Genomic DNA, 140103 nt, shown 5'->3' with positions numbered 1-140103 from the left:
TCATATTGATTATAAAATTCTTAGAAAATTGCAAGTGCGCACCATAGACAAATGAACACAGGGAGATTTCAACCATGTCAACATCTGGAAAAATTCGGTCATTAATATCCTTACCAGGTCATTTCAGAGTTTCCCAAACCAAGTTGAGGCTGACCAACATATCCAGGAAATGCCATGCCAACAGCAGGAACTCCTATGCCACCGGGATGTTGCCCTCCAAATTGCATAACTGTGTCCCACCAGTGTGCCAAATGAAAATCAGCAAAATTGATCAAAGAAAAAAAAGATCTGCATATGTTCTGAAAGGATCACAGGTACAAACGCAGCCAAACCAAGGGGATGTTTATAAATCAGGACACCCTCACCACAAAAAACTCATCTGTAACACAGTAAATAATATAACAACTTGACTTTTCACAGACTAGTAATGCTGCTATTCTACCTTTATGTGCATGAGAACATGGTATTTCAACAACAGAAATGCAAAATTACAATAAATATATTGGATCCAAATTTTCCACTAAGTTGGCACTGTTGACACTTATCAAGAAAACAGCTTATTAAAAACTGACCGGGCAAGAAGGTTGGGAAGTTATGATCTCCATGAGTACCACTGATATTTCCAGCAGTCCCCATAGCTCCACCATAAACAAAAGAGCCCCTTCCACTACCCTGTGGAGCTCCCCTTCCCTTCCCAACCAATGCACCCTTCAATTTATCGGAATCTGAAGCTGCATCAATTTCTCCAGAATCCAATGAACTAATCGCGCTGGATGTTTTGGGGGGAGATGAAGCTTGAGACCCACTACCAGGTCGATTACCAACCTGTGGAGCAGGGGCTTGCAAAGAAGGTGAAGTTCGCCCTGGAGCAGTTCTTTGAATAGCCGGGAGTTGTGTTGGATCAATTTTACTTGGTTGATTATGAGAGGTAACAGGCGGATAATTCATCTGCACTGGTACTGCTCCACTCCTCCCGTGACCTCTTGGATGAGCAGACTGAGAAGGATTAACTCCAGAAGATCCAGGTAGTGGAATATGCATATTGTTAAAAGCCTTTCCAACAGATGGAGTGCCAGGCCCATCAATATATAGCTTCTCCATGCTGACATGATCAACAACATTCTTTCCTCGAAGAAGTACATTGTTCTGTTGAACCAAAAAACCCTCATCCACAACACCAGGGCGAACAATCCTGCCTGTACCACCCGTTTGGACATCCCCTTTTGGTGCCACACTTATATCTTTGTTGGAAGAACTCGAAGGGTAAAAGGGGGGGGATGCATAATTCAAATTTGATGCAAACACTTGTTTCTTAGCAGGCACAGGATCAGACTTCGAATTAGAGACAGGAGCAAAAGTTTTTCCCAAACTAGCATGTGATGCTTTCTCTGGCTGCTTCCCAGGTCTTAGAAAATAACAAAACAAAATTATGATCAGAAAGCCTAAACATGTATATGTTGCACGAAATCCTACAAAATACAAAGTACTCACTGTTTATTTTGCACCTGGGATGCTGAATCATTGTTCTTATTAGTAGGCTCATACCTCTGGGGTCCTCTCCCTCGCACAACACTCTTTGGTGCTTGAGTTTGATTGCCTCTGTTATCATACCCTTTCCGGCTACCTCTAACATATCTTCCACTGTGGTCAACACCTCGTGTTTTACCACCACGGCCTCGAAAATTACCCTTAGAAGGTCTCCTTCCCTAAATTTTATACAGAACGCATTAGCAAGGTTTCTTTCACTTCAACAAACGAAAAAAAAAAAGTTCTACTACTACATATTTATAAAATCATCACCTCTTTATAGTGCCTTTCCTGCAAAGTAATTTCCTCAAACTTATCATGTCCCCACTTCCTATCATCCTTGGACTCCCACAGTCTCCTTCCACCACGCATACGCCTTTAAAACACAAAAGAACAAAAAACAAAACAAAACCATAAAATCAACCACGTGACAGTACACACACACGCATATTATGCAGAGGTCTGAGTGAAGATTTAGATACCTGTGGCGTGCACCGGCATTGTCCCTGAACCTATCATCGTGCATATAAAAGGCTCCAGCAGTGGGCACCGCAAATGGTTCATTCTCTTTCTTCTCTTCTTCATTTCCATTCCCTGATTCCTCCAAAGGGGCTTTCACATCAGCATCATCGGAATCTTTAACCACTGTGCCATTAGCACCTCCTTCATGTTCATGTTCATGTTCAAGTCCAACCCTCTCTTCTCCTTCCTCTTCTTCTTCCTCCTCCTCTTCCTCTTCCAACTCTTCTTCGTCATCATAATCTGCCACGCCGCCCTCGCCGTCGGAGTCATCGGAATGAGTTATCCGGCGATCGGCGGTGGCGGAGTCTCTTCCGTCAGCGTCGGCGTCACCTTCTTCGTCATCACTTGCCTCACGCCTTCTCCGCATTGCGAGCGATCTCGTGGCCTCTTCGGGATCACTCTCGTACTCGACCCCTTCTTCAGTCGTCGTAGCCATATTCCTAAAACCCCTCAAAAACCTAATCCCGAAAAAATCTGAATCAATCGCAAACACCAAAACGCACGAAAACTTTGTGGAGCGTCGAATAACGAAGAGGAACCAAAAGTGAATGAGCGCAGTCAATTGGAAACCCCAAATCCAAAGGGGGAAGAAATTGGAGTGCGAGAATGAAGGGCTAATTATTTGGTGGGGTGGGTGGGTGAGTGGTGAGAGTGGAAGGTAAGGGTTGCGCCTTGAGAAAACGAAACCCTAGTCTTGGATAATTTTGGGAGATTTTGTTGATTAGTGTCATTGGCAATTGAAACCGAGAGACGAAGAAAAAATAAGGGCAGGGGTTTATGGTGGAATTATCTTATCATCCGGGGTATTTCAGGAAGTTCAATGTCGGTTCCGGATTTGGGAGTAAAGATTGGTTTCTCTACTGTACAGTACTGAATTATGACATGTGGCTCCAAGATATCGACTTTTTTTTTTTTTATCAAACTGGGTATTTTCCTAAAACAATTTATGGAGATGGGTATTTTTTTAAATTATTTATCTGTCCGATATTATTTTGATTTTTGCCAAAGGTGTCACTATGATATTTGATACCACTTTAGGTATCCTGTCAGTGAATGAGATATCAAATGAAGATTTGTTTTGTTGTTTAGTTTGCAAATGAGATATCATCTTACTTGGCTTCACCCTTTTATATATATATATATATATATATATGCTTTTTCTTATGTAATTCTAATATAATTTTTTATTTTTAGAGTTTAATGATTATGCACATATAATTTTATATTGTTAATTTATAAAAAATTATCATTATTTATGACTTTAATGTCATTATTATAAAAAATTCCAAATTTATCATACACAAATTTTTATTGAATAAAAACTCTCAATAGGTAAACTATTTCTTTTGATTAGTTGTACTCTTATGTTTTCAATTATTATCTCTTTCTATCTAAAATATTTTATTTATATCTCTAAAAATAAGGTGTATTTGATAAAGATTTTAAAAGATTATTTCAGCATAAAAAATATTATTGATTTTAAATTTTAAAGATCATGTAGAAATATTATGATTCATCATATTTTTTTATAAGATTTATTAATAGTTTGAATTTCAGTGAATTTATATTATAAGAATTTAAAATATTTGAAAGAATTTTATATATTTGTAAGATTTAAAGGAATCCTATGGACTTTTTAAAATATATTCAAAATTACAAGAGTTAGTAAAAATAATAATAAAAAATTATGAAATTTAGATAAAAAAAAAGTAAAATCAATATATATTCTTAAAAATCTTTTAATGGCTAAATTGATTATATTTTTTAGGTTCTCCTATATTAATCCTTCTTGCAATAACATATTTTCATTATTGCTTTTGGATTTGAACAGTAGACTTAAAATACACGTTGAATTTTTTGTTTTTTAGTTACTAATGTCATTTCATTGTAAATTCAATGACATATTTAAATGAGATGTAATAATAATCATATACTAAAAGGAAGCGATAAGAGTGAAAAAATTATAGAAAGATTATTGAGTTTTGAGGAGGATAAAATTAAGGATGACAATCACAAAAATATTATGTCGAGCAAATGATGGACATAGTCATTGTATGAAAAAACATGATTAGCTTGAACACATAAGACAAATATTAATTTAATTTGCTAAGCAAATAGAAAAGTGCAAACGGAGAAGTATATTTGGCAAACATGTATGGCACACATATTGGAGAATATTATTTTTTGGCAATTGTTCACTATATCTTTCAAGTGAGTAGATCTCGTTTGTGTGTTCAATGTTGAGTTAAAAAGAGAAGAGAGAATTTGTGTAATTTGTGTGGTAAGAGAAAAGAAAGTTTGATAACCAATAAAAAAAAGCCTAACAAAATCTCAAGGGTTTAGATGAGATGATTGAATATGTGTTTTATACTAAAAAGTCATATGAACACACATCTTGAACTATATTTTTCAATACCAAAAAACTTTTTTTAAAGTTATAAAAAAAATTAATTGAATACCACAGGATTTTGTTATATTTTTTGAAAAATTTTAAAATATCTAAAAAATATATCGAATAGAGAATCAAATATCTTAAAGATTTAATTTATGTCATCCTAAAATATTTCAAACCTATCACTATCATGACCACCACCACTGCTATTGTCAGGATCATTTTTGCTGCAACTGTCATGGTTACCACTGTCAACCGTTATCACCATCATGATTGTTGTCATCGTTATTTCCACCACAATCACCACTACAAGCGTTGTCGTGACCATCGTCATCGTCACCAACATGATCTTCATTGTTGTCACCACTATCGACAATGGTGGTGGCAACACCAACAAAGATTATGTTGGTGACGACAATGATGATTACAGTGGTAGGTGTTATTGTGGTGATGACCTTAACATGAATTTTTTTTCTTCTATAAATGACATAAATTAAATCTTTAAAATATTTGATTTCATGTCTTGTACTTTTTTTTAGAGATTTTACAGTAAAATAAAACTTTGATTTGATTTTAAAATGTTTTGATCATGACTTTTTATTTTAATATAAAGGTTGAGATTAATCATTTTTTTTATCACATAAGATGATCAATATGATGTGATACGTCTTTATTTAATATATATCTAAACTATAACTTATATATCAATAGGTTATTTATCTATTATAAATTTTAGTTATAATATAATTTAAATATTTAAGCACATTTATCTATTATAAAGTTTAATCATATAAAAAAATAAAAACCACCACATAAAATAAACTGAATAATATTTATTTTAGATTTTTTTTAAAAAATTATTCAGTTATTTTAGAAATTAATTTCTGAAAAAAGTTAAATTAATTTGTAAGTTCTTGAATTATTTGAGAATTTTTAATTAGGACAATAACCTGTTTTTTTTTATATGGGTTATAGAACTTGTATTTTTTTTAAAGTGAGTCTTTTTGTCTATTATTTAATTTTAGTCCCAATAATACTTTTTTAAATTTTAAAATTAGTCTCTTTGAAAAATATTTAATGAAAATTAAATGCAAATAATCTACATATTGCTAGAAAAGAAATAAAAGGTTAAATTTATTATGAAGACTAAAACAAATTAACAATTGATCAAAATATATATAAAGAAATAACACTAAAAAATCACTACCAACAAAGTCAAAAAATGAAATTTTACAACATTTTTAAAAAAATAAAATTATAACGACCAAAATCAACCCATAACATATTTAAACCTTAATGGTTACTTTGCTTTTTCAAATTTAAATAAATAAATAATTAAATGAATTAAACAGGTTCATCCAACCTTCAAACAAATTCATTATCTGCTTTCATTTATTTTTTCCATTCCAAAATGATTACAGCTTTAACCTTTTCAAAAAAATTCAAAATTAACTGATTTCTTACTTTTTAATGAGATGTTAAAATATTTATTCTAATTTTGCAACTAAGATAATATGTTGCTCTATATTTCACTTTTTCTGTTCCAATAAAATAGTTAGAAATAGTTTTTTCTCTTTTTTCTTCTTTGTAATTTTGTACTCCTACATCTCTACGCAAGCAACATTTCTCCACGTTCAGTCATGTAAAAAAGAAAATAGGGAGAGAAAAAAAGATCTTTTTTCTTTCTGATAAGTAGATTGTTTTCATAAAGAAGGAAGACTATAACCTACTAGTGAGATTTTGTTTTCATAAAGGAGGAACACAATAACCTACTGGTGATTGTTTGATTAGCCTGCTTTACTTTTCTTTCTTACATCCCACTTTCTCATCCCAGATTACAGTAGAAGCTCCCAAATTAAATTAAACAAAAAACGTTAATTATATACAATTGACTTAATAAATTTTATCACTTATATTAGATAAATTCCAGCAAAACAGAATATGCAGCACTATATCTAACTTAGCCAATTGATATTGATGAGTGGAAACCCACAAAAAAAATAAAAAATGCAAGGTTTAGGTGACGCTAACTAGGTGAGTGAGTTGTGCTCTATTTTTTTTGTGCTGCCGATGACTGCAACGGTTAGAAATGAATATCTTTGAAAAGTTCACAGCTAAAATAAAGTAGTTTTTATTTCAATTAAAAAGTGATCTTGTCACGGTAACATCACAATAGCAAAGTTCAATATATGTCATTTTGAAATTTGACAAAATTCCAGGCTCAAGAAATAACAGCACTATTGAACGTTTCAGGGTTCAAGCGTTAAAACTGTGTAGAGTCTAAATCCAAAATTAAGTTCCATTATCAGTTGGAGACTTGACTCAAATTCAAGTACACTAATTTGACTATAATAGACTATGCCACACAAGGGCAAACGAACTCAGAATAGCAAATTATCTTTGTGAAGACAGACTTTATGAGGCATGAGTAAGGAGTGTCTATCAATCATCAGAAGCCTTTGGAGAATTTTCAGGGGTCTTAAGAACTGTGGATGTCTCACCTTTGTGTTCCATAACAGCGGCTTTAAATTCCTCCACTATGGAGCCATCCTTGAACTTCAAGGCAAATGTTGAAAGACCACCTTTCCCTTCGCTGGCACTATTGAGGCAGGCAAAAGTAACACCCTTCTTGTCCATATTTGTGAGCTTCATATCAGGGTAAAGTCGTGCATTCAAAATCAATCTATAATTTCCCTTTGACCTCATAAGAAGTCTGGCTTTTTTGGTTTCACTGGCAACATTAACCTTCAGTTCTCCCTTTCCACGTTCCTTCCAACTTCCATCAGCAAACTCAAACAATACTGAGTCTGCATTAAAAACCACTTTCTCATTTTCCTCCCCGGTTTCAACTATAACCTCCTGCATTGCTAAACCACTTCCCTCATTCTTAGAAATAGCAGAGGCCCCAGATGCCCCCAAAAGAGAACTTCCATTGTTAGATAAACCAAGACCAAAAGGCTTATCACTTTTCAGTCCAAAAATAGAACCAGACCCTTCATTTGAAATGGAACCAAAGGAAAATGAGGAATTAGAAAATCCAGTACCAGCAAGACCTGTAAAGGCATTTTGGCTACTTGAGAGCAGTTGAAATGACTTCAAATGGCCACCTTCAGCACTTGGCTCTGCACTTTCAGCTTTGCTGTCCTTCTTATCCACATTGTCAGTGTTCTCATTCTTATCATCATCGTTTTCAGAATCCTTGCCATCCCCAGTTTGTTCTTTATCTAACTTGCTGGCACTCTCGTTGTGTGTAGCATCCTTCTTAGCCTCATTTCCACTTTCAGTGACATCCTTTTTTTGTTCTTTATCTACCTCAGATTTGTCATCAAAACTTTCCTTTTCTTCAGTATGCTCTTTGTTTGCATTGCTTTCTTCTGCAGCATCCTTACCTTCAGTAGGTTTATCCTCTGCCTCATCAGATTTGAACTCTGACTGCTTAGTTTTCCCATCTTCAGCTTTCTTGGAATCCTTAGCTATACCTTCACCACTTTTTGAATCATGTGAAACAGCGTTCTCACCAGCTGATTGTACTTCAGTAGTAATCTCAGCAGGATCATCACATGATTCAGTGGGAGCAACCAGGCGTATTCCAGCAAAAGGATTTGCAGAAGGAGCAGAATTAGTCTGTTTGCGACGAATTGTGACCATCCTTCTGGTTGCCAGAACCTCTTCACTGGCTCTCTTGAAAGTGCCAGTCTCAAGCTCGGGGGCATCTTCCTCATCATCAATGGGAGTGTCTCGAGTGAGCTCCCTTCCAGCAGCCCTTTTCTTTGTAGGTGGAAGGGCATTCTCAGCATCCCCCATTGAAGAATGAAAACAATAAATGAACTTCTAGTTTACCAAGTTGGAGCACGACAGTAGCTGCAATCAGGAAATTACAATTCTTTTATTATCTCCTCGTATGATGCATAATATGTATAACAAAATCACACACAGGATAAGTTATTAAGCCTCATAACAAGTTACACACTATAGGAAAACTACCATAAACTAAGAAAATACCAACCAACAAAAACATATGCAGATTAGAAATCCCATCTATATAAATTTAACAAGGTAACCATATTATTTTCTTCATAAGAAAACTACAGAAGGCTTAGTAAACACCAGCACCTAAATTATTCATGCTAAGTACATCTGCTCACATTATTTGTACCTTATAAATAAATTATAATAATTTGATACCATAGAGCATCACAAAATAACACAAACTAATGGGGGAGAATAAACGTCTCAAGAAAGCATTTGAAGCATAACATTACACAAGAACCGGTAAGTAAATATAACAATGTAAAATATAAAAGAATTGCAATTTATTATTTCAAAGTAGTAAATAGCTAATGTATTATTTGAATTCGACTAGTTTGTATTCGGTCTGAACATTTAATCGGTGTTACAAGATAAACAACTAACACCGATTAAGCATAACAAGATTTCAAATACCATATTTTCAGACGCTGCCTAGCTCTAAATTTTAAAGCATCAGTATACAGAACCCTAAATAATCTCATCTAATGTAGAAAGACACAAAATAAATAAATAAATAAATAAAAGCGAGAGAAGATTACATGAGGATTAACAGAAAAGAAAAACCATTGGAATCACAAAACCAATCAGAGGAATCTGGGAAACAAAAATACTGTTCCCAATAACCTGGGTGGCAAAAGTAATATGAATTATTTCTAGGAGAGGAAACATAAAAACTAGGGCAAATAGTAAAACAATAGCGAAAGGAACAATTCAAATGCTAAAAACGAAGGAACATAGAGGCAAAGGGTACTTACAGACAAAAAAATGAACAATAATTCGTACAATTCTGTGGGAATCTTTCGATTTCACGAATTGGCGAAACGAAAATCGTGATATTCTGTTACAACGGCGAGAAAAAAAAAAGAAGAAAAAAAGTAAAGATTAAAAATGAGAAGAAAAGATGTAAGAAGAAGGAATGAAGAGATAAAGAGTGGAGAGTGCAAACCCTAAAAACGATGAAGAGTGAGTGCGGAGAGAGGGAAGAGATAGCGGCAGCAATATACTTACATAGCTGGCACCAGTATCTCTCTCTCTCAAGGTGAAAAAAAAGTTCAGAATATAGACACGTGGCTTTTTTTATAACATTAACTCCTATATTATCTCATTATTATCTGTCTTTGAATAATACAGTAATTAATTAACTTAATAATAATAATAATTTGTAGTAATGTTCTCTTACTTAAGGATAAACATTTTGCCTTTAAAATAAATTAATTTTAGAATTTTATTAACGAATAATTTTTCTTTTGGTACATGGGAAAGTTAAGATGCGAGAAAGAAAGATGGGAACTATGAAGCAGTGGACGAATATGCTAAGTGCTAACAGAAATAGTTTGAGAACATTTGTTAAAATTTGGCAGCTAAAACATAATTTAAAAAACAAGAGAGGTATATCGAAATATTATTGATAGCTTTCTTTTACAAAAAAGTTGTGCATTACTTATGCAGTATATGGTAAAACTAAACTTAATTAATTAAAAATAGAAATTATGTTAAATTATCTATTTTTTAAAATTTAATAGAAATTGAGATAAAAACATATTTATAATAACTGATGAAAAAACATATATTATTTATAAAAAAATCCATATCATTGTAATTAATTTTAAAAAAAACCATCACAATCAATACAAATTAATGTCTTCTATGAAGAATATTTATAGAAGAACTAAAAGCACATTTTTAATAAAATACACTGGATGATATAAAATTTTAGAATCTAAAAACAAGACTCAAAACTTATTTTTTTCCTTTTTTTTTCATCTTATATATTCAGTATACGGGTTAAATAAAGTAATATATGCTTTTCCTGCAAACAAGTTTCTCTTTCGTGTGCTTATTTATCAATGATTTGATATTGTGTGTATATAGTTAAAAGGCTTAAATATATTATGTTATCTTTGTAATTTAGTATTTTTTTCAGCTTTGTCCCTCCAAATTATTTGTTCGTTTTAGTATTTGTAAAAAGTAATTGTTTTGTCTTTCATTGTTTTAGATAGCGTTTTTGTTTCATTATTCAAAGATATTTTTTATTATTCAAAGTGTTATCTAAAATACTTTATAAATTGTAAGTACTTTCTTAAGGCCATTAAGGTATTAATCCTTAAGCATGCTTCAAATAAGTTTTGATTATGTGATCATGTAAGAAAAAGATTTTGTTCGAAGAAGTAAAACTCAATTCGACGACCGTTACCTTGGGAGATTAGTCTCATGGCCAGTCATAGGAATACCTTTGTTTTTAGCAAAAATGATTCCAATAATTAAAATAATTATGATCAATACAATTTTTATGATTTGAATACAATGATATTTAAAATATTTTATTTTATTTTAGGAGGAGGATTTTTAAAGATATTTTAGCAAGACTAAAAAAATAAATATCCATTTATTTGTAAGAGATTCTCGACTTCGATGTCTATTTATTTATTATAAAATTATTACGATTAATTAGATATTTATTAATTTTAAAAGTATGTAAAAAAGAATAGAACTATAAATTTACTACATTTATTATTGACACTGCATTGATAAATATAAATGAAGATTTAAAAAAATATTTATTATCCAATCCAATTACAATAACAAATTACATCAATAAAAAATACTATTTAAAAATAGTTCATAGAAAGACTAACCTTTTACGATAGTGACGGTAATAGTACTTAGTTTTTATTTCCCAACTTCGCTTTAGTCTTTTAAAATTAATCCATTTTAATATCCGACTCCATGGTCAAACGGCCCAACCAAGCCACCCTATTTTATTTATTTACAGGATGAGCTATGAACTATCAAATTACGATCCTTTATAAGAAACCTAGCTTTATCCCATTTTGTTTTACGCGTTGTTTGTCAATCCACGAACGCACAAGTCCACGGAAAACATCACATTTTCAGAAAAGAAATGCAAAGACTAGGCCTAAATACCGGTTGCAAACAGCAAGTTGAAGAACACACGACATAAGCATCCTTGGGAAGAATCATTATTTTCTCTATTAACCATCCATGTTTACAATCCAGGAAAATATAAAAATTAAAAAAATGATCAAGAAAAAATATTAAAAAAAAATAACTATCTAAAATTTAAACAGGCACCCGTCCCTAGTTCCGCTTTTCTACATTCACAATGGCACGAGTATATTGAGGTAAAAGCCCCAAAAGAATGTGCTATATATAAACTCTAGTAAATTGTAACTGACCCTAAGGAATATTGTTCATACCACGCGCAAAATGACAAAATTCAGGGCACTACAAAACCACAACACCAGGAAACAAACAACCAGTCCATAAAATCTCTTCGTGGCACCTTGAGAAGACCTGCATTTTAAATTACAGAACATTAAACCGACAATAATCATCCAAAAAACATACAATGCAGATATCTGCAATACACACAAACACGAGCAGGTCTTCTTTTTGCAACACTACTCGTCTATGTGAGCATCCATTATCAAACTAAAAAAAGTCTATCTGCGGGTGGTAATAAGATCACAATAATAACAAAAAAAAACTGTTACTCGATTGCATACTGATGAACCTGCTAGAGCAAATATTTTTATTAGTAAACTGACCAAACGGCCTGACTACCGATTTTCACAAGTTTGCAAATGCAAGGCCAGATGTCATAATAGCCAATGCAATACGAAAGTTTAAATCTACCTCAGATAGAAATCCCAGAAGCTGGAACCAACTGTCTTGATGGGACCTAGTGATGTGGCGCAAGCACTGCCGACAAAGATGAATATTTAAGTTAGAACTAAGAACCAACCAAAGCAAATTTAAAAAGGAAACAGCTTTAATGAGGTGACTTTTACAAACTCCCAAAACCAATAGTTGTATATAATCATGTGAAAATAGTCACAAGATTTAGTCAGTGTTTCATTATTGACAATGGACATTATTTTATTATGTCCTCCCTGATTCCCAAATATACAGCCTGATGCTGTGCAGTATCCAATACACTAAAAATTGAGAGGAACTGGAATTGGAATTGTTAGGACTCAGGTGGTGGTAGTTATAGTAAAAACAGCTAGTTGTCAAATGGTAGTTAGAAATGGCACTTCAGAAACAATTAATCACCAGAGACAAAATTTTGATTTTCACACCACCCCAACCAATTGCTTTTAGGCTGACGGGGCTCCTTCATTATTCGTACCCCACTCTTCGTCAGCCTCGTTACCATTAACGAGTACTGCACCATCTGTAGAATCTGCATCCACTACAACTGCCTCCTCTTGGCTTCCTTCCTCTCCATTCTGTTCCTCCTGCTCCTCTGTGTAGTGCTCTTCTCCATTTCGTTCAGTCAACTACAACAAAAGGACAACAAAATAAATTAACAGTCAAACACCACAACTAACAATGCACTGAGGCTATTTTTATGTAGGCATAAAACAAAATATAATATCATGTAGTTTATGAGAATTTCTTGCAACTAGTTGAGTGATCATGTAATCTTTAAATTTAGAATACCTCATGAGTAGAGTCCCCATTCTCCAGATGCTCCTCTCCTTCCTCAATCTGCATGCTTCTAAAAGCTTCAACAAGGGTAATGTGTGATTTGTCAGCATGGTTGACGTACTGCTCCGCAGGAGGGTACACATTCCTATAATAAAAGAGCATAGTTAAAGATGTTTTGCACACAAAAAAACACTAATCTACTAACTATCTACATTTCAAGATACATGCAATAAAATTTGCATTCTCTGCACTGACCTTGTTTCCACAGCTTTAGATTCGACAGCTAGTGCAACTTGCCAATCTTCAAACAAATTTGGATATTCTTCAGGATTAGCCAATGATTCAGCAGCTTTTGGATTGACCTGCAACAAAATATACGTATACGTACTCTCTTTAATCCATAAGTCACTTGTCAACATGATAAGACTACCCAAACAAGGCAAATGAATGAGAACGGATGCTCCTACCCAAACATTGGATTTTATGATAAAATAACCAAATATAATTGAATGGGTGTCAACCAACAGCAGAAGATGCAGTTTTTGTTAGGACTGTGGAGGATTCAGATTCCCATTATATAATATCATGCACAAAGGTAAAAAACAGGAAGTTCAAACATAAGTAAATACCATCTACCTGAATCAGAAATTACCTTATTGAGGTCTTTTCTCCAAATTGCCACTATCTCTGAGACCTTACTTGGGAGATAAGATCGAGCCATTAAAGCTGCCTCTGGAATTCGATTGCTGCAAAAGGCATACTTCAGCTATAAATGTAAACTGCATTCTAAATTTCTAATCAATCCTCCCTATCAGTAATGTCAGGAAGGAAAACAGCCCAACTTTAGAAAATTACCTTTCTACCAACAGTTGAAGGCAGTCTTCTAATTTACCCAACATAAATAAGCAAAGGAATGCAACATTGTTTTTCCCTTGCTCCTTGGCAAGGATTGCAAGTTTTGATATTCCTTCAGCATCTCCTAAAGAAGAATATAGCAGTAACAAGCCACTCAAATCCATTGCATACTTCAAACATTCCTCAGCCATTTCTAACTGCAAGAATGGAAAATACGGTGAGCTACAACGGGTCAAGAGAGGTTTCCAACAAGAATCAACATTTAAGTTCCCTCATTCTAGAATCATAACTTATTCTGACAAGAAAAAAAAGTAAAACATTTAACAACCTAATTGTATCTAGAGTCGTCATCTACAACTCAAAGCACCTGACTATAACTTCTAACATGCAACGAAGCAAATCTTAATTTGGCCATAGCTAAAATCTCTATAATCTCTTGCATATCAAAAGCTACAATAAGGTCTATATACATCATGTGCACATGGTCAAATTCAGTAGCACACCATCACGGAAATCTATAATACACTTGGCTATGGATATTTAGGAGTGCAATCAAGCTTTACACAAAGAACATAGTATAGGTTAAATAAATACAGTTGAAGATTCAAATCACATAGAAAACACCTTTCCAGTAGACATAGCTAATTCTCCCAACTGCTTCCATTTAGGCTCGCTCTGCAATTCTATTGCAATACTCTGCATGGGAAAAGGAGGTATATTATTTGTGATATAAAATGACAAATCAAACTGATGAAGAGAAATGAAGAAAATTAGATACCCAAGTTAACAACTTTCACAAATTAAACAATATCTCCTTGTAGACATATTACATGAGCATACCTTTGCAACATCTAGTTTTCCAAGCTGTATTGCTAGATCAAATCTGTAGTCAGGGTCAGTAGCTACTTCAAGAGCATCTTCTATCATACCTCGTGATTCCAGAAAATGAGCCACACTACCATAAAATCAAGTATTTTGATTAGGATGCAGGTAATATATTAGCACTAATTACAAAACTTCAGATCCGAAGACTGAACTCTGAAATTTGAATAAACAAATATGGCTTATAGAACAAAATTTTAAATCAAGTATCAGGCAAATGAACATGCAGTAGTTATTTGTGCAACATTATGCATTAATAGTTTAATACCATAAAAGCATATGACAAGCAAAGATAGATGTAACAATTAAATGTAACAACTAATCATACAAAATTATAAGCATCAAAAGATTACCACACTTGTCTTGAACAAAACAAAAAGAAGTGGAGAGGAAATGTAATATGCTAATACAAGATATACATAATTTTATAAAGCATAATTCTGTTACCAAAAACATTTTTAATTTCTACACATATCAAGCATATTTCTACATATTGAAAGAAAATCAATCATTGTCTTGCAACAAGGTAAGTCCTACCTGTTATGATGCTCTTTGGGGATTGATGGTAGAATTTCATTGGCCCTTTCCAAATCACCACGCATCACAAGTGTCTTGTACTCAATCAAGCTTAAAAGCAGTGTGTATCCCATAACACTGAGAAAAAAAAATTGATAAACAGAAAAGTAGTCAAGATTACTGCAATTTAAAACTTTGAATAATCCAAGCAGAAGTTTCACTTACTTAAACTCTTTGTCAATCAAATAAACACGACTTTGGTTTGCAAGATATCCCAACAAGTACATGGGGCGGTCCAAATGAAACATCGTAGTTACCTAAATTCATAATCATTATGCATCAAGATGTCTCATGATCCTTGTAGTTCAATTAAAAAAGAATGCACAATTCTTTTTTAAACTAGAAATCTAGAAGGGAAAAGAGTTAATACCTCACCACCAACACAGTAATTAAGTCTCCAAGAGGAATTGTTGTAGATAAAGCAATCCCCAACCCAGATGCCTGTTCTGACACGTTCATTCATTTCATGTAAGAGCTCAAAAGCATCTTCAACACCTTCATCATCTACAGGTCTTCCACTATCTAAATGTGATACAACAACATCACGCTGCAATAGTGGAAGTCAAAATGTTTAAAGGGCACTACCAGTAAAGATCTGTCAAATATACATTCGGCAGAAATAGTAAGGGGCAAAATATTCTTGAAAGCAAGCCAACATCTATAAGGAAAAGATGAAGTTCATGAGAGTCCTCACATTGTACTTCAGAATGTAGAATGATGTATCGCTAGCAATTGTTACTAGATCACCACTGTCAGCCCAGTAGAGGTTCTGACACAAGATTAATAACAAAATTATATTAAACAATGAATAACAAGGAAAAGAGCAGATAACTAAATGTCACCTAATCAAAGTACTTACTTTCACATTGACATCAATGCGATAGATCAACCTGCATTCAGCCCAGTCATAAAAGCAGATGAAATCGTTGGAGCACATCGCCAGTAGAGTGCCACCAAATATTCTTTCAGCTGAAAATGTTGGTCGGACACTCCTCTTTTCCTGAAATACCAATTGTTTAAATTCCAACTAAACCAAGTATTCCCTAGAGCAAATTTATTTCAATACGAAGACAGCTATAAGCCTATAACAATGAGAGGATTAAATTTTTGTGAACCTTCCAGAGTGATAACCAAGGCAATCAATAAGCGAAAATAAAAGTAAAGAAGTCTTGGTATTGGCTTTGAAGCAAATTTGCCAATCTCTAGTTCAGACATAAACGGTTTTCATAACGAAAATTAATAGCTCGCATAGTTTTATACACACTCCTTGACTCCTTGCCATAAACAGAACGATAAGAACCCACAAATATAACAGTAATTTTATTGAATACCCGGAATATGATCACTGTTACTGATATCAGTCTAGGAACTAATCCATACAACTATGGAAAACAGAACAGAAATAGAAAGAATAGACAGAGAAAACGCAATACATAGGGAGGCTGCTTCCTCCCTGCCCAAAGGCTTCAATTTCCTTACTCCACGACTGAATGGCTCCACTATGATCCTCTTCTAACTTTCATCCTTGCTCCCCCATGTTTCCTTCCTACACCCCTTGCCACATAAGCAAGGTCATTACAGCCTAATTCCTCTTTCTGACCCTTGCCCCTCACCCTCCATTATCCTTTTTCCCCCTCTCATAACTTCTGTAATTGTGGGATGCCTAACAGTCTAACACGGCACAAGAATGGCAACATCTTGTTATACTTTTCCTTTTAAGAAATAGCAAGAACTTGTTGGTTCATTACACAAAGAACAAGATCACACAAGATTAGAGAGGAAATGAAGTTTAAAAAAAAGTACAAACCTGGAAATTTTTGCTGAAAATTTTAATCTTTGATGTACTTTCTCTGACAGCATATTCTCCCTCAGAAGACCAAACAAATTCCAGTGCTGAACCAAATGACCTATTTCTCCATGCCAATGCAGTGTATATAATGTACTCACCATCTCCACACACAACAACAAACCTCCCATTTGGATTGTGCTTTAAATTCTGCACAACAAATTAAATCAACAATAAGTCACCACCCATGAAACAAATATTGTTGATAATTGAACCAGCAATAAGGACTATTGTTTTAAAACTCACTTCTCTGAATATAGATTAGAAACTAGTCAAGCCACAAACAAATAATTCCAAGCTACCAACTGATTTGCCATATTATATGGATATCTAAGTTCAACAGAACAAGATCCCCGCAGTTACAGCATGTTTGGGTTATGGGTATGCATCGGGAGCCTTTCAACTCCCGCATTTGCCTCCCAGACACAATTTTCACTAAAAACGACATGTTTGTCATTTTTTATCAATCGTTATTTTGTTTCTAAAAGCATGCTCAACTAAAAGTGAAAAATTGCAGCTTTTGCATTGAGTTGAAAGATTTAAATTACATTATATCTTAAACTTACGTTTAAAATAAAACTTCCTAAACATAAATTACATCACTTCAAACTCACTTTTAACTAAATCAATTTTATAAGTATGTAAGTGCTCAACCAAACACACGTAAATTTTGCATTTCAAAGTCTAGCATGGCTAGATGACCAATTTAATCCTTACATATAATCACAAATTTTTTAATACAAAGAAAATAGAAACTTGGGCAAGGTTCAAGAAAAAAGAGAAAAATGCTGCATAATGAACTAAAATGTCTGATACTCCGATTTCCTAAATAATGTACATATGCCACTTTCTAACTTTGTCGAGTTTTGCATAATGAGAGCAAAAATAATTAAAAATACGAAAGCTATGCAAAAGAATGCAAATAATATTAAGAACTACATTAACTCACTTGAGGGTAGAGATCGCAGGTACCCAACTCCTTAACAGCTAAAGGTAACCTTTCTCCGTCAGCAACCTAAGAAGCATAGTACTTGCACATGTCACTAAAAATAAAGAGAACTTAACACTTCTTGCTCGCAAATTATACAGCCCAAAAAAAAAAAGGAATAACAGAGCCCATACCTCTACATCTGCTCCTACACTTTTTATATTGACAGTCTGAATTTCATTATGCTTAGACCAAATAATTTTCCCGCTGTTGTCCATGCTAGCCACAGGAACTTCTCGACCAAGTTTGACCATAATTGTTCCTTCATCATAGCCAATCACAACCCTGTTTGAATGCACCCGATACGAGAAAAGAGTTAAGGATAAGAAAATTTCATAATTCAGGCACAATTTGGCACAGCTTCCCACTCAGCACTATTCAAGGGCTTAAAAAATTATATTAAGAAATTAATTGCAAAAATTCTATCCACAAAAAACTTACCGACGAGAACTCTTCAAGTATCCAATAGCCCAGACTCTTTCAAGACCATAGTTTAATGTGTTCTCAAGCCTGCAAGCAAATTGAACCATAAAAATTAAAATGGAGAATTAGTATATATCTTACAAACTATACTTCCAACTAAATTTAGTAACAGCTTAAAAACTGTAAACTGAAATAAAATAGAAAGGAAGAAATAAATAAAGCCTGTCAATCTCAATATTATTAGTGCTATCTTAATTTTTAATCAAAATCCATACATTATAATCACCAAAATAAATCTTTCCAGTCTTTTATGTACCAATGCAAACAGCAAATAAATAAGGTAAAGAAGTGGCACATCAACCACAATATCATAAATTCATAAACAAAAAGGCAGACCCATACAAGCCTTATTCTCTAAGGTAAAAAGTCAACCGCTAGCAAATAATCCAATTTCCAATACGAGTGATGATGATGGGAGAAGAAAAGCTAGCGGCATATGCCAAATAGAATAGGCATAATGTTAACCCTCATAACTCAGCAATCTGTGCATTTCACATTACCTATAAGTTGTGGAGTGCCATATGCGTACTGTGCCATCCTCAGAACCAGTAATGATTATAGGAAGTTCAGGATGAAAGCATACAGCAGATACATTGTGTGTGTGACCTTCTAGGGTCTGGACACAACTTTTGGTCTGATAATCCCATACCTGATTCATAAGTTTCATCCATGTTATTCCTTTTCATATATATATATATATATGTATGTATATGTAAATGCGTACAAGCAGATAGATCAAGCAACAAATGAAAACAAAACCTTAGCAGTGTGATCATCAGAACCAGTGATTAGATATGGTTTGTCACCACCTGTAAAATAATCAACACAATTCACTCCTTTCTGATGAGCATCCAAAGTAAAATTAGGATCAGGAGAGCCAAGATTCCAAATCTGAAAAGAGAAGACAACAGGTGCATTAATGCATTATATCATAGGAAACAACCAGGAACAAGAACATAATTCTACCTTTATTGTCCGATCAAGAGATGCACTAGCAAAGGTGTTTGTGTCTTTGGGATTAAATGTTACTTGCATGACATAATGAGAATGGCCTTCAAATATCTGGGTACAGATCCAGCCTTTTTCCCAATCCCAGAGCTTTATGAGCATATCATCAGATGATGAAAGCACATAAGGAAGGGTAGGATGAACTGCCACACACCTAATGTAATCAGTATGTGCTTCAAATACTTTGACTTTATCCATTGTGTTGTAATTATATACACGAATAAACATATCATCTGCTCCAGCAACAACCCACTGTTTGCGTGCAATAAACTTGGCCGATCTAACTGCAAAATCATGTTGTATAAGAGCTTCAGTGGTCTTCTAAGTAAGAAATCATGAAATATACAAAGAAAAGTGTCTTCAAGCAAATGCATCAAGAGATATATAGACAAACAAATGGACCAGAAAAGGTTCATGACTTCATGTACCTGGTAACTCGGTAACCTCAAAAGATTTGGCCATGGTCTGAAATAGAATAAATGAAATTAGTGTTAATTACACAAGCAAATCTCATTGAAACTAATGACCCATTTAAAGCAGAAATTTTATGAAGAATTTAAATATAGAAACAGGAGTGTTGGAAGCTATCATCCCTTAATAACAATCTATGAAGATATACCAAATGTGTCACAAGATATGAAATTATAAACGAACATTATAAGATCATGATGCCATGATAGAAAAAACAAGAATACTAATCCTAACACAATACACCAGAAACTGCAAAACCCATCTTGCATAATTTAAAGTGTCAAAAAACAAAGACAAATGCCAGATGGTGATCATAATATCTACAATTATTCAGATTTTACCGAAATACCAAAATGTGCCAAAATCTCAGAGCTCAGCTGGAAAAAAGTAAGAAGGCATCCAAAATATTCACAAGCACATAATTTAGTCTAAAAAATTTCCCAAAACATAGACTCCAAGAATTGTTAAATAAGATTAGTAACTAGTTTTACTTTGGAAACTTCGAAAGGGTGTGATTCAGATTAATGAAACACAGTTTACTCATCAAAATACTTACCCGCATGTAAATTTCACACAACTCCCAGTTTGTATCCACTTTGAAGTAGAAAATACTATAATATTTTCTAGTTATGTTTCAAGATAAAAGATCACTAAAAGAACTTTGCTAATTCCATTCAATATTTTCTTCATGGAATGAGTCATTACATCATACAGTATGTTGAATCAATCATTATTAAATTAAGCCATGGATAAAATAGGTCCCTCCATTTGTGAATCAGCAGCTCATTACATATAGGCACCATGCAAAAGGTTGCTTGTCTAGAGCCAGTATATACGTATCCACCATTACATTTCTCAATTAGGAATAAAAAACTCATTTATAACAGTATACAGAATCTCAGTTATAAAGAATATCACACCTGAGATTGGTAGTTCCAGATGCAGACAGTTCCAGAGTATAAACTCGCCAGAATCCTGAATTAACAAGTTTGCATCAAGCAATTAATTAAATGATGCCAACAGTAAACTTGTACAACAAACATCGGTATTAGTGACTAAATCCTCACAAACTACAGATATTCCCAATTATGATGTTAGCTTCACATCATAAATTGAATTCAGAAACAAAACAACAGCAGCAGAGGAGGCATTACCATGGCTCTGTTGGATGCAGATCCACACATTTCACTCTCTCTGATCTTTGCGCAAGCTTGCGCTGATCAAAAATCAAAATAACACGTTAGATTAAGTAGCCAGAAAGCAAAACATTCACACTAGGCTTAGTTTCCGACAAATCTAATCTCGCAGGTAACGAAATCAACAATTTGTCGGCAACCAAAAACAAATAAACATTGAATCAGAACAAAAAACAATTAGTACCTTGATTTCGAGTCTGAGAGGCTGCAAATGCAAGTAACAAGAGAGAAAATAAAAGCAAACAAAAAAATACGAATCAGAACAAGGTTTCACAGTGGATCACGTTGAAATTGAAATAGCAAGAGCTAGATAAGCGAATTGCGAGGCTCGCATTTCAAGTAAGAGGCAGCAAAGCATTCGAAATTGAAAGAGCGAATGGCATAGTGGGAAAGCATGAAATCGAAGCGAATTCGGTCCAGATCTAAGGTTGTTAAGAATGCAAAAGCGTTTGCGGAAGAGCAGATCAAAGAGGAAGCTCACCATTTTTGCAGATTGGAGAGTGCACTAGCCTCTACCGAGATCAATCGTTGGAGATCAGATTTCGAATTCGACGAGCTCAGAGAGAGAGAGAGAGAGAGAGAAATGTGTTTATTTGTTTTTGTAAGAGAGCTCTGTGTAAATACCATGAGGACGAATGAACGAGAGCGGTGCTAGTGCTATGCATTAAGAGAGATTACGAAAATGCCACTGAATCAGACACTACTCTGTGTGTTGTCACACCGTATGATCCATGGTGGTGAGGAAACGCACGGAGTGGTGGCAGTACCGTGGCAATGACATGCCTGCCACGTGGCTCTTCGGGCCCACATTTTCCAAAACTATCAATACAAATTATTAATTATTAATATTAATATACAGGTTTATTTTTTGTAAAATGCTTTTAATCTCTTTATTATTTTTGTCTCCTTTTTTTATAAAAAAATTTGTTGAAAACTAATTTTTAGGATTAATTTGAAAGAGTACTTGTTATTTGTCATGAATTTCTATTTGTTTAACTTCATAGCTAACGTTTTATTTCTAAAATATTAGTTTGTAATATATTTTCATGTAAATTTTAAAGATTGTTGAATTAGATAGATTGTCTATTATTCTATGGTAGATTACATTTTTTTTTATTAAAATGATCAATTTTAAATATAATAAATATTTTTTATTTTCTTAACATGTAGAATTCAGATGAATAATTTTGATTATAAAATAAATATTGGTGAAAAAGAAATTTCATTAAAAACAACTAGTTAAATTATTCAATAGAAATTAATTATTAATAAAATAAATAAATATCCCCACACAAATAACATAATGTTTCATAATAAATAAATAATCATTTTTATTGTACGACTAAAATGTCCTTTGATGATAAATAATTAATGTCTTGAACACATAAATTTTTAGAGTAGGTTTATTTCTTTTAACAAAGTCTATTTAATTAAAAAGATACATTAAATTATAGAAACTTCTCTTTAAGTTTGTACTTATTATATTTAACATCTCTTTATTTTTTTATCCCTAAAAAAATCCCTTAAATTTTCACCGGTGGTGGTCTCTCTCCCTGCTAATACCGTTTGAATGTCTAACAGAAACAAATCATGTAGTTGCACATGATTTATAACTATTTTTTTTTCTAAAATACCCCCCCTCTTCCTCCTTAAAACAATGGATTTTTTTTTTAAAAAAATGGTTGCTGAGAAAAAAACAAATCCGAATAAGGATAAGAGAAATGACCTGTGTTGAAGCTTTTTGTACTCCATGCATTAGCAACCCCGCAACAATCTTACTCAGATCTAGACAGTTTTTGACAATTGGACTTCAAATATTTCCCTATATTCCTCGTTCACAATAACATTGGGACTTCAAGAACTTAATATAAGGAATCAAGTTGCATGCAGGTTCATCAATTTCTCGTGGAACTAAGCATAATTGGTATTTACAAAATATTCAAGTCAATTTAATCATCTACTACTCAACAACTATACCGACAACTAAAAATAAAACAAAATTCAAAACTAAGGATAATTGGTATTTACATGGTTCAGACTATCCAGCAATGTCGTTGAGAGAAGTGGAACAACCTATGAATTATATTGTTCCTTCTATTAATTTGTATTAAATTAATTTTTTCATAAATCAAATTTTGTATCTTTTTTCTCCCTAATCAATAAAATAATCTTTCTACTCCGTTTTCATTCCTTCCCTCCAGGCATCCCATGCATTTAAGTTTATCATCCAAAAATGGCAAAAAGGAACAACATCAGGTGAAGTGGGGTTAGATTTTTCGCCTTGAGTTTACTAGAGCTCGAATTCGCATAACCACTTCTCCCTTTACCAATCAGGTTATTGTTAATTTATTGGCAAACGTAACAATTTATACAAATAGTAATAAAACGATAAAATCGAGTATCAAATTCACATAAATTTTACTTATACTCAAAGTTATATAAATTTAATGTTTAAGTAATTTATAATTCAAATAAAATCTTATTCATTGATTAGGTATAAATATAAATTAGTGTAAATTAACTACAAAGTAAGAAACATGAAAGAGTAAGAAAACAAACACTTAGAGTTGTGAGATGATGTTGATACATAGTTATGAAACACATGTTGGAGGCTTCTTATCAGAATTACTCTTGATGCAATCGTAATAGATTTTTCTCTTTTTAACATGAATATGATTATTACCCGCATCTTCTAACATATTATAATCATGACCCCTCAAGTAAAAGAGACTAAATCACCTAATATCGATTATAATCCTTAGGAATTATATTAAATAATTTGCATTAAGAGTAGAGATGCATAAATAGGTTAGACAATATCATTTTATCCTTAGATATAAATTACTTAAATGTTTCTCTCAAGTTCTTAGCATATAAATATTTCTCAATATCTAAATCTTAAAACATTTCATGAAAATTGATGATTAGACCACAAAGATGTGAATGAGTACAAAAAAGAATAATAATAACAATATCATATTAATAAATAATTCATAATCATTACATAAAAGAGGTTTGTGTTGCACAACTCTCAAACGGTCTGAGCAGGTAGAGAGACCACCACTGTTGAAAATTAAGGGATTTTTTTGGAATAAAAAAATAAAGATATGTTAAATGTAATAAGTACAAATTTAAAGAGAAGTTTCTATAATTTAATGTATTTTTTTAATTAAATAGACTTTGTTAAATAGACTTTTTTTAATTAAATGTAATAGACTTTGTTACAAATTTAATGTAATAAGTACAAATTATTAATAATTAATAATTTGTATTGATAGTTTTGGAAAATGTGGGCCCGAAGAGCCACGTGGCAGGCATGTCATTGCCACGGTACTGCCACCACTCCGTGCGTTTCCTCACCACCATGGATCATACGGTGTGACAACACACAGAGTAGTGTCTGATTCAGTGGCATTTTCGTAATCTCTCTTAATGCATAGCACTAGCACCGCTCTCGTTCATTCGTCCTCATGGTATTTACACAGAGCTCTCTTACAAAAACAAATAAACACATTTCTCTCTCTCTCTCTCTCTCTCTGAGCTCGTCGAATTCGAAATCTGATCTCCAACGATTGATCTCGGTAGAGGCTAGTGCACTCTCCAATCTGCAAAAATGGTGAGCTTCCTCTTTGATCTGCTCTTCCGCAAACGCTTTTGCATTCTTAACAACCTTAGATCTGGACCGAATTCGCTTCGATTTCATGCTTTCCCACTATGCCATTCGCTCTTTCAATTTCGAATGCTTTGCTGCCTCTTACTTGAAATGCGAGCCTCGCAATTCGCTTATCTAGCTCTTGCTATTTCAATTTCAACGTGATCCACTGTGAAACCTTGTTCTGATTCGTATTTTTTTGTTTGCTTTTATTTTCTCTCTTGTTACTTGCATTTGCAGCCTCTCAGACTCGAAATCAAGGTACTAATTGTTTTTTGTTCTGATTCAATGTTTATTTGTTTTTGGTTGCCGACAAATTGTTGATTTCGTTACCTGCGAGATTAGATTTGTCGGAAACTAAGCCTAGTGTGAATGTTTTGCTTTCTGGCTACTTAATCTAACGTGTTATTTTGATTTTTGATCAGCGCAAGCTTGCGCAAAGATCAGAGAGAGTGAAATGTGTGGATCTGCATCCAACAGAGCCATGGTAATGCCTCCTCTGCTGCTGTTGTTTTGTTTCTGAATTCAATTTATGATGTGAAGCTAACATCATAATTGGGAATATCTGTAGTTTGTGAGGATTTAGTCACTAATACCGATGTTTGTTGTACAAGTTTACTGTTGGCATCATTTAATTAATTGCTTGATGCAAACTTGTTAATTCAGGATTCTGGCGAGTTTATACTCTGGAACTGTCTGCATCTGGAACTACCAATCTCAGGTGTGATATTCTTTATAACTGAGATTCTGTATACTGTTATAAATGAGTTTTTTATTCCTAATTGAGAAATGTAATGGTGGATACGTATATACTGGCTCTAGACAAGCAACCTTTTGCATGGTGCCTATATGTAATGAGCTGCTGATTCACAAATGGAGGGACCTATTTTATCCATGGCTTAATTTAATAATGATTGATTCAACATACTGTATGATGTAATGACTCATTCCATGAAGAAAATATTGAATGGAATTAGCAAAGTTCTTTTAGTGATCTTTTATCTTGAAACATAACTAGAAAATATTATAGTATTTTCTACTTCAAAGTGGATACAAACTGGGAGTTGTGTGAAATTTACATGCGGGTAAGTATTTTGATGAGTAAACTGTGTTTCATTAATCTGAATCACACCCTTTCGAAGTTTCCAAAGTAAAACTAGTTACTAATCTTATTTAACAATTCTTGGAGTCTATGTTTTGGGAAATTTTTTAGACTAAATTATGTGCTTGTGAATATTTTGGATGCCTTCTTACTTTTTTCCAGCTGAGCTCTGAGATTTTGGCACATTTTGGTATTTCGGTAAAATCTGAATAATTGTAGATATTATGATCACCATCTGGCATTTGTCTTTGTTTTTTGACACTTTAAATTATGCAAGATGGGTTTTGCAGTTTCTGGTGTATTGTGTTAGGATTAGTATTCTTGTTTTTTCTATCATGGCATCATGATCTTATAATGTTCGTTTATAATTTCATATCTTGTGACACATTTGGTATATCTTCATAGATTGTTATTAAGGGATGATAGCTTCCAACACTCCTGTTTCTATATTTAAATTCTTCATAAAATTTCTGCTTTAAATGGGTCATTAGTTTCAATGAGATTTGCTTGTGTAATTAACACTAATTTCATTTATTCTATTTCAGACCATGGCCAAATCTTTTGAGGTTACCGAGTTACCAGGTACATGAAGTCATGAACCTTTTCTGGTCCATTTGTTTGTCTATATATCTCTTGATGCATTTGCTTGAAGACACTTTTCTTTGTATATTTCATGATTTCTTACTTAGAAGACCACTGAAGCTCTTATACAACATGATTTTGCAGTTAGATCGGCCAAGTTTATTGCACGCAAACAGTGGGTTGTTGCTGGAGCAGATGATATGTTTATTCGTGTATATAATTACAACACAATGGATAAAGTCAAAGTATTTGAAGCACATACTGATTACATTAGGTGTGTGGCAGTTCATCCTACCCTTCCTTATGTGCTTTCATCATCTGATGATATGCTCATAAAGCTCTGGGATTGGGAAAAAGGCTGGATCTGTACCCAGATATTTGAAGGCCATTCTCATTATGTCATGCAAGTAACATTTAATCCCAAAGACACAAACACCTTTGCTAGTGCATCTCTTGATCGGACAATAAAGGTAGAATTATGTTCTTGTTCCTGGTTGTTTCCTATGATATAATGCATTAATGCACCTGTTGTCTTCTCTTTTCAGATTTGGAATCTTGGCTCTCCTGATCCTAATTTTACTTTGGATGCTCATCAGAAAGGAGTGAATTGTGTTGATTATTTTACAGGTGGTGACAAACCATATCTAATCACTGGTTCTGATGATCACACTGCTAAGGTTTTGTTTTCATTTGTTGCTTGATCTATCTGCTTGTACGCATTTACATATACATACATATATATATATATATATGAAAAGGAATAACATGGATGAAACTTATGAATCAGGTATGGGATTATCAGACCAAAAGTTGTGTCCAGACCCTAGAAGGTCACACACACAATGTATCTGCTGTATGCTTTCATCCTGAACTTCCTATAATCATTACTGGTTCTGAGGATGGCACAGTACGCATATGGCACTCCACAACTTATAGGTAATGTGAAATGCACAGATTGCTGAGTTATGAGGGTTAACATTATGCCTATTCTATTTGGCATATGCCGCTAGCTTTTCTTCTCCCATCATCATCACTCGTATTGGAAATTGGATTATTTGCTAGCGGTTGACTTTTTACCTTAGAGAATAAGGCTTGTATGGGTCTGCCTTTTTGTTTATGAATTTATGATATTGTGGTTGATGTGCCACTTCTTTACCTTATTTATTTGCTGTTTGCATTGGTACATAAAAGACTGGAAAGATTTATTTTGGTGATTATAATGTATGGATTTTGATTAAAAATTAAGATAGCACTAATAATATTGAGATTGACAGGCTTTATTTATTTCTTCCTTTCTATTTTATTTCAGTTTACAGTTTTTAAGCTGTTACTAAATTTAGTTGGAAGTATAGTTTGTAAGATATATACTAATTCTCCATTTTAATTTTTATGGTTCAATTTGCTTGCAGGCTTGAGAACACATTAAACTATGGTCTTGAAAGAGTCTGGGCTATTGGATACTTGAAGAGTTCTCGTCGGTAAGTTTTTTGTGGATAGAATTTTTGCAATTAATTTCTTAATATAATTTTTTAAGCCCTTGAATAGTGCTGAGTGGGAAGCTGTGCCAAATTGTGCCTGAATTATGAAATTTTCTTATCCTTAACTCTTTTCTCGTATCGGGTGCATTCAAACAGGGTTGTGATTGGCTATGATGAAGGAACAATTATGGTCAAACTTGGTCGAGAAGTTCCTGTGGCTAGCATGGACAACAGCGGGAAAATTATTTGGTCTAAGCATAATGAAATTCAGACTGTCAATATAAAAAGTGTAGGAGCAGATGTAGAGGTATGGGCTCTGTTATTCCTTTTTTTTTTTGGGCTGTATAATTTGCGAGCAAGAAGTGTTAAGTTCTCTTTATTTTTAGTGACATGTGCAAGTACTATGCTTCTTAGGTTGCTGACGGAGAAAGGTTACCTTTAGCTGTTAAGGAGTTGGGTACCTGCGATCTCTACCCTCAAGTGAGTTAATGTAGTTCTTAATATTATTTGCATTCTTTTGCATAGCTTTCGTATTTTTAATTATTTTTGCTCTCATTATGCAAAACTCGACAAAGTTAGAAAGTGGCATATGTACATTATTTAGGAAATCGGAGTATCAGACATTTTAGTTCATTATGCAGCATTTTTCTCTTTTTTCTTGAACCTTGCCCAAGTTTCTATTTTCTTTGTATTAAAAAATTTGTGATTATATGTAAGGATTAAATTGGTCATCTAGCCATGCTAGACTTTGAAATGCAAAATTTACGTGTGTTTGGTTGAGCACTTACATACTTATAAAATTGATTTAGTTAAAAGTGAGTTTGAAGTGATGTAATTTATGTTTAGGAAGTTTTATTTTAAACGTAAGTTTAAGATATAATGTAATTTAAATCTTTCAACTCAATGCAAAAGCTGCAATTTTTCACTTTTAGTTGAGCATGCTTTTAGAAACAAAATAACGATTGATAAAAAATGACAAACATGTCGTTTTTAGTGAAAATTGTGTCTGGGAGGCAAATGCGGGAGTTGAAAGGCTCCCGATGCATACCCATAACCCAAACATGCTGTAACTGCGGGGATCTTGTTCTGTTGAACTTAGATATCCATATAATATGGCAAATCAGTTGGTAGCTTGGAATTATTTGTTTGTGGCTTGACTAGTTTCTAATCTATATTCAGAGAAGTGAGTTTTAAAACAATAGTCCTTATTGCTGGTTCAATTATCAACAATATTTGTTTCATGGGTGGTGACTTATTGTTGATTTAATTTGTTGTGCAGAATTTAAAGCACAATCCAAATGGGAGGTTTGTTGTTGTGTGTGGAGATGGTGAGTACATTATATACACTGCATTGGCATGGAGAAATAGGTCATTTGGTTCAGCACTGGAATTTGTTTGGTCTTCTGAGGGAGAATATGCTGTCAGAGAAAGTACATCAAAGATTAAAATTTTCAGCAAAAATTTCCAGGTTTGTACTTTTTTTTAAACTTCATTTCCTCTCTAATCTTGTGTGATCTTGTTCTTTGTGTAATGAACCAACAAGTTCTTGCTATTTCTTAAAAGGAAAAGTATAACAAGATGTTGCCATTCTTGTGCCGTGTTAGACTGTTAGGCATCCCACAATTACAGAAGTTATGAGAGGGGGAAAAAGGATAATGGAGGGTGAGGGGCAAGGGTCAGAAAGAGGAATTAGGCTGTAATGACCTTGCTTATGTGGCAAGGGGTGTAGGAAGGAAACATGGGGGAGCAAGGATGAAAGTTAGAAGAGGATCATAGTGGAGCCATTCAGTCGTGGAGTAAGGAAATTGAAGCCTTTGGGCAGGGAGGAAGCAGCCTCCCTATGTATTGCGTTTTCTCTGTCTATTCTTTCTATTTCTGTTCTGTTTTCCATAGTTGTATGGATTAGTTCCTAGACTGATATCAGTAACAGTGATCATATTCCGGGTATTCAATAAAATTACTGTTATATTTGTGGGTTCTTATCGTTCTGTTTATGGCAAGGAGTCAAGGAGTGTGTATAAAACTATGCGAGCTATTAATTTTCGTTATGAAAACCGTTTATGTCTGAACTAGAGATTGGCAAATTTGCTTCAAAGCCAATACCAAGACTTCTTTACTTTTATTTTCGCTTATTGATTGCCTTGGTTATCACTCTGGAAGGTTCACAAAAATTTAATCCTCTCATTGTTATAGGCTTATAGCTGTCTTCGTATTGAAATAAATTTGCTCTAGGGAATACTTGGTTTAGTTGGAATTTAAACAATTGGTATTTCAGGAAAAGAGGAGTGTCCGACCAACATTTTCAGCTGAAAGAATATTTGGTGGCACTCTACTGGCGATGTGCTCCAACGATTTCATCTGCTTTTATGACTGGGCTGAATGCAGGTTGATCTATCGCATTGATGTCAATGTGAAAGTAAGTACTTTGATTAGGTGACATTTAGTTATCTGCTCTTTTCCTTGTTATTCATTGTTTAATATAATTTTGTTATTAATCTTGTGTCAGAACCTCTACTGGGCTGACAGTGGTGATCTAGTAACAATTGCTAGCGATACATCATTCTACATTCTGAAGTACAATGTGAGGACTCTCATGAACTTCATCTTTTCCTTATAGATGTTGGCTTGCTTTCAAGAATATTTTGCCCCTTACTATTTCTGCCGAATGTATATTTGACAGATCTTTACTGGTAGTGCCCTTTAAACATTTTGACTTCCACTATTGCAGCGTGATGTTGTTGTATCACATTTAGATAGTGGAAGACCTGTAGATGATGAAGGTGTTGAAGATGCTTTTGAGCTCTTACATGAAATGAATGAACGTGTCAGAACAGGCATCTGGGTTGGGGATTGCTTTATCTACAACAATTCCTCTTGGAGACTTAATTACTGTGTTGGTGGTGAGGTATTAACTCTTTTCCCTTCTAGATTTCTAGTTTAAAAAAGAATTGTGCATTCTTTTTTAATTGAACTACAAGGATCATGAGACATCTTGATGCATAATGATTATGAATTTAGGTAACTACGATGTTTCATTTGGACCGCCCCATGTACTTGTTGGGATATCTTGCAAACCAAAGTCGTGTTTATTTGATTGACAAAGAGTTTAAGTAAGTGAAACTTCTGCTTGGATTATTCAAAGTTTTAAATTGCAGTAATCTTGACTACTTTTCTGTTTATCAATTTTTTTTTCTCAGTGTTATGGGATACACACTGCTTTTAAGCTTGATTGAGTACAAGACACTTGTGATGCGTGGTGATTTGGAAAGGGCCAATGAAATTCTACCATCAATCCCCAAAGAGCATCATAACAGGTAGGACTTACCTTGTTGCAAGACAATGATTGATTTTCTTTCAATATGTAGAAATATGCTTGATATGTGTAGAAATTAAAAATGTTTTTGGTAACAGAATTATGCTTTATAAAATTATGTATATCTTGTATTAGCATATTACATTTCCTCTCCACTTCTTTTTGTTTTGTTCAAGACAAGTGTGGTAATCTTTTGATGCTTATAATTTTGTATGATTAGTTGTTACATTTAATTGTTACATCTATCTTTGCTTGTCATATGCTTTTATGGTATTAAACTATTAATGCATAATGTTGCACAAATAACTACTGCATGTTCATTTGCCTGATACTTGATTTAAAATTTTGTTCTATAAGCCATATTTGTTTATTCAAATTTCAGAGTTCAGTCTTCGGATCTGAAGTTTTGTAATTAGTGCTAATATATTACCTGCATCCTAATCAAAATACTTGATTTTATGGTAGTGTGGCTCATTTTCTGGAATCACGAGGTATGATAGAAGATGCTCTTGAAGTAGCTACTGACCCTGACTACAGATTTGATCTAGCAATACAGCTTGGAAAACTAGATGTTGCAAAGGTATGCTCATGTAATATGTCTACAAGGAGATATTGTTTAATTTGTGAAAGTTGTTAACTTGGGTATCTAATTTTCTTCATTTCTCTTCATCAGTTTGATTTGTCATTTTATATCACAAATAATATACCTCCTTTTCCCATGCAGAGTATTGCAATAGAATTGCAGAGCGAGCCTAAATGGAAGCAGTTGGGAGAATTAGCTATGTCTACTGGAAAGGTGTTTTCTATGTGATTTGAATCTTCAACTGTATTTATTTAACCTATACTATGTTCTTTGTGTAAAGCTTGATTGCACTCCTAAATATCCATAGCCAAGTGTATTATAGATTTCCGTGATGGTGTGCTACTGAATTTGACCATGTGCACATGATGTATATAGACCTTATTGTAGCTTTTGATATGCAAGAGATTATAGAGATTTTAGCTATGGCCAAATTAAGATTTGCTTCGTTGCATGTTAGAAGTTATAGTCAGGTGCTTTGAGTTGTAGATGACGACTCTAGATACAATTAGGTTGTTAAATGTTTTACTTTTTTTTCTTGTCAGAATAAGTTATGATTCTAGAATGAGGGAACTTAAATGTTGATTCTTGTTGGAAACCTCTCTTGACCCGTTGTAGCTCACCGTATTTTCCATTCTTGCAGTTAGAAATGGCTGAGGAATGTTTGAAGTATGCAATGGATTTGAGTGGCTTGTTACTGCTATATTCTTCTTTAGGAGATGCTGAAGGAATATCAAAACTTGCAATCCTTGCCAAGGAGCAAGGGAAAAACAATGTTGCATTCCTTTGCTTATTTATGTTGGGTAAATTAGAAGACTGCCTTCAACTGTTGGTAGAAAGGTAATTTTCTAAAGTTGGGCTGTTTTCCTTCCTGACATTACTGATAGGGAGGATTGATTAGAAATTTAGAATGCAGTTTACATTTATAGCTGAAGTATGCCTTTTGCAGCAATCGAATTCCAGAGGCAGCTTTAATGGCTCGATCTTATCTCCCAAGTAAGGTCTCAGAGATAGTGGCAATTTGGAGAAAAGACCTCAATAAGGTAATTTCTGATTCAGGTAGATGGTATTTACTTATGTTTGAACTTCCTGTTTTTTACCTTTGTGCATGATATTATATAATGGGAATCTGAATCCTCCACAGTCCTAACAAAAACTGCATCTTCTGCTGTTGGTTGACACCCATTCAATTATATTTGGTTATTTTATCATAAAATCCAATGTTTGGGTAGGAGCATCCGTTCTCATTCATTTGCCTTGTTTGGGTAGTCTTATCATGTTGACAAGTGACTTATGGATTAAAGAGAGTACGTATACGTATATTTTGTTGCAGGTCAATCCAAAAGCTGCTGAATCATTGGCTAATCCTGAAGAATATCCAAATTTGTTTGAAGATTGGCAAGTTGCACTAGCTGTCGAATCTAAAGCTGTGGAAACAAGGTCAGTGCAGAGAATGCAAATTTTATTGCATGTATCTTGAAATGTAGATAGTTAGTAGATTAGTGTTTTTTTGTGTGCAAAACATCTTTAACTATGCTCTTTTATTATAGGAATGTGTACCCTCCTGCGGAGCAGTACGTCAACCATGCTGACAAATCACACATTACCCTTGTTGAAGCTTTTAGAAGCATGCAGATTGAGGAAGGAGAGGAGCATCTGGAGAATGGGGACTCTACTCATGAGGTATTCTAAATTTAAAGATTACATGATCACTCAACTAGTTGCAAGAAATTCTCATAAACTACATGATATTATATTTTGTTTTATGCCTACATAAAAATAGCCTCAGTGCATTGTTAGTTGTGGTGTTTGACTGTTAATTTATTTTGTTGTCCTTTTGTTGTAGTTGACTGAACGAAATGGAGAAGAGCACTACACAGAGGAGCAGGAGGAACAGAATGGAGAGGAAGGAAGCCAAGAGGAGGCAGTTGTAGTGGATGCAGATTCTACAGATGGTGCAGTACTCGTTAATGGTAACGAGGCTGACGAAGAGTGGGGTACGAATAATGAAGGAGCCCCGTCAGCCTAAAAGCAATTGGTTGGGGTGGTGTGAAAATCAAAATTTTGTCTCTGGTGATTAATTGTTTCTGAAGTGCCATTTCTAACTACCATTTGACAACTAGCTGTTTTTACTATAACTACCACCACCTGAGTCCTAACAATTCCAATTCCAGTTCCTCTCAATTTTTAGTGTATTGGATACTGCACAGCATCAGGCTGTATATTTGGGAATCAGGGAGGACATAATAAAATAATGTCCATTGTCAATAATGAAACACTGACTAAATCTTGTGACTATTTTCACATGATTATATACAACTATTGGTTTTGGGAGTTTGTAAAAGTCACCTCATTAAAGCTGTTTCCTTTTTAAATTTGCTTTGGTTGGTTCTTAGTTCTAACTTAAATATTCATCTTTGTCGGCAGTGCTTGCGCCACATCACTAGGTCCCATCAAGACAGTTGGTTCCAGCTTCTGGGATTTCTATCTGAGGTAGATTTAAACTTTCGTATTGCATTGGCTATTATGACATCTGGCCTTGCATTTGCAAACTTGTGAAAATCGGTAGTCAGGCCGTTTGGTCAGTTTACTAATAAAAATATTTGCTCTAGCAGGTTCATCAGTATGCAATCGAGTAACAGTTTTTTTTTGTTATTATTGTGATCTTATTACCACCCGCAGATAGACTTTTTTTAGTTTGATAATGGATGCTCACATAGACGAGTAGTGTTGCAAAAAGAAGACCTGCTCGTGTTTGTGTGTATTGCAGATATCTGCATTGTATGTTTTTTGGATGATTATTGTCGGTTTAATGTTCTGTAATTTAAAATGCAGGTCTTCTCAAGGTGCCACGAAGAGATTTTATGGACTGGTTGTTTGTTTCCTGGTGTTGTGGTTTTGTAGTGCCCTGAATTTTGTCATTTTGCGCGTGGTATGAACAATATTCCTTAGGGTCAGTTACAATTTACTAGAGTTTATATATAGCACATTCTTTTGGGGCTTTTACCTCAATATACTCGTGCCATTGTGAATGTAGAAAAGCGGAACTAGGGACGGGTGCCTGTTTAAATTTTAGATAGTTATTTTTTTTTAATATTTTTTCTTGATCATTTTTTTAATTTTTATATTTTCCTGGATTGTAAACATGGATGGTTAATAGAGAAAATAATGATTCTTCCCAAGGATGCTTATGTCGTGTGTTCTTCAACTTGCTGTTTGCAACCGGTATTTAGGCCTAGTCTTTGCATTTCTTTTCTGAAAATGTGATGTTTTCCGTGGACTTGTGCGTTCGTGGATTGACAAACAACGCGTAAAACAAAATGGGATAAAGCTAGGTTTCTTATAAAGGATCGTAATTTGATAGTTCATAGCTCATCCTGTAAATAAATAAAATAGGGTGGCTTGGTTGGGCCGTTTGACCATGGAGTCGGATATTAAAATGGATTAATTTTAAAAGACTAAAGCGAAGTTGGGAAATAAAAACTAAGTACTATTACCGTCACTATCGTAAAAGGTTAGTCTTTCTATGAACTATTTTTAAATAGTATTTTTTATTGATGTAATTTGTTATTGTAATTGGATTGGATAATAAATATTTTTTTAAATCTTCATTTATATTTATCAATGCAGTGTCAATAATAAATGTAGTAAATTTATAGTTCTATTCTTTTTTACATACTTTTAAAATTAATAAATATCTAATTAATCGTAATAATTTTATAATAAATAAATAGACATCGAAGTCGAGAATCTCTTACAAATAAATGGATATTTATTTTTTTAGTCTTGCTAAAATATCTTTAAAAATCCTCCTCCTAAAATAAAATAAAATATTTTAAATATCATTGTATTCAAATCATAAAAATTGTATTGATCATAATTATTTTAATTATTGGAATCATTTTTGCTAAAAACAAAGGTATTCCTATGACTGGCCATGAGACTAATCTCCCAAGGTAACGGTCGTCGAATTGAGTTTTACTTCTTCGAACAAAATCTTTTTCTTACATGATCACATAATCAAAACTTATTTGAAGCATGCTTAAGGATTAATACCTTAATGGCCTTAAGAAAGTACTTACAATTTACAAAGGTATATTGTCTTGAGACTCAAAACACTTACAGAAATATTTACAAGGATTTGTCCTCGTTAAGGTGAATCTCCTAGCTATCAAATGAAACATAAATACAAATTTTCAATCACTGATTAAAAGATAACAATTGTAATTTTGACATGATATATATACAAATTATTAACTAACTCTTTTTTCAGACTTTCAGAAGGAAGACTTCAATAAGCCAACCTCTGGTAGCCGGCAAAATGACGATAAGGGGTATTTTTTTCTTCAAAATTATCAAATGATAATAAAATTTAAATTAATACCTAAAAAGGGATAAGTCATAGAATAGTCTATCTATTTTGAATTGAAGACTACTTTTATTTCTTTTTTCTTTTCCATTAAAGTCGAAAAAAGTTTCCGACTTTAATTTCTTTAATATGACTTTGAACTCTTAAGTATTTTTAATTTTTTTAAAATTAGTTTTTTAGAAATTGTAAACTATTTACTACTTCAAAGTCGGAAATAGTTTTTATTTTAATTATCAACTAATTAAGGTATTTTTGTTTCATTTGGCAGCCAGGAGATTCACCTTAACCAAGAATCCTTGGTCACAACCAAAAGCAAGCCTGCAGAAAGCAGCGATGTGATGACAGTTCGTTAGAAATTATAGCAAGTGCATTTTTTTTTCGGCAGTCAAAGGAAGTTTCAGATAAATTACTGAGATGATCCTTTCTTGTATCCAATACTCCATACTCTCTCGAGACCAAAGTTCAACGCGTTTTGAAGCCTGCAAGTTAATGTGTACAAGCAGTAAATGTAGTTTTGAATGAGAACCTGCTGGGTGTAAATTTTCATTTATAGTATTGATGCCAAAATAAAAGGAGAGAAAAAAAAAATGAACTCAAAAGACTGAAAAACAGATAAGACTAAAGAGTAATTATATATTGATATGCAAACATTGGCAGTGTAATCATCAGAACCACTTAAAAGATATTGTTTGTCATTGGTTATGAAGTAATCAACACAATTCACTCCTTTCTGGCGTCCGTCTAGGGTAAAGTTTGGAGCTGATGAATAAAGACTCCAAATCTACAAAAAGAGAAAATTAAAGCAAAATGTTTGTCAATTAAGATTTGCAGTTATAAGATACTATCATATTCATATCTTCAAGGTTCCATCAAGGGATGCACTAGCAAAAGTTGATGGATCCTCAGGGTTGAATGTCACTTGCATCACATTATGTGAGTGCCCTTCAAAGTTCTTATAACAAGACCAACCTTTCTTCCAATTCCACAATTTTAGAACTTGATCATCTGAAGCTCATATTACATATGGAAGGACAGGATGAGCAGCCAAACTCCTAATATAATCTTTATGTTCTGCAAATTCTACTATCTTTTCCATTTTGTCATAATTGTAGTAGCAACAATCCATTTTCCCGAGCAATGAACTATGCTGATCTCACTGCAAGCATTAAGACAAAAAAAAAAAAAAACAGAACAAACATAAGATCACTGAGATAGGAACTAAGACACGTAGAGAAAATAAGATTTCATCAAAGGAAGCAGTTTTTTTGTAAAGCACACAGTTGTTGTCATTTACCTGGAGATTCGCTGATTTTTAAGAACTTCTCTTCAGTCTGTCATAGTATCAAATTAAATAATGGTTAACAATAAACTCCCAAGTACTACCTCCAAATTCCACAACAACATGCAGAAGCAGAAAGATACAGAACAACTACCAGCTTTATTGTTTCTAGATCAACTTCCTATTTAAGCACTAGGAAACTAGAAAGTAACAATACCTCAAATTCAAAGGAGAGGGTCTGTTCCTACAGAATCAACATCATAAGAAGCAATAAGCAGATTACTCAGTTTGTAGTTAATTACATATTTCACCAAGCTAAAAGTATGCATGGTAATCAAGAAATTGGCCAACCTAAAAATGTTATGAGAAAACCTTTTTCCTCCCGTCATAACCAAGGTTTAGTTTTCGCATTAACCATTCATTTCATTGTTAAGGTTCGCTATTTTATTTAGTCTAGAAAAAAAAAATTAATTTGTCTAAAATGGATTAATGACACGATTTTGATCCTGTCTCATAAGATTTGTTAATAGACAATTAGACATCGGTCTTTCGAGCTTAACAATCATGTACCTTGTCCATTTTTTTCAAATTTATGTATGTTGGACTCAGGTGCAGGTTTTCTTTAAGAAGATACTATTCATTAACAAAAACTCCGACATATTGAATTTTAATTTCGAAGGTTAAATTTGGTAAAAAAATAAATATTTTGCTTATTATAGCTTTAAAGTAAATCAATAAATAAATAATATTGTTTCACGAACTTGTTTTTAATAAATGATTGATAAATGGTCTCGTCGGCCTTCGGCCCCAGTTAAGCAAAAATAAATAAATAAATGATAAATAAAAAATAACTTTTTGAATTGGGCCTGGCCCATTTAAACCATTGACGGTCCAGATTCAGCTTCCTTAATCCTTATCGTTAAATTTGGAAAACAATTATCAGTCGCTGTCATTTATTCAAATTTGTATGGCCGTCACGCGTAACAAAGTCCGTTTTTTATACACAAATTAGTGTATGTTTGGATTATAGTTTAAAAAGTATAATTTGGTTGAATTTAATTTTGTGAACTTTTAAGCTTAGTTAGAATTGAGTTTAATGCATGTAATTTTATTTATGTTTGAATTTTTCTACATTCAACCAAAAAGTAAGCGAAAGTAGTTTTGAACTTAATCACAGTATGTGAAAATCACATTTAACTCAATTCAAAAACAATATTTGTCATATAAGCATGTACATCTTTCAATGAAAGCCAAACTTCAATTTGACTGTTTAAACATCAAGTCAAACACATCTGGTCCATTAATTTCCTTTTTTGAATAATTATTTATTACGAATTTAATAGTAAGTATTTTTTTTTTTTTACAATTGAATATGCATGTATACATTGTTGATATAAAAGTTTTATACTATTATCTAATTAGAAATTAACTTTGATATTATTTATAAGATAATTTTATCATAAATATTAACAACTTATACTGGATATGATAATTTGTAATGAATGAGATTTTGAAGTTGATGCAATATTATTTTTTAATTATAAATGACATTAAAGATATTTTGAAATTTATGATATGATACAATAAAAAGTGAGTTTAATTTTCATGGTTAATATAAAAAAAAAATATACTGACAATTAATTAGAAGTCATTATACTACGTACTTAATAGTACTGTAGTTTTTTTATTATTGATTTTGATTCATTAACCCACAGTCCTTAAGAGATTGTTTCTTAAACGCTTGTAATCTTGTATATTATCATCACACTTTGTTTTCACCTTTTATTTTTTGGCTAGATTCAATTCCCCGTGCTTGGAATTCTCAACCAACCATGTTTATAGTCAAAATCCTCGTTGTCGTTATTCGCTAGCTAGCTTCTTAGTCCTTTCCCCTTCATTCAAATGGTTTATGGAGTAGAAGACTCTTTGGCTGCATTCTTCCAGTTAAAAACTTAAAATAGAAAGAAAAAATTAAAAAGAATTTAACCATTTTATTACTGTCATTGTATTTTATACTAATAATTTAGTGTATATATAAATTAATTTCATATACTTTCTTCGTCTCATTATAACTCTCATGTAAAAAAAAATTATTTCAAAAAATTATCATTTTAATTTTTTGATATAACATTAGTTTTTTCCACTTACATATCTTATAATATTAATGATCAATAAACAAAATTTATAGATCAATTAATAATAATATAAATTTAATTTGGTGAAATTATACTCTATTTATTATTATTATTTGTTTGTGTAAAGTAATCTAACACGATAATTATAATAAAATGGTGGGATTAGTTTATGTTTCAATTCTCTTATAAGTTGTCCAAATAGTTTTTTTAATATATTTTTTTGGTAAATAATTTGTTTAATAATATTAAAATGGTCAAATACCCGAATTATCATTCATCCTTAGGCTCATTTCTGACAGCAAATTATTGAAAGGAAAAATGATTCTCTCAAATGAAAATGATGAAATATGGTCAAAAGTGCTATATATTAATCCATAAAGTGAAAATTGATATAATTAAATATTACAATTGCTCGATAATAGATATTATTATCCTGATTAAAACAACAAACCGTCACGACTGATCCCAATGAGAAAAAAAAGCAATATGATTATGTTAAGGCTAAAATATGGTCAACAAACACTTCCACCCATTTTCCTTTTTGTACCCGTAAATGCGTCATTTAATTTTGACCTCAATTTCATTTGCATTAATTAACATGTTTCTTTTTTTTTAGTAAAATGTTAGTCCACATGCAATGCCAACATATAAACCCTAGCCACTTTAAAAAAATACCTTAGGAGATAGGTTTTCTGTCCTCAGTGCCTTCGCCACTATATGATTTTAATGGCACAGAACACACTTTGAAGGTCCTGATCAAAGTTGACTTTTAGTAGTGATGTTTTAGGGAAACCCAAATGAATCAATCTGGAAATCATTATACCTATGAAACTGCAAGAATGAATGCAGATAAATTTGAGCCTTGAGGGGTATATTCCAAGAATAAACTCCTCCACTCACCACGTTTCCCAAAGCTTACTTTGTCTCTTTCAAGTTCATCCGTAAGAATAAGGGACGACACTAGCTAGTCAAACACCAACTAAAATGCCATAACTGCCTTCCTATCTAATACTACACACATTTTTTTATTTGGTATGAAATGCAAGTAAGATCTTAGGCTTCCATTGGTATTCAAAAGTATTCCAACAAATTTTAATTTTTTAGATTAGTTATGTGATTAATTTTTCGTCGGAATTTAATTACATTTAAAAAAAATTATTTCTCATCCAAAAGTGTATTATATGAAAATTATACTCGATTCTATCCCACAAATTCAATATATGTTATGTTTACGACTAAATTATATAGTTGGGTATATATATATATATATATATATCTTTTTGTTATAATGTGACAGGAGTACGTAGTATGGATGGCTTTCATGTTTGTCGTACGCGCGTGTAATGTTGATGAATGTCGCAACTGCTTGGTACGAACATGGCTTCTTTCTAACCTTAATTAGCGCATTTCTTACATAGAAGACACTCACTACAAACTGATTAGACTTCAGAGCACCGCTAAAGGGTGAGAGATGATGCTGTTCTTAAATCTTAACGAGAGATTCATGCAATATATGCAACCGATCACCAACATAGTGGAACTAATTAAAACTTTTTAAATAAGATCAATTGTGACTTTCCTCCATTAAACTGAATTTGGGGAGAACTTCTCAACTTTCTGGATATATAACTAGAGTGTATGATATCGATCCATGTTATGCACGAATAAATAATATTTATAAATGAATATTTTTATAAAATATTTTAAATATATAAATATTTTTAATTTTTTATGTTAATTAAAAATTATTTTTTATTTATTTTAATTATGGACTAAAAGTATAATTCTTTTTATTATTAGTTATTGTGAAGAGAAACTCATGCCAACTTATACTAAAAAAATGATCATTTATGTTCTCTTTTCTTACAATTTTTTCATTTATAATTGTTATCTTACTCATCAATTAAATGTATTATTTTTTTCAAGTTTTATATGTATTTTAAAATACTTGAAAATATACTCTCTTTTTTTTTTTTTACTAATATATGATATTAACATTATTTATTCTTTTTGGTACTTAGAATAACTAATTAATAAATTACATATCAGGATTAACAAATGATCATTTCACTACTAATTAGGCTTTGATTACGTTAAACTTTATAGTATTCATTATATAAAAATTAAATCACCATATTAAACTCAATTTAGACCGTGTAGCTTGTTGCATACTACATTTCTCTTGTTTTTAGATTTTTTAATTGTTTATTTAAATAAAAGATTTTAATTTGCTACATAGTACATACTATCAATCAAAATGCAAATTAATATATTAAGATTTTTTTATTAACTATTCTATCAAATATCTTTCTTTTTTAAAATTATTTTAGTTAACACGTAATCATAGTGAAAACTAAATAATTGCAAATATCTAGTAATTATTATAATTATTTTAATTATGTGTTCATTAATATAAATATATAATTATCATGCAATAAATTAAATTCATGCTTTTTTAGTGCGGTCAATTTTTTTTTCGTGTATATCAAAATAAATTACCTTTTTTAAGAGAAAATAAATTACCTTAATAATTTATATTCATATTAATCACGTTTAAAAATAGTAATGTAACTACATTTGTGAATCAAGTAACTTAATCGTAACTTTATTATAATTACATAATAAATAAATATTTCAATCAAATCAATTTATTTTGAGAATATTACATGTATTTTTTTATTTCAAAACAATTTATTTTATATTATTCCTAGAAAAGTCACGTGTCAATTTTCTTTTTTAAAAACATTTTTGTATGTATACAGCTAGTATAGATTTAGATATCGAATACAAATTTGTCTGAGCAATATTGAGATATCACTTTCTTAATATCAGATTGAACTTTCCCACCATTTTATCAATCACAACTAGTGTCTAGTGGTATTTTTGACCCTCCCCTGCTAACAAATCATTGTAGCGTTAGAAATACTGGGTAATCTATATATAGAAGTTTTGTTCCTGCTCCAACCCCAAAGAGAGATAAAATTTTCATCAGTGCTTTAAGAAGAAAGTTGTTTCAAAGAAATCTACGTTAGATCATTTGGAAAGGAAGAATCAAATTCCTGTCAGCTAAATAAAATCCAAATACAGGAATTTGGATCCAAACCCTCATGAAATTGGCTTTTGTATTGTCCTTTCTTTCTTCGGCTATCCCCCTATTGTTGAATTAGTTTATGTTAATATTTAATTTTGTAATTCAATTTAAAACTATGTGATTTTAAAATGACAGCATGGGAACAACTAAGAAAGGGAAGTAGAGAAGACAGGTCCAACCAACGCTGACCTACATGCAATAACATTAATAACAATTCATTCATTCAGCCACGTGTTCCCATCGAACCTTTTAATTATTCACACACTAAGTAGAGAACCTCTCAAAATGGGAAAGGAAATTGCATCTGCTCCATCCATTGTGTTCCCTTTTGAATTCCCCGAGAATCTGATCCATCAAGAGTGTGGGTTCCTCATTCATCATGCATCAAATTTATTTTCCTTATCTTTCCCACATGCAAACAATCTAACACAACTCTCTCTCGCCGCATACACACACGAGTCCCTTCAGTTCTTGAATTGAATAAACAAGCAGAAATAGAATCTACTAACTCTAGCTAGCATGTGTTCCACCCTTTCGCTTTCGCCTCAAAAATATTAGTGGCCTTGAGTGGTTCAGCCTGCACAAACTTTTGACTCTGCTTGATTCTGCACTGAAAGGCGTCAATTAATTGATTTAAGAAAAGTAATAAATATACTACTGATCAGCTTTTTTGAGTTGTGCACCAAGATTGAAGGGTTAATGTTTTATGTTAATTAATTTAGAAGGAAATATAGGAAACATTAGTACCAACTTACAAGGAAATGGAGGAAAACAAAAAAGGAACCAATTGTTCATATGTACCTAACTTTGTGTTATTAACTGGATCTTTCAGAATGTCCATTCTGTCTATCTACTTACATATATTTAAATTTATTTATCAAAGAAAGCTTGTAGCGCTAGGTAGTGTTGTATGAATGACCTTTATGTCAATGTCCCAAATTAGGAGTACAAGTTGTTCTCGTGATCAATGGAAGTAGAGCACTAGTATATAGGAAATTTTTTGTTTTAAAGCACTCACTTTTCTCAACTTCCATGAACTGTCCCACAATGCATACAGAATTAGGCTTCGCAGAATGATTTTTCCGTGGAGAGGATTTTACATTTCTAAGGGATAGACACAAAGTACAGAAAACCTTATACTGTTATGTAAGTGTGATAGGGTTAGTGGTGGGCTCTTGGTATCAATTTTATGAATAATCAAACTGATCCTGAAATCATTAAAATCAGCGGCCAAATTATGGGTGAAATGACAATGATAATATTTTTATATTCGTTTGCCTTTTTAATCAACAATACAGATGTATAGCTTCTAGTGGTGAATCTTCGAAGTGGGATATTGATGGGGTACTACTGCCTTCCATTATTGCTTAAACTGTAACATTCTCCTAACCAGCCTAATTATTTGCCTGTTATTGGTTCAAGAACTACTTTATACTGTTTTAATTTCTGTCTTCACGTTTTATATGCAATGTATAGAAAAAAAAGAAGAAAAAAAAAAGCCCTACTAGTTATATCTGTATTAACGGTAAGTCTAAATATGTTTGACCCATTTCAGTAAAATGAGGGGGCTAGGAGCTGTTTTTTTTTTTTATATATTATTATTATTGAGATTACAGTCACAATCTGATAAAACCAGGTAAATGTTGTTATTTGTACTCAACTTGCTCAACAAACAAAGCAAGACGTAATTATTTTTTTTTAATGACCCTTATTTTGAATCTGAATCCGAAGAAAAAGAGAATTGGAGTGAGGAAGAATGTAGAAGACAACTATGATCAGAGCAGGCACCTCTTGATTTTTAATTAGAGCTAGCATGCATCATGCATTTACAGAACAATGAGAATATGGAGAACTTTATCCTTCTCTTGATTTTTAATTAGAGCTAGCATGCATTCACTTCTTCCTCCCATGGAAGGGCCTTGAATTAAAATTGATTTATAATATTCTTGTAGTAACGTATTTTAATAAATTTTTTTTAAAATTTTCGTTATATTAATTATCTCATTTTATGTTTTTTCCTCTTGTTTTCTCTTAATAATAAAAAACTAAATAAAATATAAATAGGATGGATTTTCCCTTATTTTATGTATTTATTATAGACACATAATAAATAAAAGAAAAGGCATCAATAAGCAAAAAATGTTAAAAACCAAATCACGTAAGAAACAGTTTTTTGGATTTACGAAACAGTATAGACAAAGTGGAGGCAAATTTACAAAATTGGGGTATTTTTTAAGAAAATTTACCTTGTAATATTTTCAAAATCTACTCATTCCTATAATTTTTTTAAAAAAATTACCCCAATTTTTAAAATTTGCCCAAAGTGGAATTCTATTTATTCGGTTTGAACTACGTATCTCCATTGTATTGTTTTATTCAGATAACTACTTTAAATTTGTTTGTTTTAGATTTTACAACATCAATATCGAAATATTTTGGCTACTTGAGATATTTTTCGCAAGGGAAACAATTTTTTCTTTCTTCCCACCTTCCATTTGCGGTAGGAAACAAACAAGCACTTAATTTGACCAGAAAAATACGTTTTTCTTATGCTTACGACGGCACTGTCGGCACAATGAAACGGGAGGAACAACTCTTTTTGCCATAGCCAAACTGCTCTGCCACACAGTACATGCATGTTGTAAAGTATATGTTAGTTTTTTTGTGCAACTTTATTGCCTAACTGGATTTTGGTTAAGATAAGGTTAATTAATTTTACTCTTATTAAAATTATAAGATTGAGTTAGTGATAAAAAAAGAAAAAAATTCATAAATTTAATTCTTTCGCTGATAAAAAAAATTAAGAATTGATCTTAATATTTTTCTGACAAAAATTAACTCTCGTGACTATTGTTAAACACCAAGTTTTTTCTGAAACACGGATTGAGGGGATGATGTTCACTCGCCTGGTGACTACAAAGACTAGAGAATGAGAGTGACTCAGGTTATAAAGCTTATCACTTTTACATTAAAAAATATATATTTTTCTTTTCTAGTTGATATCATTACATATGTGCGTTGTTGAAATTTAAATATGCCATTCTACTGTTTATGGAAAAATATGGAGAAATTAACGAGGAAATTAAGTCAAAAGATGGGTAAAATAAGGGAAAAGTGCAATGCAGTCGCAAGGTTGGAATTTATACTGTGCCATAAGCCCATAACCATAAGAGTAATCATATTTCAATATTCCAACGGCTGCTACATCTTTTTTTCCGAAGGCTGCTACATCTTATTATTGACACTTATTACTTTTCGAGTTTAATAATTATTTGTTGACAATATAAAATAATCATCACTTAAATAAACTATTATTGATATAATTAATTTTAAATAATTATTTTAAAAGTTAACAAAATAATTATACATAATAATATATAATTAAACAATAAAAAATACATAATTTTTTATCACTTAATTTTCCTTATATTTTTTTTCTTTTCACCTCACATCACTTTTCATTTATAGTTTGCTATCTTTCATTACTTTCTTTTATATATCTATTACCATGAGGTTTTCATGAATAATTTTCCTATGCATAAAAATAGGATTTAATGAAAGGTGCACAACTAAAGGATCATATGAACATTTATATTCTTGAGAAGAATTATCTCAGTTAATTGAGTAAAATGTATGAGTTATTGGAAATATCTCGATACATGTTTTTGATTTTTATAGATAAAAAATGAACTTTCATGCCCATTATTATTATTTTATTGTCGTTGTTAATTAAAGGCTAATAACACATTTCTATAATACTCTTTCTAACATTTTTTATAATTAATTAAAATTGTTAAAAATTATAAAATTATTAATAAAACTCATTAAATAAAAAGTAAGACACGTAATTTTTTTAATTTTTGGTTAATTTTAGTCCATAACAAAAAAAAACATATTTAAAATAATATATTAGAGAGCATATTATTAGCAATTCTCTTGATACTGTTGTTGTTATTGTAAGATTGTTTTAAATAAAATTCTAAAATTGTCAATAGATTATGCACATATCACTTTTCTCATTTCCTAATCATTCACTTGATATTTTTTTAGGTGAACTCAAGTATTTTTAGTCAAAAGTTAGAGAATAATTTCTCAATATATTAACATTTTAGAAGACCAATCATAATCCTAAGTTTTCAATTAATTAATTATTAAATTAAGAAGCTTGTTTGTTATTTAATGATTTTTTTAACAATTACATTGCAAGATCACTGAGGATAATAGAAAAACAATCTTAAATACTGTAAAATCATTGGGTCTTATTTAAGGCTCTGCTTGTTTTTGTAGACGAAAACAAGTTATCAAAGACAAAAGTAATGAGTGTGTATTTGTTTTAAGTGATGCTTTGGAAAATTAATTTTGAATTACTAGAATTCAATCATGAGTTATTTTTCTCTTCACAATTTGTGGATAGATATTGAAATAATGAATGTTAATAGCAAAAAATATGGACCTACATCACTCTTCACAAAAAGTTTTTATTGTACATGTTATCATTGACACGAGTTAATTAAAGGGGATTGTATAATAACAAGACATTGACATGTTGTGGCTTAACATGTCAATGAGAATGATTAATTTTGAATTAGTGAGATTCACATGATTTATTTATTTTCTTCAAAATTTAGGAATAGATATTGGGATGATAAATGTTAATAGCAAAAAATTTGGATTGAAGGGAACCGGATAAAAACAAGGTACTAACATGTTGTGGCTTAATATGTCAACAAGAGTGATTAATTTAGAATTAGTGAGACCCACATAAGCTATTTTTGCTCTTCACAATTTGAGAATAGATGTTAGGATAATGAATGTTAATAGCAAAAACTCTAAACCTATGTTACTCTTCAAAAAAAAAAAATTATTGTACATGTGATCATTGACACAAATTAATTAAAAGAGATCGGATAATAATAAGGCACTGACATGTTATGATTTAACATTCCAACGAAAGTGATTAGTTTTGAATTAGTAGGACCCACATGAGTTATTTTCCAATTTACAAATTGGGGATAGATTTTGGGATAATAAATGTTAATGATAAAAAGTCCAGACTTACGTTACTCTTCACAAAAAGATGTTGTTGTACATGTGATCAATGACACGAATTAGTTAAATGAACTGGATAATAATAAGGCAGGGGCACGTTGTAGCTTAACATGCTAATGAGAGTGCAATATTGTAACTATGTAAGTGTGGACTCTTTTATGCACATTATATAATATTGAGATCCACATGAGTTACTTACCTCTTCGCAATTCGGGAATAGATATTGGAATAATGAATGTTAATAGCAAAAAATCAGGACTAATTTTACGTTACTTTTCACAAAAAGCTTTTATTGGTAAATGTGATCATTTGTACGAGTTAGTCAAAGGATCTAGATAATAATAAGACAACGGCATGTTATGGCTTAACATGCTAATGAGAGTGCAATATTGTAATTTTGTAAGTGTGGTTCTTTTATGTACGTTATATAATATTAAGATCCACACGAGTTACTTTCCTCTTCGTAATTTGGAGATAAATATTGAGATAATAAATGTTAATAGCAAAAAGTTTGGACTACTCCTACGTTACTTTCCACAAAAAGTTTTTTGTCGTATATGTAATCATTGACATGAGTTAGTTGAAGGAACTAGATAATAATAAGACAATGACACAATTTGCCTTAACATTCTAATGAGAGTACAATATTGTTACCGAGTAGATGTGGATTCTTCATTTATAATTGTTTATTCCTTTAAAATACTATAAGTACCTAAATTTATTTTAAATTTAATTTGATTTAAATTTAAATTTTAAATATTGGGACTCTATTTTAAATTATTTTTTATAGATAAAAAGTAATTTTTTTATATTGTTATAATTTACTCATCAAGAAAAGAGATTAATTTATATTAGTTTTAATAAAATGAATTTATCCATAACATGAACAAAGTGGAGTAAATAACTAAATATTAATTTAAATTCATTTTCCTTATATGCTTGTCAATCTTACATTCATGGAGTATCTATATTGGACATTCTTTTTTATCATTACATATCTATATTGGCCAATATTATCTCACTTAAGGGCCAGCAATATATTTGTAGTTTGATTTTCTTTTTATCTCCATTTAATTTGTTTATATGACATCCAAACAATATCCAAGACAATCTACCCAAAATGGAAACAAAGAAATACAAATTGAAATTCACTTTCCACATATATAGTACTTGTCGAACTTACATTCATAGAGATTCTCTATATAGACCATTTTTATCCAAAACACATAAGATTTTTTTTAAAAAAATATCTCTTTTTGTTCGATATCATACCAACTAGGGGAAGCGTGCCTCTATAATTTTTTTAATAATAAATAAAAAAAAACAAAAGTTAAATACAGTTAATAAAAAATAGTGGAAAAAAATTAAAAGTTTAAAGAGGAATTTAAGAGTAAAACCTTTCAAATAAAATGTGGACACTAAATAGAGTATTGAATTTATAATTAGTATAGATTAATATTAGTTAAATGACATTAATAATAAAAATTAGTCAAAGAAACTGAAAGTAAAAAAAAAAATAGTTGAGCGCGATGAGTAGTAATAACCGTGGAAGATTATAGGGAATAAAGTGACCGACATGTCCCTACAAGACAAGCGTCGAGACTGGAGCGGTAATGAGTTGAAGTGTGTCCTCTATAAATTGGCATCAACGCTGTGATTGTGTTTTAAGAGAGAGAGAGCGATGGGTGTGAACTCCAACAGAGTGGAACACTTTGCTAGCCATGATAGCGCCATCGAGGAGACAATGCAAATCCATGCAGTGCAGTTGCCACCACACCAGACCACACTCCACAAACTCAGGCACAGAGTCTCCGAAATCTTCTTCCCAGATGACCCTCTCCACCGTTTCAAGAACCAAACTCGCTTTAAAAAGTTCCTCCTCGCACTTCAGTATCTCTTCCCCATTTTCCACTGGGCCCCAAACTACAATCTTACCCTTCTCCGCTCTGACCTCATCTCTGGCCTCACCATTGCCAGCCTCGCCATTCCTCAGGTTCACAACATTTAGCCACCCAAATTGCTTTTTTTCTTATATAGCTTGATTGATTGCATGTTTTAGATGTAATTTTTCATGTTTTTTCAACCGGTACTATAATCACAAAAATTTTAGTCAGATTTTTTTAAACTTGTACTATATAAATTGTTTCGTCGCTAATTTTACTTTTTCTTATATACTAGTAGCATGTCTGATTGCATGTTTTAGACGTGGTTTTTCATGTTTTTCAACTAGTACTATAATCAAAAAAAACTTTCGTCAGTTTTTAAAAACTTGTATATAAATTCTTTCTCACTAATTAATTTTTTTCTTATATAGCGTGTTTGATTGAATGTTTTAGATGTGATTTTTCATGTTTCTAACATAATTATAACTTCTGCGTCTTAAATGTGAATTTTCTAGTCTCGGCCAGTTTTCATACACCCCAGTAGGAGTCTCACTTTTTTTTTTTTTCTTTTTCTTTCAAACATAACATTTCACAAACTCTTTTATTATTAACATAAACGTACTTACATCATATGTTAACGCGTCTGAAAGTTTCAATGTTTGTCTCTTGTTCTTTTCAGGGAATCAGTTATGCCAAGCTTGCCAACTTGCCACCTATTCTTGGATTATGTTAGTATTTTTTTTTTATTTGTCGTTTCCGCGTTGCCTGGAATTGAGTTATTGTAGTAAAATAGAAAATATGTTACGATGGACGTTTCAATATTGTGGGGGAAAGTAACGGTTGAAATGGTTTGAATATGGTGCAGATTCGAGTTTTGTTCCCCCATTGATATACTCGCTGCTTGGAAGTTCTAGACATCTTGGTGTTGGACCTGTTTCCATTGCGTCTTTGGTCATGGGATCAATGTTAAGTGATAAAATTTCTTACACTCAAGAACCTATTCTCTATCTGGGATTGGCTTTCACCGCCACTTTCTTTGCTGGTGTATTCCAAGCTTCTCTGGGTATATTAAGGTATTAGTTAATTCAACACACCCAAAAAAATAATCTAATTTTAACTTATCTATAAATATTTATATAAAAGTTGAAAAAAAACATATAGGTCAACATTTAATCACAATTAATTATGTACGATAAATTTATTAATTTTTATAAAAATTACTTTAAAATCATGGATTAACAACAAATTATTGAATAAATGGTGTAAAGGTGTTTTGAGAAGTGAAAAATTCTAAATTAGTTTCCTAATAAAATTTTTTTTTAGTAAAGTTGAAGATGAAGAATTTATGGTTACAGGCTGTTTTTACTGGCTAGTTATATTTTATGATTAAAATAAGCTTTTGGTTGTGTATACACACAGGCTAGGCTTCGTAATTGATTTTCTGTCGAAGGCAACGCTGGTTGGATTCACAGGCGGTGCTGCCATTATTGTGTCACTGCAGCAGCTGAAAGGTTTACTTGGAATAGTGCACTTTACCAGCAAGATGCAAATAATTCCAGTAACGATCTCTGTTTTCAAGCAAAGACACGAGGTACAGAGCTCCACCATGAGCATCGAATATTCGAATCTAATTGCGATTTACTTTAACAATGTTTGCTTGGAATCAAATATTTTACCACTGTACCATTTTTTTTACTGACTTAACTATTTCATCAATGATTTTTTAACATGAAAAGTTTTTTTTTTTTGAAGGAGTTACATGAAAAGTTATAAACACCAAATAGACATCTATTTATTTTTAGTTCGATTAGAGTGGATCGTGTATGGTTTTAATTTTTGAAATTGATATAGTTATCTATAGTAATTAAATCTTTACCTCTCTATTAGAAGTAAAAGATGATAAAATAAATTACTAGTTACTAATAATATATTACAAATATGTAACTTGATGTATAAATTAATTTAAATATCATTTTTTTATAATAAATACTAAACATGAAAATGATTTCTAAGTTGAATCAAATCATTTCTATTTTTTTAATGATTAAAAATACTGAAAAGAGGTAAAACTTATTGTGAGAAATTAAATTCACACATTCTTTATTTATGTTTTAGAAATTATTCAATCAAGTTGATTTCATAGTTCAAAAACAGCCTTTAGTTATGCTTTTTGAAATGCGAATAAAGTTAAGAAAGTAAAATATAATTAAAATTACAATCACAAAAAAAAAAATTGTTTTGATATTTTTTCTGGCTACTGTTTCGCTTCTTTCAAAGGTCTAGCAAAGCTACCTAGAAAAGAAAATAACTCTCCCGCACCACACAACCCTTTCAAGCATTCTGATAGAACTGATTCTTTTATTAAGAATATAGACTATCATTGCACTCCAAGATTGACAAGCGAAGGATACCTATTTTTATAAAATATGTTTTCTTGCAGTATTATATTAGGGAATCACATTCCTAAAGAAAGAAAAAATTCTTGGAGAATCACAAAAAAAGTTTTATCTTTAATTTTTCTTGCTTTCTATAGCTCTTAATTAAGGGTCACTTTTAAATGAACGGTACCTGGCCTAGTGAATGTAAGCGTAAATACGTGCATGTTCACTAACATATTTGAGCAACTTTGCAGTGGTCATGGCAAACCATTCTTTTGGGATTCGGCTTCCTGGTCTTCTTGCTGACAACAAGGCACATTGTAAATTTCTCTATCTTGCACAAACACATTTATACAGTATACTGTCATTTGCTTTTACTGTTCTCTTGTGTTTTTTTTTTACCCCTAAGATCTCACAGTTCTTAATCATTGCAACAGAGTTTGAGGAAACCAAAACTATTCTGGGTTTCAGCAGCTGCCCCATTGACATCAGTTATTCTGTCAACCATTTTAGTCTTTCTTCTGAGAAATAAGACTCATCAAATTTCAGTTGTAAGACACTAAGACATATATTTGATCATCGATTTTTTTCAACACACAAGAGATGCACAAATATAACTTATTTTTCTAATAACTACTTCTATGTATATTCTCTGGCAGATTGGGCACTTACCAAAGGGAGTTAATCCACCATCAGCAAACATGTTATACTTCAATGGTCCTTACTTGGCTCTTGCTATCAAAACTGGCATCATCACAGGGATCTTATCTCTCACTGTAATTGCCCTGTTGGTCACAAAAAATCTTTGATTTGCATTCTCATAAATTCATCATAACTATTTGTTTACAGACATAAATATATCATATTATGTAGTTTCATTTAACTGTCACCCTTATTCCACCAAATTTTCTTATGTGACAGGAAGGAATTGCAGTAGGGAGAACATTTGCTTCACTTAAGAACTACCAGGTGGATGGAAATAAAGAAATGATGGCCATTGGTCTAATGAACATAGCTGGCTCTTGTTCTTCATGTTATGTTACAACGGGTAATAATTCTCCTCTAATTTGATCATATGCCTAGTTACATAAGAAGCATTGATTTTGAGAAAGTCTACACATACATTCTTATGTGTCAAATATACTTGCAGGATCCTTTTCTCGATCGGCTGTTAACTATAATGCTGGAGCACAGACAACAGTTTCAAATATAATCATGGCTGCAGCTGTTCTAGTGACACTTCTGTTTCTCATGCCTCTTTTCTACTATACACCAAATGTTGTCTTAGCGGCCATTATCATCACTGCTGTGATTGGTCTAATAGATTATCAATCTGCATATAAATTGTGGAAGGTTGACAAACTTGATTTCTTGGCCTGTTTGTGCTCCTTTTTTGGGGTTCTGTTCATTTCAGTGCCTTTAGGTCTTGGTATAGCGGTAAGCTGTTAATTCATTAATTTTTTTTCTTCCTGTTATTTACAAAGCTAAAATATAATAGCATGATAATGCAATTGTTTTGCCATAAAAATAACAGCTGACTTGGTCAAAATCTTCAGGTTATCATATCAGTCCTCAAGATCCTGCTTCATGTCACTCGACCAAACACTTTGGTTTTGGGGAATATACCAGGAACACAAATATTCCACAACATAAACCAATACAAAAAAGCTTTAAGAGTTCCTTCATTTCTCATTTTGGCTGTTGAGTCTCCAATCTATTTTGCTAACTCAACTTATCTTCAAGAAAGGTAGGTCAATGCTATTTCAGTAATGTAGCTCAGTATGGTGCTTTTGAATCCATGATTCCATATGATTGAGAGCTTCTCCTGCAACAGGATACTGAGATGGGTTCGAGAAGAGGAAGAGCATATAAAAGCTAATAATGGAGCTCCATTGAAGTGCATAATTTTAGACATGACAGGTACATACTATTTTCGTTGGACCTACAACATTAGTTATCTAAAATTTTGACTTAATAATATTCTTTTTTGTCAGCTGTCACAGCCACAGACACAAGTGGGCTTGACACTTTATGTGAACTTAGAAAGATGCTGGAGAAGAGATCACTTGAGGTACAGACACTGATTGAGATGTCAAAATGCCTAAAACACTACCCTACCCATTATTTTGTTTTCTAACCTCTACATTTATTATTGGCTACTGCAGTTTGTGCTGGCAAATCCTGTTGGAAATGTGATGGAAAAATTGCATAAGTCAAACATTTTGGATTCTTTTGGATTAAAAGGAGTCTATCTCACAGTGGGAGAAGCTGTGACTGACATTTCATCAATCTGGAAAGCTCAGCCTTGATTTCCCATCAATGTTGTTCAAGGACTTATATATGGGGATAAACTCTCTAACCTTATATTTTTGCCTGCGATGAATACTTTTGTTTAAATTCCGGAGAGTCTAATTTCTGTTAGTAGAAACCTTCAAAACAATATTACCCCGTAAAAATGAAAAAGGAGTGCCTTCAAAATCAAGGACTTTGTTCTTTTAGAAGCGTGTTTCTTACCTCAGGTTGATGGCCCTGCCGATGTTGCTCCTTATAGTTTCTCCGCTATTTTACCAATTTTGCTTCTTGTTAGAGAGGGAAAAGAATCCGATACATGTTTGATAACCTTATTAGTCTAGAAAAATTGAGTTCAAAATATGATTAGAAGAATATAATCTTAAGAAGAAAGAATGGAAAAATGGCCATCTCTTCTTTTAAACAACATTTTTGCCACAAAATTAATCCACGAAGGTAGTATAAAAGACATTTTTTTTAGATAAAGGTAGTATAAAAGACTTGATGGCTAGATATAATAAAATTGTGTAAAGAGTAATAATACAAAAATACTTTATCATTTTAAATATTTCTTTAATATTTTTCATTTTTTTTATCTATCTCTTTGTTTTTCTATCAAATCATAAATTATATCAGTATCTATATTTTTTTCTTTTTTTTTTCTGGCTCACTCTAGGTGTTATATATTATAATGGGTCTCCATGATTTTTCTTGGGTAAATTCAAATCTCGTAATGCATTTTACATCTCTTTCCTCTTTCCCCATTGGCCTCCTTCGTCCTGTGGGCTTTTCTCAGCATTCCAACATAGCGGCGGGTCCTTTTTTGAAAGTAAAAACTGTGCCCAAGTTCTTACTAGACTATATTCATTCATAAAAGTGATTGGACCTTTTAAAAAGTTATCATCATAATTAAATCCCAATGATGATAATACTAGCAAGATTTTATGGATGAAGATATTGATAATAGCATTTAATTTAATTAGTCATGGTTACAAGAAGAGGCCCAAAGACACTGCCAAATGCAAAGAGCCCGGAGCAAACCACTAGAGAGCCAAGCCAGATTTTGGGTCACAATTCACAAATGACAAATACCAGATACATTAGTAGCAGCACAGGCTTCAATGAACAGTAAACATGAGGAATTTTAGCCTGCATACAAGTATGTCAAGTGTCTTAAATATTAGTAATATCATTTTTAACGTGTGAAATGAAGAAATGACATCCAACCTTACGATCGTTATTAAGGCAAACTAAGAAATGTGCACATGCTTATCATATAATCGCACACAATTGGCAAGACTTCTTATATGATACTGGCTAGAAAGCACCCTACTTAAAGGAATTATAGTGAAAAAGTAAAACTACCAATACAACTGCACAGAGAAAGGCCAAAGAGTTACACATCTATAGATCAATCAAGAAGTAAAAAACAAATTACAAAGCTCCATTCTGCTTTTGAATATAGCACCATTAGAAGATATGTCACACAATTTACGTATACTTGTAAGATTTTGAACAGAGCCAAGAACTCATAAAAAGAGAATTTTTTTTTGGAACTGAGATGTTTTTATTGAATATTATTTTATAAGATTGAAAACATTTAAACAACAATATCGTATTTTACAGTATACAATTATAAGTGTATTTTAGTTAGTAATGCATTTTTATCTTCTAAAATATTAGTGAGTTTTATCCTCTAAAATATACTTCTTTGTTTTGTAGGTGTGAACTAATTAAAAATTATCTTTAATATGGTTTGTAAGATAAATTCATCATATATTATGATTTATTATTAAATAATAATATAAAAGAATTTTACATTATTTATATATGCATTATTTATTCACTTTTATATTTTTATTTGAAATTCATGCATATTTATGAGTTTAATTTCTATCCACTTTCACTAAAAAAAATCACACTCAACAAATCAAAATTGATAGATGACACTGGAAGAATTTTAAAGTAATTGTACATGTATTCATTGTTTATATTTTCTTATTAAAAATATATGAATATTTATATTTGAATTTAATTTCTACCCACTATCAATATAAAATTTTACATAAAAAATCATGATAAGCATGACTTTTAACATATTTATTTTATAAGTCGGTAGTTATACGTATATTCTATAATCTATATAGACCAAATGATCTATTTGACCATTTATTTTATTTTTAAGCTTAATTTGATTATTTATTTTTTAGAAAATTCATTTTAATCTTTTATGTTTAAAAAAAGAAGATCAAAATGATCATTTTGTTGATACACACTTAACATTGTTAGTAAATAAAGATATTAATGACTAAAAGCGTCACAAAATATAAGTTTATTTATTTTTCCTTCATCCTCCTCTTCTTATCCGTTGTCCTTCCCCTTTCCTCATCTTCCATCATGTGTATTTCCAACTCAATAACATACAACAAAAATAAAAAACATCATCACCAACGTTGACCGTGATGGAAATTGATGAAATCAATCTTGTCCAATTCAACCCGATCTACTAAGCCTAGTCTAGTAATAACAGGAGATGGAGACAATTATGACAAACCGTCACATTGTGATCCAATCGGGACCTAAAAAACATATTTGCAAACCCCATATATATAATAGGAAACAAGTGAAATACATTTAAGATTCTAATTCCTCACAAATCAATCACTAACATAGGCATGATGCCTTGTGTCCCTAAAAAGGAAACACAATTGCCGTAAGTAACCATAGTCCAAAAGCTAAAAAAGCCCAAATTGAGTGAAAAGCAAGCACAATTTTTTTTTAAAAAAAAGAGAGAAAGAATATGGAAAAACTGACAATGCGGCCCGCGGTGGTGATGACAGAGGAGGACCTGCTGACGGGCAATGGCATCGAAGGTGGTGGGAGGACACATGGGATCTACGTATACATTGGTGTCACACACCAAGCTTGGGTCTTAGAAGAAGGGGGAGAAGAAGGAAGGAAATAAACAAACTTAGATTTTGTGAATCGCCAATACTTTTATTTCACTAACCATATTAAATGTACACAGAATGATCATCTTAATTTTTTTTTAATTTTTTTTTAAAACATAAAGGATCAAAATAAATTTTCTAAAAAGATAAATGATCAAATTAAATAAAAAAATAAAATAAAGAATCAAATAAGTCATTCCACCATCTCTATACATCATTAGGTGTCTTATTTTTAGATTTTTAAATTTATTCATGACACACGACTCTTATATCCATAGGTAAATAAAATAATAAATGACCAAATTCGTTCTTAATAAAAGTCTGAAGCATAAATTGTTTTCTCATAAATAAAAAATTCAAATTTAATTCATGAATATAAAAAAATATGATAAATTAATCTTGCACATAATTTAATGGCATCCTTAAATTTTGTAACTTAATATTAAATTAATTTTAAAAAAATATAATTTATTATCTATTGATCCTTAAATATTATAATTTAATAATAAAATGATCTCTCACACTTTTTTTCTACATTCAAGAAGTAAATAAAACTTAAGTTAATTGCGGTTGACCTCCTTAGAGTCCCATGATGGGAGGAGGAAGAGAAATGTCCTCTCCCCACTCCTGTTGCAAATTGCAATGCAAATGCAGAGTGGGTGATGATTGATGGCCCAAGCACGTCGCTATTAGTCTGTCTCTCTAGGCCTAATTGGTAGCCCACAAAGCCCATTTTTGGCAATTTGCATTGCAACGCTGACACCCGTACAACTTCTATACTTGGCTAAGAAACACAGCATGCACGTAACAACTAATAATAATAAATTAATAATCCTCTAATTAAATTAATTTTAAATGAGGCAAGAATTGCTTTGCGGTGCTTTTTCCAAATCATCAACTATCAAAGATTCATCAATTACTATTTTAATCTGTTGGTCCACATCAACAAAATCAATTACAAGGTTCACCAACAAAATTATTTGACAAATAAGATGCGGGTATTGGCAATGAACACCGGGAAACCATGTCATAGGGTAAATGATTTTATGTAATTTAATTTTGGAGTAAGGCCCCTGCTCTGGAGACAACGAGGCACACTAGAGCAGCAAAATGAAGAAATGATAATTTGGGAAGCAGAACACTGGCATATGTATGTAGTCATAGTACGAGAACAAATTTATCATTCCAAATTTATCTGCTGACCAAACAATGCAATAAACAAACTAGATTAGTTAAAAATTTCAATGGCAAATAGGGAGTATGATTATTATTAACTTTTAAGCAAAGGTAGAACTGTAGAAGGCAATGATAGGCAAGTAAAAAGAAAATGATGAGAAGCAAGGGCCTGCTGTAGCCTCTTTAATCAACTCATCCAGTGATAATTACAATGCATATATATGTTCAAGAGTTACCAGAAGGGAGAAAACTCTGCCTATTCCGGCAATAATAACTCACTGAACCATGAAATATGGTTCTTGTTGACAACCAGCACACTACATAATTTTGCATTGCAACCATCCATAGCACAAACAAATCCACATAGGAAGCTGTTTGTAAACAAAATTATTCACAGTATCTCTCAACGAAGTAAAAAGAAAGCATGTTATTTGGACAAAAGCAGACCCGTGAGGAAGAGATCATGGTAACTTGAGTCAGGAGAGCTCTCTGCTGAGTTAGTACAAGTTTTCTCCAATTCCTCCCCTGTCAAAATTTCCTCTGATCCACATTCAAAACTGCAAAATGCTTTCTCACCTCTGCAAGATATACAATATATTACAACTAATGCTTTTGACACAACTGAAGTAACAGTAGCTTAGAGAAATGCTTGGGACAAACCTGTATCTATAAATGTCTTCCTCCTTCACTAATTTCTTATTACATGAGTAACAAAAGCTCAAAACATTGTCAGAAGGATAAGGGGCTGATCCATCTGAAAATGAAGGAACTTGAGAATAGCTGAAAGCAGGTTCTTCCTTCTTGCTGAACTCAGTGAAGTCATGGTTGTGACATTCCAAAATGCAGTCACCAAAAATGTGTGTTCTCTTAGGGTTTGGACCATGAGAAATTATACAGGTATAATCCTCAGAAAGCTCTATCTCTCTCGCAGAGAGTGAGCCTATACACCCTTTGCTAAAATCAATGGATATTGGAAGTGAATTTGATTTAATTTTCAAAGAATTACCTACCTGTGAAACTTTGCTTGTCACTTGAGGCAAACTCATTAATACAGATGCATTATTTCCAACACCTAATTCATTGATTCCCAAATTGGAGTTTTGAGTTGAGTTGATCAATGAGGAAGGGCTAAAGGAATCAGGCAAAGAAGTTATGGTACTTTTGAAAGCTTCGCATTCCCAATAGTCATCTTTCTTTCCAGAGACATCATCAAAGTTTTCCAGTTCAGATTTGGGAATTGTGGTTTCAGAAGGAAGTGAAATTACATAGTTTTTTGGCAAGGAATTAGATTTCAAATAAGGCACAAGGGATTCCTGGTTGTTGTTTGAGAATTTAAGGATGCCAGTTTTCACCTGTGGTCCAAAAATTATGCCTTTCCTCTTAAATTTAGCAAGGATGTCATTGTTAAGTTTGGTTTCATTAGCAAGGGAACTTATGATGCCAAGGCCTACTTTACTGCCATCAAACTGCTTCTTATGCCCAGTTTGAAATGATGGCCTAGAAGACTTGGCACTAAACGGGTTGCTAAGATTTGAGAAGAGTCTGCAATCCAGAGGAGATGTAGGGCTCCAAACAGATTCAGAATCTGGCAAACCTTTAGCACCAACCCCCAACCTAGAACCACCGGTATGGAAAATTGAGAAACTCTTTTGTCTTAGGCTTAATGCATCACAAGGTAAAGAGAAATTGGAAGAAGAATCAGCCATAGGATTACAAATCTTCCAAATATGATCCTTTTCCCTTCTTCAGCATTATCCTAGTGTCACATTCCTCTTAAAAGGATGAAATCATCATTTCCTTGCTGCATCAAATTCAAAAAGCTAAAGAGATAGCATTGTATTAATTCCTAGACAATAGGAATCATGACCAAAGTTCACAACAACTAATCAATGCATGAAATATTTGCTTACTGATTTAGCCACTCAAAGATTTTTGTTTTTCTATTCCCCCCCAAGTACACAGATATTATAAGAGGAAATGAAACTTGCAAAATTTGGCAACGATGAGCAGCAGAATTATTACAAATATTAGTAAATTGTTAAATGCTTTTTCTAGCCCAAAAAAAGAAAAGAAATCTGCAAATCTCTTGATATTTTTGCAACTCAGTTAATATCGGAGTGAGTATTAATTTCCATTCCAAATAGAAGTTATATTTGCTGCACAAAGAGCAATAAAAGAATCTAAATTTCCATCTGAACTGATAAATTTAGAATGGTGAATCTCATGACAATTTTAGCAAACGATCCAATAAAAGCTTTTCCAAAGACATTCTTGATAACATAATGCTTCAAAACAAATTTGGAACAAACAAATGAATGAACAGTGATCAGGATTGACAAACGGATTAAGTTTAAAAAAAGGTTGAAGAAACTGTAATAGATATAGATACAGTTTGAAAGCTCCTAAGAAGCATACCCCAATAAAATATCTTGGTTGCGATTGCAAAAGATTTATTTTAAAAGTATTCATCAAACACTCAAAATTCAACAGTGAAATCAACTTACACATGATCTGGTTATTACCCAGAACAAAATCTGATCGAGCAATCTAGCAAAAGCTTGAAAAGGGTCTCTGATTATTTACCCAAAAAAAGAAAAGATTTCTTTCATAAAAACCCATTACACATTCCTATACAGTGAACTCCGAAACCACTCATACACATTAGGAGAAGCAAACTTAAAATAGAAAAAAAAAATCCAAGAATGCATCAGATTGGTGAGAAGTGAAAGCAGACAAATTTAGTGTAAAGCCACCTACTTTTTTCAATCGGAGAGAAACCCAAATGCGGAAACCTTGCAGTGATGAACATCAGCAGCAAAGACCAAACCTTGTTTACACTCACTACTCACTACATCACTCTCTTCACATTCTTCTTTTTTTCATTTACTCTGAATTTTATTTAATTTTATTATTTTTAGTTTTCACCGTCTTCCACTCTTCAACCTGCATGCATCAAAGTCAGAGAAACAGTAAACTCACTGAGTCTTCCGATGTACTACTCTCTCTCTCTTTCTGTCTTTCTCATCTCACTCTCATCATTGAGCGCTAGAATACAAATACGTATAATCCTTGTACGGGAGTATTGTATAATATATACACATTTCTTTTATAATATTGCATAAAAGAATAAATTAATCACAAGAAAAACATATAAAAGAATAAATTATAATTTATAAATGTTTAAATTAAAATTTTATTTTAAATTTATTATATATATATATACATATAAAAGAATATAAAAGGATGACTCATTCATAAATTATAATTAAAATCTGATTGTTTAAAAAAAATTAATTATATTTAAAGACTTTTTAATAAGTCTGGTTTATTTAATTTAATAAGTTTTTAAAAAAGTTTCAACCAACCATTTTAATTAAATACGTTATGTCAAACACTTTATTTAGATCAAATTGTAAACCCCTGATTATAACTTATAAACATCTACAAGGCTCCAAAAAAGAAAACTGTTTTCTCACAACAATAATTTTTTATTTATTAATATATACAAAATCTAATGTAAAATTTCCTGAACCAATGAGTATTTTTCTTCTTCTTAATTTGTGTAATACTTTAATTAATTGGACAGGTGCCTTCCTTGTTGAGGAGGTTGTTTTAGGAGGAGTCGGCACAAAACAAAAGGACAAAGGAAGAAAGCTGAGCGGGAGTTCAAAAAGTAACAGACCAATGTCCACAACTTCATATTTTGCGTGGGACCAATTTACCGTAATAATGAGAATGGGGCCACAAAAGATAACATGAAGGTCAAATTTAAATAGGTATATTTTTATTTGAAATTAAAATTAGGATAAATAGCTAAATTATTTCCTAAAAGTGTGGTCATCCATAAATTAATCTTGAAAAATAAAAAATTTAAATTTAATTCTTAAATATGAAAAACAAAATTAATTTTATTATTAAATTTGTGATATCATGTTAAGTTATAATATTTAATAATTAATTTGATAATAAATTATATTTTTTATGATTATTTTGATATTAAGTTATAAATTTTAAAAATTAATTAATCATTAAGTTGTTTGTAAGACTAATTTATTATACTTTTTATATATTTATTAATTAAACTTAAGTTTTTTTATTTTTTATGAAACAAGTATTTCGTATTTTTATGATGAATTTAACTATTTATTCTTAAAATTATTTTGAATATTTATGTTGTATTTTTTATAATAATAATGAGATTTAAATCTACTATTTCATTTAAATCATCCGAATATGTTGTTATTAGGTCAACTCCAATGTCCCATTCATGTCCAATTTTTTTATATTATGTGAATTTATATATTTATATTCAAATTTATCGTATATTGTTTAATTAAGCAAAATTTATCTTTTAATGTATTTATTTTATAAATTAATATATTACAAATATTGATTTAGCTTTAAATTTAATTGTAAAAATTTAATAAAACCAATAATATTAATTAAAGATGTAACATAATATTTTTATCTAAAAATTTAATCAAATCATGCACGAAGCATGACGTAAAATTTTCCTACAGATGGGATCTCGATCTTGGTTTTAACAATTCGTCCAAGAACCAAAGTATGGTAGGGAATAATAACAAACAAACTAAAGTAAAAATAAATAAAAAAATGAAAAAAAAAAAAAAAGAAGTTATGGCATCCACCCGGCTCACGTTAGCAAGGAGCAACTTCTATCTCTGTGGAACTTGTGATGATGGTTCGCCAATTGACAGTTTCTTACAGTCTTGTTTGCAATTCCACACTTTTCATTTCCCCCAAATTCCGTTCTCTCAGTCACAGGTAATCACAATCTCCTCATTTTCCTCCAATTTCATGCAATTGCTTTTGTTTCTCTCCTTCAATTATTTCTCCTAATTTCATTTTATTCGACTCATATAAGAAAGATAATTGTGAACTAATCCAGGACCATGCAATTCATTTCAATTGGAATATAATATTATAGTATACACAAAGAGGGTCTGTTGATTTGTTGGTTAAGGCCTTAGAGGAGAGATAGAGATACTACTACTACTAGTTCTGTCTGTAGCTTTAGTTTCCTTGCAAATTGCAACTGTGACCTGTTTCTGAATGGATGGCATTGAGGATGATGCAAGGTATCCCCCTAACCCATATGGTTATGGTTATCAGAATTCTCTATATTCCCCCCCAGTTGATACTGAATATGCCCTAGATGATAATGATGAAAATGAAGAGCATGTGCAGTTAGAAGGGGAAGATGAGGTTGATGTTGATCAAAGTAACAACCTTCAGCTTCCCCAAAAGGATGATGATGAAGAAGATGGCATGGATGGGGGTGGTGATGAAAATGATGATGATGATGAGGAGGAGGCGGAAGAGAATAAGCAGATTGATTATTATCCCACTAAGAGTGATGAAGATGAGGTAGAATGGCACCCAAAAAAGCAAAAGCTCAAGAGTTTGATTTCGACCTATGAACTTGCGCCTAGAGTGCCAGCACCATCAGTTGCAGCTACAGCTCCCTCAGTTCCTAAACCATCTTCTGGTGGTAGGAATTCACTAACTGACTGGACTGAGCGAGAGACGTTTGTTCTTCTTGATGCATGGGGTGATAGGTTTCTTCAACATGGAAGGAAGAGTCTTCGATGTGAGGAATGGCAACAAATTGCAAAAATGGTATCACAAGTTTCAAAAATTGAAAGGACAGATACTCAGTGTAGAAATCGTCTGGATACATTGAAGAAAAAATACAAGAAAGAGAAGGCTAAATTTCCAGATAGTGATGGTGGAGCTTGCAAATGGGTTTATTTTAAAAGTATGGATGAGCTAATGGCTTCTCCTCCGCAACAAGCTGGTCTCTCTTGTGGTGTAGACTCAGGAGAGTATGTTTTTATGAACCCCAGAGTTCATTTGAACCATGCAAATGGGTTGGATGAAATGAGGGATAGTCCTGACAATACAGAATCTACTGGTGAAGAAGGTTCTGATGGACCTCAAGCAAAGAAAAGAAAGAAGAGAAGGGGCAGTGGTGAAGCTTCTTCCTTCAGGTTACTTGCTGATTCCATTCAGAAATTCAGTAAGATATATGAGAAGATAGAAAATAGTAAAAGGCAGCAGATGGTGGAACTGGAAAAAATGAGGATGGATTTCCATAAAGAGTTGGAAACACAGAAGAGGCAGATTTTAGAGAATCTGCAGTGTGAGATTTCAAAACTAGAGCAGAGAAATGATGACAACGATGATTCTGCTGAGAATGGTACCTGAAGTCTTATGCATTGTAGTTCTCATTGTTGTGTAACAAACAATGTAGACACTAGACAGCTAGTTGTATCATATTTGAGGCATTTTGCCCCTTCTTGCCAGCAATGTTGCATTTTACTAGAATTAGAACCGGATACCCCAATTATGTTATCGTTACGGTGTTCAGAATTGTGCTCAATGCCTGTCTGGTCTGTTACTTGACTTTGGTACATCCAATTTATGAATAATTATAATGTTAGATGATAGTATGAATTACTTACTGAATCAGTTGACATTTATGTCTTTTTGTTTATATTTATAAAAAAAAAACTGAGTTCGCTCTTGTTGTATGGTTATTTAACATGTGATTGGTCCCAGTTCATTTTGTAACAATTTTTATTGAAAAATCTCATGCAAAAAGATTCATTCCCAATTTATGGCCAAGTTTACATAAAGTTTAGATGGATAATGTTTCTACAGCTTTGGTAATCTCCGTGGCGTTCTTTTCAAACCCATCGTCACTTTAATGGTCATATGAAAGGGGGGGGGGGGGGGGGGGGGGGTCAACTTCCCTTTAAATTCGAAAGTCACCTACAATCTATTAGCCATAGAGGAACAACTCTATATTATGATCCATATTCAGATAATTTCATATGGTTTTACATCTTTTTGATATATATAACATCAAATGACTCGGCCAGTCCCCAAAGTTGAATTCATATTAAAAAAAAACAATATATTTTCTTGTTTCACCTTTTTAAGATGGAGAAGTACATTGATATATCTGGTTCTAGGTTTGACTGGAAGTAAATTTCGGACCTAAAAAAAGGCTTTATAAGTAACTTTAAGGCAAAGCAAAGTGTTATTATCTTAGGTCTTAAATTTTAACCTATCTAAGAACATATGTCAAAACTATCCGTGGTTAGACATATGCATACGGATACTTTTTTGGTTGGGGGCATCATTAGGACAGGGAAAAGACATTAGACAGCTACTATCAAATGATAAATGATAAAGAAGAGTGATAAATTCATTTACAACATCGACAAAAGCTATTGTCCACCATTTCTTCAACAGATAATGTGTGATATCTGTTAAATTTGGACAATATGAAAGAGGGTGCGATAAGAAAAATAATTGATTTGACCTAGGGACACAGACCCCATAACTCATATTCTCTGTTATGAGAAAAAACCCTAAACGGAAAGTTTGCTTTCCCCCTCCTTCCCAATAACAGAAAGAAAAGCATGTTCCGAAATGTATAAACGTACTCTATAGTTTTTTATTAAACTACTTTTTCAATATTTTCCATCCCCACAAATAGTGGAGATAAAGGGAAAGGAACCATAGAGTTTAACATGTTGTGGATTACGAGATTCAGGGTTCTACAATGTTCATAATTATCCTCTCCCTCCCAAGTCCCACCTCAACAGTTACCCTGCTATCCCTCCACATGCCCCTCGCGATGCAGGAACCCATGTGGGCATGTGGCATGTCCCATGCTAGCTTTTAATTGTAACAAGTTTGCAAATTGATGCTCTGCCCTGTTCAGGAAAATACTAAGTTAGTGTTTAGGCTTTATTGAAGCCGTCATTCAATGTCTTGAAAAGGCTTTTGCTTTTCTTATTACTGCTGATGTACCTTAATTTAATATTTAGAACACACAAAAATTGTTAATTGCTACTTATCTCCTTCTCATAATTATTGACTGACCAAGCTTGGAAGTTTCAACTTCTTGAATTTCTAATGTGCTGAACAAATGTCTTCGCCATCTATTTTTTGCTACCAATCTTTAACTAATCGAAACCTTCGATTCAACTATGCTTACGTTCTTTTCTCGTCTTTTAGGAAGGCAAGATTAAAATGCAATTTTATATTTAAGTTTTTTAAAACTTATAAAAAAAAGTAAACTACTAATTTTAGTGAACTACTGATGGTCCAAAAAACACAGCCATGTCTATAGTATTGAGCAAAAACCATTTTCCCATAGTTATTTGGTAAACATTAAACACGACGAGGATCTGAATTAGAATACGACTCGAATTTGTGCACGTTCCTTTTCTTAAGGCAAAGAATATAATAAATATTGATAAACGAAATAAATAAAATGTTGTGTATCACTCATCGTTCATACCAACATAAACGCCACGGTTGCATTACTTGTGTCCACTCTCTATATGTTGCAAAAAAACAGAGGGAAAGGATAATGATAGTTGGGGAAATTGACCAACAACCAAAATGGGTTGTTTTTCGAAACTTAATACTAAAATGAATTGTTTTGCAAATTATTTACTAAAACAAGTGATTCAAGCCACGTAAGATTTGATGGCATTAGTCAACTTCTCTCCGTCAGGATGACACCACTATGCAGAGTATCACCAATTCACGTAAATGAGTGACTTGGTGGTGTCATCCTATGTGGCTTCACCCAATCAGACGTGCTTCTCCAAGATTGGATAGTCTTTCACGTGTTGAAAAAATGTTAATTTTGAGAAAATGACTTAGAAAAAAAACGTGACAAGATAGGGGTGTAATTTTGACCACATCTTCCCTAAATGAGTGAACCGGTGGCACTAGGCTGCTTGGCTCTTCCTTGGTGGCACCGGCCAGGTCCTTGCTATATGGTAAAGTACCATCGGGCTCTTTGCTTTGGATATAAAATGCAACGTCCAACTGCAACCTTCTTGCATTGGAGCTTTTGTTGCAGAGAAATTTTTTGTTGTAAGTTTGATTGTTGCTGAGTTGCTGTGAGTGCTTTGCTTTGGATATAAAATGCAACGTCCAACTGCAACCTTCTTGCATTGGAGCTTTTGTTGCAGAGAAATTTTTTGTTGTAAGTTTGATTGTTGCTGAGTTGCTGTGAGTGTGTTGTTGAAATTTTTTTTTCCTGTTGTGAAAGTGTTAGTTTGGTGCTGCAGAGATTGTTGTTGGTTGTCAAACTTGCTTTAGTTTTTTTTTTATCTTGTAAGTTCTGTTATATATATATATATATATATATATATAACGTTTCAATTATTTAATTTTTGCAGTTACTTTTTTTTTTTTCGTCGTTATAGAACAAAATATGTGATATTATTGTTTTTTTAATTAGTTCATAAGTGATTTTTTTTTTGCCTAAGTTAAAAAAATATGGAAAAAATATGCTTGCTATTTGTTATTTTGTAGTAATAAACTATAATCAAGTGAAGCCACCCAATATGACGCCACTTGTGTGAAGGCATGCAGGGTGACATTACTAAGTCAGGAACTAGTAAACCTTCCGGTCTGATGCCACTTGGATGAAACCACTCAGGATGACGCCACCAAGTCACTTAGTCACTTGAACTAGTGACACTCTACATAATAGTGACACCTAGGAGGAGAAGAGTTGAATCATCCATCTTGGTATTTAGTTTCGAAAAACAACCCCATTTTGGTCAATTACCCTGAAAGTTGCATGACAGCATGAGTATGGGTAGACATTACAAATTTTGACCTAATAAAAAGTTAAGCAGAATTTCATTGTTCTTCAATTAACCAAAAAACAGGATGTGTAAATAATCTGTTTGTATTTGTATCATTACTCAAAATAAATAAAAAAAAATGAAAATTCTCAGTCTCTAGATGTATCATTACTCGAAATTAAAAGGAGTTATACTGTTAAAACAAAAATTTCCTCAATACTTTCTTATTCAGATTGAGATCTACTATATTTTTCAAGGTTTCTAAATATGTGGAGCATTTTTTTAATATGTAGTTTTGAAACATATTATACACAAATTTCAATGGTTGTTCCTAAACCTTACCTTCAAAAAATTCAAGGTATTGATTAATAATCAATGACAGACTCAGTCAAAAAGGTAAAACCGGATTGCTCTCATGACTCTACCATTTTACAATCATCAACCTTACCGACTGCCTCAAGTATTGAAGAGTAGGTGATGAGGTCATACTGGAATCCTTTAGAACTCATTTCTTGCATAAGTTTTGCAGCCTCTTCAAACAGACCTGCTCGGCTAAGACAACCAAGAATGGTGTTGAAAGAAACCACATCTGGCTTAATAGTAGAGTTCTTCATTTTTGTAAACATTTCCAAAGCACCCTTTGGTCCACCTGTCCTAGCCAAGCCATTTAGGATAATATTATGAGAATTTATATCTGGGGTGCAACCATTTTCTTCCATAGTTCTAAACAAGGAGAAAGCTTCATCCATTCTTTCTGCCCTTACCATTCCTGTCATGAGAGCATTATAAGCATAAACATCAGGGGTGCATCCAAGTTTTTTCATCTCATTAAACAGATTGATAGCTTCATTGAGTCGCCCACATTTTCCAAAATGCTTAATCATTACAGCATATACACGAGCGCTTGAACATCCACAGTTCTCTTTCAACTCCTGGAATAGCTCATTTGCAACATCATAGCGTTTTGCTACTCCAAGGGTATTGATCAGGCTGCAGTAGGCAGCAGGACAAGGTGGAAAGCCTTTTTCATCCATCTCCTCAAGAAGCAACAAAGCCTTCTCAACTCGATTTGTTTTGCAGTAACCGTCGATAAGAATTGAATAAGTAAATGAGCTGGGGACTATTCCATCTTTTTTCATCCTCTCAAACCATGAAGAAGCTTCAGAAAGAGGAGCTTTGGCCTCAAATAAAGATTTGATGATGGTATTATATGTCACAACATTAGGTGCACAGTTCAGCAATTTCATTTCATCAAAAAGCTTAATAGCATCTCTTAAGTGATTTGATCTTCCCAAAATGTTAATCAAATTATTCATCAGAACCACATCAGGTTTACAACCATCTTTCAGCATATTCTTGTATGTCATGTATGCATCTTCAACCCTCCCAGATTTCCCCAGCCCCCTTATCAATTCTGTATAAGTAAAAACAGTTAGGAGACACCGCCGTGCTCTCATCTCCTTGACTAGGCCCAAAGCTTCTTCAACCTTACCCACCTTAAAGTATATTCCCATTAAGGTTGTATAAATTTTAGCAGTGGGCTGCAATCCATTCTCCTTCATCTCATCAAACAATCTAATAGCAGAGTCATCGCGATTTAGTTTTGCAAATGCTGATATAAGTGCACTATATGTAACAGTGTCAGGGAAACAATGCACTTCACTGCACATTTCATTGTACAGCTCATGGACCTTTTCATGATGCCCCTCTTGCATCAGCATCAAGATGATAGAGTTATAAGTGCTCGCCGTAGGTCTGCACTTGCGACCCTTAACCTGGTAAAAGACAGATAATGCCCTGTTGACCATCTTGGCCTTCCCCAAGATTCTCACAATTTCAGACAACTCAGCAGGAGCCATTGCACATGAACCTTTAACCATGTCTTGTATTGTCTTCCACACTTCACCAAACATCCTATGTTCATCCAAGCAGCGAATCAAGGCCATGTAAGTGGTCGAGTCATGTTCAAAATTCCTCCTCTTCCCAGCCCACTTAAAAAACTGAATCTTAACACTGACCTCAACATCTATCTTAAGAATCTCGCGAACCAAGCGAGGATCGACCTTCAGCTTCAGCACTTCCAAGGCCTTTTCTGCATCAGGTCCCCATTTGAATATTTTCAAAATTCTAATGAACCTCTCATCCAATGTCCGGGAATAAGGGTCCCTCCTTAACACATGTCCTCCTTTCATGGAATTGTTAAGGTGGTTTCCTTCATGGGAATTAGGCAAGCGAAACATTTGGGCAATCTCATTTTCTGCTAGTTCAATTTAAACCTCACACAATCAGATAGGATTATAGGTTGCATAATCAAACAAACTCAGGTGACACTTCATATACAAAAAAAAAAACAAGGAAATTAAAATCAACAAGAACAATAACATTTGAGAGAGTGAGTAGAACCTGTTTGTTTTAATCTCTGACAGAAAGGAGGAAAAGTTGATATCCTCCTCATTGTTGGATTCGCCGAAAACTAGCTTAACTGCAACTTGTTGGATTAATTTATGCGAGCAACAAAGCAAGAACTACAAAAGGGTGCTTCAAATTTCAAACTGCAAGAGCACGATTACGAACCAAAGTAACTATTTGTTAATCGTATTCGCAAGTCGCAAGCTTCTCTTTCGTTTTTCACACCGTCGACCAAGCAAACAGCACAAAGCCAAACTAATTGGGCTTGTATTTTTATCGGCTGGGCTGGGCTGGGCTCGTCGTTAGATTTATGAAATAAAGATGAATAAATAGTCATTCTCTCGTTGCTGAATGCATAATTTATTGATAAATTTGTAGATGAAAGATTAAAATTCAAAATTTAGTCCCCTAAATTATAAAAAAATGAGATAAATTTATCCAGATGTTAACTTCCGTTGTCTATTACCGTTAATAAAATAAAAATTTGTTACAAAATTAATTGTCAATGTAGTAATCATATAGAATATATTTGACGAAAATGTAAGGAAATTATCATTATTAAACCTAAATGTCAATAATTTTTATTAGTAATTCTTGTTGAACGAAAATGTTAGTAATTTTTTTTGGATCAAAATGTCAGTAATTTATTATTATTAGACCAAAATGTCAATAATTTTTCATTATATCAAAATGTCAGTAATTTTTATTAGATGTAAATACTAGTATATTTTTGTTGGACCTAAATATCAGTATATTTTTATTATTGTCAAATTTTTTTTCATTTAAGGCTAAAATATAATTTTAGGATAAATCTTATCATTTAAGGCTAAAAATATTTTGACAAACATAATTTAAAACAAATATAATAATAACCATAATATTGATTAATAACCATAATTTGTCTGTCACAATATAAATTATCCAAAATAAACATTCTATCAATTTATCAAAATATATTGTACCAGTTTATCAATCATTACAAATTTATCCAAATTATAATAGTTAATTACAATCTACTATAAACAAAAGATAAACATAGTCCGCGTACTGGGACTATCTAACCTTCAAGATTCGAACAGGATATTTTATTTATAATAGATTATAACTCATTATTATAATTTAGATAAATTTGTAATGATTGATACACTGTTATAATATATTTTGGATTAATAGAATGTTTATTCTGGATAATTTATATTGTGACAAACAATTTATGGTTGTTGATCAATATTATGATTATCATCATATTTGTTTTAAATTATGTTTGTCAAAATATATTTTTTAAGTGATGATAATTTACCTCAAAGTTATATTTTACCCTTAAATAAAATAAATTTTGATATCTAACAAATTAGTTTAATAAAAACACATAGATGTTTAGGTTAAACAAAAAAATTACTGGTATTTACGTTCAATAAAATATTACTAACATTTTGATAAAAAAAAATATTAACATTTTGATAAAAAAAAAAAATACTGTACTAACATTTTAGTCCAAACTATTCAATATAACCACATGACTGGATAAATTTATCGCACTTTACATTTTAGAGTACTAAATTTTGAATTTTAATATTTGAGGAACGAATTTATCAACGAATTACACATTAAAAAAAATACTAATTATCCAATAAAATTTAAACCATCCCCGTATTATTGTAAATCTTTAATCAATAGCAATGGTTGATTGAAAATAAAGCATGAGTATTGTAAATTGTGGTATCATCTTCTATTTCTACATAAAAAAGTTACTATATTTTCTCACAATATATTATCTTTCATTTCTTTTATAGTATTATAAATCAATTAAATTATTTTTTATTATTGATACGACTTTTATAATAATTACTATATTTCTCACAATATATGAGGAATGCTAAGCATTTTCGTTTCTAATAACAAATTTCTTTTAAGCATCTCTGCTGTTCTCAACGCCAAAAAGAATTTTGGTACAAGCTTAACAAAATTGTTTTGCACCATAGTCCCATGTCGAAAATAACACAAATATTTACTGGTCTAAATTTAAACTTGTTAAATGTGTAAATTGTTTAAAGTGCAAAGTAAATATGTAAACTCATTGTAATCTATAGAAATATTAACATATACAATTCTTTTAGTTTAATATTTATGCACCGGTAAGATAAAAAATTTTATAGAATCATTTAATCATAATCCACCATATATAATAAATTTATTAACTTTTAAAATAATTATCTTAAAATAATTCAAATAATAATTTATAATTAAATAATAATATAAAATAATTTTATATCATATATGTATAAACATTAAACTCTTATTTTAAAAATCAACAAATTTATCATATATAAAAAATTTATCATATATAATAAATAAACATGTTTAAAACTTTTTACCCACTCGGTATGTAATCCCTTTTTTTTCTTTTTACCAAATTAACAAATTGTTCAGAATTATGGTTTTATGGTCACATAGTACAAGAGAAAAACCTCAGAAACCCGACTATAAACACACGACTGTTACAAAAAAACCTGCTTTTTGAATCTGCCGTCCAAGTCTGAGGGCATAGTGGCTTAACTCCAAACCCCATCAGGGAAGACAATTCACAAAACAACAACACCATGAGATTGAAGAAAATGGAAAGTTATAATGCCACGCAAAAGGAAAATCAGGTCATTTAACTCAAATGAAAACAAGCATCGTAATTCCACTTATAGAAAATGGTACACATATAATAATCTAAAAACCTAGAGAACGTAGATTTGACTAAAAATAATCCGAATCTCAGGGACCATAATTCACCCATTACCAATTTTTCCAGCAGAATTTCAGCATCAACTCTCACCCACAACTATTTTTCCAAGCACAATTCAAATAGTTATGCAAAATGTAGAGACCAGACAAAATTAACAAAAATTAAGCAGAGCCTGTGTTCTCTGGTTTGTCAGTCTCCATTGGTTCAGCAGATGCTGGTGGCGGGGCTGGATTAGCATTGTCCCCAGCATTTTCATTAGTACTGGCATTAGGATTCTCCTGAGGTGGTTGTTGCTGCTGCTCACCACCCTGAGGAGGTGGGGTTGCTGGTGCTTCTGGTGTAGCTGGCTTGGGTGGCAGTGGCTTTGGTTTCGTCATAATTGGCTTACAAAACCTATCATGGAACAATGAGCAAGCAAGGTTAAGAAACATGAGCTACAGAAAGTGCGACCTAAAATCCAAAGAACAAAAGCAATACCTGTCCACAGCTTCAGCTTTCTTTCTTACGTCAGCTGACAAAAGTACAGGGGTGGCATATTTTGGAAGCGAGTCCTGATGCTGTTTTTTCTCCCTGAGCCAGTTCTCAGCTTCCACACATTCATTTAAGACCTGATAACAAATAAAACGGAAAATAATCTCAGCTAAATGGCAACCAGGAAAAAAAAGTGATACATAATCAGAGCAGTAACCAATTACCTTTTGTTTCTCATTGATGTCAATGTGATCAAACTTGGGATCATTTGACATTGCAGCTTCTCTATAACTATTTATACAATAGGCAAGTTGATCAATTACTGTACCCCTCTCCATGTATTCCTTGTAACGCTCTTCAATTGGATCACCTTGCTGCAATCATGTAAATATCCATTAAGATGGCAAAAACTAAAACAAAAATATATCCTTATCGCAGGCGTTTATGCAAAATGCTACAAAAAATAACTGAAGGCGTCTCTCTAGTCTCTATTTTTACACGGGTGGGGATAAAAGTATTCTCTAAAACAACCAGGCCTTAGCATACCAGATCAGCTCGGGTCAGAGATTTTCTAATCCCTAAAATTTCTTACCTTCTTGAGCTCTTCTAGCTTGGCAATGTATACGCCTTTAGTTTCATCTTCACCATCCTCATATAGCCAGTCTTCCACCTCCTGAAGTTTAGCAGTAAATGCTTCCCTCTCTGAATCAATGACAAACTCTTGGTATTTGTCATTAAGCTGAAATGATATCAAGAAATTAGTTTTAGTAATAATTAAAAATAAAAAAATTGACCTCAAATAACAAGAAAACCATGGCAATCCTCACCTTGTTTCTCATGTCATAAACATAAGCCTCAACTGCATTTTTCTTATCTTTCGTTTCCTCCATGACTCTATCTTGCAAAGCCATTTCAAACTCCTTCTCTACAGCTTTCTGGACATCTGTGGCTGCCATTGCTCCATAAACTAACTCTACCACAGGAATGTTTATTTTCTTAACTTTCTTCTTTGGAGCCTCAACCTGTTATATAAGTAAAGCCAGTCAAATCACAAACTATCAACAGAAATAGAACAATCACATCTAAAAATTGACCCATGAAAAAAAATTCCAATCATATGCTTAAATTTTCCTTTCACTATTTACCTTGGTATCAGTATCCATCTGCACAGGCTTATCTCCTGCCTCAGGGGTACCATTTTCGGCTCCAGGGGCATTAGCAGTTGCCTTGGTATTAGCATCTTGCATGCTAACATCATTGTCATTGGTGCTAGGAGTTGCAGCAGCAGCAGCATCAGCAGGAGCTTCATCAGTTTCCATCTTGGAATTTTCTCCTGCAGGTTCTTTGTAAACTGGAACCTCAATTTCTTCTTCCTCTTCCAGTAGCTTAAGGAGGAAAAAATAAGAAATTAGAAACAGAGGCTCTATGGTTTACTTCCATAATAACCTCACAAGTATAGCAGAGAAATAATAAAAGCAATCAACAAGCTTAGAGAGACTTACAGTTGCAGATTCGACAGATATAATTCCATGCACATTCAACCGAACTTTCACTTTAACTTTTGCTTTTTCATTTTTTGTAGATTGGAAAGGGCCAATCTGCATACATTTAAGTAAACTTGAGAGTCAAATGACTGCTAAAAGAATGTGTTGTGTATGTAAATAAAAACTTAAAAACTGCCTTACAGTATATGTGCTGATCTTTGCAGGTGTTTGCAAACCACTCACGTCATCATACTGAACATCAATAGAAAAGGTTCCTGACCTGTAGATGGTCAGTGCCTTGACACTTGGTATGGGATTTCCCTTGGGGAAAACAAGGGTACTTTGTTTATTATCTGGTCCACTTTCCTGTGCATCAGAACTTGGAGCTTTCCACGAGAGAGAAATTGAGAAAGGAAAGCTTTCGTTGACCTTCATATCATGAAACAAAAGAGCAACATTATATAAAATATAATACTAACACACGTACAAACAACTCACCACAACAAAATAGTAATTAACAAGCATAGTTTACATTGAAATTCAAAATCCCTAAATAATCTAAAGCAAAAGGAGATACCAGAGACAAGTAACTCAACCTTCACGGTAAATTAACATATACCCAAAAAATAACAAAACAACTGCTGAAGTCCATGATCCCTTTAATTATAAAACTTTGCAGAAGGCATTTCAAACTAGAGAGCAATACAGCCGGGGGAAAATTTACCTGAAACTCCCGTACTTTAAAAGTTGGACTGAGAATTGCACACTGCAATGCACAACCCCTGGCAACACACTCACTAGCATTCATTGTCCGCCTAGGCTCCTTTTTGAAGAACTCTGTCAATATTTTGTTTATAGCTGGTACACGAGATCCAGAACCAACCACCTCAACCATGTGCACATTTTCGACTGTAAGACCTGCCTCTGCAAGTGCCTTCTCCAAAGGTCCCTTCACCCGTTCCAAAATTGGAAGACTTAGTTGCTCAAACTCATCACGCTTGATAAAGCCTCTGACATCCTTCTCATCCATTAAGCACTCAATGTTCAAAGGGGCCTCCGGATTAGCACTAAGCACCTTCTTCAGCTTCTCGCAGGCAGCCCTCAACCTCAGACAAGCCCTGGCATTTTGGAAAACATCAATCTTGTACTCCTCCTTAAACTTTGCAGCAAAATGGTTGAACAGAACCTCGTCAAAGTCCCTACCACCTAGGGACCTATCATATGATTGGGACAACACTTTCAGCTGCCCCTTTTTAAATCCAGCAATGCATACTTGCATGCTAGCATGTCCAACATCAACAAATGCAACATTCAGCTGATCATTTTCAGGAAGATCAGTCTTATAAATTCCATAAGCCAATGCAGTTGCTGTTGTTTCATGAAACAGACGAAGTGGGTGCAAACCTGCAATAGTGGCAGCATCCAAGACTGCCCTCCTTTGAAGATCAGTAAAATAAAGTGGAATTCCAATGCAGCAATCAACAACAGCAGCATTCAAATTTTTCTCAGCTATTTCTTTAAGGTTTGATAACATCATTCCAAATACTTGGGTAGGTGTAAATGTTCTAGATTCACCCAAGTACCGTGCATGAATTAAAGGATATCCATCAGGTCCTTCAGTGACCACAAAGGGGAACGTCTTGATATCTTGCTGCAATTCCGGATCCGCAAATTGTCTACCAATTAACCTCTTTATCTGTGAGATGGAATTCTTTGGGTTCATCATAGTAGAAGCAGCCCCGGCTGTCCCAAGGAACCGCTGTTTGTCACCAAAGCATACAATTGCAGGTGTTTCACGCTTTGACTCATCGTTGAGCACAACGTCAATCCCCCTTTGTCTTGCGACAGCAACAATGCAGCTCTCATTACCAAAATCAAATCCAACCACGCTCATTTTTGCTTGATCTCAGCCAAAAAGAATATCTAACAAGCGAAAGTACAAAAATCATGTCATGTTTACATCTGATGCATCGATTCTAATTTACTAGCAGTTGAATAGAAAATGACTTCAGTAGAAAGAACAACAACGAAGACAAGTAGAAATGGCATCTAGGCAATACCTAGGGTACCAGCTCATGTATTATTGAGCTATAAAAGCATGCAGCAATCAAATAAAACAGTTATTCAAATAAATTAAACTGTAATGGCATAACATTCAGCACTAAAAGCACAAGCAGCCCTTCAAAACTAAATCAAAATATTTTTCTTTCGATCTAAAAAGAAGCACTATATAGTTAAAGTCCATCAGATCAAATCATCCAATCCTTTTTCATCGAAATTGTATTTTAACATGGCTAAATACAAGAACATGTATGGTAAAGTACAAAATAAAACTAAAAATCTGAATATAAAAGAAAAGGCTTCCTAATAATGACAAGCAGGTAAAATAATTTCTTAATTGTGGAGCAAAATGCATGAATATAGCACCGAGAACAGGCAGATCTATGATGAGAGGAAGCAAAAGCAACATAAATCTAAGGCGAAGAAGAAATAGGGTTTACCAGGCGAAGCGATCGAAGAAAGAGAGAAGAGAGGGTTTTGAAGGGTTCTGGAACAATCTTGAAAGATTCAAAAACCGCAGCGGAATATTAACGGACTATCGAGAAGACGAGACGGTCCTTAATAAAGGGGCTAGAGTCTTGAGTTTGCTTTGGCTACGAGCCGCTGTGGTTTTTTTTTTTTAATTTTATTTTATGATACTAGTTAAAAATTAAAAATATAAACATTTTTATTGAAAGCAGAAAATTATTGTCCATAAAATTTTCGATTTTAGTCAACAAAGTTCTTATTTAACCGTGTTTGTGAGCTTTGTAATTTTTAAATACCTCTTTAATACCTAATTATTTTAAATATTCATCTAATTCTTATTTATTTTTGTTTATCTTTTCATGTCATAAATTTTATATATCATTTTCTTTATTTTTTATTTCCATATTTAGATGTTAAATAACATGATTGTTTATGTAACATTTTTTTCTGGTTAAATTACCAGTTTGAACGGAAAACAAAAGAGGTGCTCGATTGGTCCCAGAGATGTCTGGAGGATCCCCCAGCTTCTAGAAACATCTATACTCGGAACCCTTGCTCTCTCGTTGCTTTATGCTTTTTATTAGGTTTCTGAAACTGGAATGTTGGGCTTGTTTGCGGGCCTTCGCTGGAAAACATGCTCTTGTGGATCTTTGGATTTTCTTCCTGCAGTGAAAAACCAATTTTACCCCTGATTTATTTAACTTTAACTTTAACTATAGATTGGAAATCAGTCCCTTTTTATTTCTTGTTAGTCTCTGTTAAATAAGTTAAATCAAGTATAAAATAAATTATAGCAATAATTATTATTAAATTAAAATTAATTTGTACGCATTTCTCAATTTTGAATTACGACCGTATTAGGATTAGGATTCAATGGATTTTAACATACTTTTTTATGCCACATATGAAATTGAGCACAATTTTACAAAGAAATAGCCGGCTTGTTTCTCAAGAAGAAATTAGAAATATGCTCAATATCATTTGATTGAATAATTGATCCAGTCCCTTGTCATTTGAAAAAACCCTCCACTTCTTTTGGTATTTTTCCAAGAAAAGCAAACATAAAATAATAAATTCAGTATTTCACTAATATTTCGAATAGCTATCCCGAATTAAAGTTGATTATGTTTCGCCTCTTTCCGAAAAAAGACGATAAAAAAATTCTCAATCATGATCCTTAGTCCTTACGGATCGAATCATCCATATTCCATATAATATACAAAAAGGAACTCCAGATATTTGATATTTTTCTTTTAAATGAGATTTCAATTCCAACAATAATTTTATTAGATATCTTACAACTATAATTATTTTTTTCCCTATCCAGTTCCTCCACCACTACGAACCCCAGTTATTAAACAAAAAATTTAAATGATAAAAATAAATTTTGTAATACTCATTATTTTATTTTCTCCACTTTTTTTATTTTATTTTTACTCTCCTTTAATACTTTCATCTCACAAAGTAGTGAACTTCACTCTCACATTTGTATATTTTGTTTATAATTTTAATATCAAATGAAAAAACGAACAAATTAAAGGTTAGCATTTGGCGGATAACAATATATTAATTCAAATATTTTAAATGTAATTGATTATGAAAAATTATATATATATATATATATATATATATATATATATATAATATTTTTAATGTTATTTGAACCCTTTAACTAGTTATATCTCTGAATGCAAAAATTAATTTCAAATATTTTATTTTTAAAATTCAAACACACTTCTAACATCTATCTCATATACTCTCTTATATTTTAAGGTTAAATTACTCATTTAATTTCTATAGTTTTATCATTTGCACTTTTTAGTTCCTTTTAAAGTGATTTTTTCAGTCTCTATAATTTATATTTTAATTTCCTTTTAGTTCTTGTAGTTTAAAAATGATCTTTTTAGTCTTTAAAATTTTATATTTTAATCATCTTTTAGTCCATATAATTTGAAAGTAATATTTTTAGTTTTTATAATTTATATTTTAATTACCTTTTAATTTTTATTATGAGAAATATAAAAATAAGTAACTACAAATTAGTTATAAATTATTAATTATTTTTTATTACAGATTATCTTATGATAAACTAGTTATGAATTATTTGTTAATATTTATGTAGTTAATTGTAATTGATAATATTACTTATATTTTGATGGTAATGTTTAAAAGGAAATTAAAATATAAAGTATAGGAAACTAAAAATATCATTTTTAAACTATAGAAATTAAAAAAAATTAAAATATAAATTATAATAACTAAAAATGTCATTTTGAACTAAAAGAGAATTAAAATATAAATTATAAAGAGTAAAAAAATCACTTTCAAATTACAAAGACTTAAAAATAGATAAAATTATAAGGATTAAATGAGTAATTAAATATACTTTTAATATGAATTAAATTATTTATATTAACATTTATCATTTTTAATATATCTAGTTTTATCTTTCAAAAAATTCATATTTTTATTTTATTTTTTAGATGTGATCTCCGTAGTATTGTCTAGAATTGGGTGTATCATGTACTCAATTCAAGTTTTGTTATAGCATTAAGAAAAAAATACCGATTTCATTAAAAAATATTTTAAAAAAACAAACTTAAATAAACGGGATAGTAACAAATAAGTTAAATTTTAATTTTGATTTCCAATTTTTTAAATTCATAATTTTAATCTCTTTAATTTTTAATTAATTGTTACACTTGATTTCTTAGTTTTATAAATTTATAATTTTTAACTAATAGTTATGATTATTAAAGATATTAAAGTAATTTTAAAACAAATAAAAATTATTAATTAATAAAAAACTAATGAAAGACTATCAACCTTAATGTTGTATTATTATGAGTGAAGTTGCCTTTAATAATAAAGATATAAGAGAGGTTGCAGAGAAGAGAAAAAATAGTGTTATGGAAAACGAGTATTAATAATTTTTTATTTAATTTTTAATAATTAATAATTTTGATTAATGTATAATTAACTTAATAATTTAATTAATTAGAATTATTTGTTAATAATGGATGACTTAAATAACCAATTTATAATATTAAAATGACCAAATATTATAATTAAAATCCAAGAAAACTAAAATTATGAGTTTGAGAAATCAAATAGACCAAAATTACAATTAAAATCCAATTGAAACCAAAATCATGAAAATAAAAAATTAGGAAATCAAAACGATAATTTAACCTAACTTATATTTTCGGTTTTAGTTTATTATTATTCTTAATTACTTTAATTAATTATCTGAAAGAAATACGAGGGAAGTATTTTCTGATCTCCGTTGCGTTGGCGGGAAAATTACGTCACTCTATGACTGGCCAGTGGCTTCTCATATTAGGGTTCAACTCTGTGTTAGAAAGTGAAAACAAACCTTGTGATGTGAGGGAAGTGTTTTCTGGTTTCGAGAGGAAACGAAGAAATGCCGACATACAAGATAAGGGGAATCGACGTAGATTTTCCGTATGAAGCCTATGAATCCCAGCTCGTTTACATGGACAAAGTCATTCAATCACTTCAGGAGGTAACCATTTTTAATCTTCTCATTCTTTGGACTAAATAGTAAATATAGACTCCTCCATCAAATGTTGTTGTTCGAGACTAGTTCCTTCCGCTACGCCCAATCGCGTTGGTAGCAATTTATAATCTATTTCAGTTGTTGTATTCTCCTTTCAATTACGGGAGTATGATTTGGAGTTGTTTCAAATTTCAATTGCCAATTAGTGAGAGTCGTGGATTAGAAACTTGGTTTTTGGATCAATTGGAAGTGATACTGCAAGGGTAATGTTATTACTTGTTACTAGGTAATTTGATAATGACGTGGTTCTGTCATAGATTAGTATATCTTCAATAGATGCACGGTTCCATCAAATCAAATGCTATAGTAGATTATAGCTTCTTGTTGCGGACAATAACCCATTTGAAGCTATGAAGCACAGCATACGGGGTATGGATATGATACAACAAATTTAAATATGATTCTACAGTCTACACTGATACATAAATACAAAAAATTTAAGAATTTATAGGACACGAGAGAATTCTTGTTTCAAAATGAGTATAAATCATTATAAACATATCAAGATTTAAAAAATTATCTAATTATTGTGGTGTTTTAACTTTTAATCAGTAATGGCATAAAAAGTTTAAAAAATATAAGTTCAAATGCTCAATGCCTTACCATTGTCCTCCAAAACAAGGATTCACCTGTGGCATCGTTTGTTTACCATTTAGATTGTGATTGATTATTAGTGATACTCAATTTATTGTGCTGTGGATATTCATTGTGCACTTTTGTATGTGTTTTGGCGCAGAAATGTAATGCACTATTGGAGAGTCCCACAGGAACTGGAAAAACACTTTGTCTTCTCTGTGCTACCTTAGCATGGAGGAAGAGTTTGGGTAGTTTCACAACTGGTGTGAGCATGCAGGCTGACGACAAGTCAGAGGGTAAAAATGACGTTTCATCGTCACAATCTGAGTCCTCAAGATTTTCTACAATTGTATATGCTTCACGCACTCACAGCCAAATCCGTCAAGTAATTCAAGAATTGAAAAGAACATCTTACAGGTCATTTTATATATTTGGGAAGATCATTTTTTTTATAATGAAGTTTGCAGATGATTGATCTATCATTTTCTATTGATGTACGGTTCATTGGTTATTGACTTGTCAGTGTTGATGGTAATTGATTGTGTCAATGTCATGTAAATTTATCATTCACTTGCACTTTTTCAGAGTTTTTGTTTCCTATCAAGTTGTGGATTGTGGTCCAGAGGGAGAAAAATGATTTTGTGGACTATCCTGGTTGATATTTAGTGTTCACTAGACTTATGGTGAACTGAATCAATCTTATAGTCTGCAGTTTTTATGATGATACCATACGAGTATCTTGGGTATAAGCTTATGTGATATTTATCAGTATGCAGGCCTAAGATGGTAGTCCTGGGATCTCGGGAGCAACTTTGCATTCATGATGAAGTGAAGTTACTTCGGGGAAAAACACAAACAAATGCTTGCCGATTACTCTGTCGAAGGCGTGGGAAGCGTCATTGTAACCATTTTAAAAAAGTTCCTGGTAATTTTGTAAAAATTTTCCATGCATACAATATGGGTGCTTATATTTTATGTGTGGACCTTGTTTGACATTATGCATCGTGTATCAGTAATTCATATTTAACACTTAGCATGTATTTATTTGAATGAATGAATGTTCTCATATATGTTCTGTGATCACTCTTAGTACCATGTAATGCCATAATTCAAATGATGAACTAGCACTAAAATTACAAAATACCATGTTTTATATTATTATTATTTTATTTTATACTTGTAGCTTCAGTGTGCTATTTGTGCTAGTTATTTCATACAAACATCTGGTACCTTACTAATCGAAAAATGGAGAATTTTGGGATAAAAAAATTGATAGGGTTACCTGTACAGAATACAATTCTTTGTATGATTAGAGAGATATAATTTCATGGGTCAAAAGTTTGAACTATGAGCTTAGATTGCAAGGAAAGTCATTCTAAACTCATTGTTTTGAGTGAGAAGTTATTCTTGATGTCATAGTCTTACGAAAAAGGGTTCTCTATGTCATTAAATCAATTGATCATGCTACTATACGATTTGCAATCAACCTTATGGCTTTGTTATTGATGTCATAAATTCCATATCCTTGCTCTCAATTAAACTAGTAATGCAAATAGCAAAACTTTCTCATACAGATGTAAAATGAATTTTTTGTGGAAACTGTTATAACTTTGTGTGAATTGTACTCAAATAATTTTGTCCCTCATGTACTGGTCATAGTTATATATCTGAATTTAAATCATGTCATGTTTGTGTAACAGTAAGATATAATGTTGGACGTTACTGAAAGCAGCAGATCATTAATGGATTATTTGTCAAATGTATATCATATTATTGCTCTTTAATTTTGAAGTTTTGATGTTTTATCATTATGACTTGGACTAGCATGAGAATGTTACTGAAATTTTCTTGTAGAGTACATGAAGGATAATCCCCAGCTTGGAGAAGAACCTGTAGATATTGAGGATTTGGTCAATATTGGTAGAAGATTTGGGCCGTATGTTTTCTCAGCTATGCTGATTGTAACCTAATATAACATCTCAGTGAACAATTTCTTTTTTGCCTCTATGCTCCTTTTCTTTTCTCTCTCCGAGTGAAAATTTCTCCTTTACTTTGTGTCTGCTTATTTCAGGTGTCCTTATTATTTATCTAAGGAGCTACACAAGTTTGTTGATATAGTATTTGCTCCATACAACTATCTTATAGATCGTGGGTATAGAAAATCTCTGCAACTTTCTTGGAGCAATAGCATACTCATATTTGATGAAGCTCACAACCTGGTAAGAAGAAACATTACAAATTTGTGATTGGAAATTAAGATTTGCTGCATAAACGATAGTTCTATTAAGTGTCAACCTGTCCATGCTATATTTAATGTTTCCCTTTTCACTATGCTAAATTATTGAAATTTATTCATGTTATTTAAGTTTATTTGCGACTACTTTCAGTCTGCTATATGTGTTATTGAAATTTATTCAAGCGATTCAATTTGCTTTTTATTACTTGCAGGAAAGCATATGTGCTGATGCAGCCTCCTTTGACTTGCCTTCTTGGCTTCTAACTGCTTGCATTTCTGAGGCAGAAAGTTGTATTGACCTTTCAATAGAAAGAAGAGATAAATCAAATGATAAGTCACAAAATCCAGATGATTTTGCTATCCTTAGAGGTGAACTTATTTAATCTTACAGAATGCCTGTCCAAATTCCAATTTCTCTGTGACAATCTCATAATGCATGTTTTCACTCATTTTGACAACATTATTAAGGAAATGTTATCTAATAAAAATCATTTGTGTTTACTGGATTTTCTGAATAGGCAGCCAATTGTGTACACATGCAGTCTCTTTTTTTCTAGATTCTGGTCTGCCATATATTTTCTTGCATCTCAGGTACAGATTGATATTTTCTTTATTGCAGCACTTCTTCTAAAACTTGAAAAGCGTATTGCTGAGGTGCCTATTGAATCTAAGGAGTTGGGGTACACCAAACCTGGGCCTTACCTCTATGAACTGCTGGCTGATCTTAACATCACGCACAAAACTGCTTCTAAGCTCAGGGATATAGTTGCAGTAGCCTCAACCCTTCTTGAGGAACATAATCAGCAGAAATCAACTGGCACGGTCTGCAGGTTGGATAGAATTGGTGAAATTCTTGATATGGTGTTCAGGGATGGAAGAACTGCTCATGCTAAATATTATCGTGTAAGAATTGGACTCTTATTGTGTCCAAGTTACACTACACTGGATGGTTTTTGTTTGCCTTGTCATTTTATAACGACTCTTTGCATTTCTTATGCATAATATCTTTTTTTTTTTATCGGTAAATGTTAGTTTTTATTAGCAGAGGGGATCAAACCCGCGACTTTCCCCCCCTTCCCTTCTCCCTTAACCATCCAACCCACCTTATATCTCCTTATGCATAATATCTTTCTGAGTTTTATTTCCCTTTACATAAAAGGTTCACTTGCGGGAGGTTGAGGCTTGGTCTGGCAATGGTTCGAAAGGTAATTGAAGACTTATTTGAACGAACGAACAAGATTTCTCAATATATTGTAATAATCTTAAAATTTTGGAAACACACACTCCATTTATTTTTCCTCCATCAACTTTGTCATTATGTCAATTACTCATTTTTTACACATTTACTATAAGTTTAAAACTTAATAGTTTACGATTCTTTTGTGCCCTTGAATTTATTCCTATATTCCGAATACGTTAAAGCTTTTGGGCCGGGCCTTTGGCTCATGTATGTGTTTTTTGGGGGTTGGAGTGTGAACAGGAGTTAGCATTTATAAGTTTAACATAGATTTGGTTGCATGGTACAAGTGATAGATACCTTGAGGAGTAAATGTTTCATGTTGAACTTTAGTCTTCTTGTTAATGAAGATGTTCCTTTCGTAATACAGACAATCTAACTTGTTTCTATTAGATCTGTACAGCATTTTGTAACTTTTTATGTCCCTGCCCCTTACATTCTCAATTATACTTAAATGTCTTGTTATTTTGATGCTGCAGGCAAGGTGTCAAGGACACTCAGCTGGTGGTGCTTTAATCCAGGAATAGCCATGGAAGACTTTCCTAAGTATGGGGTTAGATCTATTATATTGACTTCAGGCACATTATCCCCTATGGAATCTTTTGCCCAGGAACTGAAATTGTAAGTACCTTTTCTTTCTAATTGTATTTTCATCCTACAATATCTTGGTTGCCATTAACTAACAAAGTTGATTCTGGTCATCTCAGAGATTTCCCCATTCGGTTGGAAAATCCACATGTAATAACCGCAAATCAGATATGGGCTGGAGTCTTACCAGTTGGTCCTTCAGGACGTACTTTTAACTCCTCTTACCGCACTCGCGATTCACCTGAGTACAAGCAGGAGCTTGGAAATGCGATTGGTATTTGACGTACTTATGTGGCTATACTGAGTTTGGAAAAATTAAGCTTACGTGATAGTTGTCTCACCATTTTGATAACTGCATATCTAGTTGAAAAAATGGAGTTGCATTGATTTTGATAGTGAAAGCCTCATGCGTGGCTTGCATGCATTATCAGAATTTGAAGAAAAGAACAAATAGGCATTGTTACTAACTGTCCATAATTTCATTTTTATGTTGTATTCCAGTAAATTTGGCTCGAATTGTTCCTGATGGACTTCTTGTATTCTTCCCTTCTTATTACCTTTTGGACCAAATCATCGCATGCTGGAAAAGTGTAAGATTCATCAGACCTAATTAAAAGGTAAATTTGATTGGTCGAGCTCATGGTACATTGTGTTGTGGTTTGTTATTTTCAGAGTAATGAAAATTCAACATCAATATGGGACAGAATTTGCAAACACAAGAAACCTGTTATAGAACCTAGGGATTCCTCATCATTTCCCTTGTCAATTAAGGTAATATTTTTATGGTGAAACAAATTGTTCCATAATTAGTATTTGGATGCATCACATCCTAAGATGGACCTGACCTTTTATGTTTCTTTTGACAGGACTACATGACTACGTTGAATGACACCTCTGCCTCTGGAGCAATTTTTTTTGCTGTTTGTCGTGGGAAGGTATGCTTTGATCTTGGCTGTTGAGAAACAACCTTCTGATGTGTTCTCACAGGCATTCATGTTATAGTATAGTATGCTATACAACTACTGGAATGCATAGTGGTACCTGTATTGCTATGATACAGCTATACGGTAGGACCATGGGGGATATGCCAATATATTTAAATTTTGAAGATTCTGGGATACAAGAACTTGTATATCATATAGAAATATTTAGTGACATATTTAATTAAGGGAAAAGGGTTTATAAAAGTCAAAGTATTATCCTAGAAATTGTACTAAAAGCAAATCTATAGCGTAATGCCTCACTTAAATGCAGTTGTGCCAATCGTTATTTTAACAGGTAAGTGAAGGATTAGATTTTGCTGATCATGCTGGAAGAGCTGTGGTAATTACTGGTTTGCCATTTGCCACAAGCACTGATCCTAAGGTTTGATTACCTATTCCCATTCTTACCTTGGAAATTTTTATGATATTGCATTCAATAAGCATTCTAACACTAATAGTTCTGTTGGTATTGTCTATTAATCATGTATGTACATATGTATGTTATAAAAATGCACTCATCAAGTTTAATCACTAACAGGTTCGACTAAAACGTGAATACTTAGATCAACAATCTCGGCCACAGGGAGAACTGTTCAAGGTTATGCCGGTTTACTTAACGTAAATTTTGTACACATTTATTCAGCATATATGTATGCATTAAAAATTTGTCTGGAACTTAAGCAGGTTTTAACTGGAGATGAATGGTATAACCAACAAGCCTCCCGAGCTGTGAATCAAGCTGTTGGACGTGTAATTCGCCATCGCTATGACTATGGAGCAATTATTTTCTGTGATGAAAGGTGTTAACCTTAAGTTATTTCAGTTTAAATTTTCTCAAAATACATATCTTTGTACTACTAGCAAAGTAACATAAGTTTTTATTGGTAATTTGTATTCTTGGAAGTGTTACTTTTCCAAAGAAATATACACACACACACACTGTATCGGCTAATGTTAATTGTTAGTGGGGAGGATTCACGACCTCTGCCCCCCCCCCCCTCCCCTTCTCCCTTCACCACATTGGCCTTTTTTTTATCATATGGATAATTTATGTCAGTGACTTGTTTTGGTGCTAACAAATTTCTATTGATGTTTTTTGGGTGGCGTTATCTCTCTCAAGCTATAAACTGAATGAATTATTCATGTAAATTGTTGTGTCGTGATAATATGATATGAACTGTTTCTCCTTTTATCTAAATTATCTGAAACAAATATCTCAAATTCTCAATATATACACTGGTAGTACAAAAGCCAACTAATACACATGTCTAGATGCTAGTTTTAATTATTCTTTTTATTTATTAAATATCAATAGTCTGTTATGATATGACCTTAGTAATTATTAATTTGGCCTTCATTGTTATACCAATTTTTGCTGAGGATTATTCCTACTATTGGGGTTATTACAGGTTTTCACATCCACATCGTCAGTCGCAAGTCTCACGTTGGATACAACCTCACATCAAGGTGCTATTCTTCTCTGGAATTGTCTTTTTGGATTACATATTTTTTATACTAACTGGTTTTCAATCTTGCAGTGTTTCTCAAGATTTGGAGAAGTCGTTTTCACTCTAACTCGATTTTTCCGAGATGTAGGAACTCAGGGTCCTACTAAGGTGTCAATGTTAGAAGCTAAAAATGGGGGTCAGTGTCTTCTAGTACTACATTCTGTTTGTTGCTATGTCATTACGTGTAAAGTTGTAGTCCTTACCTCAATTTTATACTGTTGCACTGAAATATTGTAAATTTGTTTCTAGATTATAATGGGCATTGTTCCTATCTTTTTTTTTTATGAATTAGCAATTGAATTTATAGTATATCAGATTTTGATATTTCATAAAGATGAAGGAGTATTTGTTTTTAATTAAAGCTAGAGTGAAGGTAACCTCCTGTGAAGGAGAAGGAAAATACGACGGAGTTACTTTCAGTGTGGTTTTGTGTACTGGATCATAAGAAATTGAGTTACATGATTAAATGGGCTTTGCCTAATTGAAAATCAGCTAACTGTGAATAGTTCTGAAATTGTTTGGTAACGCATTCCATGAAGTTGGTTTTCCTTTTACCAATATGTTTCTCATTCTTGCGTGCTATTTGAGTACAACTTTTTAGTTCTGCAGTCTTCAATCAATGCAAATTTAATTTCTTTCAAAGAGTACATTCCCTTTTGTTATATTCTTTTTCCTTCCTTTTTCTACTAGTATGATTTAACTAGATCCTTACTGATACAGGAAATATAGGAGAAATACTATCATCAGATCAGAACATGGACAAATTTCATAAGGAAAAACTTTTGTCACATCTGGTAACTCCTTTGATCACGCGCAGTTAAAGATGCTCATTTTTCATATCATATAATGCTATTGTTTGGCCCTCCTGTTCAATAATGATTATACATGCAGGCTACACCAATGACTCAAAATTTCTCTGCTTCATCTTTGCTTGATACTAAAAAAGGCTGTACATCATTCCTGGGGGAAATTGTGCCTGCCAATCGCTCATCTCTGTTTTCTGACAATGGCAAGACTGTACACTGTGAAAGTTCAAGAAATATATGTGGCAGGGTTCTGCTTGGAGAAAGGAAGACTCTGCAATCACAAGAATGTGACAGGCTTGATTTGGCTGATGATTGTCAACTAGGTGAAAAATCAAAGGATACACCAATAGCTCCTTGTTCTTCCAAGAAGCGTAGATTTATAACAGGAGATTATGACTTAAAGCAATATTTTGGAAATTCTAATGAGCATTCATCATCTGGTACAGATTTGTTTGAATCATTATGCTCTCATTTCAGTTTCTAATTCTGTCAATCATGATAAATGAGTAGATTTTATAATATAGCTAGCCAAAGTGCTCAAGGTGGTGTAGATCTGCGACATAAAGATGGGGTGGCCTCTGACAGTCTTGAGTTGATTAGACAAAAGGGCAATCTTCCTGATGATTTTGTGCCTTCTGTTGGTGATGAAACCAAAGGATCAGCATTCCTTGCTCAGGTAAAGTCATTATTTCACTTGTATGTGATACATGGATCTGCAAGTTGCATCAGAAGTAGGGAATACTATAAGTGGCAATCACTGGAAGTGGAGCCAAAAAAATTTAATGATTAAATCCAATAAGCAAGGAAATCCAATAAATTATGTAATTATAACAGGACCTATAAGGACATGATTAACTTTGGTCTTAATTTTTACACAAGTACTCATAATTCTTACACAAGTTAAACTGGAAATTTCTAGTCCAATTTATTTGCTGTTGTACAAATATACTGGGTCAGCTTGCATTAAATTTTAACTGTATTTTCATAATTATTGTGATCTACCCTCAAGGTTTATACTTGGGCTTGGATTATATTATGGGGTAACATGCTGCTGAAATTTGATGTTCCTTTCTTGTCTATTATATTGATATTGATGACAACTTTGGAGTAAGGATACTTTGTTTAAATTGTGCCCTACAGGTTCGAGATAAGCTTAGTGCTGCAGAATATATAAACTTTGTGGGTTATATGAAGGCGCTGAAAACCAAAACGATGAAAATTAGTGAAGTTTTACAGTGTATTTCTAGATTGTTCACTGGACCTGACAGGCTACCACTTCTTAAAAGGTATTCAGTAAACTTATAATATTTGAAGTGGCCTTTCTGGTTATGAAGTTGTTGTCCTTGTTACCATTCATCCCCAATCAATAATATGTTGTTATCCTTAAAATTAGTTGCAAGTCATATAACATTATTGTCGAGTGTAGTCGTATTGCATGAGCCAAGTCATTTGATATTCTAACTGCAAAGTATAATACAGGGTATGTGAAAGTGACTAATTCCCGCACTTGAGATTGCCACATAGACGCACGTTCTTGCATGATGCCTTTTACATTTAGGAAATATATTTCAAACTTTCGATCATATTGAAATTTCAGATGTTGAATCATGCCTTGACCTTCATTATCTTGTGTGCAACAGGTTCAAGGATTACATCCCCGCAAAATATCATTCTTTGTATGAGCACTATGTTGAAAAAAAATAATCATGTGAAGACTACTTGAAAGTGCCCTGTTGATGACTGTCATGTGATAATACTTGAGCTAAAACCAGGTGATCTCTTAGCATCTTTCTTGGATTTTGTGATTAAAGATAATGAAAAAAATTTAGCTCTTGATTTTTTTTTAAAAGGAGCTCTTGAATCTTGATAGCCAGACACAATTTTAACTACTACTTTCATTTTCGTAGACGGGAAGCCTCAATGAACATCGTCGTCTACATTTAATAGATTTTGTTAATGATAACTTTAAAGTACTTATTGAAAAAAATATTAATGTTACTTTATAATAAATAATATCTGAATAATTAATATTTTAATTTTTTAACATGATTTTTATTTCATTAATTATTGCCTTGATTTAAGGCTCTATTCAGCATATTTAATTTAGGTTTTAGTCAATGACGTCTATCATTTATTGCATTCAGTTGTGGGCCAATAGATGTTACCAGTGAATATGCAAATTGAGTTGGGAACTTCATGGAAATATTGTTTTTTTTTTGGTGGTGCAAAACCAAGAGTAAAGAATTTATAATAAGAAATGAATTTAATAACCCAACTTAATACTTCTTTTAATTATTTAAAATATTAAATGTGCAGATGTGTTTAAGTCTTTATTATTAAATGTTTTTATGTATCAATAGTTTATAGATTTTAATAGGAGATAATTATACAATAACTAAAGAATTATTAATAATCTTATTAATAAAAAAATTACTTGTATCTAATTAAATTGTTTAATTATAAATAAGTGGTCCAAAACATGCACGAAGCTCAACCAGGACGAACCGAATTGGGCGATCCTAATGTCAGAGCCCGAAGCATGCAGCAGTGAAGTTCTCTCAAGTCTCAATTCTAGTTTATTATGAAAAATGCTAATCATGCCTATTGCCATGCCACTATTCGCTTCCTCAATTCTGGGTTGAGGAAATATTATTGAATTACATCACTGAAACTATGCATAATTAGCCCGAATCATTACTATTACTTGAGCATATCAATGTCTATATAGGTAAATTTTTTTACTGCTAATGCATATGTTAGTTAGCACTTTTTATTAGTAACATGACCATTAAAAATTGCGTTAAACCAATTGTATTAAAGATATTGAACAAGTCATTTTTGTGAACTATAATTGATGTCACTAAATTGCTTTGATCAGCCTTAAGTGCAATTTAAAAATAAATATAAATTCAGTTTTTTTTTTTGGGAAAATCATAAAAATTCAGTTTACATATATACTTAAATAAGTTTCTGCTATTTTTAAAAAAAGTTTATGTTCATGTAACATTTTTTTTGTTAAATTTTGACAAAAGAATATAAAAAATAAATAATACTGTCATAAAATTGACAAATGAATATAAACAGAAATGTTTCTTAAAAAAAAGAGTTAGAAAAAGGGTCATAAAATGCAGTTCATGCAGAAACAGTCATGCTAATGGTAACTTAGCAAGAGTCAGCGCATAGGAATAAGACCCAATATTGACTTAGTAACTGCTGGTTTTTATACTACTATTTGATTGGCTTGTTTGCGAGTGATTTACGGTATTAATTAAATATAACTAGCACTCTTTTTTGGTTTCGCAACTAATATTTTTCTTTATTAAAGACCTAAGATTATTTTAAAATTAAATATTTAATTTCTTTCATTGTTTTAGACGATAAATGCCTTATTTTTCATTTAGAGTTTTATTATATCTTTTTAAAACAATTACTTGAATCTTATTTAGTTTGGTGCGTGGAATCAATATTAATTAGTGATGTAGGCATACCGATACTGCAAACCAAGAAGATCTACGTTATTGTTATTTCTTCTTCTTTTTTTTTGACAAAAAAATGTTATTTCTTCTGTTATACATCACAAAATGCAAAATGTTATGCCAAATATCTAAATTAGTCAAATATAACGAAAAACCATGAATTTCATTTATGTGAAATTTGATTGGGCGTAAAAATCTGATTTGTTTTTTAGCCACCTGCTCAGGACCAATTGAGCTGCTTCTTAATTACAGTCTACCTACCGGGAGCTTTATAACTTGCCTAAGTCGAGTTTTCTTTAGCAGTTGATTATTACCAACAATGCAAAAAGAGAAATTTTTTGTACAACAACAAAAAAGAGAAAAATATAAAGATAAAATAGTTTGTGATAAAAGCATGTATGGAATTTTCATCTTTTTATATTTATTTTATTTTTTTGTAAAAATAGAAAAAAAAAATTAAGGGGGAAAATTCAACTTCCGTTCCCCCTCTCTGATTACAGGGAATTCACATTCATGGAACTAAGAACTTTTTTCTTTCGTTGGTATGTACTGTTCACTTATAAATTTCCATTATACTTATTGCAGTGATAGTCAAATGAAAAATGATTTGGCCCTCAATTTTGACACCTGTCAAGCGACTTGGTTTGGATTGTTGCAATTAAAAAATTATAATCAGATAGTTGACAGGAGTTTCCTTTTTATTGGCTGGGCTGATAATTCGGCTACAATTAGTCGAGGCTTTAGCATTACTCTAGTCCAATAGTCTCTGACAATATAACCATTATCTTTAATGAAAAAGAATACAAAAAAAAGTTGTATAAAATAATGTACAGTGTCATCCGAAATTAGAAAGTCTTGTTGATTTTGCTTAAACTGTGTTAATGATGGAATAGCATTAATTTATGCTTGCCAATACCACCGTAAGTGTTTGGTTCAAGTGACAATGAGGTGGCTCAAGTTTGGTCCTACTTCCACAATGTCAGGAATCATGTTAATTCTAGTGCTGCTGCCAACTAATGTCACATACATCTACTCGTGAACCAAAACGACAAGGTTTGCTGTTGCATATTTATGTCACTAAGCTATTGTGCTTTTCTTGCACCAAATTTTACGGGGCTGCAATTTGAGTGTGTCAATTAGAGGCATATATAGCAGAAAGATAGGAGCAAACAATTGCTTTCAAGCTCTTAATCGAGCATCCAAGTGAAGTTCTGTCTCTAATTTGGACCCTTATGAACGGTTGCACTGTAGAGTGCAGACATTAATAATTGCATAGGAGAGTTTGGTCCGAAATATGAATAGCACAAGGACAGTCATTAAATTCCATGAGCCCCGCTTCACAGGTCTGAAACCTTTAGGTGATAGACTGATAGTGATACAAAAGAGATGGGATGGTGAATTAGGACTGAAAAAGAAAACAAATGCTCCAATAACTTTTTCAATTTCTATTTATGTTTTGTTACTCTCTGGAGTAGTTTCTAGCCTACTTTCTAAAAGATGTTAAACTCTGGTCGTAATGGAACCATCATAACAATTCAGAATGTTTAATGCAGTTTATTTCTGGCAAAAAAAATAAAATAAAGGCAAGAAGAAATAACCTCAAGACAAGGGAAAGAGGTTTGAATGACACCACACTAGTCCATGTTCACAGCACATGGGTCCTGCAGTTACTGCTTTTCTACTTTGCAAGACATAGTGATCCAGAAAGATTAGCAAGTACATGACCTTTATACTTTATACATGTAATCAACAATAGAGGAATTTTGTGCACGATAAACGTCATATTCTATTTTGTCTTTGTCTTGCAAGATTAGACCGCAGAGGAGAAATAAAGACTATATACTATTAGTCCTTGTAAGATATATGGAATGGAAAGAATAATTTAATATTATTATTAGCTAAGGTTAAATGTGCTTTTTATTTAGTATGAATTATAATTATTGGCAATGTTGCAATGTCCTTCTATTATTAAGCAAACAAGAATATATGAAATATAAATACTAAAGCTCTACTCACGAACTTCTGAATCTGATTACTTGTTAATGACAGTTTGATGCACTTGGACTGACAGCAACCTGACTCAAAAATGGCATATCCAAAATTGGAAAGAAACTTGATCAACTATACCATACGAAGAGGAAAAGCAGATGACATAGAAAAATAAGTGAAAACATCTTAGGAGAATTACTTCTATTACATCTAAGTCAATGAGATTAACAAGATGTCCTAAACTATATACAACTACATCATACTCATAGGAAAAATAAAATCGAGTCCAAAAGAACTAAAATAAAGCTACACCATGTTGCTCTCATCATTTATCACCATTGCGCACCATTTCACTCTTGTCAAAAATCTTGGAGGGGACTGCAAATCGAGCTGAGAATGAGCGAGAAAGGTTATCAGGGTCGATGGAATAGCCATCATCGAAGTTCTGTGAGTAGGAGCTAGGATCATATTGAACATGAAGTACTGCGGGTGAAGAACTGAATAACCTCGTCTTCTCCCTCTTGATCTTCCTCCAGAACATTCTCCAACTTGGTATCTTCAATCTTGTCATTAAATTATTGACACACACTAAGGGAGTGCAGAAAATGCTCACATAACTTGACCATCTGCTGCTGTTTGTGTTATCAACACAGTGACAATTTTCAAGGTTCATGGTAGAGAAATAGAACAGAGAAAATTGGAAGCATAAAATGGTTTATGTCTCTAGGGGACAACTAAGATGTTTTTAAGTGCATGCACAGAGAAAAGTTGTACAATGAGCCCTCGCACCAGAACTTATAATGGGAAAGGATGAAAATAAAGACTGGAATGATACAATCTTGCAATATCAAAAAATTCTTTGGGTCTGTCTGTCAGAAACTGAAATTTCAATTTGTGGTTAACATGTTTATTGAACTTAAGATTTATATTTAAGTTAATATAATATAAATAATATATTTACATGAAAGTGTGTGTTTTTTATTACAAACGATAACGTTTATGCAATAAATTACGCGGAAGAAAGCACTGACTATGTAGATCATTATGGAATAAATGGTCATTATCTATGAAAAATAGGCAACAACTGATCAATTAAGTACAGTCTAGTAGTGAAAAATTTGGGTGAGATTTTAAATGCAACTTCTTTGCCATCACTAAAAGACAATAGTATATAATTTAGTGGAGATATATGATTGGTTCATTTGATTCGATGGTTAAAAAGAAGAAAAAGCGATAGGTTTAATCTTGTTAATAAAAATTAATAAACTAATTATTAATATTTATCAATAAAAAAATAATATATAGCTTAATCATATTTACGTCTCACGATGTTATAAACATTCCGTCAAGATAACTTTTTACATCGATTTTTGATTTCTTGTTGTTTAATTAGTGCTTTTTTTATATTAATGTATTAATTGGTCTCTTTTTGTTGAAATAGAATTTAACGGATGCTTAAAATTTCGCAGAACTTTTTCTTTTGTATTTTTTTTACGTAATATGTGTAACAATAACAACTTTTAAGTTCCTCTAAAAAAAAGTTTTAAGTTTGAACAAGTGACTAATCGTACACTTACTTCTTCTCGGTTTAAAAGGAAATCAAGAAAAAAGATATAGAATAAAAATATGAAGTTTTTTTTTCTATTATTTGTTTGAGAAAAAAAAGATAAGAGAAATGTTTTTTGGATCCAGACCAATAAATTCTCCCCTCAATAAGGGGAAAGTGAGGAAGGTATTTTTTCTTAATTTTCTTAAAATTTAAATATTTTTTTGTAGCATAATAAATAAATAAATTACAAACAATTTATGTTTTGAAAAAGTAATTTAGTAAAAAAATATCTTTATTTTTAAATTAAATTCATTTTTTAAAATTAATATAAGATGCTTTTGTTATTATGCATATTTTATTTTGTTTATTTATTTTATTCATTCATTCAAACAATGTAATTTTTCTACTTACTCTTCGTTTCAATTGTAATTTGTTTATTTTTTTCCAAAAAGTTATTTTGGTTCATTAGAAGATCTTGATAAATCAATATTGGTTGGCGCCATCAATTTCATCTCTAAATAAATAAATTATAAAGTAGTTCCTCGAATATTAGAAATTATACAAAATAATCCTTTTAGTGTTAAAAGTCCTTGAAATTAGCTCCTAGACATTAGTAAAATATATTAACATAGAAACTAAATTGATAGATATTCAATACTTAGAGACGGTTTATATAATTTTATTACTTTAAACACTGTTTGGGATAGGATGATACTTGAAAATCAAATTAATAGTTTTCTCGTGTCTAGTCTCCCTATTTTCATTTTTATTAATTTTCTTTTATGTCTTTTTTATTTCTTTTCTATCTCAGCTCAACTAACTAGAAAAGGTTTATTTAAATTGGATCAAATGTACTTATTTTTGAGGTGTGAATGTTATGAACTTTTCAGTTTGGCTTCAATTTCTAAGGATAATTTTTTTTTGGCTTATTTTTTTTTTGATTTTTAATAAATATGCCAGTTTTGTATTTTTTTTTCTTAAAATTTTTTTGAGTTCCTAATATAAACAATAATTTTATTTTTTATCTTTGATATTTTTGTAGTTCTTGATAAATTAACAAGTTTTATATTTGTTCTTTGATAAAAAAAATTCATTTGTTATTAGTCAGAATTAAAATAAAATTTGTTAATTTATCAATAAATAAATATAAATTTTATTAATTTATCAAAGATTAAAATAAAATATCAAAGATAAAAAAATAAAATAATTATTTTATTAGAGATTTAATACAAAACAAAAATCTATTAGAAGAATTAACTTAAAATTCAGTTATTTATTAGAGATAAAAAAAAACTTATTTAAGCTTTTTTTATTCATGTAATATGTCGATTCTATATTACTTAACTAAGCAAGTTGATAGTCCCAGTAGTTTACTGACGATAGTAATAACATTACTGGGCGTAACCCAACAATCAACATGTTGGTCCACTCAATTCCCTCCGCACCTTTATTTTCTCAAGTCGCGACATTATGTACTTCGACCCCCACCATCATAAGTCCTTACCCAACACAGTTATTGTAATGGAAAGAAATAACCTTAAGTTTTGATTAAAATTCGGTCCAAAAAGCGAAAAAGAAATACAAATTAAAATGTAGCTACATATATGGATGTAAGCATAATTTACGAGTGATCTCTACCCACTGTTACAATAATAATCAATATTTTTACTTCGGCCACATATATGTAACTTTAATACATACGGTCGGGCTTCAGCTGCTGATCTTTTAATTAATTAAACAGTACTTTATCTTTTAGGGTAACCATAATATTAATATTATACATTAGTTACAGTGGGGGTTATTTCACAATGCACCTACCTAATATTATTTTTAAATTTACCAATTACACACATCTAAATTAATTTGAATGGATGCATACACATAGAGTGGGGGCATACATCTTTGGACTCTTCGGGAGACCCTGTGTGGTCACTGAAGAGAAATCATAAACAGAATCAGTGTAGTATATATATATATATATGTGTGTGTATATAAGCATATTAAACGGAAAAAAATGAGAGAAGTTTATCAACAAATTGTATCACACTCAGTAAGTGTAATTAAGCTTACCTCGTGGAGACAATGTTGACGAACAATGGTCTGGTTTATTATACTGACCACAACCTCACACGATAGTTTTGCCTGTGGGATATTAATATTATCATATTACACACGGCCAGCATCAGCAAATTCTAAGGAATAAGTATTAGGAGGAGGAACAAAGAAAATGAATTGTTCAGGGTGCAATGTGGAAGTTCTACGAACAAAGTATTTCATGCTAAGCAGTTTGGATTTTCAACTCCCCAACCACCTTAATTTATAGTTAATTAGCTAGTTAACACACTTGGTCTTGGAGTAGGTTCCATCATACGTCTCCAACAAACGTCTCTGATAATAACTAACCAATTCAGAGACGGATCTTGAGACGAATAAAACAGTGACGGGTTTCGTCATACGCCTCAAAAATACGTATCTGATAATAACTAACCAATTCAGAGACGGATCTTGAGACGATTGAAACAGCGACGGACTGTCCGTCTCTAAATATCGTCTCTGTAATACAATTTTTTGGTTCCGTCTTTAGTCACTAAAATTCTATCTTTCCGTCTCTGTCAGAGACGACAAACATCCCGTCTCTATATTCCTTATTTATACTAGATTTTTCTTGTAGTGTAAAGAAAAAGAATATAAAAATAGTGTAAATATATAAAGAGTGTTTATATTTAGTTCAAAAATTATAAACACTTTGGCTTCACTTATATAATCTCTCACTTCTCTTTATCCTCACATGATATCATCAATTTTATTTGTCACATATTTCTTCTCACTTCTTATTTTTGTCAAAATATATAGTATATACCCAAAGAATATTCAAGGATAATTTCCCATATATAAATATCATTAGTATTTTCATGTTAATTATAGTTGATATCAACTTAGATGATCCATAGGTAGCAGAATTGTATGTAGTTTTGTGAGGTAAAAGAAGTAGATGCATGATTATTGATAGTTGATAGTAGGTACCTTGATGGGGAAGTGAAAGAAGAGAAGGCCCAATTGGCCCTTAGCATGGCTAATGGTATCAAAGGGTACGATACCTCTGGCCACGTCCTCCAGCAGCAACACAAGCTCCGGTAGCACGCTGATGCCAGCAAATTCCACGTCAGCATCCACGTAGGAAGACCCCCTGGCCCTCACGTGCATGCGCCTGGACGTCACGTGGCCCAGCATCTTCCCCCTGTAGGCGACGGCGACGTTAACCGCTCCGAAGTCCATGAAGTAGACGTCAACGTTGTGCACCCTCAGCGTGAGAAGCATGGAGATGTCTATGGTGATTGGCGGCACAGGGTGCACCTTTATGCGCCTCAGTTTCAGCCCCACGATCTTCAGATCAGGACCCGATGGCCAGAAAATGTAGAGAGCACTCAGCAAGATCAACACACCCACTGCCAAGGTCACTACGCGACGCCGCGATAAAACGACGTAGTTTTGATGGTGATGGTTATGAGGTTTGCGGAGAAGAAGAGTGTAGAAGGAAGCTTTTGAGAATCGCATTGTTCTTTTAGTTTCTCTTTAAATTAACTACACTGTGTCTCTGTGTAATGTGAATCAATAATATTGCAGTTTATGAAGATAACGGTATCCAACACATGATTCATTTTTTTGTTGTGGTTTCTGCCTGGGAAATTGTGGTGCGCTTTCCTATTTTGTCTGTCTCTACCTTGTTTTTTGTCTTTCTCCTCATTCCTAGATTCAAATTCATTCTTAAGTCATCAATTTTTCTTATGCTTCAAGTACAAGTTAAAGTGGATTTGCTTTTTTCACAATGTTTTACCTGTTTAAAACCAACTTCTTTTGATTGGGAGATATTTTGAGTTCAGAGAAAAATAAAATCCATTTAGAGAATTTCTATTCATATAATACAAATACTCCTAAGAAAAATAAGAATGTAGAGAAAAATATTAGATATAATACAGATAAAAAACATTTCTCAACTGATAACAATTTGTTACATTTTCTAATTCAGTTTCTTTTCTTGAATTATTATTAACTAGTATTTTAAACGTGTGTATTTTACAAAGCACGTACATATTTTTTTTATATGATTAAAATCTATAATAAATAAATATTTTTTAATATATAAATTATATTTTAAATTAACAATGAATAATTCAAATTGTCATGAAAGATTATTTTTAATTATTGATAAATTATTTTAAAAAATATTGAAATTAATTTAGAAATAAGAAAGAATTTAAGATTTCTTAGAGAAAAAAAATTGATTTGTTGTAAAAATTACATGTGAAATATACATAAAAAAGAAGAAGAGAGAAAATATTCAAATTTTAAAAGATAAATTGTTTCAATAAAATGGCAAAACATCCTGTCCTATAAGATACTAGTATCGCGTACACTTGAGACTGAGGGTAAAACATAAACTAGTAACACTAGTATAAGAATAAATGTAAAAAATCTTAAGTAAATTATAAAAATAAAAGATGTATAATTAAACTTAACAACAATAACAACAGCATTGCTAACTAGTATTTTTTAACATGATGATTATTAGTTACTTTTTAACCCATTTTTTTTTTATTAAATCGTGCAGAGTCCTATTTATATATTTAATGTATTTATTAGTAAAATTTACAGGTAGATGACCGAGGTTCAACTCTTGGCAGGATTTAATAAAATTTACGATTTTTATATTTGTTATTTGACATTCTAGAATATGTTGCTACTATTTTTTTCTTACCGTGTAACTAATTTGGCATTCATCGCAAGCAAAACTATGTTCAAGTTGCTGTCAATCAAGCTCATTTTGAAAATGAACACATGGCTGAATTAATCTGTAGAAAATATTTGATTTTGGGGCACTTCTTGTTCTACTAGGAGATTAGGGACTGGGAGGATGCATCATGTATATATTTTGAAGTGTTCTTCTATGTTCAGTGTTCAGACATAAAGCATCAAATTTGCAGATACAATCGATATAGTTGACGAGAATGCCTTTTAATGGATAATAACAACAGCACCAAAATTGAATATCAAAGCGGTGCGGACATTGTGAGTTATGTTGTATTCAACTAACAAACAGTCAACGCTAAACAAAAACTACCAGTCAACTACCCAAGTGCCTGTTCTAAGCCAAGTTTCCTCTGAGAAATTTAGCTAGTAGCTTCTTTTGTCATAAGCTTCTCTTTCTTTTTCTGCAACTTCTACAATTTGTTTCTTTTTCTTCAACCTAGCGGTATGGCAAGGCCGGGGAATAAGATCATTCAAGCCAAGCTGGTGGGTATGTCTCACCTCGTGGTTAATTTTTTTCATTTTTCTTTTCTGATTTCACATAAAAATCCATTACATATATTGCATTGTCCATGCAGTATCAAATTTTCGTACTTGTCAGATATACAAAGGAAAGAATAATTAATATGTGAAGAATAACAATCATATGAATAGATCGTTATTAAATTAAATATGAAATAGAAACAGAAAAAGTATATCAATATATAGTGCATGATCGATTAGCCGGCAAGATTTTTTATTGTAATTAACCAAAATATCAATTTGATACTCATAGTTGGAACTAACTCAACTCTAAAACTAATTCAACAGATAAGGATTGTCCCTAACTATATATTTTATTTTGTTCATATTACTGGTCGAAGTGAGATATCCAATACCCTCTCAGGTAAAGGACCGGACATTTGCGGATGATACGATATAACATGTGACTCGATAAGTCCAACAAGCTAGAATAGGCTCTTGATACCATCTTAAAAATTTGGCCATATCCACTACTTATAGCCATGTTTGTATATCACATTGTTTCATATCCACTATTTTTACTTATAGCCATACAACATAGTATTTGGTTAATTTTCATCTAATAATATCTTCATTACTCATTATGATCAGACACAGATTCATATAATATGTTCCTTCTTGTAGGTACTTCTTGGAGACATGGGAACTGGAAAGACCAGTATAGCACTGAGATTTGTAAAAGGCCATTTCTTTCCTAACCAGGTTTACTTCCATTTTATCGCATTAATTGAATTTTGAAAGCTGCTTTCTTCGTATCTCAGCACAGTTTAGGAATCTTACCATTAATCTACGCACAGGAACCAACCATAGGAGCTGCTTTTTTCACTCAAATATTGTCATTATCTGAAGCAACTGTGAAGTTCGATGTATGGGACACAGCCGGACAGGAACGTTATCATAGTTTGGCTCCTATGTACTACCGTGGTGCAGCAGCAGCAATTGTTGTCTATGACATCTCAAGCGTTGTAAGTATTCGGGTTGTTAATTTTGAAAGTATTATGGTCTACCTGGAGTGGATACACTGGAACTTGTGATATTGCAAGCCTAATAACATTTGGTCTTAATTATTGCAATTTTGTTTGAAATGATTACAAAAACTGATAAAGAACTTGTAGTCATAATATCAGATTGGGATGAAAGAAATATCAATATTCTGCACTGTGAAGTGATAGACAATGTAAATTGTGAAAGGAACTTCTCTTTCCAAGCAAATTTAACAAGTAAATAAATTAATGACCATGACTAATCATGCTCGGCATTAATTCTTTTAAACCTTAGCAGCAGGTAGGACAAATTTCTGGGATGCTTCCCTTCTCTTCAGGCCATAGTAATTGTCAGGAGAAGAATGTGGTTGCATTGCAATATGTTCTCTTTTCTCTTGAATTTTGTCTGTTACCTTACCCTGAAGAATGATTACTGAATACTACATTAGTAACCTATACTTAGGAACCTTATCTATGTTATTGCTTCATTTCTTTTAATGCACTTGAATGAATCTTAAAACTTTTTGTCTGTTTTGATCTTCTATTTCAGGATACATTTGTTCGAGCCAAAAAAATGGGTTCAGGAATTGCAAACACATGGTAATGCCTCAAACTCAGTAAATAAACAAATGCTATGTTATCTTTGTGTAAGCAACACCAGCACTAGTAATGGCAGTGAGGAAACCAGCACTAGAAATGGCAGCAAGGAAACCCACGAAGGGAGGCCCAAGAGGAATGCTACAAGACCCACTTACATGAACGATTACAGCACCTAGCTATAGGCCATAACAGAATCTGTTAGAGCAATTCTGTTAGGAAGTTACTAGTGCATTTCTGTTAGGATAATATTGTTGCTGTATGATTTTCCTATTTTCACTATCAGACAACTATGAATCATGTATAAATAAACATTGAAGGAAATGGAAACACAGAGAAGAATTTCATTAGTATACCTTAGAGTGAGGAGGTTACCTTGTCATCGAAACAAGGCCTGTGTCCTCTGTTTTCCTACCACTTTGTCTACCAGCTGGTTGTCAGCACTAGCAGAATCTTGGGTTCACATCATATTGAATTATTTCTACATCAAATTAGTGGAAAACAACAAATCAAGTTTATTAAGTGCATCCATATTTTTTGGTTGCACTACGTGCATTCTATGAGTAGTTATTGCTTCAACTTTTTTTTTTCTTGTTGCATCAATTCAAGTTTGTACCTAAAGATTAAAGTTGGAAATAAAACCACTCTTATTCCTTAATCAATAATCACCCAATCATATTTGTCTTTGGAGTTTGGAAATTAATAACTTGTTTTCTATCTCTCTTTAGTCAGTTTTTCGTTTATTCATATCTCATTACAGTAAAACCGTAACTACTTCATGTAGGAAATCATAAGTCAGTGATGGCATTAGTAGTAAACAAATCTGATTTGGAGCCAGAGAGATTGAAGCTGAGGTAGTGTTGAGGTCATCTTCATACCCTGCTTCTTTCGTTTCCCTTGGAATAGAAAAATGTAGATCGTATAAGTACGTGGGAATATTTCAGTTTTTATGTTTGTCAATTCTCATCCAATATTTTTCTTTCTTTTCCACTTCTCCATTTGAAAACACAATAAATTCAGAACCTTATAAAGAAGCAGTTTATGCCATAAGGCATTATCTTCGTTGTTTGCTAGTGCATTTATTTTTAATTTAAATATGATTTGTGGACAGTTCGTGACAATATAATATTTTTTTATGGACAAATATTGATTGTTAATTTGTTAGTGAAAGGATTAGAACCCACAACATCATATAATATAACTGCACCAAATCACAAAACCAACAATTGTTTATTATAATAATAAAAAACGACGTGAGATTGATATTGATCAAGAGCTACAAGATGAAGCCACTGTATTATAGAATTGGATTTCATAAACTAATTATTTTTTTTCCTGCCAGAAGCATGATTATTTAAGTCACCTTTTCTATCAGCCAGCATGCAGCATGTTGAAACAGTTTGAGGATATTTACATTAGTTACAACTGAACAAAACATGGAACACGGAACGTTTATATCAAAGGGTATGAATCCATTCAACTGCATTCTCTGCTATAATGTGAAAATTCAAATACTGTTTATTTAACACTGTCAAATGCAATCTTCAGGACTAATCCCCAATCAAGAGATTTTAAGTGTGTATCATATCATATCATATCACACAACCAAGAAAAATATACTCCACCCCGAAAAAACAAAATAAGTGCAACCCAGCTCATGATGAGCTCTGGCCTAGGTGCTGTGATATTGACCTTAATTCACTGTACATTCTGGAACATTCAAGAGAAAAATCAGACATAGCCCTAAAGAGCTCTGGCATGCGATTTTTGAGACTTCCCAAAGTTTTTTGCCTCACTTGGAGGCATTGCCTTGCATAGGCTTCTTCCTCATCTTCCAATCTCTTCTTCACTAGTTCAACTGCAAACTGCCTCTCTGTAACAACTTCATCAGGAGCATTAGCATCTTCTGCCCTGTCTGGATTGTATTCATCTGGTATTTTCTTTTGCATATACTTGTTATACCAATCTTCAAATTGCCTGGTTTTGCGGGATAGCTCCTTTCGTGTATCCTCACATTTCCTCTTCAAAGCTATTTCTTCTTCTTGCTGATGGTAAATAGTCTCTATCACATTAACAAAGTTTCCTATAGCAGTCCTAGCAAGCTCATCAGGAAGTTTATCAAGACGGTCATTCCATGCATTGAGAAGGCCTTGTATGGGTGGACTTCTAACTCTTGGAGGCGAAGAAACCTTTTCCTTTAAATTGCTTTCAATAGGGATGATGTTTAATTTTAACCAAGTGTTTAGCGCCTTTATGTATCCCTTTTGATGGTTGACAAGCTTCTCAAAGTGTGAATGCCACTGTTGCACAACAAGAACTAGCTGGTATGTTCGGTCATAATGGTGTTCACTAGTTGTCTTAGGAGACTGGGAAATATCTAAATTTCTTAGCGATGTCACAGTATCTGATTGCTTCACATGGTGCTCTAGCATGGTTTTCCACATAGTGGCCATCCTGCAGTCCATAAAAAGTCCATCAATATTATATGTGTCATGTGTGAGGTTCTGACATAATGTATTTATTTGATTAAATACATACATTAGATTTAATCATATTAGTTTGCTGTATGCGGACTAATATAAATTCAATCCATTTCATAAAAAAAGTGTGACCAATTATCCAACCAATAAAACTACTTATTAAAAATAGAAATTTATTGTTGCATTGAAACAAATAAATATTTACTAATTGGATTAAGGGGGGGTTGGGGGGAACTTCCCTGCAAGAAGCATGCAACTTGCATTCAGCATTCATTTGAGTAGAAACAAGCGTGCCAACAGGAACATTAATGAAGACTTGAGAAGTAGCATGCCAGATATGTGAATCGTAATAACAAAAAGAAAAAGAAAAACTTCTTCAAGGTTACAAGACAACCCATCTATAATTATAATATCTGAATTGTAAAAACAAAAGGATAATTATTCTCTTCCATGAGTTCCATCTCATCTCCACCCCATTTTTCTATCCATCTCTCTTATTTTTACAGCACATCACCTATCAATTCTTTCAATTTCTCTCTCTCTCTCTCTCTCTCTCTCTCTCTCTCTCTCCTATTTTCCACCCCAAAATGGGGTGGATGAATATAACTACTTGAAGAAAAAGAAAAACTTCTACAATATTACTCACCCATCAACAAGCTGAATAAGTCTTGGATACAACTGTTCATCACGTAATCGGTTAATCTCGGAGACTGTTGAATCCAAGGATTGCATATCTACAATGTATCTTGTATGCAAATGACTGACAACTGCTTTTGCTTTCTCCAATGCTTCAGAGTGCGTGCCCCTTTTCTTCAGCTTATTAAGTGCAGCAACTTTTCTTTGGTACTCAAATTTCATTAGTTCACCAGCCTATAAAATAATATTATGCAGACAAATTCAGAATTAGAACAAGAAATATGTGTGTCTGTCCGTCTTCATATTTAACCCAGAACTAAGCAAAGATAAGGCAGTAAAAAAAGGATAAGTAGACAGAAAGATATAAATATTTAAAAAATATATATATTTACATTGTCATACTCAGAGCAGCATGACTTTGAAAGAAAATAGTTAAGGTTTAAATAGGAAAGGAAGACAATTTAAGTAAAACTCCTATCACATAACAGTTGTCTTAGTCAACTTACCTTAACTTCATCGTAGAGTTTCTTCTCCCATGCTAACAACTTGTCCAAGATGGTGGCATGCGTCTCATGCTCATCCGAGTCAAAATCATCCTTCCCATCATCCAAATTAGGTATTCCCTTAAAGGATCGGTTCCATGTAATAACTCGCATGACTCGTGCAGAGTGATCAATGTGTCCTGCAAGAAGAATAAAAGAACAAAAAACCATTTGCATAATATGACAACACAAAAGACATACATCATGATAAAATAAACGAGCAGCTTGCCCAAACTTGCCACACTCTTACAATGAAATCTATCAAGTAATCACCATCATCACACCTTTCCCACCAATTGATCATAAAGCTAGAAGTTAAAAAGCTCATTACTTCAAACAAGTACCCTATGTAGAAGTAGAAATAGATAGGTAGGTACCTCTATTATCCGCAAAATTGGAGTGATAGTGCAATCTCGTGGCCTCAAGCATCTTTGAAACCTCATGAGCAGCCTCAGAAGCCTTGAGAAAATGATCATCAAGGTTAGCAAATATCTGCAGCAGATTCACAGAACGTTGCACAACAATCCTCTTCCCATCCACAGAACTCGGCGTCTGCTTCATCTTCATCGACACCGGCGTCTCCATCATTTCCTCCGGCACATTCAGAGGCTCGGGCTCTGGATCGGGCTGGGGTTTGGGCTCGGGTTCAGGCTCAGGAACCTGAACCTTCCTGACAGGCGTGACAGCCTCATCTTCCTCAAGGACAACCCTGCTGGGCTTTTCCTCAAACACCTTCCTCTCAATTTCGTGCACCTTATGGACAGCATCTTCTTCGGCCGCATTGAGGCTGGTCCCGGCAATGTTCTCCATGGAAGGGAAGAAGTACTCCCAAGCACCACTCTGAGTGTCCGGCGCCATGGAGGAGTGGTGGTGGTGATGTGTCACGTGATCAGGTTGTTTGGAAGAAGGAGGAGGAGGCTGTCGTTGTTGTTCTTCTTCTGGCACCCTTCTATTATTACTATTAACTCTGTTGCTTCTTCTTTTCCTTAAAGACCCTTCGTTCTCTAACTCCTTGTCTTCTTCGTCGTCCTCTTCGATGATAGTAGTGACGGGCTCGGGCCTGGGCCTGGAGTCGGGATTGTTGATCTTGATCTCGGGCATGCTGGCGGCACGCTGGAGAGGTTGGGCGGGGGAGAAATCGGGGAGAGGGGGCGGCGGGAGAGGAATCTCGAAGGGCTGTGGGGCCGGCACGTAGGAGGAGCTGCTGCTGGTGGTGTTGTTGTCGTTTGAGTGTAATTGAGGGTTTTGGACCTCGCCATGGGCGAAGTCGCCAAGGGCGGCGCCGGTGTTCTTGAGGCAGGTGGCGTAGGAGGAGTGGGCGGCGGCGAAGGCGTTGCGGGAGGACACGGAGTCCTTCATGAAGCGCTTCCGCTCCTTGCATCGCGCCACCGCTTCCTCGTTCTCGATCTTGGATTGATTGCAACCCATCCAGAGAGAGCTTTCAATCCTTGGGTTTTGGAGAAGAATGAAAGAATATGAATAAAGGCGTCAAGTGGGAAAAGTGAAAATTCGAAGAAGGGGGTTTGGAGGATAAACTAGTTTGAGTAGAATGCTACAGTAAACGTCAGATGAACAACCGAATAAAAGAGAGAAAAGGAAAATATAGAAGTTAAAGGTACTTACATTAATAAAAATCCAACCCAATGTATGAGATCTACAAATAATCTCATTGTATCCTAGCCCGTCATTCTAACTTTAACTTACTTTGATTTTTATTAATGTATTATATAAATTCCAACTTTTTAAAGGTAAACAATAAATTACTTTTAACTAATTAAGTGTCCCGTCTCTTGTATGAATATTAAATTCATCTCTTATCATTTAAATGAGTATTTTTTATATGATTTTAAATTTTTGATATGCTATTAATTATTTAGTTTAAATTTTAATTAATATAGGTCAGTAAATATGTCAATAAATATTTAAATATATTTTTATATAAATATATTAAAAAAACGTTATTTTTAGGGTGTTGTCCTAAATAAAATGTCCATAACTTTGATAGTATCGTGGATATTCATTTTTTTATTTTCTTTCAAAAAAAATTGATTTAATTCATTTTTTTTATTTACACACTTAACTTGGAACAAGAATTGAGTGAAATTACTTAACTACAATAGAATTCCTTTTTTTATTTAATTTATCTTTTAAGATTTAAACATCATCTAAAAATATTTTAAACATAAAAAAATGTCATCTAACATAAATAACTTGTAAGCAACAATAAAAATAATTAATCAAATTCAAAACATGTTACTAATGTTGTTGTGATTGCATTTGAGTTACAATGCTTGTTAAAGTAATTATACATATTAATCAAAATTATGTTTATTATGTTTCTTTTAACTTAAGTTTGCTTTCTTGTTTTTTAAGTGTTTATTGTAATGTTATGCTGAAGAACAATATTAAATTATATTTTACCTTTAAATGAAATGAAATTTGAGATTTAACAAATTAATTTAATAGAAACGTATTGACATTTTGGTAAAAAAAAAATACTAATATTTTTGTCCAATGAAAACGTACTAACATTTTGATAAAAAAAATTACTAACATTTTGATCTAAGGAAAATTATTGACGTTTTAGTCTAGTAGTAACTTACTAACATTTTTGTTCAATGGTAACTTACTAATATTTAGATTCATTCTATTCAACAATTGTGTTGCCCATTATTTTTGTGATATTTTCGTCTCTCTGTGTCACGTAAACTCTTTTATTGACAGTAACGATGAAAATTAATGGATGAATGAATTTGTCACACTTTTTTTTTATTTTCGGGGATGAATTTTACCCAAGATTTTTTTAAAAATAACCAAATTCATTCCCGGAAATATAATGTGCAATAAATTAATTTAACTAAAATGGAAAATACATGTAACTTCACGGGTTTGACTAAAATATATCGCCACACACCATTTTATTCTATTTCTATGCATGCTACAACTACGAATCTTCAATTTTCTTTCCTTGGGTAAGGAAAGTAGACTAGTCTAGTGGCTCGTGCAACACGGACCTTTTTTTCCACGAGTCTTTAATATGTTTCTATATGTTTTAAAAAAATGTTCGAGTATGAAAATTTATATAAATAAATTTAATTTTTTAATTTAAATTTAAATTAATCACCTTTATGTAACAAGTTATATATATATATATATATATATATATATATATTAATATGAAGGTATATTTACTATAATTTGTTCCAATCAAGACATATGATTTTATTATTATTTAATATATCAAATTAAGATATTTTTTAAAACTCTCGAATATTAGAATTTTAAAAAAATTATATCAAGTTTATTCTTCCCATATCAACTTTGTCAAAACATTTTTTTTTACATTATTATTTTTCAACTTATGTCCTATTTATTTTTCTATTAAGTTTCAATTACTTAGTCAAATTAATATTATATATATATATATAGATATATATATATATATATATATACATATGTTTATTATTTTTAAATATTTGTCTATTGATTTATATCTTTAAATACTATTTGAATTTAAAATATATTAGGTCTTAGTCTTAATAATTACTTGCATTAATTACATTGTACTAATAATTTTAGTATTGTAAACTTGAATTTAACAAAATGGCCAAGGCTGCCAAGGCTGACCAGTTATTAGTTTGATTGGAATACTACTGAAGCAGCAAATGGGTTGACTATAGAAAAATTGAATGAGGCCATTTTGAACTATATATGGAAAAGGAGGGCAACGTACTCTGGTATACTGATACTGTTGAATTGAATAGTAGTAGTGTAGCAAGGGGCATGGCTTTGGTGGAGAGGGTTCAAGTTCGAATTCCTCTCCTGTTATTATTAACACTAACACCAACGGCTGTAGCTGTAGGCTTTCGGTGTTGGGAAAGGACCACGTGTCCAGCGTTGCTTGGTTACAAGTCACCAGTCCCAACCACCATAGGGGCCATTCAGAGACTCTTCAACGTCACTGGCGTCGCAGACATTCTCGCCGCTAACAACCTCCCTGAGTGGACCCTACCAAACAATTTCACGGTGGAGGAGAATCGCCTTTTACGGATTCCCTTGGAGTGCGATTGCAGTGGGCCTGGGTTGTACGGAGAGCCCTCTAACCCCCTCGTTTACACTGTGCGGAAGGGTGACAATATTTCTTATCTAGCAACCACTGTGTTCTCCGGTTTGGTGGCTTCAACGGATATCCAACATGGGAACAACGTGACCAATTTAAGGACGGGACAAGAACTGCGAGTGCCACTACCTTGTAGCTGTGGGAAGGTCAACGGGCTTGACGTTCTCCATTTTGGATTGACGCTGGAATACGGGAGCACTACCTTGGAACAGATAGCTCATGAGTACCATGTCTCTTCACAAACCATTACAACTTCCAACCAACCTCATCTTATGTTTGGTCGGGCTTTGGATATTCCACTCCCAGGTTCATCTCTTTTTTTTTTTTCTTTTTAAACTAAGACTCTTTTGTTAGAGTATAATACTGATTTGGTTTACCCACAGTTTGTTCCTCGATGGTCAGAAAAGACTCTTTGGACCACCCTTTACTTGTTCCAAATGGTTCTTATGTCTACACCGCAAATGGCTGTGTGAAATGCTACTGTGATGCTACCAAAAATTGGAAGTGAGTATATGCATGCATTATATATACAATTGTACGTTCTTATTGTGTTATACGTGCCTGACCTTCTTGGCTCTTATGCATTTTTGCCTGGTTTTGTTGGTTAGATTAACATGTGAGCCATCCAAGCTTAGACCAACTAATTGGTCTACTTGCCCATCCATGAAATGTGACAGTTCAATTTCAAGCAACATGTATATTGGTGACACCACATATTCAAGTTCTCACAATCTTGCAATTTGTGCCTACGCTGGTTATGGAACTCAAACTATCTTCACTACTCTAACAGCAGTGTATATTCCTCCTGGTTTAGTGCACGCGCATCACACGAGTACTTAACCATGCTTTAATTAATCTGTTTACTTCTCTTCATAATAGCGCGCCTCCATTATTTAATTTTATTCCTTTCGACTGTGTGCTTGACAACTCAGACCTACGTAGCTTTGATCCTTAACCTTGTAGTAATATGTTATATGTAGTTGTAGTTTCCCTCCCAGTCCTAGATGCCATTGTAGACAAAGGTTATTCCGAATTAATAGGGGCAATTACAACAAGTTGCTACTCGCATTTTGTCCAAATCAGAAACTACAGGCTACGTCCCTTCCATGTTGCTACTCCAATTAGTCCAACGGCTTCCAGAAGGAGTTGTAGCTTAAGTGTGATGAAAATAACCAATTCAAACCGAGATTGTTGATCAGCTTCAGAATCGTTGAATATGAGAAGGTACAGGGCACTCAAAAGTCGGTTGTAAGCTCTGTGATATGAGAATAACATCCACCGATGGCTTCGATTACTTTCCCTCTAATAAACCAACCCTCACTCTTCAATTACAAAACTCAAACTCCCAAACGGCGTCGTTAATGAGAAGGTGTTATGTTTGTGTTTGTGAGTGGCATGCCATGAAGCACTGCCACTGCCACTGGGCCTTTCAAGGTGGTTAAATACAAACGCAAGGAGAAATCAAGAGATTTCTTAAGCAGTCTTGACTAACATGTAGCTTCTAACTCGTGACAGGGCCTCACCTGACCATCACCAACAATGCACACTGGTTTGATTTTTTTTTTTAAGTCTATGTCTGCATTGATGAATTGATGTCTCTAGTAGAAACTAAAACGGCTTTAAAAATTGGTTTTGAACCTAAAACTAGTTTGAAAGTGGTTCACGTGAACTTCTGGTTTTGCCGGATAAATGTGTTTTGGTCAGGTTTTTTAAAACCAATCCATTTTACTGGTTTTGGTTTGATTTTTTTTCAAAGTTCCAAACCATCCCCAGCCATAGAAAATTTTGAAGAATCAACTCAAGCTGATAGTATGTTTTTTCTCTTATATACTAAACATGTACCAATAGTTTAACTGACCTCAACAGAAAAGTAACTAACTAATTAACTATTTTACTTATTTCCATTCAGAATTTCTACAATTTAGTTTTTCACAACATTTTTTTCTCTGTCTCTCTATCACTTCCTCCATCTTATCCCACACTTCTCTTTTCTTATCCTTTTCCTTGTAAAAATTGACAGAAAATTGTAAGTGGAAATAACATTACTCTCAGTGATTTGGATTGTGGGAAACCAAACAAAAAGAAATAGTTCAAGACCAAGCTGTTGCGCAAGAAAATTATGCAAATGGTCTTTTCCTGTTTCTGTGAAGTGTCAACAACAGCACCCACATGCGAATGAATCTCTGTTGTTAACATGTTTGTGTACAATGGCAAGAGTGATGTGCAAATTTCAGGAGCAGGATAGGGGATAAATTTGGCAAATTTTGCCAACAGAAAGGCTAGCTTCGATGTGTATGACAAACAGAGGATGAGGAAATGAGGGATGAGACTTGAGAGTGTGATAAGTTAGCAACTGATACAAGTGCAAAGGGAAATTTTAAAATGCCAAATGTGCATTTGAATGACTTGTGGGGATGAACTTGAATGATAAAGAATCACTGAGGGACCCTTTGCGTGGGAATAATGTGATATTATTACAGAAAAGATCTTCTAGGAATGAAAATGGTGATTTACTCTTTTTAAAGCCCTGCACACTTTTTTTCCCCTCTTTTTCATTTCAGCTTGTTTACCATGAATGTAGAAAGCAGATGGTGGGCCTGGCTTATTGTGATAGCAGGAGTTTTTGTTGTACTTATATTCGGCTACTTGTGCTGCATCATCTGGAGAAAATGCAAAATAGAAGGTATCTTTTATTGGGTGCTTGTGATGATTTTGTTGAAGATTTGCTATAAATATTTTGTTTTTTGTGTATGACAACTAGCTGACAGAAAAAAGAAGCAGAAGGAACTACTATTAGAAATTGGAGTCAGTTCTGTGGCTTGCATTGTGTATCACAAAACAAAAAGACACAGAAAACGTAGCAAGGTCAACTATGAAATGCAAATATTTAGCTTTCCAATCATTGCTGCTGCAACAGGCAACTTTTCAGTTGCAAACAAGTTAGGGCAGGGTGGTTTTGGACCAGTTTACAAGGTAAAGTTTATCCAGGATATAAATTGAGAAGATGCTAGATATTGTGAAAGCTAATGAGTGTACATTCTCAGGGAGTACTTCCTGATGGACAAGAAATAGCAATAAAGAGACTTTCTAGTAGATCGGGGCAAGGGTTGGTGGAGTTTAAGAATGAGGCTGAACTGGTAGCAAAATTGCAGCATACTAATCTTGTAAGGCTTTCGGGGCTCTGCATACAAAATGAAGAAAACATATTAATCTACGAGTACTTGCCCAACAAAAGTTTAGACTTTCATCTCTTTGGTATATGATCTTCATGTGCAAGATAATCTTGTAAATATTTATTTTAGTACTTAGTCTGGGTTATGTCTTGTTTGCTCTGTGGCTTGATAAGTAATGCTTACTCTGAAACAGATTCTAAAAGAAGGGAAAAAATAGTTTGGGAGAAAAGATTCAACATCATTGAAGGTATAGCTCATGGGTTGATTTATCTTCATCATTTTTCAAGATTAAAAGTGATTCACCGCGATTTGAAGGCAGGTAACATATTACTTGATTATGAAATGAACCCAAAAATTAGTGATTTTGGCATGGCAGTAATATTGGATTCAGAAGTAGTAGAAGTGAAAACAAAAAGAGTTGTTGGAACATAGTAAGTATATATTTCATTAAAAATTAACACAATTTTTTCTCCCTTCATTTACTTATACAATAAAAATATTTCTTTGATGATTATTTCAGTGGTTACATGTCTCCTGAGTACGTCATAAAAGGCATTATCTCAACAAAGACTGATGTGTTTAGCTATGGAGTCCTAGTGCTTGAGATTGTAAGTGGGAAGAAAAATAATTCTCGCTATCAGGCTGATTACCCCCTCAACCTTATTGGATTTGTAAGTAACCGAACAGAATTGAGGTTTGTCTGTAACATCATAGTTTTAGCAGTCCTTTTAACTTCTGCTAACTTTGTTAAAACGAGCACGCATGTTTATTGCAGGCATGGCAACTATGGAATGAAGGTAAAGGTGTTGAGTTGATAGATTCATCAATGCTTGAATCATGCCGGACAGCTGAAGTATTGCGATGCACTCAGGTTGCCCTGTTATGTGTACAGGCCAATGCAGCAGATAGACCAAGCATGTTAGAAGTTTATTCAATGCTTGCAAATGAAACTCTCTTCCTCCCTGTCCCTAAACAGCCTGCATATTTTACTGACGCATGTGCAAATGAAAAGAATGCATTAGTAGGAAACGGAAAATCTTATTCTACAAATGAAGTGACAATTTCAATGATGGATGCGAGATAATAGTACTTTTCAAGCATCCTTATGTAAATTGAATGAACACAAAACACGAGCTTTCCTCGTATGATTAATGAATGATTCCCAATTTCATAAGTTCACCGAATCATTTATTTTTTATTTATGAAATATGGACAACAAACATGAAACAACTCATCTTAATTATTCTATAAAAATGGTTAGATTGGTTAGTTTATCATAAGTTTTAATTTTATTTCAAGATTACTCATGATATTAAATGGTTTAAAAGTAAATTATTTTTCAATCAATAATAATATCTTATTTTACTAATAACTCTATAACTATACTCGCCGACAAAATAAGTTTTTATCAATAATAGACCTCTTAATTAATTAAGGATAAAACTGAAATTAACAACAAAATAAGTCTTATATTTCTTATAATAATTAGGACCAAAGAAATAATATATTTATATAAGATTGAAATAATATTATATTTATTAACTATATTTTATAATTAACTTTAATAATTTTTATATATATTATATTTGTTAAATATAATATATTTATTGAATTGAATAAATATAATGCTAACAAATGTATATTAAACGTTCAATTTTTGAAATGAATATGTTTATATTAAATAAAGTATAATAATTACCAAAAAATTTCTCGTTTAGTAAATTAAAAATATTTTATCATATATTTTAATTAAAATCTTATGATAAATATTTTTAATGATGTTAAGTTAAATAGACTAAATTATCTATATCAAGGGGTTGTAACATCGCATATCTTAAAGGAGAGAAATATAATTTTCTTTGTATCTTAACGTAAGAGGGGAAGACACTGAAATAGCATCTCTCAGGATGACATTGTATTTTACTATAAATTTAATTAACAAAATATACTGAGTTTTTGTTAAATGTTTAATGAGTTTTTTTTTTCCAAGGTTTAATGAGTTAATGTTTGTATCGGATGGAAATTTCGCGTAAACACTTTCTTTTCTCTATTGTTATTGACTTCACATACAATGTTGTGGGTGTTTAGTTTTGCATTCAACAATCCACTACCTGCCTTTTTTAGACCGGAAAAAGAGAAACTATTATTTTAAGTTTATGCACCAAATATATGGAAAACACTCAATATAATTTTGAAACCAATGTGACCTGCCTAATAGACGGGTAAAAAGAGAAATGACTTATGCATCAAATTGAGGATAACAGGCCTTTGTAAAATTGATTTTGAAATCAAGATGATTTTACAGATTTAATTTTAAGTAAACATGAGTTAGTTATAACAATTTTTATTAGAATAACAAATATTAGAAAATGAATTTTATCACATAAATGATTTGGCGGTGCTGTAATTCGTTGCTTGATTTAATTATCAGACATTTATATATATCATGAATATATAAGTTCCCCTTCTATCTGCAAGATTCAAAACTTACACTCCCCTGTTATCTTCATTTTATTTATTAAACAAAAATAAAACATGATTATAATAATTATCTTAAAAGTTATATTTAAAATAATTTTTAATTGGTTAACAAGGTAAACTATTTACATTGACGTATCAAAATTAAATTTATCCTTTATAACTTTTAAGACAAAATTTCATATTCACTGTATGTTTGTATATATGTACAAATAAGTAGATCAAATATCTGGAAAGTTGTTCAATGCTAATTAATATTTTTCAAGTTTGCTGTCAAACTTTGTTATTTTTTTAAATATTGAAACCTGATCCAACAATCAAGTAGATCTCTCCAAGACTCGAGCCCACTTCCCACTTATACAGTCTAGTTCTCCAACCCAACACTATACTCTGATATCACATCAAAGCTCCGTGACTAAGTTTGCCACGTTTTAATGATTCATTAGTCCGCGGGTAAAGTTTTTTCATTATTTTCTCATAGCATGGCCTCTATATATAACGCTGAAAATTGTATTAGTTTTCATTTCATCAGGGGCAAAGAGATCGAGGAAGGTGATAATGGAATTTTGGCCAGAATTTCTTGCTAGTAGTACGGGTAAAGAGTTTGTGGCTGGAGGATTTGGAGGCACTGCTGGTATAATCTCAGGTTACCCATTAGACACGCTCCGTGTGATGCAACAAAGCTCCAACAATGGCTCTGCTGCCTTCACCATCCTCAGAAATTTGGTGGCCAAGGAAGGACCAACTGCTCTGTACCGTGGCATGGCTGCACCTTTGGCCTCTGTTACATTTCAGGTAACTAATTAATTGGATTATCACGTTATTTATTTCGTCTTTATCTCTTTTAAGTTTAGATACGGACATTTTTTGAGATCATGGTTATCACATGGATGATGGATGATGGGGAGTTTATCCCTTTATATCCTTTCACGTGGGAGGCCACAACCAACCAATCTCTTCTTCTGCGTTTTTTGTTGTCTTCTTCTGTAATTCCATTGATTATTAGATGTACAATTGTGGAAGCCACCTCAATGGCAGATAGGCTGTCAGAAAAAAAAAAAAAGTTTAGTCCTTTTATTTCCATAAAATATAATTAAGGTCTTTATACTTTTTTTACCATCAATGAATTTTATCTTCAAACTTTAAAAAAATCACATGAATTTAGCCTCTCATTCTCAATAAATCATAGTGTTTTCTTTTTCTTTTCTTTTTTTACAGAAAATCAACGTGTTTTCAAAGTTAGAATAAACTTAATCCACATTTTTTTAAGTTTGATGATCAGATTCATCAATATTAAAAAGTATAAAAATCTTAACAACAATTCACTGAAATATAGATTTTTTTTTATTAGCCGTTGTTTTTGAACTTGAGACATCCTACACATCACTTAAATCTTTTTATTATTAGGTTATGAGTTTTAGGATTTGCTTATTCTAATTGTTAATGATTGGTCATCACGACTTTAAAAACCATTACTAAATGATTTTTATATTTCTTTTAATACATTAAATATCCTATATTTTTTTTACTATCATTTAATTTATATTTATTAGATATACTTTAGTAAATATCATTAACTATTTAAAAATAAATTCTTAATTTTTAATAAGTGAGGGTCCTACTCCTAACAATACTCGATAGTGTTTATCATATTATACTCGTATAAGAGTTCTCAAATCCTTTGGAATGTTTTATTCAATTATTTGTTTGTGGATTAACGAAAATCATGGCACACTGAGTCATACACGCACAGAGGCAATATTAAAATAAAGAAGAATGGATGAGGCAACGATGGCTTCAGGATTATTGAAGAATCATTATCAACTGCTCCACGATCACGGTCATCCAATTGTTTAGGATCCCACCAATCATGAAAGTCATATTATAAATTTTGACAGTAGAATATGGCAGTACTAGTCTAATAAGGTTGCATTTGTGATGGAGTATGAGTCAGTGAATACTTCAAAATTTGTTCATTAATATGTTGAGTGTTTTACTGAAAAAGAATTAAAAGCAAATACATATCTTCTTTAATCGTGGTCGGTGCAAAAAATTAATTAGCACGGGACTCGCTACTATGTGGTAAATCATTATTTTGAGAAATAATAATAATTTTAAATGTTTCAAAAACGAATTCATCTTGATCACATGATCTCAAATCCTTCTTATAAAATGTGACTGACCACAAGTGAAGTGATTCTTTATTTTATTCGTTGAATGCAGAACGCTATGGTTTTCCAAATTTACGCAGTTCTCTCTAGGGCATTTAGCACGTCCGTTTCTGTCAACGACCCTCCTTCCTACAAGGGTGTTGCTTTAGGAGGATTTTGCTCTGGCGCTTTGCAGAGCATGCTGCTCTCCCCTGTTGAGTTAGTTAAAATTCGCCTTCAGCTTCAGAACACAGGACAATCCACAGAACCACAAAAGGGTCCCATAAAGGTCGCCAACAACATATGGAAAAGAGAGGGTCTTCGTGGCATTTATCGAGGACTTGGCATCACTATGCTAAGAGATGCACCTGCACATGGCCTCTACTTTTGGACATATGAATATGCAAGGGAGAAACTTCACCCAGGTTGTAGAAGAAGTTGTCAAGAGACCTTGAATACTATGTTGGTATCAGGAGGATTGGCTGGGGTTGTGAGTTGGGTTTTTAGCTACCCTTTGGACGTTATAAAGACAAGATTGCAGGCTCAGACACTTTCTTCGCGGAAATACAAAGGCATTTTGGATTGTCTTCGGAAGAGCGTTGAAGAGGAAGGATACGTTGTGCTATGGCGGGGTTTAGGAACTGCGGTTGCTAGAGCCTTTGTTGTGAATGGTGCTATATTTTCTGCTTATGAGATCACTCTTAGGTGTCTGTTTGACAAATAAATAATACCTGCATTCAAATGTAGGGAGCAATCAAGGGCTGCAAATCAGGTTTTGAGGGATACGTGACAATGGGATACCACATTCCCAGTTGCATGTCTTTTCGAAATTGTCATTCAGATATGGTATTTGATAACTTGATGTAATTGCCAAATGCCAAACATATTCATTCACATTCAAAAAAAAAAAAAAAGAGGGATTACACTATGGTGTTTTATATATTAATTAATTTGATATTTTAGAATATTGATTTAAAATAAAGGCATTGAGAAATAAAAATTGTTTAACAAAAATTCTGGATAGAAATATTACAAAAGATGCAACAAAGTTTTAGACAACTTCAAACAATTTGATACAAGAAAGTAACTATAACATTCACTCCTTCAAAACTTCGCCTATGACCATTGAAGTTGCATATGAGACAACTAAAGATCTACCCATTTTAACTACTAATTGAATACAATACAATGCCACGAATACTACACTCATAAAACATTACATTGATATAGAAAAGATGCATAACCAATTTATATTTAAAGCTTTAAGGAAATTATTTGGGTCATTAGATTTCATCGGGTGATACCCCCCATGAATTCTTGTTGAATTGAAAGCTTTGTCTCATGCATAGTCATTTGATATTTTTTTTGGTACATGGAAAATAGTAGTCATTTGATATTTTTTTTGGTACATGCAAAATAGTAGTCATTTGATATGATATATAATGAACTTCAGTTTATCTGAAGCATGAAACTCATTTTTACTAGAAATGTTAAGTCCAGTGCATGCTGATTTTGAACAATCGAATAATATCTCATAGCACTCATCTTCGTTATCTTGCGTATAATTGTTAGGACTTGATCAAAATTTCATCTTCAATTCCTAGGTCGAACTCAACTTTTACTCTTTCTTTCAATTCTTGTTCTGAAGTGGTGACATGATTTTTTAATTTTGCTAAATATAATTATTCTTTTTATTATTTTGGTTTTGAGCTCCTAATTTTGCTAGAATTCTACGTGTTTAAATTTGATACTCAAACAGACGTCATCATGTTTTGTAATTTTAAAATCCAAACCAATTTGAATTTTTCTCTTCAATTTTATTCAAGTAGATTAGGTTATCGGGTAGATCTGAACGTGCATCCACCCCTACTAGTTTTAACTAATCATGTCATTGTGTTCTTCTTTAACTAATCCACGGTGCCGCGCCGCAAATTGTTATGGTGCGTTGCCACCACCACGCAAAGCCAACCCATAATGGATGCCACGTGGCAGAAGATTTTAAACTCAAGTTTTGGATGTGAAGACAAAAAACAGAGGCCGTCCCCACCCATGTGGGTGGGACGGGACAACAAGTTCAAAAAACCCCCAACGCTACGTCGTCGTTTCACCGTTGACTCGCACGTGCCAGGCAGCGAGTCCGTTCAAAAAATTTCAAAGCCTCCCTTCCCTTTTGTCGCTCGTATGGTATCTATATCTTCGGTTTCACTCCAGTCCAGTCCACTGTCATTGTACCTGATCTGATCATCGCCAAGGAAGATGAACGGTGCAGGGAGACAGGGGCTGAGATCTGGTGCGGCGGGGGTGCACCACCAGCGCCAGTACTCCGATAACTTCCTCGACGGCTCTTCCAACGGCAACCGGTGGCTCCAATCGGCCGGCCTTCAACACCTTCAATCCTCCTCCAACCAACTTCCTCCGCTTCAGGTAGCGATTTTGTCTTCGATCGATCTTCATAAACGTTTTGGTCCGATTTGATGAGATTCGTTCCTTCTTTGGAATGCGAGCAGGACTATAACTTGTACGGAGGTGCACAGGGAGGAAGAATGTACCGGAATGCGCCGAGGAGCTTTAACGGAGGAAATGAGTTTTATATGGAGCCTTCCACTCCTCCCGGCGGTTACCGTTCTTCGATGCAGAAAAAGAATGGCGAAGATTTCTCCGTTGATTCCAGTCCCGGCTTGTTGGATCTGCATTCGTTTGACACCGAGCTTCTTCCTCCTGAGGTTGTTATTTTCTACAACGGAAGAACTTTCATTTGATTGCTGTGCTTTGTTGTTCTCAAGTTATTATTTAGTCCTGTGAATAACAGTCACATTGCATCTGTTCAAAAGGTCACGGCTATAGTAATTTTCAATTTCTTTGAGTCTCTAACCCTTGAAAGTGTTCACACTATGCAAAATTTGAATTGATGTTGTGGAAAATTGTACGTGCGACAGGACTTTGTGTTTTTTAATTTATTCATTCATTTCTGTCCATATGATGTGAGGAGCAAAAGCATTTTCTCAATCTAGATTTTATGAGAATTGTATTCTTAAGTTGATCATATAGGCTTATAAAATCTTTAGTTAATCTGTTTTGAACTAGTTGTAAGTAGATGCACATGAAAAGATGGCTTAAATTTGTTTAAATTTGTCGATCCTGCTAGATGCCAGCCTCCAATGCATATGATGCCAACTCCCTGTATCAACCTGGTGGGGGTAGAAGCTTTGATGACTCTGAACCTTACATGCTGAGCAAACAGACTGGCAGAGCTCGTGCTCCTGAAAACATATTGAAAAGTTTCCCTGCAGACAAAGAGAAAACTAATTCTGTAGCAAAGATTAAAGTTGTGGTATGTTCGTTTGCATATCTCCTCCATTTGTGTTTCATTTTCATTTTAAAATGTTTTTGCTGATGGTTGGTAGTAAATTTGATTTTTTTTTCTTTAAGACTGCATTATAGTGCATTGGCATAATACCAACATACCAACTTTATAGTTTATGTACATTGAACATCATTTAAAATTCGTTTAATTTTCTGAAAATGAATATTAAATCTTGTCCAATTGCGAAAGAGCATTGCTTTTATGTTCTAATATTTGCATGCTATTTTTCAATGCAGGTTCGTAAAAGACCAATGAATAAGAAGGAATTAGCAAAAAATGAGGAAGACATCATAGAAACATATTCCAATTCTTTAACAGTGCATGAGACTAAACTGAAGGTGAGTTTAAGAGGCAACACTAATCGATAGTTCCAACTTCCAATGTAGTATAATTGTCCATAGGTTTTAGAGATATAAGATTAAGTTGCTGAACATGACTTGTGTACTAAGAAATCTAATGTGGTGCTGGCTATGTAACTGATATTTCTAAATTTTTCTCTTGGTGAATCTGACACGTGTGACTTGAAAAAAATATTCATAATATAAAACAGAAAAAGACAGGTAATTCTATGATATGTGGAGTGTAATTATCTGTATGTTTTAAATATTAAGTACTCTAGTTGGAGATTGAACAGAACCAAGATAATAATATTCTACCCACTAATGTCCTCACCTGTCAGTGCTTATGGTATGATAATCTAATGGATGCTTTATAGTTAAACATTTTAAAATTATATGTGCTTTGCAGGTTGACCTAACTCAGTATGTAGAAAAGCATGAATTTGTCTTTGATGCTGTTTTAAATGAAGAGGTTACGAATGATGAGGTAACTATAATGTACATAAATGTTCAGTTGTAAAGAACGATTGACAACATTTTCTTATTTGACTTCATTCTAATTTTTTAAAATTTTGTTTTTTTAGGTGTATCGTGAAACAGTAGAGCCCATAGTTCCAATAATATTTGAACGCACTAAGGCAACTTGCTTTGCATACGGGCAAACAGGTGATAACATCCTCAGGATTTTAATTTTGTTGCAATTGCATCCTGCCTGAAGACAAATCCCAATTTTATGCCACTTTGTGAAGTGATATTTCTGCTTTATAATATCTTATATCTCTTTGGAGTTTCTGATGTTTCTTTTCACTCTGTAAAGTTTAAAATTTTATGTTTTTGGCCATGACCAAAACTCTATTCTTAAAATTGTTGAGGTCTAGTTGTGGTTTATTTTCTGCTGAGTGAACTTGACCTCAATGATATCTACTATGAGTGAACTTCTAAATTCCACTTTCTTCTTTTCTAGGAAGTGGAAAAACTTACACAATGAAGCCACTGCCACTTAAAGCATCAAGGGACATCCTTAGATTGATGCATCATACTTACAGGAACCAGGGATTTCAATTGTTTGTGAGTTTCTTTGAAATATATGGTGGCAAGCTCTTTGATCTTCTTAATGATCGAAAGTAAGTCAAATATCTTCTTGTTTGCATCTGTAATCTTGTGTGTTCTTGAGGTTTAAAGTTTTAATTCTGCAGAAAACTTTGCATGAGGGAGGATGGTAAGCAGCAAGTTTGCATTGTGGGTTTGCAAGAGTACCGAGTATCAGATGTGGAGAACATCAAAGACCTGATTGAGAAAGGAAATTCCACAAGAAGTACAGGCACCACGGGTGCAAATGAGGAATCATCACGGTCACATGCAATACTTCAGCTTGCTATCAAGAGGTCAGTTGATGGCAATGAATCCAAACCTCCCCGTTTGGTTGGCAAGCTCTCCTTCATAGATCTTGCTGGAAGTGAACGTGGAGCAGATACCACTGATAATGACAAACAGACAAGGTTTGATTGAGCTTGAGTTATTTAAGATAGATTTACCTTGTTACTTATCCAAGATAAAATAGTACTTATGCCTGAGAAAATTAATTAGGAATATAAATTAGACTAGATTAGATTCTAAATTCGGCCATATACATTATTATTAAAGATATCTCAGATTTGGGATTTTATCATGAATTGTATGCAACCCTCAAGCATTCTGATTTTAGTCTAATGAATTCTTTTGTTTCATCAATTTCTTACAACTGTATGATTCAGAATAGAAGGTGCTGAAATCAATAAGAGCTTACTTGCCCTAAAGGAATGCATTAGAGCTCTTGACAATGACCAAGGACACATCCCTTTCAGAGGCAGTAAACTGACTGAAGTTTTGAGGGATTCATTTGTTGGCAACTCCCGCACCGTTATGATATCATGCATATCACCAAGCACTGGTTCATGCGAACATACTCTGAATACATTAAGATATGCTGACAGGTAATAATGAATTTTCTGTTAGATATAATTCTGCATCTCTCGCTCCTTTAAACCACCCACATCATACCTCAGACAACTACACAGCACACCCACACACAAAAGGATAAAGAAAATTCATCTTTTCGTTGTTACAAACCAGGGTAAAAAGCCTATCAAAAGGGAACAATTCAAAGAAGGATGTTTTATCATCAAATTTCAACCTTAAAGAATCAAGTACAGTTCCCTTATCTTCCGTTACTGGGTCTGCCTATGAGGATCGCACGACAGATGGATGGCCTGATGAAAATGAATGGGATGATTTTAGCCCATCTGAAGAGTATTACGAGCAGGTGAAACCACCATTGAAGAAAAATGGAAAGATGGAGTTATATGCTACGACAGATGACAAATTGAAGAAACCCAGTGGTCAGATCAAATGGAAGGACCTCCCAAAATTTGAACCTCAAACCACACATGCAGAGGATGATTTAAATGCCCTTTTACAGGTAAGTTGTCGGCTACTGAGATAATAATTGTATAAAAAATCCAGGGCTCATATTTACTAAATGCATGTCATTATTTCAGGAAGAAGAGGACCTTGTAAATGCTCACCGGACACAAGTAGAGGAGACCATGAACATTGTTAGAGAGGTATTTAAATTATCTCTTTTTTTGTTCTTTCTTTTCCTTTACTCTTTTTGGTAACTGGACACTGGGCCATGTGTCCCAACCTTAGAAACAATTGACTAGTTGTATGTAGCGAGTAACCTGAAACAATTGAATGCGAATACAAATGTGAGTACTTAATTTGATAAATAGCATGATCAAGAATTGTGTGCATACTTTCAACAAGTACATAACACACCAAACTTCAATTTCATGAAATCTTTTACTGAATGTTGTCCATGGTTCCAGTGTTATTCATTCTAGGAATAATGAACAGGTCTAGAATTGTGAAAAACGAATTCCTGAATAATATCCTTGCCACTGCATCCTCCCAAGGGTGCGAAGTCCATTTCTCATATTCATATTTTTATCTGCACTTGACATGCAGGAGATGAACCTCTTGGTTGAAGCAGATCAACCAGGGAATCAGCTGGATGATTACATAACAAGACTAAATGCCATTCTTTCTCAGAAGGCTGCTGGCATCCTGCAGTTGCAAACCCGTTTGGCTCATTTTCAGAAACGTTTAAAGGAACATAATGTTTTGGTTTCATCTACCGGTTACTGATATAATTTAAAACAGACTCCCTTGTTAGAAGGTTTTATTTCGGTGATCGGAATCATGCATTTCTGTGATTCAGGTGGAGGTTATGACGTGGCACAGTTGATTCATAATTTTTTTGGCTATTCTCCCCAGGATAAGAAACTGGGGTTGAGTCTTCATTTTTCTCTTTACTAAGAATGTCGACATGTATTGGTTTTACATGCCTCTATCAAGGCAATGTATCTGTGTATAAAGCTCTCAATTGTGTTAGAAATATAATATGAAACCATGTATGTGTTTTCATTTATTAACATTAGCATTTGGAATAATTAACTAATGACATAGTATGAGAGTTTATGTGGCCAAGTGGTGCAGTCGCCCCCATATTTTAATAAAATAGTTGAACTTTGGTACAGGGGAAATGGGAGTATATCTCCTCAATTTATGAAAAAGACGGCAGAATCTCAATTTAAATAAATAATAACAGTTGGGTTAAAATTAATGATTAAGATGAATTTTAATAAAATTTACATTTTTTCTTCACTTATTTTTTAAATCATTAAACGCATCACTTCTAGTCGGAAAGTTGCTTCCGTTTTGCAACTTCCTTTTGCAACTCATTTCAATACAAAAGTTTGATTTCAATACAGAAATTTTTCTAAAGAATTTTTCATCTTAAACTTTCATATAGGCACATCTTAGTTCTTGAGCAAAATTCACCGAAAAATTTCTCCTCTTACAGTCTTGCTCATCTTGGTTCTTGTTTGCTTCCCATCTTTGCTGTTATAATATTGATGCAATTTTAAACCCTTTCAAAAATCTCATTTCAATACAAAAGTTTCTCCTCGTGTGACACAACATGCAATTGTAGATGTGAAAAGAAAAACTTCTATAGACACCAATTTTAGTCCTATGAAAGCAAAGACAATTTCTATAGTGGCCACCTTTTCATCCTGAAAAATAGAAAACACAAAAAAATATCCATCCAACACTGTCAGAATCTTCAACTTGATTAAAGTTATTACCCACAAAATCTTAACAAGTTATTAGTTCTCAAAGTATTTCATTGATGGCTAGCATTTGTCCATTGTTTTTTTCACGTTCTTCAATTCTCTCAAAATTACAAAAATCAACTTTGTCAATAATAATAAAATGATCAATGACCATCCTATTCATAAATAAAAAAAATAATCATTTTATTGAATTAATAATGAATACCCAAAAGAGAGAAAATCTTACCAGAAATTAGGTTTGGCATGCCCTTTGGTCTCTGATCGCCGCCGCTGGTGTCTTGTGGTGGAGCTTTGTTGACGTCGCTCTCTGGTCGTTGTCGTTCTAGCTCTTTGGTTGCTACCATTGGTCATGCTCAATGGTGGCTAAAGTCATGCTCAATGGTGGCTAAAGTCATCATGAAGCCTAGGTTATCGTGACTTCTTCGAAAACTTATTTACCACTTGTCACTAACCTTCGTAGAGCCTTGCTTCCAGTGATAGGAGCCAGCACAATGTCGAGATCATCACGTCTTCTTTCAACCGCTCGTTGCCAACCTTAAAGATATTCTGTTACAACAAATTGATTTGGGAAAGGGGATTGAAATTAGGGTTGGAGAGTTGTTTCTAACTTTAATGAAACAATGAGTTTGATTAAAATTCATCCTAACAATTAATTTTAATCCAACCATTATTATTTATTTAAATTGAAATTATAGTTTTTTTTTTAAATTGAGGAGATCCACTCCTCAAAGAACCACTCTGTCACTGATGGCGAACAACCCCAAGAACCACTCTGTCACTGATGGCGAACAACTAAACTACACTCATCAGTTTCTTATACTTATATTGTTATAGGATATTCATTTTTTTTACGTGAATAGTGATAAGAAAGATGGAGTAAAAGTTTATTAACAAGTAGTAATAATAATACATACGTAAATTAACATGAACCTCAAAATCCTAACTGATTTTTATTTTCATATCTTACAATATTTTCTATAGTAATAATAGTAAATCCCGAAACGTTTTTTAGGTGAGCAAAATTAATTACTACTTCAAGAATGTGATTCTTACGTGTAAAAAGAAAAAAAAAAGAATGTGATTGTTAAATATTTTTTTTCTAAAATTCAAAATTTGTAATGGAAAAATTTAGGACCTCCCAAAATTTACCGCTAAATATTTGACTGCTTATTTACCATATGTTTTCTTCTGCCACTGACTACGCACTGGTTTCGGTGCCTACAACAAAGGGAAAGGGTTCCCTTTTATAGCTTCTGTGGCAAAGGAAACAACGCTCTCTTACGTGACATAAACATGCTCTCCAACACAACAGGCAACAAACAGCCTTTGCTTCTTTCTTTTCATCTCACGAATTCATATATATTCATTCTGTAGTGACCCTTTCTCTCTCTCTTCCTACCATTTTCACAAACCTTTTTATTGCTCCCATTTCTCTCTCTCTTGCTACATTCTTTCTTGCAGATAAAGCAACTATTTTTTCCAAGCTCTTCCTCTTCAGTTCCATTCCATTCCTCACAAGAGTCTCTGCATTCTTGATTTCACAAGAACATACCCTCCTGCAAGAACCCGTTTTTCACTTTTCCAGCTTCTTATATTCGGATTCTCGGGAGTGAAAATGTTCAATGCGCTATTCAAGCCCAAATTCTATTCCAAGTGGTACTTCTCTGTTTCCCTCCTTCCCTTTTTTATTTTCTTCTTAAAATAACAATAATGATGATGAAATTAAAATGTGAAATAGCAAATCGCGGTTGAAGTTAATAAAGATGAGGCTGGAGACGATATGCAAGAAAAGGAGCGCGGTGCAGAAATTTCTGAAGAAAGACATTGCCGACCTTCTTAGGAGTGCCCTTGATTACAATGCATATGGAAGGGTATTTTTTCCTTCCCATTTTTTATTGTATATTGTGATATGTTATCTACACCATGTGTATATTCATTAGGCTTGTTAATTAGTCTTTACACTTGAAGCAGGCTGAAGGAGTTCTGGTCGAGCAAAATCTGACGTTTTGCTATGAAATCATTGGAAAATTTACTACTTGCATATTGGGTCACGTTGGAGACCTTTGTAAGCAGAGGTATGATTTTCTGTGTATGCAGTAAAAGAATTAGTATTTTTCTTTTTTGTCTTCAATCACTCTTGCGTTCCTTTTGTTGGGAGGTTCACTGGTTAAGCAGAAGTTTAACTTGACAATATTTTAATTTTCTTCAATAGGGATTGCCCCGCTGAATGCAAAGAAGCTATACAGTCATTGATATATGCTGCAGCAAGATTTTCTGATCTGCCGGAACTACGCGAGCTCAGAAGCTTGTTCACCGGGAAATTTGGGAATTCTCTTGAACTTTACATAAGTAAAGAGGTAATGGATGGGACCACTCTTATAGCCTGTAAATTGTTTTCATGATGACAACTTTGTTTCCACTTTCTACCACTTACTTGAATAATTGCAGTTTGTTGAAAAGTTGAGGCAGTATCCTCCTTCGAAAGAGATGAAGATCCAGCTGTTGCATGATGTAGCGCAAGAGTTCTCTATAGAATGGAATAGCAAGGCTTTGGAGCAGAGACTTCACTCACCGCCTCAGTTACATTTAGTAAGTTTTACTTATAATTGATGATTAGTTTTTTCTTTATTTTTTATCATCTAAATAATCAAGCATATGTTTCAGCAAAAATATGAATCTGAATTGGATAATTAGAAGTGAATTGATATATACACTTATTCAGCTATACATTATATTCAACAACTGAACCTTGACACTATCAAGTTTAAGAATGCTTTTGGCTTACCTCAGCTTTTACAGCTATGTTCACAAAAGTGATTACTTATTCCAAGCATCCTTCTTGTTGAAGGGGAAGGCTAAACCTGATCTACTAAATGATCATGAGGATCACAAGAACAATGATGTCTCCCTATTTGAAGGAAAGAAGGATACCAGTGATGCCTATTGGAGGTCGCCACGAAGCAGCACTGAAGATGACAATTCATCGCTGGACGGCCATAATAAGGCTTGTTCAAGTTCATTAGGAAGCGTATCAGAGGATGAAACAGAAATTAAGAGGCCATTTTCCTACAACCTTGTTCCACCTCCTTATGTGAAACAAAAATTGAAGAAAGGTGAAAGTAATATGAACAAACCAACAAAATCAGAAGAAGCTCTCAAGCTACCACACGAGGATAACAATACTTTTTCAGATTCTAAAACGTGTGGCACTGCAAAGCTAGAAGACTCAAGTGGAAAGGAGTCAGAGAAAGCAAAGAAACAACCCCAACAGACTAAACCTGCAGAAGAAGAAAAAGAAAGAACAGTGGATGGGCTCTTAATGCATTACACTAGGAAACAATCTCATCATCCTTGTTTTCAACATGACAAGGGACCAGAAATGGTGAGGAGGACAGCGAGACATGTGCATCCTAGTCTGCCAGATTATGATGATTTGTTGGCTCGTCTTGCAGCTCTCAAGAAGACAACCCAACCAGCCTAGACTAACCAGCATCACATCTTTTATTTCCTGATTTATTGTTAATCCAACCTCTCACCGGCCACTGACAAATAGTTCTTCCATTCTTATATGAATTTTTTAGATTGATATAAATTTAATGTCATTCTTTTTTCAAAAAATTATAAGTAGGTGCAGTTATTGACCCACTCACTTATTTACATTTACAATTTCAGATAATGAAGTCGAAAAGAAAATTTTGTTAATTTTCAGGGTTAAGTTATTTTTTTGAATTAGAAAGTATTTGATAAAATTAATTAATAAATGTAAAATGATATATAAACATATTTATATGATTTTCATATAATTTTTTAATTTTATGAAATTATATTTCTAGCTAATTATAATTTAAAGTTTTTTAGTTGATTTTGATCTTTTATATTTTTTTGCAACTCCTATGATTTTTTTAACAGTCATATTTGGTTAAAATTTTAAAATAAATAACAAAATCATTAACGTAGAGAAGGAAATGATGAATGAAAAAAAAAACTGGAAGTTATAAACTCAAATTCTACTATAAATAACGTTCAGAACAAAATGTTAGGACCTTTTTTAAAAGAAAAATAAATGCCATGCTGTGATATAAGATAAGTTCATTAGAAAACACTTTTAATTTGGTCAACAAATGGATGGATCAAAACTACTTAATTTTAAAAATTATAGACTAAATTTGTGTATTTATAAAAGGGAACAAAAATAGCAAATGAAAATAATTTATTGTTTACCTTAAAAAAGTTGCAACTTAAATATTACATTAACATGAAAAGTGTAATTAATTTAAAATTAAAATGATGGACTACAATTAGGAGTGTTTGTGACTCGGTTTAATTCAATTTTTTTATCGAAAAGTCGCTCGAACTAAAGTTAAAAAAGTTTAATTTTGTTCGATTTTCATTTAAAATAAAATTGAAATTAAACCAAACCAATATTTTACGATTTGATTTGATTCAACCTTTACGATTTTTACTAAAATATTATTTTATTAAATGTATATACTTTCTTTTTGTATTTTAAATAAAATGACATTAAAAATATTATTGATAACAATCTACAAAACTTATTAATATGTTAAACCTTCTAAAAAAATTGTAAAATTTTATCTATTGTAAACCAAACATATCTTAATTAAAAAAGTCATATGAAAAAGAAAGTAATATGCATTGTATAAATTTTGTATACATAACATTACAAAAACATTATGAAACTCAAGTGATATATATATAAAATGCGCAACACTAGGTAATACAAGTGTTGCGGTTAGGTTCGATTTCAAAAACACAAATCGCAAATGGAACCAAACCAATCGATTTGAGAAAAAAAATCATCCAAACAAATTAAAAAAAACGGTTTGATTTGGTTTTCAATTTTTTTTAGGGATTTTTTATTTTTATTTTGGATCAATTTGAGTTTGAATGCCCCTATACTATACAATACAATTTGGAGATTACTTTTAGATCTTATTATTGGACTTGGTTCTTACAATGAAAAAGTGAAAGTGAAATACCTAAAAGGAAAATACCTTTTTGCCCCCATTTCAAAATTCCTCACCCCTCCCTCTTCTTTCTTCCGTTACTCATGTCTCCCCCCACCTTCCTGGCACACCTCCCCTTGTCTCCCCCTTTGTGGCCCAAAACCTCTCCTAAACCTTCCCTTCCCAAACTCTTCATTCTCTCCTAACAAAAGAGAAAGAGTTGAGAGGCGAAAAAAAAAGATGATAGAAAAAGAGAATGAAAAAAATATAACAAACGATAAAGAGATGTATGATTATTCTTCTTTTCATTATGACTCTTTGTTTGTTTGTGAAATTTTTTTCCTCGAGGAATTTCAAAAAGAGGTTCCAAGTGAAGAATGCCAAATTCTAAAATCTAACTCTTTGTTTGATGATGAAGTCTCCCATGTGAAAAAGATCGAAGATGAAGTTTTAATGGAGGAATGTAAGACTCTATTTCTTCTAAGTTGAATGATGAGGTTATTTCTTATTGTAATTTTGTTTGTTGTCTTACTATGCAAACTCTTTCATTCTAATGCCTAAGAAAGAACTCTACATTAAGGATCAATGGACAATATAATTTGGAATGGATGCACATGAGAAACAAGGCAATTGGGAGAAGAAGAGTTTGGATCATCTCGTCTCTAGACCTAGTGTTTTGATTGATATACAACATGTGTTAATTATTTATTTATGTAACATCTTTCATTAAAAAAATAGCACATGCTAAAAGAATATAAAATCTCAAAATTATAATAATCAGAAAATATCTCTTGTATATAAATAAAGTCAAATAAATAAATCTTTACATATGTAAAAATATTAATCCTCAAAATATTGACATCTAAACTAAATGAACATTAAAAATATAATAAATATTGACTGCTTATAAATTGGAAAATCATTTACTCTTAGAACACTAACTAAATTGGTTTTTAGACAATCTTCTTATTGACCTTTTAAACTATTCATAAAGGCATGTATTGTGTTGTGTAGCCTGATATAGCAATGTCCTTTAAGCAAGCTAGTGTAACTTTTCCATTATTGGGATGATATGCAAAGCACTTTGAGCAATGGTGGCCTTTGATTTCGTCTTTATTATAGAATGATAAACTTATAGTTATTCATTATTCTTACTTATTTTGTATACTTGTGTCAAAAACCTTGTATTGTGACAAGATAATGAAGCCGTAAAACTAAATTTGTTCATTTTCAGGGTTAAGTTAATTTTTAGAATTAGAAATATTTGATAAATTTATTAATAAATTATAAAATGACATATAAATCATGTTTATACATTTCTAGTATTTTTGTTAGATAGTCACATTTGACTAAAATTTTAAAATAAATAACATAAAATTAATGTACTTAAGGTAATGACGAAAGAAAAAAAAAACTAGGAAGTTATAAACTCAAATTCTACTACAAGTAGCGTTGAAAAATGTTATGACTTTTTTTAAAATAAAAAGAAAAATAAATGTGACAATTTAAGATTAGATAAATTAGTAAAGAATTTTTTTATATATCAAATAAACACTTTTAATTCGGTCAATCGATGGATGGGTCAAAACTTTGATTTTAAAAATTAGAGACTAAATTTGTGTAATTATAAAAAGAGAACAAATACAAATTTATTTAATATAATAATAATAATAATAATAACAATAATAATAATAATAATAATAATAATAATAATAATAATAAATTGTTCTATGATGTCACGTACCAATTTTATATTCATTTCCTCTATAATAATGAAAAAATCATATTATTTTTATTTTTTATTCATTAATAACTATCTTTTAAATATTTACATTAATTAGAATATATTTATTTAAGTCAAATTGATAAAAAATACTTTCTAACTAAATTTTTACACAAACTATGATATGAATTAAATTTTCTTATGGTGTATATTTAAGTTCAACAATAATATGACAAATTATTTATCATTTTTATAATGATTATTGTAAAATAATTACACAAAATTATTTAATTACATTGTTTGCTATACTAAGGTTAGACCTTGCAAATAAAGATTATACTAGGAGATATCATTTATTTGTGATTACAAGAGAAATAACTGTTTATTATTGTGTAAGAATTGTACTAATTAAAATTTATTTAAACAATTTTTCTTTATCTATTATTTTTATTATTTGTTGTAATTATCTTTAACCAATCTAATATATTATATTAATATTTTTTTTAATAAAAATAAAAATCTAATATTTTCAAATAATTTAATTTATTTTTTTACTTACTAAAAAGATATATTTTATTTTCATGAACCTCATCATCCTAATTGTTTTCAATTTTCATATCTTTCATAGTAATGATAACAAATCTGGAAACGTTTCTTAGGTGAATAATTAGTGTTTGATTTATAATTTCATTTTCTGAAAATTGTTTTTATTTTTAAAAGATTAGAATTTTGAAAACATGTTTGGTTTGATTTCTTGTTTTATGTTTTCAAGAAATAAAAACATAAGAAAATGTTTTCAAAAATCCAACCAAACGTATTTTCATCCAATAATTTTGTTGGTACACGCTGCATAATATGAGGTCCATAGGATTTTTTTCTTTTAGAATATAATTTTGAAATTAATTTAAAATTAATGGTCCAATCAAGAATCAAATATGTGACTTTTGCGTTATTAGGACAACACTCTAACCAACTTAGTTAATAAACCAATTATGTTATAAATTAATTAATGGCGTTATATATAATACTAAAATATCTAATCTATATTTAATGCAGATGTAAATTTATCTAATAAATTTTGGGATAATTAATTTTTATCTAATAATTAATTTGTTTACATATATAAATTGTAAATAAAAATCATATTTAAATAGTTAATTTGTTTACATATATAAATTTCATATAATAAACATCTAAATACATCATTCAATTAAATATCATATTTATTTATTTTTCAATTATTATAATAAACATCCAAATACATCATTCAATTAAATATCAAATTACTTTAAATATTATTTACTGTAATAAAAATCTAAATACAAAATCCAATTAAATATCAAAATTTTTAAATTATCAAATTTTGTAAATAAAATAATATAAAGAAAAATTATAATTTTATAAAATATTCAAAACATACGCATTAATATATTTTTCTCATTTTGTATGCAGAGCCCCAAAAGCCTTACGAGATTAGATGCTATAATTTTGCTATAAGTTTAGCCTCATTCTTTGTTACTCACCCTCCTGAAATAAGAAATTTGTGCTTTTTTGTTATTTGAGAGAATTTCTTGGATACTTACACAACCCATTCATAAGTACCGTTTAAAGATCCATCAAGAACATTTCTTTTCTTCAACACAAACTCAATTTCTTCTTCCACTCAATTTCTCTCTCTTTTTCTTCAATTCTCACACAAAACGAAACCATGAAATCCGACAGAGGGAAGGAGAAAGAGAAAGAGAACGATCGCTGCATCAGTTCTCATATGCAGACCCTTCATCGCCGTCTTCTCCACGCCTTAAACCTTGGCACCAGATCTCAACTTGCACCCCCCATCCCACCCAGTCACTTCCCTCCAGGTCCTTATTCCGTGAAATTTTCTTTAAATTTTCTATCTATTTTACTTCCGACATAGTGGGCACCCTTCTACCCATCCTTTAATTTTCTATCTCGTTGGTTCAAAGTGATTGAACTGTGTTTTTCGTTTCATGGTTTTTCTTTTGGTCCTGGGTCTGAGACCACGGTGTCCCCTAACACATTGGTCAGAGAATTATCTGCTCACGGTGTGTAGTGTGTGGCTGCTGCTGTCACAAGAGAATTTTGCACATGGTGAGAATCGAACATGGTTCTCCCGTTAAATAAATCGTTTTCACCCACTCATGTGAATGCAGCAGGGCGTTACACCGTTGTGCCAACCCTTCGGGTTTTTAGTTTCATGGGTTGTTGTTGTTGTTGTGAATCTTTTTGAATCTCTCTCTCTCTTTTTTTTACAGACATTTTGATGAGAAGACAAATAGATGGAAAAATGTGCTATGATCAATTGGTGCGCTCTTGATTCATTATCAGGAGATGCACGTGCAGCATGTCATGCTATTGTTAAGGTGCATTGTTTACATGCTTATTTATTTATTTATTTATTTCGGGCTTTAACCGTAGTTAATAGAACATGTGAACCTGAATTTGGAGTTTCATGCTAGTTCATTAGAGTTATAAATCGTACATGACTGTATTTACTTGAAAAGATTGAAGAACTTAGAGAATTTTTTTTATGAATTTGCTTGAGTCAATTGCACTCAGCATACTTAGGAAGTTAGGATTATATTTACATCAGGGGAATTACCTACAATGACTTATTACATTACAATTCAATTACAAATAAATAGAAGAAAGAATTTCCTAAGGGGCCACTTGGTTTGAGATTTCACTTTGTTCCCTGTTTTCTGATGTATATACAAGAAAAAGTGAAAATAGAAAACAATAAAAAGTCATTTTTTACTGTACTAACTTTTGAAATCAGTAAATAAAGTGAAAACAGAAAATAATAATAGAAAATATTTTCTCAAGGCAAACATATACTTTTTGAAACTGGTTACTAATGTAATACTATGTGAATTCCAACATATATATTTATGTAGAATGGTTTGATATAAATTAGTTGCTCTGATATTTTCAATAACATTGAAATATGTACTTCCCTAAGTTGCTTTAATTCTTTAGGAACCTGTTGCCGATATTTTGGGAGCGCATTATTATGGATTTTTCAATGCAAAAGTGAGGCTTTGTTAAGCATGGCATCAGATGTGGCAGTAAAGGTAATTAGTTTTATACCCAATTCATTATTGCAATTCCATATGTTGGATCTTGTCTATTGTCTGTCATCCTTGCTATCTTCACATCAAGTAGAAGTTGCAACACCCTGTGCTATTGCTTTGAATTTGGTAATCTCAAATTTGAGTGCTACAAGTGAGAAGGCAGTTATGGAAGCATTGAAAGAAACAGAGACTTCCATGCGTATTGTTGGAAATAGAAAAGATTTTGCTGAAGGTGCAAAAAAAATTGAATATTTTGAAGAGACGACTTTGCTTTTGAGCACAATACTGTGGCGCTGGCCTCCTTCTAGGTTCCCTGTTGGTAATGATGTTATACTTATGAAAGTCTTAGCAAACATCCATACAAGGACAGATAGTTCTATTAAACTTACACTTTTAAAGCTGTACACATCTTTATGTATTAAAATATCCCTCCACCTTCCACTACAAACAAAAAAATTTCCTTATTATCATCCATTCTCAAGTATTTAGGCTAGCTAACGTCTATTTTGTTACCAGCTTTATGTGATTCTGTAGCAAGAAAACTTATAGAGGATGGAGAGGTATTTCCACAAATGTTTGTGCTTGCTCAATGTCTATTGGTAATATTTAATTGTTCTCTAAGATGATCACTGTAATATAATGTATTACTCCTGATAAAGATTGGTTTTATCTGTTCAGAGATCCCAAGCGAATTGTTTAAAAGTGGTTGGTTTGTGTGGTGAAGCTCTTGTTGATGCAATAATTTGTGGGATGACAGAAACTGGGCTTAGTTCTAAATAAATTGGGAACAACCATGGGTCTTTGTCAGTGGAAGCATGCCAGTCGGCTCTAATTACTCGCTGGGCGGGTGATCATCATATCAAGTTTTGGAAACAAGGAATTGATAGAATTCTCCTTAATCCTCCTGATTGAAAATATTCAAGACCAATTGTCTAAACCTGTCTTGTCATTGAAAAAACAAATATCCATGGTAAAAGAGGGATTAAAAGCCAATTATCATCTTGGTCTTGGGAGTTATCTATGACTATGAGACATTCTTGGGTGGCTTACTATTCACTGTGGAGAAAATTTAAACCCTCGTACTCATGGAAGTGAGCTCTGCATCAACTTACTAATTACATGTGCATTGTAAATTGTATTCTTTCCATTATAATTTCTTGATGGATTTATCATGTGTATACATGTTGATGTTATAATATATATCCTATGTCTCAGTTTCTTACTAATACTGTTGAAGGTTGATTATATTTCTGAAATTTTATAGGTGAACTTTTATTTCACCTTCACTGTGTTGATGCTCTCCAACTATACTAATTCTAATTTCTCCTTTGTCTATAGCTTGAGTTTTGTGGATACACTTGAAAAATGGTGCCGAATATGTCAAAAGGATATTGCTGATCCTTTTCAAGGCGAACCAGTATCAAGGGCTGTTCTCGTGATGATCCATTCTCCACGTAATTCTATCTCCTCGCATGCTAGATTCTTATTATTAGATGTACTGAATGCGAAAGGCTTGTCAGGCTTGAAAAGCTTAATTTAATACATACTCTGGATTATACATCATCCCTAGAAAGTTATGGATCATTTGATAAACTTCAACTGGTTATTAACTTAATTGGGTTGACTTGTCTTTCAAGTTTACCAGAGTATCAAAGATGTATCATAGAGAGCAAAGGGATAAAGGCAATTGCTCTTCTTGTGAAACGATGCTTGATTCAAATTCATATTATAAAATCTGGATGCTATTATCGCTTTGAGAATTAAGGGTTTTGATGCTATTATTGCTTGAATCTTATCCCAATTAAATTCATACTAAAAAGTTGGGATGATGGTTTTGACACAATTCTTGTATGAATTTGATTCATACTATAAAATCGAGATGATATGCTTTGAGAATTGACGATTTTTATTCAATTATTGTATGAATTTCATTCATACTATAAAATCGAGATGGTTTGCTTTGAGAATTGACGGTTTTGATGCGGTTGTTGTATGAATTTTTATCCAAATTCATACTAGAAAATTGGGATGGTATGCTTTGAGAATTGACGGTTTTGACGAAATTATTGTATGAATTTTTATCCAAATTCATATTAGAAAATTGTGATGATATGCTTTGAGAATTATGGTTTTGATGCAATTATTGTTTGAATTTTAATTCAAATTCATACTATAAAATCTGGATGGTATTATTGTGGGATTTGATGCTATTATTGTATGAATTTTATTCAAATTCATAGAAAAAATTGGGATGGTATTTTTATAAAAGAGAAGTTGAACAACGGTCACAAGGTGTGAGATGTTGTAGCCCTCAAGAGTTACAGACACCAGAACAACCAACTAACAAAATACACCACATAAGTAAGCACTAGAGACGCCCATGTGCAACTTTTCAACCAAACAGATTATCTCTCCTAGTAATCTTGGAGCAAGGTTTATGTATTAGTAGATGATGCAATTCTGGTTTAAGCTACATACTAAAAGTGTAATAGGTGCCTGGTTTTGGTTCCTTTCTAGATTTAATCTAATCTGTTTAGGAACCAAATCTCAGAAACCAAACAGCTGTATTAAAGTACCTCTGGTACTCTTTTCATATATATGAATATATTTATCTTTGCTGATAAAAAAAAAAAAAGCTTATCTCTCCTAGTGTCACTGACAACACAGTATCATTGCTACTACCAAACAGCAACAAAGCCCCCAACAAGAAAATTGGGTATGAGAATTGACGATTTTGATGCAATTATTGGAATCATACTATAAAATTGGGATGGTATGCTTTTAGAATTGACAATTTTGATGCCCATTATAGTATGAATTTTTGTTCAAATTCATACTACAAAATCAGGATGGTCATGGAGTTGGATTAAGGCTAAATTCAAAAGAGTATATTTCTCTTTCTATCAGTGGCAGATGCATATGCTTATGTATGAAAGATGTCGCGGGAGTTAGGCTTGATGGAAGGCCAACCACTGGCAACCTCTGTTTTTGCCGTGGGTTTTTCGATGTTCTGATAATATGTTAATCGCAATATACGTATGTTGACTTGTATGTGGGGTTTTAGTACTCTGTTCTGCTGGATTGGTTTTGTTTGTTAGGTTGCCTCTTACAAGGCTTTCTGTTTGCTGTCATCCTCTCTGTTTGTCTGTTGAGGGTTGTCATATATCAGACCTTGTGAATTATGTTTCAGCCTCCTTTTCATTTTATTAATAAAACTTATCTTTGCCTTCAATTTTTTTTATTCAAATTTGTACTAAAAAATCTGAACGGTATTATCACTTTGATAATTGATGGATTTGATGCTATTATTGTATGAATTTTAGCCAAATTAATACTAGAAAATTGGGATGCTATGCTTTGAGAATTGACTTGACTATTTTGATGCAATTATTGTATGATTATACTATAAAATTGGTATGATATGCTTTGAGAATTGACAGTTTTGATGCAATTATTGTATGAATGTGATTCATACTATAAAACCATAATGGTATGCTCTGAGAATTGACCAAAATGTGCAATTATTCTTTGGCAAACTGGTTTCTGTTTCAGCTGTATGCGTTTAGGTGCACTTCCTAGTGCTGTTGAATGTTGATGGATAACTACAATGTGGGA

The 140103-nt window shown here is 32.5% G+C and overlaps 18 protein-coding genes and 2 long non-coding RNA genes across 35 annotated transcripts in view; 10 read left to right on the top strand and 10 right to left on the bottom strand.

The window, feature by feature from the left end:
- The window catches only part of LOC114374555 (protein MLN51 homolog), a 4638-nt gene extending 1825 nt beyond the window's left edge, over positions 1–2813 (bottom strand). The window contains exons 1-5 of one of the 2 annotated variants that reach the window (XM_028332215.1): positions 2010–2813; positions 1801–1903; positions 1492–1706; positions 573–1405; positions 115–229 (exon numbers count right to left, since the gene is read on the bottom strand). In XM_028332215.1, the coding sequence (XP_028188016.1) occupies positions 115–229; positions 573–1405; positions 1492–1706; positions 1801–1903; positions 2010–2485 (1742 nt within the window). In that variant the 5' untranslated portion in view covers positions 2486–2813. The remainder of the gene's footprint in view (positions 1–114; positions 230–572; positions 1406–1491; positions 1707–1800; positions 1904–2009) is intronic. The other variant, XM_028332216.1, reaches the window with a different exon arrangement.
- A 3743-nt stretch (positions 2814–6556) lies between these two features.
- Positions 6557–9547, bottom strand: LOC114376079 (nuclear pore complex protein NUP50A-like). The gene is made up of 3 exons (XM_028333998.1): positions 9417–9547; positions 9226–9308; positions 6557–8302 (listed from the first exon to the last, which is right to left on the bottom strand). The coding sequence occupies exon 3, from the start codon at positions 8243–8245 to the stop codon at positions 6884–6886; it is 1362 nt and encodes a 453-aa protein (XP_028189799.1). The 5' UTR covers positions 8246–8302; positions 9226–9308; positions 9417–9547; the 3' UTR covers positions 6557–6883.
- A 1882-nt stretch (positions 9548–11429) lies between these two features.
- Positions 11430–21852, bottom strand: LOC114374179 (coatomer subunit beta'-2-like). Of its 2 annotated transcripts, none has more exons than XR_003658528.1 (26): positions 21712–21851; positions 21415–21435; positions 21189–21250; positions 20955–21009; positions 19992–20028; positions 19522–19847; positions 19315–19446; positions 19056–19204; positions 18514–18582; positions 18207–18357; positions 18034–18099; positions 17046–17234; positions 16098–16238; positions 15933–16007; positions 15609–15785; positions 15404–15495; positions 15200–15316; positions 14621–14735; positions 14405–14476; positions 13781–13977; positions 13578–13671; positions 13181–13287; positions 12938–13070; positions 12548–12774; positions 12128–12193; positions 11430–11785 (listed from the first exon to the last, which is right to left on the bottom strand). XR_003658528.1 is itself a non-coding variant. In XM_028331791.1 (26 exons), exons 1-25 carry the CDS (start codon positions 21712–21714, stop codon positions 12174–12176), a joined length of 2751 nt encoding a protein of 916 aa, XP_028187592.1. In that variant the 5' UTR covers positions 21715–21852; the 3' UTR covers positions 11430–11785; positions 12128–12173. The 2 variants fall into 2 exon arrangements, 1 of the variants encoding a protein (XP_028187592.1); XM_028331791.1 differs by having other exon boundaries at positions 12624–12774; positions 21712–21852.
- Positions 21853–24705: 2853 nt separating this feature from the next.
- LOC114374321 (coatomer subunit beta'-2-like) lies at positions 24706–35128 on the top strand. 2 transcript variants are annotated; one of them, XM_028331955.1, is made up of 26 exons: positions 24706–24846; positions 25123–25143; positions 25308–25369; positions 25549–25603; positions 26530–26566; positions 26711–27036; positions 27112–27243; positions 27354–27502; positions 27976–28044; positions 28201–28351; positions 28459–28524; positions 29324–29512; positions 30320–30460; positions 30551–30625; positions 30773–30949; positions 31063–31154; positions 31242–31358; positions 31823–31937; positions 32082–32153; positions 32581–32777; positions 32887–32980; positions 33271–33377; positions 33488–33620; positions 33784–33934; positions 34365–34430; positions 34773–35128. In XM_028331955.1, exons 1-25 carry the CDS (start codon positions 24844–24846, stop codon positions 34382–34384), a joined length of 2751 nt encoding a protein of 916 aa, XP_028187756.1. In that variant the 5' UTR covers positions 24706–24843; the 3' UTR covers positions 34385–34430; positions 34773–35128. The 2 variants fall into 2 exon arrangements, 1 of the variants encoding a protein (XP_028187756.1); XR_003658541.1 differs by having other exon boundaries at positions 24707–24846; positions 33784–34010.
- A 1654-nt stretch (positions 35129–36782) lies between these two features.
- Positions 36783–37987, bottom strand: LOC114374373. Of its 2 annotated transcripts, XR_003658553.1 has the most exons (4): positions 37803–37987; positions 37601–37637; positions 37276–37462; positions 36783–37087 (listed from the first exon to the last, which is right to left on the bottom strand). It is a non-coding gene; the product is annotated as an uncharacterized LOC114374373 (long non-coding RNA). The 2 variants fall into 2 exon arrangements; XR_003658552.1 differs by having other exon boundaries at positions 36783–37462.
- Positions 37988–49514: 11527 nt separating this feature from the next.
- Positions 49515–54709, top strand: LOC114373902 (probable sulfate transporter 3.4). The gene is made up of 13 exons (XM_028331470.1): positions 49515–49853; positions 50423–50471; positions 50609–50816; positions 51163–51334; positions 52376–52441; positions 52559–52672; positions 52781–52897; positions 53043–53169; positions 53272–53558; positions 53678–53868; positions 53956–54041; positions 54116–54192; positions 54287–54709. The coding sequence occupies exons 1-13, from the start codon at positions 49542–49544 to the stop codon at positions 54428–54430; spliced, it is 1950 nt and encodes a 649-aa protein (XP_028187271.1). The 5' UTR covers positions 49515–49541; the 3' UTR covers positions 54431–54709.
- Positions 54710–58613: 3904 nt separating this feature from the next.
- On the bottom strand, positions 58614–61595 carry LOC114377452 (FCS-Like Zinc finger 10-like). 2 transcript variants are annotated; one of them, XM_028335964.1, is made up of 3 exons: positions 61295–61595; positions 59198–60357; positions 58614–59115 (listed from the first exon to the last, which is right to left on the bottom strand). In XM_028335964.1, the coding sequence occupies exons 2-3, from the start codon at positions 60241–60243 to the stop codon at positions 58965–58967; spliced, it is 1197 nt and encodes a 398-aa protein (XP_028191765.1). In that variant the 5' UTR covers positions 60244–60357; positions 61295–61595; the 3' UTR covers positions 58614–58964. The 2 variants fall into 2 exon arrangements, with proteins under 2 accessions (XP_028191765.1, XP_028191766.1); XM_028335965.1 differs by having other exon boundaries at positions 59198–60338.
- Positions 61596–63156: 1561 nt separating this feature from the next.
- LOC114377644 (trihelix transcription factor ASIL1-like) lies at positions 63157–65034 on the top strand. The gene is made up of 2 exons (XM_028336255.1): positions 63157–63322; positions 63447–65034. The coding sequence occupies exon 2, from the start codon at positions 63611–63613 to the stop codon at positions 64763–64765; it is 1155 nt and encodes a 384-aa protein (XP_028192056.1). The 5' UTR covers positions 63157–63322; positions 63447–63610; the 3' UTR covers positions 64766–65034.
- Positions 65035–68380: 3346 nt separating this feature from the next.
- LOC114374802 (pentatricopeptide repeat-containing protein At3g16010) lies at positions 68381–70851 on the bottom strand. Its single transcript, XM_028332497.1, has 2 exons — positions 70588–70851; positions 68381–70441 (listed from the first exon to the last, which is right to left on the bottom strand). Exons 1-2 carry the CDS (start codon positions 70637–70639, stop codon positions 68598–68600), a joined length of 1896 nt encoding a protein of 631 aa, XP_028188298.1. The 5' UTR covers positions 70640–70851; the 3' UTR covers positions 68381–68597.
- Positions 70852–73219: 2368 nt separating this feature from the next.
- Positions 73220–77922, bottom strand: LOC114373506 (heat shock 70 kDa protein 14-like). The gene is made up of 10 exons (XM_028330980.1): positions 77784–77922; positions 76007–77205; positions 75484–75711; positions 75301–75396; positions 74944–75183; positions 74626–74820; positions 74391–74537; positions 74023–74172; positions 73805–73935; positions 73220–73720 (listed from the first exon to the last, which is right to left on the bottom strand). Exons 2-10 carry the CDS (start codon positions 77174–77176, stop codon positions 73489–73491), a joined length of 2589 nt encoding a protein of 862 aa, XP_028186781.1. The 5' UTR covers positions 77177–77205; positions 77784–77922; the 3' UTR covers positions 73220–73488.
- Positions 77923–81124: 3202 nt separating this feature from the next.
- LOC114373512 (regulator of telomere elongation helicase 1 homolog) lies at positions 81125–94638 on the top strand. Of its 4 annotated transcripts, none has more exons than XR_003658414.1 (24): positions 81125–81337; positions 82128–82384; positions 82744–82892; positions 83822–83903; positions 84039–84186; positions 84416–84572; positions 84823–85106; positions 85363–85408; positions 85920–86061; positions 86148–86302; positions 86530–86618; positions 86701–86799; positions 86895–86963; positions 87307–87393; positions 87550–87609; positions 87696–87811; positions 88421–88478; positions 88550–88655; positions 89240–89313; positions 89411–89765; positions 89850–90001; positions 90466–90611; positions 90966–91097; positions 94355–94638. XR_003658414.1 is itself a non-coding variant. In XM_028330990.1 (23 exons), the coding sequence occupies exons 1-23, from the start codon at positions 81236–81238 to the stop codon at positions 91027–91029; spliced, it is 2997 nt and encodes a 998-aa protein (XP_028186791.1). In that variant the 5' UTR covers positions 81125–81235; the 3' UTR covers positions 91030–91335. The 4 variants fall into 4 exon arrangements, 1 of the variants encoding a protein (XP_028186791.1); XR_003658412.1 differs by lacking the exon at positions 94355–94638 and adding an exon at positions 91794–92068; XR_003658413.1 differs by lacking the exon at positions 94355–94638 and adding an exon at positions 91233–91361.
- A 477-nt stretch (positions 94639–95115) lies between these two features.
- LOC114373413 lies at positions 95116–95463 on the bottom strand. Its single transcript, XM_028330877.1, has one exon. It carries the CDS (start codon positions 95461–95463, stop codon positions 95116–95118), a length of 348 nt encoding a protein of 115 aa, XP_028186678.1.
- A 2392-nt stretch (positions 95464–97855) lies between these two features.
- LOC114375345 lies at positions 97856–100000 on the bottom strand. The gene is made up of 3 exons (XM_028333122.1): positions 99364–100000; positions 98410–98481; positions 97856–98271 (listed from the first exon to the last, which is right to left on the bottom strand). Exons 1-3 carry the CDS (start codon positions 99892–99894, stop codon positions 98269–98271), a joined length of 606 nt encoding a protein of 201 aa, XP_028188923.1. The 5' UTR covers positions 99895–100000; the 3' UTR covers positions 97856–98268.
- Positions 100001–101371: 1371 nt separating this feature from the next.
- Positions 101372–103738, top strand: LOC114375666 (ras-related protein RHN1-like). Of its 2 annotated transcripts, none has more exons than XM_028333516.1 (5): positions 101372–101652; positions 102292–102369; positions 102465–102632; positions 103201–103250; positions 103327–103738. In XM_028333516.1, the coding sequence occupies exons 1-5, from the start codon at positions 101593–101595 to the stop codon at positions 103424–103426; spliced, it is 456 nt and encodes a 151-aa protein (XP_028189317.1). In that variant the 5' UTR covers positions 101372–101592; the 3' UTR covers positions 103427–103738. The 2 variants fall into 2 exon arrangements, with proteins under 2 accessions (XP_028189317.1, XP_028189318.1); XM_028333517.1 differs by having other exon boundaries at positions 101533–101635.
- Positions 103739–104673: 935 nt separating this feature from the next.
- On the bottom strand, positions 104674–108489 carry LOC114375908 (nitrate regulatory gene2 protein-like). The gene is made up of 4 exons (XM_028333769.1): positions 107283–108489; positions 106870–107045; positions 106374–106597; positions 104674–105701 (listed from the first exon to the last, which is right to left on the bottom strand). The coding sequence occupies exons 1-4, from the start codon at positions 108331–108333 to the stop codon at positions 104903–104905; spliced, it is 2250 nt and encodes a 749-aa protein (XP_028189570.1). The 5' UTR covers positions 108334–108489; the 3' UTR covers positions 104674–104902.
- A 2099-nt stretch (positions 108490–110588) lies between these two features.
- Positions 110589–115375, top strand: LOC114377392 (G-type lectin S-receptor-like serine/threonine-protein kinase CES101). Of its 2 annotated transcripts, none has more exons than XM_028335875.1 (9): positions 110589–111331; positions 111409–111529; positions 111634–111857; positions 113607–113708; positions 113787–113998; positions 114070–114280; positions 114392–114629; positions 114719–114869; positions 114974–115375. In XM_028335875.1, the coding sequence occupies exons 1-9, from the start codon at positions 110617–110619 to the stop codon at positions 115280–115282; spliced, it is 2283 nt and encodes a 760-aa protein (XP_028191676.1). In that variant the 5' UTR covers positions 110589–110616; the 3' UTR covers positions 115283–115375. The 2 variants fall into 2 exon arrangements, with proteins under 2 accessions (XP_028191676.1, XP_028191677.1); XM_028335876.1 differs by having other exon boundaries at positions 114719–114892; positions 114974–115155.
- A 1571-nt stretch (positions 115376–116946) lies between these two features.
- On the top strand, positions 116947–119754 carry LOC114374565 (mitochondrial arginine transporter BAC2-like). The gene is made up of 3 exons (XM_028332226.1): positions 116947–117129; positions 117209–117471; positions 118900–119754. The coding sequence occupies exons 2-3, from the start codon at positions 117235–117237 to the stop codon at positions 119548–119550; spliced, it is 888 nt and encodes a 295-aa protein (XP_028188027.1). The 5' UTR covers positions 116947–117129; positions 117209–117234; the 3' UTR covers positions 119551–119754.
- A 1187-nt stretch (positions 119755–120941) lies between these two features.
- On the top strand, positions 120942–126056 carry LOC114376235 (kinesin-like protein KIN-13B). Its single transcript, XM_028334236.1, has 12 exons — positions 120942–121250; positions 121334–121549; positions 121972–122157; positions 122427–122528; positions 122938–123015; positions 123113–123194; positions 123493–123652; positions 123725–124027; positions 124283–124501; positions 124641–124986; positions 125066–125131; positions 125535–126056. Exons 1-12 carry the CDS (start codon positions 121083–121085, stop codon positions 125712–125714), a joined length of 2106 nt encoding a protein of 701 aa, XP_028190037.1. The 5' UTR covers positions 120942–121082; the 3' UTR covers positions 125715–126056.
- A 1394-nt stretch (positions 126057–127450) lies between these two features.
- On the top strand, positions 127451–130261 carry LOC114373412. Its single transcript, XM_028330876.1, has 6 exons — positions 127451–127512; positions 128442–128574; positions 128675–128778; positions 128916–129060; positions 129152–129307; positions 129456–130261. Exons 1-6 carry the CDS (start codon positions 127451–127453, stop codon positions 130182–130184), a joined length of 1329 nt encoding a protein of 442 aa, XP_028186677.1. The 3' UTR covers positions 130185–130261.
- Positions 130262–134917: 4656 nt separating this feature from the next.
- On the top strand, positions 134918–138384 carry LOC114376068. 6 transcript variants are annotated; one of them, XR_003658897.1, is made up of 5 exons: positions 134927–135255; positions 135670–135777; positions 136394–137087; positions 137167–137579; positions 137827–138384. It is a non-coding gene; the product is annotated as an uncharacterized LOC114376068 (long non-coding RNA). The 6 variants fall into 6 exon arrangements; XR_003658899.1 differs by having other exon boundaries at positions 134918–135255; positions 137148–138278; XR_003658901.1 differs by having other exon boundaries at positions 134919–135255; positions 136394–137048; positions 137167–138278.
- The last annotated feature ends 1719 nt before the right edge of the window (positions 138385–140103 follow it).

The sequence above is a fragment of the Glycine soja genome, chromosome 11 (genome assembly GCF_004193775.1).
Source record: "Glycine soja cultivar W05 chromosome 11, ASM419377v2, whole genome shotgun sequence".
Lineage (NCBI taxonomy): Eukaryota > Viridiplantae > Streptophyta > Magnoliopsida > Fabales > Fabaceae > Glycine > Glycine soja.
Note: the sequence above shows the minus strand (reverse complement) of the source record. Positions and strands in the feature narration are given on the sequence as shown.

Bases quoted from the DNA above. Each gene is read 5' to 3' on its own strand.
- LOC114376079 (XM_028333998.1), bottom strand. From the start codon at position 8,245: ATGGGGGATGCTGAGAATGCCCTTCCACCTACAAAGAAAAGGGCTGCT.
- LOC114374179 (XM_028331791.1), bottom strand. The intron at 18,358-18,513 runs GTAAGTTTTTTG...GCATTCAAACAG, and splicing joins TACTTGAAGAGTTCTCGTCG to GGTTGTGATTGGCTATGATG. The intron at 14,477-14,620 runs GTATGCTCATGT...TTTCCCATGCAG, and splicing joins GAAAACTAGATGTTGCAAAG to AGTATTGCAATAGAATTGCA.
- LOC114374321 (XM_028331955.1), top strand. The intron at 27,037-27,111 runs GTAGAATTATGT...TTCTCTTTTCAG, and splicing joins CTCTTGATCGGACAATAAAG to ATTTGGAATCTTGGCTCTCC. The intron at 29,513-30,319 runs GTTTGTACTTTT...TTGGTATTTCAG, and splicing joins TTTTCAGCAAAAATTTCCAG to GAAAAGAGGAGTGTCCGACC.
- LOC114373902 (XM_028331470.1), top strand. From the start codon at position 49,542: ATGGGTGTGAACTCCAACAGAGTGGAACACTTTGCTAGCCATGATAGC. The intron at 52,898-53,042 runs GTAATTGCCCTG...CTTATGTGACAG, and splicing joins CAGGGATCTTATCTCTCACT to GAAGGAATTGCAGTAGGGAG. The intron at 53,869-53,955 runs GTAGGTCAATGC...CTCCTGCAACAG, and splicing joins TCAACTTATCTTCAAGAAAG to GATACTGAGATGGGTTCGAG.
- LOC114377452 (XM_028335964.1), bottom strand. From the start codon at position 60,243: ATGGCTGATTCTTCTTCCAATTTCTCTTTACCTTGTGATGCATTAAGC. The intron at 59,116-59,197 runs GTTTGTCCCAAG...TATATCTTGCAG, and splicing joins GAAGACATTTATAGATACAG to AGGTGAGAAAGCATTTTGCA.
- LOC114377644 (XM_028336255.1), top strand. From the start codon at position 63,611: ATGGATGGCATTGAGGATGATGCAAGGTATCCCCCTAACCCATATGGT.
- LOC114374802 (XM_028332497.1), bottom strand. From the start codon at position 70,639: ATGAGGAGGATATCAACTTTTCCTCCTTTCTGTCAGAGATTAAAACAA. The intron at 70,442-70,587 runs GTTCTACTCACT...TTGAACTAGCAG, and splicing joins TCAGAGATTAAAACAAACAG to AAAATGAGATTGCCCAAATG.
- LOC114373506 (XM_028330980.1), bottom strand. From the start codon at position 77,176: ATGAGCGTGGTTGGATTTGATTTTGGTAATGAGAGCTGCATTGTTGCT. The intron at 75,184-75,300 runs GTAAGTCTCTCT...TTCCTCCTTAAG, and splicing joins TATCTGTCGAATCTGCAACT to CTACTGGAAGAGGAAGAAGA. The intron at 74,821-74,943 runs GTAAATAGTGAA...CTTATATAACAG, and splicing joins AGATGGATACTGATACCAAG to GTTGAGGCTCCAAAGAAGAA.
- LOC114373512 (XM_028330990.1), top strand. From the start codon at position 81,236: ATGCCGACATACAAGATAAGGGGAATCGACGTAGATTTTCCGTATGAA. The intron at 83,904-84,038 runs GTATGTTTTCTC...TGCTTATTTCAG, and splicing joins ATTGGTAGAAGATTTGGGCC to GTGTCCTTATTATTTATCTA. The intron at 85,107-85,362 runs GTAAGAATTGGA...TTTACATAAAAG, and splicing joins CTCATGCTAAATATTATCGT to GTTCACTTGCGGGAGGTTGA.
- LOC114373413 (XM_028330877.1), bottom strand. From the start codon at position 95,463: ATGAACCTTGAAAATTGTCACTGTGTTGATAACACAAACAGCAGCAGA.
- LOC114375345 (XM_028333122.1), bottom strand. From the start codon at position 99,894: ATGCGATTCTCAAAAGCTTCCTTCTACACTCTTCTTCTCCGCAAACCT. The intron at 98,482-99,363 runs GTACCTACTATC...AATATCCCACAG, and splicing joins TCTTTCACTTCCCCATCAAG to GCAAAACTATCGTGTGAGGT.
- LOC114375666 (XM_028333516.1), top strand. From the start codon at position 101,593: ATGGCAAGGCCGGGGAATAAGATCATTCAAGCCAAGCTGGTGGGTATG. The intron at 102,370-102,464 runs GTTTACTTCCAT...ATCTACGCACAG, and splicing joins GCCATTTCTTTCCTAACCAG to GAACCAACCATAGGAGCTGC. The intron at 102,633-103,200 runs GTAAGTATTCGG...CTTCTATTTCAG, and splicing joins TCTATGACATCTCAAGCGTT to GATACATTTGTTCGAGCCAA.
- LOC114375908 (XM_028333769.1), bottom strand. From the start codon at position 108,333: ATGGGTTGCAATCAATCCAAGATCGAGAACGAGGAAGCGGTGGCGCGA. The intron at 107,046-107,282 runs GTACCTACCTAT...TTCTTCTTGCAG, and splicing joins CAATTTTGCGGATAATAGAG to GACACATTGATCACTCTGCA. The intron at 106,598-106,869 runs GTAAGTTGACTA...ATTATTTTATAG, and splicing joins AACTCTACGATGAAGTTAAG to GCTGGTGAACTAATGAAATT.
- LOC114377392 (XM_028335875.1), top strand. From the start codon at position 110,617: ATGGAAAAGGAGGGCAACGTACTCTGGTATACTGATACTGTTGAATTG. The intron at 111,530-111,633 runs GTGAGTATATGC...TTTGTTGGTTAG, and splicing joins GATGCTACCAAAAATTGGAA to ATTAACATGTGAGCCATCCA. The intron at 111,858-113,606 runs GTACTTAACCAT...CCATGAATGTAG, and splicing joins AGTGCACGCGCATCACACGA to AAAGCAGATGGTGGGCCTGG.
- LOC114374565 (XM_028332226.1), top strand. From the start codon at position 117,235: ATGGAATTTTGGCCAGAATTTCTTGCTAGTAGTACGGGTAAAGAGTTT. The intron at 117,472-118,899 runs GTAACTAATTAA...CGTTGAATGCAG, and splicing joins TGGCCTCTGTTACATTTCAG to AACGCTATGGTTTTCCAAAT.
- LOC114376235 (XM_028334236.1), top strand. From the start codon at position 121,083: ATGAACGGTGCAGGGAGACAGGGGCTGAGATCTGGTGCGGCGGGGGTG. The intron at 122,529-122,937 runs GTGAGTTTAAGA...TGTGCTTTGCAG, and splicing joins TGCATGAGACTAAACTGAAG to GTTGACCTAACTCAGTATGT. The intron at 124,502-124,640 runs GTAATAATGAAT...GTTACAAACCAG, and splicing joins ACATTAAGATATGCTGACAG to GGTAAAAAGCCTATCAAAAG.
- LOC114373412 (XM_028330876.1), top strand. From the start codon at position 127,451: ATGGCGAACAACCCCAAGAACCACTCTGTCACTGATGGCGAACAACTA. The intron at 128,779-128,915 runs GTATGATTTTCT...TTTCTTCAATAG, and splicing joins GGAGACCTTTGTAAGCAGAG to GGATTGCCCCGCTGAATGCA. The intron at 129,308-129,455 runs AATTGATGATTA...AACTGAACCTTG, and splicing joins ATTTAGTAAGTTTTACTTAT to ACACTATCAAGTTTAAGAAT.